This window comes from Mytilus edulis, chromosome 7, assembly GCF_963676685.1.
Source record: "Mytilus edulis chromosome 7, xbMytEdul2.2, whole genome shotgun sequence".
Taxonomy (NCBI): Eukaryota; Metazoa; Mollusca; class Bivalvia; order Mytilida; family Mytilidae; genus Mytilus; species Mytilus edulis.
The window spans coordinates 40,369,346-40,484,098 of record NC_092350.1 but is presented as its reverse complement, the minus strand read 5'-3'; the positions used below and the strand labels follow the sequence as shown (position 1 = coordinate 40,484,098).

General features: G+C 32.0%; 6 protein-coding genes across 26 annotated transcripts in view; 5 read left to right on the top strand and 1 right to left on the bottom strand.

Annotated features, from left to right (window-relative positions):
• Positions 1–365, top strand: part of LOC139483120 (testis-specific expressed protein 55-like) — a 438-nt gene extending 73 nt beyond the window's left edge. Inside the window, exon 1 of the mRNA XM_071267153.1 lies at positions 1–365. This exon is cut by the window's left edge and continues 73 nt beyond it. Within this exon, the coding sequence (XP_071123254.1) occupies positions 1–365 (365 nt within the window).
• A 16,235-nt stretch (positions 366–16,600) lies between these two features.
• On the top strand, positions 16,601–18,994 carry LOC139481450 (uncharacterized). The gene is made up of 2 exons (XM_071264801.1): positions 16,601–16,671; positions 16,970–18,994. The coding sequence occupies exon 2, from the start codon at positions 17,620–17,622 to the stop codon at positions 18,664–18,666; it is 1,047 nt and encodes a 348-aa protein (XP_071120902.1). The 5' UTR covers positions 16,601–16,671; positions 16,970–17,619; the 3' UTR covers positions 18,667–18,994.
• A 10,224-nt stretch (positions 18,995–29,218) lies between these two features.
• Positions 29,219–30,904, top strand: LOC139483119 (E3 ubiquitin-protein ligase TRIM71-like). Its single transcript, XM_071267152.1, has one exon. It carries the CDS (start codon positions 29,219–29,221, stop codon positions 30,902–30,904), a length of 1,686 nt encoding a protein of 561 aa, XP_071123253.1.
• A 3,278-nt stretch (positions 30,905–34,182) lies between these two features.
• On the top strand, positions 34,183–39,567 carry LOC139481448 (uncharacterized). Its single transcript, XM_071264800.1, has 2 exons — positions 34,183–34,227; positions 37,825–39,567. The coding sequence occupies exon 2, from the start codon at positions 37,835–37,837 to the stop codon at positions 39,518–39,520; it is 1,686 nt and encodes a 561-aa protein (XP_071120901.1). The 5' UTR covers positions 34,183–34,227; positions 37,825–37,834; the 3' UTR covers positions 39,521–39,567.
• Positions 39,568–50,350: 10,783 nt separating this feature from the next.
• On the top strand, positions 50,351–54,726 carry LOC139482681 (uncharacterized). Its single transcript, XM_071266730.1, has 6 exons — positions 50,351–50,711; positions 51,487–51,726; positions 52,265–52,494; positions 52,946–53,094; positions 53,376–53,492; positions 54,402–54,726. The coding sequence occupies exons 1-6, from the start codon at positions 50,408–50,410 to the stop codon at positions 54,664–54,666; spliced, it is 1,305 nt and encodes a 434-aa protein (XP_071122831.1). The 5' UTR covers positions 50,351–50,407; the 3' UTR covers positions 54,667–54,726.
• Positions 54,727–58,507: 3,781 nt separating this feature from the next.
• LOC139481446 (trichohyalin-like) lies at positions 58,508–111,818 on the bottom strand. Of its 21 annotated transcripts, none has more exons than XM_071264778.1 (25): positions 111,686–111,818; positions 108,903–109,024; positions 104,421–104,481; positions 96,250–96,366; positions 89,676–89,783; positions 84,468–84,560; positions 79,386–79,463; positions 78,525–78,621; positions 77,517–77,561; positions 76,006–76,236; positions 75,148–75,546; positions 74,771–74,860; positions 74,441–74,521; positions 74,005–74,079; positions 71,300–71,770; positions 70,720–70,782; positions 69,831–69,890; positions 67,967–68,059; positions 67,220–67,364; positions 64,448–64,548; positions 63,319–63,362; positions 62,704–62,745; positions 62,397–62,499; positions 61,552–61,588; positions 58,508–59,603 (listed from the first exon to the last, which is right to left on the bottom strand). In XM_071264778.1, exons 5-24 carry the CDS (start codon positions 89,732–89,734, stop codon positions 61,580–61,582), a joined length of 2,379 nt encoding a protein of 792 aa, XP_071120879.1. In that variant the 5' UTR covers positions 89,735–89,783; positions 96,250–96,366; positions 104,421–104,481; positions 108,903–109,024; positions 111,686–111,818; the 3' UTR covers positions 58,508–59,603; positions 61,552–61,579. The 21 variants fall into 21 exon arrangements, with proteins under 21 accessions (XP_071120879.1, XP_071120884.1, XP_071120883.1 ...); XM_071264783.1 differs by lacking the exon at positions 67,220–67,364 and adding an exon at positions 65,910–66,030; XM_071264782.1 differs by lacking the exon at positions 61,552–61,588.
• Positions 111,819–114,753: the final 2,935 nt, after the last annotated feature.

Here is a 114,753-nt window from a genome sequence, read left to right as displayed (position 1 = left end):
TAAATAGTCAGCAAGTCGACAGGTCAGCAGGTCGACAGGTCAGCAGGGCGACAGGTCAGCAGGTCGACGGGTCAACAGGTCAGCAGGTCTACAGGTCGACAGGTCAGCAGGTCGACAGGTCAGCAGGTCGACATGTCAGCAGGTCGACATGTCAGCAGGACGACAGGTCGACATGTCAGCAGGTTGACAGGTCAGCAGGTCGACAGGTTAACAGGTCGACAGGTCAGCAAGTCGACAGGTCGACAGGTCAGCAAGTCGACAGGTCGACAGGTCAGCAGGACGACAGGTCGACAGGTCAGCAGATGTTTCATGTTATCCATAGATTATTTGTCATTAAGTCAGGATGTTGTGTAGGGGGGAGTTGAGTACTCAATAAAAATAGTCAGCAAGTCGACAAGTCAGCAATTGAACTGTATCGTATTGTGTTACTGCTTGTTGGGTGTTAGTTTCTTTTTTAAACAGTCACCATTGACCTATCGACCTGTCGGCCTGTCGGCCTGTCGACCTGTCAACCTGTCTACATGTCGACCTATCGACATGTCGGCCTGTCGACCTGTCGACCTGTCGATCCCAACTTAATATGGCGATTAAACATAACTACAATCTTCAAATAAAAAACCTGGAAAATAATTTAACTTGTATAAAAACCGATTTACTTCATTTGACTTAAATATAAGTCCGATGGTACTACAATTATGTAATTTGTATCAGAACCGATTTACTTCATTTGACTTAAATATCAGTCCGATGGTACTACAATCACGTATTCTATACTTGATCCAAGAATTAAAAGGTGTTTCACAAAAGCACAATCACAGAATGTTTCCAAAAAAGTATCATTTTAACCAATATAATTTAACAAAAATGAGACTATCCTTCACAAGAGACAAAAGACAAAATGACACAGAAATAAACAATTTTATCTCATCGGACGGCCCTCAACAATGAGCAAACCCATTGCCCGACATGACAAATGTAAAACAATTCAAACTAGAAAACTAGTAGACTGTTTAATGTACAAAAGAATGAACGAAAAACTAATATGCAACACAGCAATAAACGACAACTACTGAATTACAGGCTCCTGACTTTGGACAGAAACATACCTATAGAATGTGGCGGGATTAAACATATTAGCGGGATCACAACCCTCCCTTTCACCTGTAACAGTGGTGTAACAGTAAAACATAACAACAAACTAAAACCATCAGCCATAAAGGGCTTAAAGAAGGGGCGAACGATTCCAGAGGGGCATTCAAACTTATATATAAAAAATAAACTGACAACGCCATGGCTAAAAAAAAAAGACAAACAGCAGGATAATAGTACACAAAACACAACATAGAAAACTAAAGACTAAGCAACACGAACCCCACCAAAACTGGGTTTGTTCTCAGGTGTTCTCATGTGCTCTGGAAGGGTAAGCAGATCCTGTTCCACATGTGGCACTCTTCGTGTTGCTCATGTTATTACAACCCCTGTAATTTGTCTTATTCGCAAGGTTACATTCGTCCAAAGAGAACGGGGATGTAGTTACGATATTCGGAACATATCCAATATAATCTGTGAAACGGATATTCCATTACGGTCAATCAACTCGTGATGGTGTCAGTAAAAATGTAACGAGTGATTTCGAATATCGGTATGAAAATGAGACTGTTCTATGACGGCTTTTATTTATTGAAGGCACTAATTTATAAAATACAAAAATTATTGTATTTATTGGCTCTTAGTAATGTTCGATAGCGTATTTGAATAAAATTTCAAAGACTTAAATTTACTACAATACAAACAATTCTTAGCTCTATTTTAGAACATGTAATTTAAACTTGTTGAAATGAAGTTAGTTTCACTTTGAAATTTGTCAAAGTAAGCTTTAAGAATTCCTTTTTTTAAATTAGATTTATTATGCATGTCTCTATACTTAGTATGCGACGCGTAACAGTTTATAAGTAGGTGTTCTCTTATATGCATTTTATACGGTGCATTTGTTAGGGATATATTTCAGATTTCATTTATGAAAGGAAATCTATAGAGCAGAAATTTGATTTTTTGTGTATCAGTTTAAAATGTAGATTCAAATATTTTTCACTTCAAACGATAAAGTAAAACTCCTTCAAAACTTATATATGATGTATAGTTCGGCGTCAGCAAAAAAGAAGCCAAGGAAAGTGTTTATCTCTTCTTCACAAATACGTATTTCATTGAATCTCAATATTTATCATGTTTATAATTTTTCTAACAATGACGTTCTACCTCCATAAGCCTGCAAATGTCATGGCGGGTCACATATAGTCTCATTTTTAGATAGACTCTTGAATTTCAAGAGTCAATAGGATGAACGGATCATATAAACCGGAGGGAAAATATGATACAAGCCCGAACGAAAAAATATAAACAAGTCTAAATTGAAAACTACGTTCAAACCTATGATTGCGTTGGAAACAAACCGCAATTTTTATACGTGTGCATGTAAAACAAATTTCATTATAAAAGGGTCTAAATACAGCACAAACAACATTTTCCAAAAGACCAAAAAAATGAAAAAGTATATTTAAACTGATATTCTTTGACCCTGCTGACTGCCATTGGCGATTGCCAAATGAAATCGATCACAAGATGTAACAAAATGGATCTTAATATAACTTTGATACTAAACAGAAAACAATCAACTAGTGGCCAAGATGTAATGCCACAAACATAAGATGTCAATATTTTTTTTGTACACCAGATCCGGATTTCGACAATAAATGCCTCTTCAGTGATGGTTGGGATCGAAACGGTATTTGGAAGGCCATATATAGTTTACCCTCATTTTTAGGTAGACTCTTCAATTTCAAGAGTCAATAGGATGAACAGGTCATATAAACCGGAGGGAAGATATGATACAAGCCCGAACGAAAAAATATAAACAAGTCTAAATTGAAAACTACGTTCAAACCTATGATTGCGTTGGATAAAAACTGCAATTTTTATACGTGTGCATGTTGTAGAAGGGTCTAAAAACAGCAAAAACAACATTTCCCAAAAACCAAAAAAAGTGAAAAGGTATATTTAAACAAAACGCATTTGACTAACAGGTCGAAAAACTTATGTTCTTTAACCCTGCTGACTGCCATTGGCGATTGCCAAATAAAATTGATCACAAGATGTAACAAAATGGATCTTAATATAAATTTAATACTAAACAGAATTTTTTTGTAACTTGTGGCCACAATGTTATGCCACAAACATACGGTGTCACTATTTTTTAAGTACACCAGATCCGGATTTCGACAATAAATGTCTCTTCAGTGATGTTAGGGATCGAAACGGTATTTGGAAGGCCATATAAAAAGTACCCTCATTTTTAGAAAAAAGTACCCTCATTTTTAGATAGACTCTTGAATTTTAAGAATATACCAAAAGCTATTTCAATTTAAGACCCTAGGTGGTCGAGTGGTCTAGCGCGTCGGTCACAGTGCAATGCGATTTGTTGCCATGATATCTCAATAGCATTAGTTCGAGTACCGCCAAAGGAAGAACAAAAAATGTCCTAACAAAAAGTTACAGATATAACTTAGTTTTGCTGATGTTTAGACGAGTTATATTTATTACGATATATAAGATAAAATACGGTTTGATTGCCAATGAAACAACTCTTCACTAGAGACCAAAAGGTTTAGTAAGTAAACTCATCATATATGTTTATTTTTTACAAAAAGTTCTAAGTAACCTGTAAATTCCAAAACACCTCGTGCTGAGTCACTAAAGTCGAGCGCACCCTAAAAGAGGGACGAAAGATACCAAAGGGACAGTCAAACTCATAAATCTAAAACAAACTGACAACGCCATGGCTAAAAATGAAAAAGACAAACAGAAAAACAATAGTACACATGACACAACATAGAAAACTAAAGAATAAACAACACGAACCCCAGGTGTACTTGATTTTGGCCATATTTATACTTGTCTTAACCAATAACTACGTTTATAAACTTGTTTTTAGGAAATCAATGCTAGCACTGCATGCAATAATCCTGTATCTATCAGTCATCAAATTGCCAAATATGAGAGTACAAGGATAAAGGCTGTGGATTTTCTATAAAAATCTTGATTTATTTGCCACAAAGTCCTCTTTTTCTATTAAATGCAATGGAACAGTAAAAATAATGCTTTGCATCAAGTTTCCCCTTGGAATATGTACAAAATGGCCTATCTCTATTATTCATAATATCTGTAGTTTTGATACAATTGAAGTTTGAAAAGTTCGTACAAAAATGGCTACAGAAGGGTACATAAACCTCAGTTAACAATTCAAATAAGGTGTGGAGACAACTAATTTTTAAAGCATTTGTAATTTGTGTATTGTGAAAGTTTCCATAATTTAATTTAGCCTTTGAATTGAAAGATAACAGATTCTGAAGGAAGATGACATGTTCCTAATGTTGATAACTATACTTAAACATTGCCAAATTAAAAACCTGTTCTCAACATTGTCTTTGATGGTAAGATGGTCACAAATTCTAAATTCGCATTCAAATTACTCTTTTATTACTCAAAGCAGTAATTTTGTAGATTATGATTTAACCATTTATCGATTTTCGAATACAATTTATGGAAACTTGTATTAGAATTCTTAGATAATTTCAACATTCATGACAAGATTAGTTAATCATATTAATATCTATATAAACATGTAAATCTGGTGATCCGTCTATTTTTGCAATCGCCATGGCCGACCAAAGGACAAAGACCAACCTACGGCCACCAATGGTCATAGATCTACAACTCAGCGAGAATATCCGGCGGCAGGCTTCATCTTGTATATTCTTTTCTTGATGAAAACAAATAATTTTAAATTAAGAATTTCGAATGTTTGCCTTATTATTATTTGTTCTTTATGAATGATTACCTTTTATTTAAGTGTAGAAATGCTGTTATTATCATCATTTTTGTGTTTGATGAAAGTCGAAAGGATCTTTATGTAGTTTGGAGTGCTCTTGATAAGTTTATGTGATTTCATTATATAATCTATCCATTTGTAAAGCTCTGAGAACCTTTTATGATATAATTTAGCGACTGGAGTATGATAATAAAATGGTTTTAGGTTCGTAGTGCCATAGATAAACCGAATTTTTAATAAATCCCACAGTAATGTGCAATGAAATTCCATGCAGCTGCAGAATCATTGACAAATTGAAAAAAGTTAATTTAATTGTTCTGCATAATATTGTGTTATTCCTGTTTATAAAAAAATGACATACATGTAAGTGTACGTCAATGAGAAAGCAACTCAACAACAAAGTAAACCAAACGACATCTAGGAGCAGTAGTCAGTCTTCAACAATAGACGAAAAGTACAGCCTAATGTTTTGAGAGTTTTATAATTTGGACTCTGTATGGTTTTTTTCAACAAATTTCTAAGTTTTACACCTGGAAACGTATACGCAAGAAATATACTCGCCGACTTGTTTCTTTATTATTATGAGGCTGACTTCATGCAGGAACTTCGTCGGAAGAAAGATAAGAAGTTAGCAATATCCTTTAACTCTACTTTCCGCTATATAGATGATGTTCTTTCACTAAACAATTCAAAATTTGGTGACTATGTGGAACGCATCTATCCAATCGAACTAGAGATAAAGGATACTACAGATACAGTTAAGTCGGCTTCATATCTTGACTTACATCTAGAAATTGACAATGAGGGTCGGTTGAAAACAAAAATTTACGACAAAAGAGATGATTTCAGCTTTCCAATTCTGAACTTTCCATTTCTAAGTAGCAACATTCCAGCAGCACCTGCATACGGGGTATATATCTCCCAATTGATACGATATTCCCGTGCTTGCATTTCCTATCATGATTTTCTTGATAGAGGTTTGCTGCTCACAAGGAAGCTATTAAACCAAGAGTTCCAAATGGTGAAGTTGAAACCATCCCTTCGTAAATTTTACGGACGCCATCACGAGTTGGTTGACCGTTATGGAATAACCGTTTCACAAATGATATCGGATATGTTCCTTACGTCGTAACTACAATCCCCTTCCCTTTCATGAATATGACCTACCGAATTAGACTATTTACCGGATTTGTAATCACATAAGCAACACGACGGGTGCCAAATGTGGAGCAGGATCTGCTTACCCTTCCGGAGCACTTGAGATCACCCCTAGTTTTTGGTGGGGTTCGTGTTGTTTATTCTTTAGTTTTCTATGTTGTGTCGTGTGTACTATTGTTTTTCTGTTTGTCTTTTTCATTTTTAGCCATGGCGTTGTCAGTTTGTTTTGGATTTATGAGTTTGACTGTCCGTTTGGTATCTTTCGTCCCTCTTTTATGTTTTTATGTTGTGCTGTTACACCACTGTTCTGGGTTAAGTGCTCACACACATGCTTAACCCGATATTCTTTATGGATCTGTGTTTTTCAATGGTTATGTCTGTCATATTTGTTTTTCGGAATTGTTTTTTTTTTTATAAATAAGGCCGTTAACTTTCTTATTTGAATTGTTGACATTATTCATGTCGTGGACTTTTATAGCCCATGTTTGAGGTATGGCTTTTTATCATTGTTAAAAGCCGTATGGTTTATATAAAACCAGGTTCATTCCACCATTTTCTACATTTGAAAATGCCTGCACCAAGTCAGGAATATGACTGTTGTTCATTCGGTTGATGTGTTTTATCATTTGATTTTGCCATTTGATTCGGGACTTTCCGTTTTGAAATTAAAATTTTCCCCGGAGTCCATTATTTTTGTGATTTTACTTTTCATTATTGGTCGCATCCACTTCATTTGAACTCTGGTGTATATATTTTTGTCTCATTGGAAATTACACCACATCTCCTTTTTTTTATGTATATTCAAAAATTGATATCACAACCTGTTTACATACTTTGTCTAATATGTAATAAATTAAAAAAAAGAATTTTACTTTTTAAATAGATCTTTTTTGCCACACATATGTTTAAAGGTCTAAAGGTTTCAGCTTCTATCGGTTCAGTTCAATTTTGTATTCTGTGTCCAAAACGGACATTAAATAGAGAAGCTAAGAAGACGACGTCGATTAGAGAATGCCAAAAAAATGGACGTCGATTAGATAGGCCTAAAATTGACCGTTGATTTGTAATGCTATTTTATTGTGACGTTACATTTGAACGTCGATTTGAGAAGCGGACGTCGATTTGAGTCTTAGATATATAGACTTCTTGGAGTTGACTATACTTACATGTTTAAGAATTATACATATTGTTGTAAAACTAATGAAAAACGTTGTATACAGACGAAAATCCAATTTAACATCATGAACATGGTTTAAAAAATTCATAAGGAGATTATATAACATAAGGTACTTCCCATCATTTTATTTGGAAAATATCAGCACCAAGCCAATAATATGTTTTCACTTGTTCCTATAGTTGACGACCGTTGTTTTATGGACCTCCCCTTTTTGAAAAGACCTTTGTCTTTGAGTTCGGTAATTTTGAGATACTGATAAACGTGATTAAGGTATTGTAGATATTTTTTTTTGTTCATAAACTATTGAGTAATCGTTGCAGTCGTAAACCAGGTTGAAATAGAACAAAAGAATCGAAGCTCTTTGTTAGAGAAGGCGATAAATGTTTACTGTATTGTTTACTATAGTGACCAAATTTTTAAAACTTAATAGAAACAAACAAAATTGCAGTTTTCTTCTCAATTAAGAGGTGTTTTATTTTAAAAACACCATTTGCATAAGTTTTCAATTTATCTAGTACATAGTTAAACAGAACAATTAGATATCAAGTCGACGACATGGGTATCTTTCAAGTTGGATGAAGAAAATGCATGACCTCCGATTTTTATGAAAAAATTACCACGGACGGAAAACATATCAATCTATAAGTTCAGTAATTTTCGTGTCTGCCCTTCCATTATGTGACTGAAGAAAAAATTCCAAAAAATGGGTAACAAAAAGAGAAAATCGAATGCACCTTTTTATGTTAGGGCGTGTTTGAGTTGAGTATTTTGTCTTGATATCGTACAAAGTAAGAATATTTCATACATCGTCTCGCTTCAGATTCTATCATTTTTATATATTAAAGCTACAGGTTGACTTTATAACACAAAAGAATCACAGTACTAAAAGATGAAATATATGGGTCAAGTGAAATACCTATCTAATGAGTCACAAAAAAGAGAAGGTGTGTTCGAATAGCTATTTTTTACTGAAAGTACTTGACGACAGTCTTTCAAGTTGGATGATGAAAATGCATATCTTCGAAAGATTCTAATTTTTTGTGTGTGATTACTAGGGTTTATAGTCTTCATACACTAAAAAAATCTAGTCTGCCCTTCCACGAAATATTTCCTTATAATTTTTTTTAATGTTTATGAATTTTCGAAAATTCCACCTGACAACCGATCAGACAATAGTTTTAAGTTGAATCAATGCAGACAAGATTATTAACTGATGCTCATTATAGCCAGTTGATACATTTGTCTTTTAAAATACAACTAACATATACGGATCGTAATGGTGCAATGTGGATAAATTTATCGGTTTCCAAGAGCAATATTGGTAGCGCGTCATCCCTACAATGGCTTCCATTTCTACGATTGTGAAAATGAACTGGCGTAATGGGGAGATAATTTTGACGAAGTAGACTCCTGACTGGTTGGTAATGCAATGCTAAGGTATGAACGTTGTGTCCTTGTTTTCAGGAAAAACACATTTTGATGTTATTTTACCAAATTAAGTACATTTAAAATTTGGCACGTTTTATAACTTGACAAGTTAATCCAATTCACTTAAATGTTTAGTGTTCAACTTCCTGGTCGAATACATTGATTTGTGTTGTTTAAACTGCAGGTACATTTTTGTTTTTGTAGATGTTATTTTTCTTTATTAACCCTTTTTACTATTTTATTATTATATATAATACACATTTTTTAACAAAACAACACTGTTATTGCTCTAATAGCGTAGAGATGTTTCCTACATTTTAGTTTACATTCTTGTATTTAATCGATCTATATATAATTAACTTTTTATTTCATGAATTAAATAAATGTGATAGTGAAGTTTCGGTCAATAGAATGCAGACAACATCAGTAATTGTTTACATTTTGTGTTAAACAAACCAAGTTAATTGATTATATCCATACAGGTTTTTTCACATGAATCAAAACCAATATGCTTATACTTTTCTTTGCAGGAAAGCTAAAATGGCATCAATTCAGCAACATTGCGATATATGTGACCATCGGCATATTACAAAACCGTCCACTATCTGGTGTCCTGAATGTAAACAAGCATTTTGTGAAGATTGCAATGATTATCATGGATTTTCAAAGTCGTCCGAAAATCACGTAACTGTATCGATTCAGGACTACTTGTCGATGTCTTCATCAATTTCACAAACCAGTAGTATATGCATGGAACATACGGAACAATATCAAATGGTTTGCCAAGCTCATGATAAACTTATTTGCCCCTCATGTATTGAGAATCACGAAGGATGCAAAGGTATAGTATCCCTTCGTAAAATGATAGAAAACGTTAAAAAGTCGTCATTTTTCCAGGAAACACGACTAAGTTTGAAAGATATTGATAAAAACATAAAAACTTGCTGAGTGAATTAAAGAAACAAGGAGGAAGTATAAAGCAGCAAGAAAATACAATTTTAGCCCAGATCATCGATACAAGGAACAAAGTTAATTCCCACTTCGATCAATTGGAAAAGACGATAAGAAATGAAATCATTGAGATAAGAAGTAAATCAAACGAAAATATTAAGCAAACACTACAGATTTTAGAAAGCCGGATGAATATTAAACACCATGCTGAACAACAGTTACAGGGTATTGACAGGAACGCGACTGACTTTCAAACGTACTTAGGATTGCAGAAGCAGCTAGTAATGATTTGTATCTACAATCGATCATTAAAGACCACAGCTTGGATGAAATCACGTTACTCCTTAAAATGGATGACAAAATAGACACCATTAGCGATGATATTACATCTTTTTGGTCAGTGAAAATACAGTAAAGTCCATATCAACGTCCCCTCATTAGACACAAAAATAAAGAAGCTCAGATAGTAGAGACAAGGATTAAATTCATTGGTCATATTAAATTAAGGCTAGTGAAAACAATACAGCACGAGTTTTCAGACATTAAAGGTATTGTTGCACTACCCAGCGTAAATATTGCAGTAAGTGATCTGAATACAGGAAATGTTGCTCTCTTCGGTGCCGACGGGAAGACACTTAGTAAAGTTTGCGTAAAGCCTGCCAGTGCATTTGATGTAACGTATATAGATGATAAAACCGTAGCTACAACGTCAAGAAAAAATTCTCGTAAAGGTGTCAATATTATAGATATTGATACAGGAAAGGTCACAAAGTACATTCCAACAAACTATAAATGCTTTGGAATAATACACCACAATGGGTCTTTGTTCGTGTGTGCTTCCAGCGATGGAATTTTCAAAATTAACCTCCAAGACGGCAGCAGTAAACTTATCATCAAATCTTATTTACCTTCATGGTCCTATATTGAAATTTTTGATAACATCATTTATTACACTAACGGTTTTACTAGAACTGTCACAATTTGCGATATAAACGGAAAAGAAATTTCGACATTTAAAGATGAGAGTTTATTGAAATATCCACATGGCATAGCAGTTGATAATAGTGGAAACATGTATGCTGCTTGTTCAACATTACATCGAGTGGTGGTGATATCACCTGATGGAAAACAAAGCAGAATACTTTTATCGCAAGAGGATGGATTGAAAATACCTTGCGCGATTCATTTCGATAGAAAAGGCAAGCATTAATTGGTTGTTAATAGCTATGCTGACTATTTTATATATGATGTTATCGATTAGAAATTTCTACATTCGCAACATGTATATTCAAGATGTAACAAGAACTAGCAATTCATTATTAGAATTGTGTAGTTTCTTTTTTGCAGCTTCGTCCGTTATCTTTTTTTCCTGTAAGATTAAATGTTCTCAAAAATACAACTTAAATTTTATGATCATGTATAAGCAGTTAGTTACGTCGAAAAGATCGAAGAACAGTTATTTTAAGCATACAAACAATAATTGAATTAATACATTCAATATTTTACGTTCAACTTTCAACATTGAAGTTGTAGTTGTTGGAAACTAAAGCAATACAGCATAATATCAAAAATTGGCATGTATTTTTTATTCAATTGACATAGAATTAATACTTTACTAGCACGTAAATATTAATAGTGCGAAGGTGTTTCAAAAAAGCACAATCACAGAATGTTTCCAAAAAAGTATCATTTTAACTAATATAATGTAACAAAAAAAGATGTGGTATGATTGCCAATGAGACTATCCTTCACAAGAGACAAAAGACAAAATGACACAGAAATAAACAACTTTATCTCACCGTACAAAACTAGTAGACTATTTAATGTACAAAAGAATGAACGAAAAACAAATATGCAACACAGCAACAAACGACAACTACTGAATTACAGGCTCCTGACTTGGGACAGATACATACCTATAGGATGTGGCAGGGTTAAACATGTTAGCGGGATCACAACCCTCCCCTTCACCTGTAACAGTGGTGTAACAGTAAAACATAAAAACAAACTAAAACCATCAGCCATAAAGGGCTTAAAGGAGGGACGAAAGATACCAGAGGGACATTCAAACTTATAGATCAAAAATAAACTGACAACGCCATGGCTAAACATGAAAAGACAAACAGAAGGACAATAGTACACAAACACAACATAGAAAATGAAAGACTAAGAAACACGAACCCCACTAAAACTGTGTTTGTTCTCATGTGTTCTGGAAGGGTATGCAGATCCTGTTCCGCATCTGACACTCTTCGTGTTGCTCATGTTATTACAACCCCGGTATCTTGTCTTATCCGCAAAGTTACATTCGTGGTAAGAAAACGGGATTGTATTTACGACCTTCGGAACATATTCAATGTAATCTGTGAAACGGATATTCTGTAACGGTCAACCAACTCGTGATGGCGTCAGTAAAATTTACGAAGGGATGGTTTCATCTTCATCTTTTGGAACTATTGGTTTAAAAGCTTCCTTCTGAGTAGCAATCATCTATCAAGGAAATATAAGCCCTGGAATATCGTATCAATTGGAAGATATATACTAGATAGATACAAATAGAAATGCATTTAACAAAATACAGTGAACGTGGCCGTATACTTGTACATCCCACCAACAAAAAGACAAAAAAGTACAGATATGAGACTTCTCTCAGTTATTGATAGCTAGTTCAAAGCCAATAACAAAAAAAAGAAAATGATGCATCTGAGACTTAATATCAATCAGACCACATCCAACATTATACCTGCCAACATTTCAAAATGTCCATGTGGGTTTTACGTGCAAGATGATTGCCATGGTCCTACAAAACCTGTAAGGGGGCCTCTAAATTAATTCTTATACTGTTTATTTGCTTCTTCATACTTTCAAAATGTTATACCAATAGTAAATAAAGCCAACAGTAGTATACCGCTGTTCAAACTCATAAATCCATGGACAAAAAAAAAATCGGGGTAACAAACTAAAACTGACGGAAACGCATAAATATAAGAGGAGAACAACGACACAACACTACAATGTAACTAACACACATATAAACGGACCAAGCATCAGACAAAATCCCACGAGAATAACAAATATAACATCAAAACCAAATACATGAATTTGGGATAGACAAGTACCGTGACACGTCTTATCGCAATGTCAATTTACACTCAAAAATAAGAGAAAACAAACGACGCAACGTTAAATTGTAACACACACAGAAACGAACTATAATATAACAATGGCCATATTCCTGACTTGGTACAGGACATTTTTAAAGGAAAAAATGGTGGGTTGAACCTGGTTTTGTGGCATGCCAAACCTCGCACTTTTATGGCAATGTTAAATATAACATAGAAAAGACAACATAATATTACAGGACTACAATACAAATAAATAGGAAAACGTATTAGACAAAGAAACACATGATTAATGAATAACAAAAAGCATCAGGTTTAAAATTTAATACGCCAAAAACGCGACTCGTCCACACAAGACCCACCAGTGACGCCCAGATATGAAAGATCGAAAGCGAAAAAAAGTACATAGTTGTACAGCACTGAAGATCAAAAGTTGAAAAAGGTTGTTTCAAATACGGCTAAGTTTGTATGCTTGGGATAAGAACATCCTAATTATTTAGAACAATTAATGCTATTGCAAACAGTAAATTTTATCAAATGAATATAACAGATATACATAATGAAACTGAAGTATTAACTCATTACATAAAACAAAATTGATTGTTTTGTTTTAAATTGTGGACAAAGTCGCTATTTAAAAATTTCCAATTGGGAGCCTCCATGGGGGAAATCCCCCGCAAATAGTGAAAGTTGGCAGGTATGCAACATCCAATTGATTTATGATACAAACGCCATAAACAGTCAGAGATAAACATGACCTAGTGATAATGTTGGTCATTAATGAACTGTACGCATAAAAAAAATCTGAAGCAAATGAGGCATATCGATGATGATGTTGTCACTTTATCGGATTTTCAAGAGCTAAATCTAAAACGCGTGATATTGAAGTAATATATTCTGTAAACTAGAGGCTCTAAAGAGCCTGTGTCGCTCACTTTGGTCTATGTGAATATTAAACAAAGGAAGCAGGTGGATTCATGACAAAATTGTGTTTTGGTGATGGTGATGTGTTGTTACATCTTACTTTACTGAACATTCTTGCTGCTTAAAATTATCTCTATCTATTAGTAGTTTCAGTGGAAAATGTTAGTAAAAATTTACAAATTTTATGAAAATTGTTAAAAATTGACTATAAAGGACAATAACTCCTTAGTGGGTCAATTGACCATTTTTGGTCAGTTGACTTAGATTTAGGTCTTACTTTGCTGTACATTATTGCTGTTTACAGTTTATCTCTATCTATAAAAATATTCAAGATAATAACAAAAAACGGCAAAATTTCTGTAAAATTACCAATTCAGGTGCAGCAACCCAACAACCGGTTGTCCAATCCATCTGAAAATTTCAGGGCAGATAGATCTTGACCTGATGAACAATTTAACCCCGTCAGATATGCTCTAAATGATTTGATTTTTAAGTTATAAGCAAAAAACTGCATTTTACCGCTATGTTCTCTTTATAGCCGTGGCAGCCATCTTGGTTGAATGGCCAGGTCACCATACACATTTTTAAAACTAGATACCCAAAGATGATTTTGGCAAAGTTTGGATTAATTTGGCCCAGTTGTTTCAGAGGAGAAGATTTTTGTTAAAGAGAAGTAAGATTTACGAAAAAATGGTTAAAAATTGACTATAAAGGGCAATAACTCCTAAAGGGGTCAACTGATCATTTTGGTCATGTTGCCTTATTTGTAAATCTTACTTTGCTGAACATTATTGCAGTTTACAGTTTATCTCTATCTGTAATAATATTTAAGATAATAACCAAAAACGGCAAAATTTCCTTAAAATTACCAATTCAGGGGCAGCACAACCCAACAACAGGTTGTCCGATTCATCTGAAAATTTCATGGCAGATAGATCTTGACCTGATTAACAATTTTACCTCGTGCCAGTTTTGCTATAAATGCTTTGGTTTTTGAGTTATAAGCCAAAAACTGCATTTTACCCCCTATGTTCTATTTTTAGCCATGGCGGCCATCTTGGTTTGTTTGCCAGATCACCGGACACATTTTTAAAACTAGATACCCCTTCGGGCCAGGTGAGCTAAAATCAAGGTTAACGAGATCCAAAGGGGAATAATCATGCAATGAACACTATTTTAATATTGTGTATGTGACAGATATGAATTTAGCTTAAGTATTAATTTGTACTGGCAACAAAGTTTCCCCATTTAATCATGAGCCACAGCTGCTTTGTATCTGTATTTGGTCGATCCGCTACCAATTCTGCACATAAGCTTTTGTATCTTATCCGCCAAATTTTTATTTTTATATTGATATGAAGAGGGGGATAACTCAACTTTATTTTCGTTTGATTAAGATGACTAAACAGTCGCAGTTAACTCAAACACTGTCTTTTGTTATAAAATGGTATAGTAACGCATTCTTTATTCGCGTTCAAAATGCTTTTCAAGAGCGACAGCGATTTTTATATTGATTTTGAACTATTTGTCGAATTGTTTCCAGTCCATGAGAATGCGTATTCAAAATTTCAAATAATTTTCAACTGTTGTCATAACAAAAATATGCTCACACAGTTCCACAGTTACAGTCAAAAAGTATTTATTGAATGATAAACAAACACAAATAATTCGTTTGATTTTGTGTACTGTTTTTTTTTAAATGTGTAGAGGGATATAAAATAAAATAGTATAACTGATATTTCTAATTATATGCAATTTCTCCTGCTAGCATTTGAGTTTCAAAATAACAGGTAGTTCAGAATATGGTTGATATCACAGTCTGCCTGCAATAAATATATACTTAAAATGAATAATTTCTATTATTCTATCATTTTCATCATCGAACTTTCACTTTTAACTTTTACCGTACATACTTGAGGTGTACTACACGTGTTTCAGATAGTCAAGATATTTATTGCTGATATAAAAGAATTGACATCATTTTAATCAACCGCATGTTTTGTGATGATGTTGGTGGTAGAATTCTTTGATTTTGAAATAATGGGCTTAGGTTGCATTACATCGTTTGGCGGTTTGCCTGTTAAGTCGACTATGTTTTTGTTTTAAGTTTCTCTTGGGTGAGTGTTCTTGCGGGTGTTTGTATTGTTTTTCTGGCACGTAGTGTTATCACTTTCGTTACCTATGAAACCAGATTCAACCCATCATGTTTTCTAAAAATGTCCTACACAAAGTAAGGAATATGGCGGTTGCTATCAAATAGTTCGTTTCTATGTATGTTGGCGTTTATTTTTGTTGCACTTTAATGTTCCGGTTGTTTCATTGTTTCCCCTTATATTTGATGTGTTTCATTCGGTTTTAGGTTGCAACCAGAATTTATTTTCTCTCAATCGATTAATGACTTCTGAACACCGGTATACCACTGTTGCTTTTTTCGGTTTTTAAACAAGTGTCCATAATAACATACTATATCTTCTAAATATGTCGACTATTAATATGGTGTTATCTGCAGTCAACACAGAATTCCAGCATAAAAAACCTACAAAATATAATATACCTGGAAGTTGACTATACTAACATGTGTTACAATTATACAATTATACATGTTTTAAACCTAATGAAAAAGGTTATATAAAGTCGAAACTTTAATTTAACATCATGAACTTTGTTTTAAAAAATTGAAAAGGGGATTGTATAAAACAAGCTATTACCTATCATTTTTATTTGGAAAATGTCTGTACCAAGTCAGTAATATGATAGTTGTTTTCACTTATCTCTTTGGTGGACGACCATTGTTTTGACGGTTTTATGAACTTTCCATTTTTGAATTCACCTTTGAGTTCGGTATTTTTCTATAATGGTACGTGTTTAAGATATTGAAGCACGTTTTGATTTTTTTCATCAAATTAAGGACATTTAAATTTGGCGCGTTTTATAACTTGAACAAGATAATCAAATTCACTCAAATGTTTACCTGTTCCACTTCCTGGTCGAATACATTGATTAATGTTGTTTAAAGTAAACTGCAGGTATTTATTGTTTTTCTTTCCTAACCCTTTTTACAGTTTTATTATTTATTATTTCACATTATATAAAAAAAAATGTTCTTGCTCTCATATGGTGGAGATGTTTCTTTCATCAATGAAGTCACCATAAAATTAATTAAACAGACATCTTCTTTTTTAGAGTTTGTGAGGTTTCGTTCAATAGGGTGCAGACAACCTCTAAAATTGTTACATTTTGTGTTAAACAAACCATGAAAATTGCATGCTTTCAAACAATTTTTTGGCATAGTGCAAAACCTATACAGACACCTTTTCTTTGCAGGAAATATTAAATGGCATCGACTCAGCAACATTGTGATATTTGTGACCATCGGCATATAACAAAACCGTCCACCGTCTGGTGTCCCGAATGTGAACAAGGATTTTGTGAAGATTGCAATGATTATCATGACTTTTCAAAGTCGTCCCAAAATCACGTGACTGTATCGATTCAGGACTTCTTGTCGATGTCGTCATCAATTCCACAAACCAGTAATATGTGCATGGAACATAACGAACAATATCAAATGGTTTGCCAAGTTCACGATAAACTTATTTGCCCCTCATGTATTGAGAATCACGAAGGATGCAAAGGTATAGTATCCCTTCGTAAAATGATAGAAAACGTTAAAAAGTCGTCATTTTTTTCAAGAAACACGACTAAGTTTGAAAGATATTGATCAAAACATAAAAACTCTACAGACTGAACTAAATGAACAACAGGGAAGAATAAAACAGCAAGAAGAGAAAATATTGTCCCAGGTTACTGACATAAGGAAGAAGATTGATGACCACTTTGATAAATTGGAAAAGAAGATCAAAAACGAAATTTTCGAGATAACAGGTGAATCGAAAGACAGCATTAAAAATAAACTACAGATCCTAGAAAATAAGACTGATAGCACAAACAAAGCTGAACAACAATTACAAGATATGGACAGGTACGCGACCGACCTTCAAACGTACTTTGGATTACAGAAAATCTCATTAGAAGCAGCTACTACTGAGTCGTACCTGCAGTCGATCATTGGAGATCACATATTGGATGCACCTACTATACTATTCAATATTGATGACAAAATCGACAACCTTTCATCAAGTATTCAATCATTCGGTTCACTTGAGGTACAGAAGACTCATTGTAAACTGTCTCTTGTAACACACAAAACAAAACAAGCACAATTAGTAGAGACAAAGATTAGATCAATTGCTGATATCAAATCAAGTCTAGTGGAAACCGTAAAACCAGAGGTTAAAGACATTAGAGGTATTGTCGTTCTTCCAAATGGAAACATTGCCTTAAGTGACTATAGTACCAAAAATGTACTTGTCTTCAGTACCGACTGGCAAATACTGAGTAAAATCTCAGTTAAACCCGCCAATGCATTTGATATAACGTATATAGATTATAAAACTGTAGCTACAACGTCAAACAACGAAGAGTCTATCGGAGTCAGTATAATAGACATTGATACAGAAAAGGTTACACTTATACCAACGAAGTATGAGTGCTATGGGATTAAACATCATAATGGGTCATTGTTCATTTGCGCAGAAGGAGATGGTATCTGTAAACTTAACCCTCAGGACGGAAGAAGTACTGCTATATGGAAGTATGATTTGCCCCCTTTTTCATATATTGAGGTTTTTAATGACAAAATTTATTGTACCTACGATGGACCTAAAAGTATTGTATGTTGTGATATGACCGGCGTGGCAATGTGGACATTTAAAGATGAGAAAATATTAAAATTACCACGTGGAATAGCGGTAGATAACTACGGAAACGTTTATGTAGCTTGTTTCACTTTACAAAAAATAGTGGTTTTATCCCCTGATGGACAACAGAACAGACAACTTCTTTCAAGTGTGAATGGATTGTGTCGACCTTATGGAATACATTTCGACAGAAAAAACAATCGAGTTTTGATTGGAAATGAAAGCAAAAAACATGTTTGTGTATTTGAAGTTATAAATTAGAACCATTTGCTAGTAGCATAGATATAAAACAAAAATATCATACAAAAGTACATATGTACAGTGTTTTCTCCTTCGGTTTCCGTCAAACCAGTAAACACCAAGTTATTCTTCATTGATCTACATTGAAGGTCAATAACGGTGCTCTGTAGATTTTCATTTTCTTGTTTTGCGTTATTGACTACTGTTTTAATTTCATTTCAAGTGTGGATGGATTGTTTCAACCTTATGGAATACATTTCGACAGAAAAAACAATCGTGTTTTGATTTGAAATCAAAGCAAAAAACATGTTTGTGTATTTGAAGTTAATAAATTAGAACCATTTGCTAATATCATAGATATAAAACAAAAATATCATACAAAAGTACATATGTACAGTGTTTTCTCCTTCGGTTTCCGTCAAACCAGTAAACACCAAGTTATTCTTCTTTGATCTGCATTGAAGGTCAATAACGGTGCTCTGTAGATTTGCATTTTCTTGTTTTGCGGTATTGACTACTGTTTTAATTTCATTTCTCAGCTCCAAAGTTTTATCTGCAAGATCATTTGCTACTTTATTAATGGATGACTTAACCGATCTTACATCTTTTACGTTGTTTTCGTGATTTACCTTGAAATCGTCCATGAAGTCTTTATTCCCTGTAGATTATTCTTAGCATCAGTTTGATTTTTTTCATATTTTTAACTTCTTTATTTAGTTCAGTGTGATCATGTTTTATAATTGTCTCATTGGTATTCATACCGCATCTTCTTATTTGTATAATGTTGACCTTTTGGTACTTTTATTCTCAATTTTTGTTTTAGTCTACAGTATGACCTCTTAATCATGTTGATGTCTACTTTTAGTAATGTATGTCATTGGGTTCACTGGTTGCTGTCTCATTGACACCTCCTTTCATTGATGCTGCATCTATAGTATTACTGTCTATTGGTTTGAATAAAATCGAATTTTCAGTGTTTTCCCCATGCCATAGTTTTATTTCAAGGTTAAGATAGCCAATTGGTATATATTCACTGACAACATTTGTTTTCTTTTATTAACTTTTATGAGTGTGAAAAAAAAATGTCTTTCAAAAGTGCAAAAAAGTATTTTTCTATTTTAAGTTGACCAGTCCAGACTTTGTTTACTAACAGTATATTTAAATTATCTTTCATAACAATTTGTCCCACTTCTTATATGTTTGTATAAGATAAATGCATTTGTTTAAAAAAGAATCGAGCATTAATCATTTTGACCGTTTGGTGTATGTACAAAATGACATTTCCTAGATATACTTTGTTTTTCTTCTGCTTATAGTTTTGGATTGCGTTCCCTCCTTTAAATGTGTACAATATTGCGCATCTCTCCTCTCCCCCCTTTTTTAAAAAAAAATATCAAGATGCAAACTCCCTTATACACTACAGATAGATAAAACAAACTTATCTTGGGTGAAGTTCATATTTCGGCGTCATGGTGTAAAGCAAAATAATATCCGTGTGAAATCCGGTGGAAAAAATGTCACAGTATGTGTTGTTATTTCTTTATCTGGAGGAAAATATTTCCCTAGGATATTTTTCCTTTGCCGTGAAATTCTATCTGGGTTGTTAAACTATTGAAAAGTTATTAAATAAAACTTAATCTTTACAAATGCTCAGCAATAATAATAGTGTATTTGAATTAAAGCTAAATTGTTAAAATAAAAATGTATTATAATGGGAAATAATTTCACAGATTATCCTTGAAAATAATATCATTCTTTTAAAAAGAATGCAATTATCATGAAACATATAAAAGAAAACCAGAAGTACCACTTTTCCATCAAGTATTTATAAAGATAAAGATACTACAAATCAACCTCAAAATGAAATTATAGCGTACACACGTCTGTTCGAGTGGTCCCAGTCAATACAAAAATTGCCATTTTTTGAATAATTATTAACTTGCTTGCGTAAGACGGACATGGATGAAAGAATATAACTACTCGATGTTTCAGGTTGCATTAAAGTTTATTAAACAGTTTGTGTTGTTATATCATCTTACCAAGGTATGATGTGCTGTTATTTTCCTTCGCTGTCATGGAAGACATGCTGTCTGGTGTTTTCCACGACTTGTATGTCGTCACAAAAAAATATATAAATAGATTTAAACAACAATCGGTACACTCGGGCTTTTCAATAGTATTATCGTAATATAATTTCTTCCGAAGTTAATAACCAACTTCTTGGTTATTCGTCTTGGACATTATCTTTAAAAACAAGCTAAAAAATCCGATACTATTCCGAATGTCATTAATTACCATTTTTATATCACTTGTCATCCAGACGCTATACTTTAAAAAATAAAGCGGCTGGATGATCGAGACTAACAATAACCAATCAAAAATGATTTCATCAATTTTTATGAAATTTGGTGATTTGTTTTTATCCATTGATGTACAATTGTTTTTTATTTTTATTCATTTAAAATTTTAGATATTTTGGATGCGTTAAAAGTGTAAAATTATTCATGTTTTGTGCCAATAGATAACATGAGTGTTCATAAATGTTTTTGGGAGGTGAGGGATCTATTTGAGCAGTGCTTAAAATATCTTGTGTATCACATAAATTCATTTAAAGCCTTCAAAACGAGTTTAAAGGGAGATTGATCACGTGTCATGCGCTTTTGGTGCAGCTCTTGATATTGAATAGGTAAATGGGCTATCGTTCAGACTCCGTTCAGACAACCTAGGGAAATTCCTTTTTTACTAGCTGCTTGATTTGTTGTGGATTTATCAAAACAAGGAAATTTTTTGATTCTTATCGATTTATAGATTGCTTGGAAAATGTGCTGTGTCTTTTTTATTTTTCAGAAAACATTAAATGGCGGCAACTCAACAACTTTGCGATATTTGTGATCATCCACATATTACAAAACCATCCAGTCTGGTGTTCCGAATGTGAGCAAGCATGTTGTAACGATTGTACTGATTATCACGTTTTTTCAAGGTCGTCTCGACATCACGTTACTGTATCGATTCAGGATTACGCGGCAATGTCTTCGCCTATTTCACAAACCAGTAATATGTGAATGGAACATAATGAACAATACCAAATTGTTTGCCAAGCTCATGGTGAACTACTCTGTCCGTCATGTATTGAGGTTCATGACGAATGCAAAGGTAAAGTTCCAATTAGTAAGGTGTTAGAAAACGTGAAAAGGTCGTCACTTTTTAGAAAATCTACAAGGGTGTCTTTAACGTGCAAAAAGATATGGTTCTCTCTTAACACGGGTCAGCCATTTATCGTCCCCTTCCGACGGACTATCATCGTTTCCTCAATTCTCGTAAAGGTGTCAATATTATAGATATGGATACAGAAAAGGTCACAAAGTACATTCCAACAAACTATAAATGATTTGGAATAATACACCACAATGGGTCTTTGTTCGTGTGTGCTTCCAGCGAGGGAATTTTCAAAATTAACCTCCAAGACGGCAGCAGTAAATTTATCATCAAATCTTATTTACCTTCATGGTCCTATATTGAAATTTTTGATAACATCATTTATTATATTAACGATGGTACGAGAAATGTAACGTCTTGTGACATGGACGGGAAGGAAATCTGGACATTTAAAGATGAGAGTATAATGCAACATCCACATGGCATAGCAGTTGATAACAGTGGAAACGTGCATGTTGCTTGTTCAACATTACATGGAGTGGTGGTGATATCACCTGATGGAGAACAAAGCAGAACACTTTTGTCGCAAGGAGATGGATTGCAAACACCTTGTTCGATTTATTTCGATATAAAAAGCAAGCATCTATTCGTTGTGAATAAATGTTTACAGATGTTATCGATTAAAAACTTCTATATTCGCAACATGTTTATTCAAGATAACTCTAACTATCAAGAACTTTTTGGAAGAATGTAGTACCTTTTTTATGCTTCATCCGTAATCCTTTTTCTGCACGATTACATGTTCTCGAAAATACTACTCAAAATGTTATGATTATGTGTAATAAGTAAGTTACGTCGAACAGATTTTTGAAAAGTCTGAGAGTATTCGCAGTTATTGATAGCTGGTCAATGCTTACAACAAATAATTAAAAAAAATTATGCATCTAAGGCATAATATCAATCAGAACACATCCAACATCCAATGAATTTAGGTTACAGACATCAAAAACAGTCAGTGATAAACATAACCTTGTGATAATGTATGTCATAATTGAACCGTACATACAAAAGCAATTAACAAAAATACAGAGCTCAAAGGTAAATTCTTAAAGAGATAAGTCCATAAGAACTGACAAAATTAAATATCAACCAAACGAACGCATTGAATTAAAAACTGTCATACCCTAATTTGGTACAGTCATTTATGAGGAAAAGTGTGTTTAAACCTATTTATTGCTAAATAAAAAATACCACGTGTATGATAATGTGGTTTAGAGTTTCGTTACATTGAGAATTTGTCGATTAATCTGCAACATAAGCTATGTTCAATAACTATTTTTAAGCAATCGCAAATAAACTACAATATCGGAAATTAATTCACATCACTAACCATGTATATATTGCCTTGATGAAAAATGTACAGCTCTAAAAACATTGATTACAAATTAAATCTATAAATTTGACGATTAATCTGAAGCATATGAGGTATATCGATTATGATGTCACTTTATCGGATTTTCATGAGGTAAGCTATAAAACCCGTTATATTGAAGTAAACCTATTCAGTCAAAAATGAGCGCAGCGAACGAGATTAAAAAGTCTTCATATTGTGACGAGCAGCTGATTATTTTAAAATATTAATGTGCAGATAACATGATAATCGATTTACCGGGCTGTATTTGCGTCTTGTGGGAGTGTTTTCTACGGACATTTTGGAAGATGACTTGATAAGTTCGGGTCAAACTTATCAACGTCGGTACAAACATTATGACATCGCTGATAAGTCCGGATCAAAGTAATTAAGGCCGGGTCAACGTATTTGACGCCACAAAGCCATGATATGCAATTTTATTTAGAGCTGAGCAGATTGATACTTGTAGGCAGTGGGACGACCGATAAAATAATGTATGTATAGTAAGTCATAAACAGTTTCATTTATCTTTAGTTGGTTAACTATTCGATCAAGGTATAAACACAAACACATGAATAAATATATATGGGTATACATCAGTGAGCATGCATTATAATTATAGGCGAATAGTAAATACTCTTTTTACATAAAGCAGAATCCGTATAAATTTGGCAACTGGTTTATAAAATACAACAGAAACATACATTATAAGATTGGAAGAGCTTATTTCAAGGCTTCTACTATTTATACAGGAGATGGAATACTTTGATTGGTTAAGAGATTTAGTTCGGTAAAGTTTCAATGTTTTGTTTTCAATAGATGTAGATATAGGAAGATGTGGTATGAGTGCCAATGAGACAACTCTCCATCCAAGTCACAATTATAAAAGTAAACCATTATAGGTCAAGGTACGATCTTCAACACGGAGTCTTGGTTCACACTGAGCAGCAAGCTATATAAAGAGCCCCAAAAAATGACTAGTGTAAAACCAATCAAACGGGAAAATCAACGGTCTAATCTATATATATAATGAGAAACGAGAGACACTTATGAACGACATCAACAAACGATAACTACTGAACATCAGATTCCTTACTTAGGGTATTTGTACACAATTGCAGCGAGATTACACGTTTTAATGGTACAAAACTTTCTCCCTTATCTGAAACAATAGTGTAACATCACAACATAGAAAGACACACTATAAAATATCAATTGGAATGGCTTACCTCAAATAAAACGAAAATAGAAACAAAAATGAACATACACTGCTTCAATAAATTTGATCTATGATACAATGTAAATTCAAAGTTTATAAAAAAAAATAAGGGATGAATAATTAGAGTAAAAGTGTATACCACTGTGAAATGCTACGCAATTTCAGAAAAAGTATCAACTTTGAAAAAAATTATGTCATATTATACACAGGTAAATGAAAATGATTTTGTTGTTAACTATACTCCTTTTTCTTAAGCATTTGATTCTGATGACTAAACAGTCGCAGTTAACTCAAACATTGTCAATTGTGATAGACTTATAACGAATTCTTAATTCGCTTTCAAAACACTATTCCACGGCAGCAGCGATTTTTATATTTCTTTTTGAACTATTTGTCGAATTGTTTCCAGTTCATGAGAATGAGTATTCAAATTCTCAGATTATTTTCATTTGTTGTCATAACAAAGGTAAGCTTACAACGCATTTACTAAATGATAAACAAACACAAATAAATCGTTTGATTTTCTGTACCATTTTTTTAAACGTGTGAAGGGATGTAAAGGAAAAGTATAATTGTTATTTCTAATCGCGTGCAATTTCTTCAGCTAGCATTTGGATTCTACAATAACAGGTAGGTCAGAAAATGGTTGATATCTGCCTGCTATAAATACATACTAAAATGTATAAAACTCAATTTATGTTGTCGTTTGCATTCATCTATCCTTCACTTATAACCTTTATCGGATATACTAAAGGTGTACTACGCGTGTTTCAGATAATAAAGATAATCATTGCTTATATAAAACAATTGACATCAAAAACTCGATTTGTTCTTTTCAATCAACCGCATGTTTTGTGATTATATTGGTAGTAGAATTATTTGATTTGGAATAAGGGCTTAGGTGGCATTAGATCGTTTGGCGGTTTGCATGTTTTGTCGTCTATTATATTATTAGTCATTATGTTTCTCTGTGATGCGTGTTCTTGTGTGTGTGCTGTATTTCTGTCACGTAGTGTTGTCACTTTAGCGATATTTTTTAACATTGTCATATAAGTAGGAGGTTCTTCTAGCCATAAAACTAGGTACAATCCAACATATTTTCTAAAAATGTCTTGTACGATGTCAGGAATAAGGCAGTTGTTATCAAATAGCTCGTTTCTATGTTTGTTGGCATTTATTTTTGTTGCACTTCAGTGTTGCAGTTGTTCCTTTGTTTTCCTCCTATAGTTGATGTGTTTCCCTCGGTTTTAGGTTGTAACCCGAACTTGTGACTTCTGAACACCGGTATACTACTGTGGCCTTTATTTGGTTGGTAAACAAGGGTACATAATGACATACAATATGTTCTAAATACGCCGACTATTAATAAGTTGTGATCTGCATTCAACACAGAATTCCTGCATAAAGTAAACCTACAAAATATGTATAGACTTCTTGGAGTTGACTATTCTTACATGTTTAAGAATTATACATATTGTTCTATACCTTACAGTTATATACAGACGAAACTTTTATTTAACATCGTGAATTTTGTTTCAAAGAATTTAAAAGGGGGTTATATTAAAGAAGGTATTACTCATCATTTTTATTTGGTAAATGTCTGTACCAAGTCAGTAATATTGAAGTTGTTTTCATTTATTCTTTTGATTGACGACCTTTATTTTGTCAGTTTTTATGAAATTCCCATTTTTGAAATGACCTTTAATTTGAGTCCGGTAATTTTGTGATACTGATATTCGTGCTTTAGATATTTTTGTCATAAACTTTTAAGTAATCATTGGTAATGCAATTGTTATGATTGATAATTATATACTTTGTAGCCTTGTTTTCTAGAAAAAACACTCTTTTTTTATCAAATTACGGAGATTTAAAATTGGGCGCGTTTTATAACTTGAACAAGTTAATCAAATTCACGTAACTGTTTACCTGTTCAACTTCCTGGTGGAAAACATTGTATTGATTGATGTTGTTTGAACTGCAGGTACATTTTTGCTTTTGTAAATGTTGTTAATCTTTCTTAACCCTTTTCACTGTTTTATTATATATTATTTCACATTATTTAAAACAAAATGTTTTTGCTCTCATAGGGTAGAGATGTTTCGTATATTTTAGTCACCATTCTTGTGTTAAATCGATCCATATATTCGCTTTTTAAATAGGTCGGTCATAATAGAGATTTCCAATAAAATGACTTTACTCGACATAACCGACCTAACTCAACGTATTTCGTCCTATTGCATTGAAGCATGACGTAGGGGAGAATACACTGTACGCATGTTTTGCTCTTGAACACGCATGTTTTGCTTGAATAAACTTAATGTCAAAAAATCAACCCCAACACATTTTTTTAATCTTAAAATATTTCATTAAGTTTTGAGTAATTTTATTGACACAAATATTATAATGACTGTAAAATAAAGGATATTAACTGCAGAAGAAGAGAACGTTTGAAATGATGCGTAATATAGTATGATGCAATCCCATTTATCAACTTTAACAGACAAATTCTGATTAACACTTTGACTTCATTTTTTTTCTGAGATTGCTTACAAAATCTATCTAATAAAATTGGCCTTTTTAACTTCTTTGGATTCGAGCGTCACTGATGAGTCTTTTGTAGACGAAACGCGCGTCTGGCGTATATACTAAAATTAGTATCTATGATGAGTTTATACAATAAATACCTTCGGAAATTGGATATTATAAAACATTATAAAAAGAAGGCACACCAATCTGATAACGACAAACAAAATCAACAAAATGTCAACAAATAAGAGGTTTATTAAATTTTGCAAAGTATATCGGAAAACAAAGTCGTTGTCAAAACAATAAAAGACAACTCAAATGAATCGTAAGATAGGTAAAGATACGTATACATACATGGTCTTATGGCAGTGAAGTTGAGGCGGGAATCTCAATAATCACGTGATATACAGAAATCATGATATCTTTCGTTTTTCATCATCTTTGAAATACTAGATATTGATAAAACTTATTATGAATGGGTTTAATAGTTCAGGAATTTTTAGTTAAATCTTGAGTGACGCATTTGAGAAAATTAATAGGTAAGCAATAACCGGTCCCGTTACGTGCGTACGTCGAGTTAGGTACGTATGTCATTTTATTGGAAATCTTTTACCGTATCGTTTACGTTGACGTATACGCATCTGCAGATTTATCAAAAATAAGTATGTGATCTCGAGCTTTAATTTTATGTACTTTCAATAATGCAAATTAGCAACTGATAAATTTATAATGCGAGTTTTTGTGGAACATGTAATACGACTTTTGAAGATATTCCGGGTAGTTGGACCGTTTACAGGCATGATAGGAGTGAATACGGTAAAATCGTTTATTTGTCTGCTAACTTGTGCTCACGTAGAACCAAATTGTTTTTGACAAATAGAGTGATACTCAGTATTGTTTTATTTAAATGTACATGCATTTATATGACATCTGATAGCATATTTACCTGAAGATATTGTAATATAGGTATTTAGTCGGATCTTAACATGTATGTGTGATTTGTTTAAAACCGGTATTGATAAAACTAAACACACAAATGTCGAAATGTTCAGGACTTAATTCAATCTGTATTTGGGTAAGATGATGCAAGCATACGATTTACATTGCGTCTCACACTTTGAGAAGCAAATAATCCTTAACTACTTTATCCAAATATTGTGTAAAAACGTTAATTATGAGCGATGAAGTCAAGTGGCTCCAGTATTTTTCTGAGTAAGTTTTGAAAATTTTCAAAGAAATATGTTTACAGTGGGTTTAACTTCCATTTTATAATAAAGTTAGGTTTCAAATTTAATTTTGAATAATCAAAACATGTATCAATTCAATATATTTCAGTTTTTGTTATTGGTGTATCAAAGACATTGATGTACGAATATAATTTCAATAATTTGAAACGTTTGAAATAATTACATACCAATATAAAGAACCGTTCATCATGTTTGAAAAAAACTATAAATAAAAGCAGATATATTTATCTCCCCTTCATGATAGGTTGATTGGGAAACTAACCAGACTTATCTAATATTAGTCACAGAGAGTGACTAGCAAGCAATTTTTAATTGTAGCTTATTTTACGTTAAAATAAATTTCCAATATAAACGAATGTTACTTTATACAAATATAAGGACTTTGTTAGCTAAATCTACAAATTTCATTAGATATTATGATTTCTTATTACAATAGATTAACATGCTACATCTGAAGACAACTCGTGTTTATATTACCTCTTATGATAACATCGCAAAAGAACAATATTCAAAGTTCCTTACATGTATACAAGTAGTACATTTTATCTTTTTGTGTGTGTTTATTCATGTAAGATCTTGAAATACTTTTTAACTAGATTAAATATTTTTTTAAAGGATTGTGTACGATATTCGTGTACCTGCCCTACATTGGCTCTTTTTTAAAGGTATTTAAAAGTAGTTGATAGACCCCCTTATTATTATTTTCACAAAACAACACTATTGCAAATTTTGAAAGTGAATGTTTGATTGTTTCGAACGTAAAGTGTTCTTAAGCTCGGGATCACATAATATTTTTTGATAAATCTGCAGATGCGGATATGTCAACGTATACGATACGGTTGATAAGTTTTAAAATGAAATCAGTGAGGTTTCGTTCAATAGGGTGCAGTAAACCTCAGAAATTGTTTACATTTTGTGTTGAACAAATCAAGAAAATTAAATGATTCCATACGGTTTTATTTATATTGTGCAAAACCATTATGCAGACACATTTTTTGCAGGAAACATTAAATGGCATCAACTCAGCAATATTGCGATATCTGTGACCATCGGCATATAACAAAACCGTCCACTGTCTGGTGTCCCGAATGTGAACAAGCATTTTGTGAAGATTGTAATGATTATCACGGTTTTTCAAGGTCGTCCAAACATCACGTTACTGTATCGATGCAGGATTACTCGGCGATGTCTTCATCTATTTCACAAACCAGCAATATGTGCATCAAACATAATGATCAATACCAAATGGTTTGCCAAGCTCACGATGAACTTCTCTGCCTGAAATGTATTGAAAATCATGACGAATGCAAAGGTATAGTTCCTCTTAGTAAGGTGTTAGAAAACGTGAAAAAGTCGTCACTTTTCCAAGAAACAAAACAAAGTTTGAAAGACATTGATAAAAACATAAAAAGTATGTTTAGTGAATTAAAGAAACAACAAGAAAGTATAAAGCAGCAAGAAAAGACAATATTATCCCAAATCAGCGACATAAGGAACAAAGTTAATTCCCACTTCGATAAATTGGAAAAGAAGATAAGAAATGAAATCGTTGAGATAACAAGTAAATCAAACGATAGTATTAAACACACACTTCAGATCCTAGAAAGCAGGAATACTAATACACATCATGCTGAACAACAGTTACAAGATATCGACAGGTACGCGACTGACCTTCAAACGTACCTTGGATTACGGAAGATCTCATCAGAGGCAGCTAGCACTGATTCGTACCTACAATCGATCGTTGGAGACCACTGCATGGATGAAATAACTTTACTGCTTACGATTGATGACAAAATAGACACGATTAGCGATGACATTACAGCTTTCGGGTCAGTGGAATTGCAGAAAACTCCATATCAACTTCCCCTAATTAGACACAAAAATAAAGAAGCTCAGATAGTAGAGTCAAGGATTAAATCCATCGGTGATCTAAAGTTAAGGCTAATGAAAACAATAAAGCACGAGTTTTCAGACATTAAAGGCGTTGTTGCACTACCAAGTGGAAATATTGCAATAAGTGATCAGAATAAAGGAAATGTTGCTATCTTCCGTACCGACGGAAAAATACTTCGGAAATACTCAGTAAAGCCTGCCAATGCATTTGATGTAACATATATAGATGATAAAACCGTAGCTATAACTTCAACTATAGATTCACGTAAAGGTGTCAACATTATAGATATTGATACACACAAAGTAATAAGGTATATTCCAACAAATTATAAATGCTTTGGAATAATACACCACAATGGGTCATTGTTTGTTTGTGCCCCCAGCGAGGGTATTTTCAAACTTAACCTCCAAGACGACAGCAGTATCCTTATCATCAAATCTGATTTACCTTCATGGTCCTATATTGACATCTTTGATAACATAATTTATTATACTAATGATTTTACTAGAACTGTCACATCTTGCGATATAAACGGGAAGGAAATTTGGGCATTTAAAGATGAGAGTTTATTGAAATATCCACATGGCATAGCAGTTGATAATAGAGGAAAAGTGTACGTTGCTTGTTCAACATTACATCGAGTTGTGGTGTTATCACCTGATGGAAAACAAAACAGAACACTTTTATCGCAGGAGGATGGATTTGAAAGGCTTTGTGCGATTCATTTCGATAGAAATAGCAAGCATCTATTGGTTGTAAATAAATACGCTGAATGTTTTATATATGATGTTATCGATTAGAAACTTAATTCGCAACATGTTTATTCTAGATAAAATATGTAGTACCTTTTTGCTGCTTCGTCCGTTAGCCTTTTTTTGCACTATTAAATCATCTCGAAAATTCTACTCAAAATTTTATGATTATGTGTAATCAGTAAGTTGCGTAGAAAATACCTTAGAACAGTTATTTTAAGCATACAAATAATAATTGAATTGCTACTTTCAATAATTTACGTTAAACTTTCAACATTGAAATTGAGGTTGTTGAAAAATAAAGCAATAAAGCATATCAAAAATTGACATGTTTATTTTATTCAATTAACATATAATTTATACAAATAACTCAGTTTCGCGTACATATTGATAGTTTGGAGGTGTCTTTAAAAAAGTACAATTACAGATTGTTTTCGAAAGAGTATCATGTTAACCAATATAATATAACGAAAAAGATGTGGTATGATTGCCATTGAGACTATCCTTCACAAGAGACAAAATGACACAGAAATGATCAACTATATTTCACCGTATGGCCATCAGCAAAGTGCAATTCTCATACCGTATAGTCAGGGCCCAACATCACAAATATAAAACAATGCAAACTAGAAAACATGTAGACTTTTTAATGTTTAAAAGAATGAACGGAAAACAACTATCTAACAAAGTAACCAACCAGAACCACTGAATAACAGGCTCCTGATTTGGGACAGGCACATACCTACCAAATGTGGTGGGGTTATTCTGGTTAACGGGATCACAACCCTCCCCTTAACCTGGGAGAGTGGTGTAACAGGAAAACATAAAAAAACTAAAAATATCATTCAATAAGGGCTTAAAAGAGTGGCGAAAGATACTAGAGGGACATTTAAACTTATAAATAAAAAATAAACTGACAACGCTATGGCCAAGAAAGAACAAGACAATTATGTTTGAAACATAATTGTACACAAGACACAACATAGAAAACTTAAGAATACGCGACACAAACCCCACAAAATACTTGGGGTGTTCTCATGTTCTCCGGAAGGGTAAGCATATCCTGCTCCATATGTTGCATTCTTCGTGTTATTAGAAACCCAGTACATAGTCTTATTCGCACGATCACATTCGTGGATAGAGAAAATGATTGTAGTTTCAACATTTGGAACATATCCGATAGCATCTTTTAAACGGATATTCTGTAACGGTCAACCAACTTGTCATGGCGTCCGTAAAATTTTCGAAGGGATGGTTTCAACTTCACCTTTTGGAACTATTGGTTTAATAACTTCCTTGTGAGTGGCAATCCTCTATCAAGGAACTCGTGATAGAAAATACAAGCCCTGGACTATGGTTTCAATTGGGAGACTCATTAGATGGATACATATAGAGATGCATCTAACAAAAACACAGAGTGGACGTGGCCGTGTACTTGTACATCTCAACAAAAAGACACTAAGTAGCGATCTGAGAGTACTCACAATTACTGGTAGCTAGTTCATAGGTATAAGACTTTATATCAATCAGAACACATCAAACATCTAATTAATTTAGGGTACAGACATCATAAACAGTCAGAGATAAACATGACCTAGTCATTATGTAGGTCACTAATGAACCGGAAATAGTAAAGAAAGTTGAACAAAAATACAGTACTCAAAGGCAAATTCTAAAAGAGATAAGTCCATACAAACTGACAAAATTGAATATTAGAGTTTTAAGGTGGTACCCATCACTTTCACTAAAATTCATTTGGCTCGTTTAATTTTCATGAAATTTTGTAAAAGTATTTACTTTGAGACTTTAATAAAAAGATAAAAATTTAAAAAATTTTGAACCAACCGTTTTGTCAGATAAAATGCACTGGTTAAATAGCAATTTGACAAACACCAATAGTTTCGTTATATTGAGAATTTTCGATTAATCTGCAACATAAGCAATTATTTTTAAGGATTCGAAAATAAACTACAATATCAGAAATTAATTTACAGCACTGACGATTAATATATTGCCTTGATGATGAACATACAGCTCTAATAACATTGATAACAAATCTATGGACTTGACAATTAATCTGAAACATATGAGATATATCGATATTGATGTCACTTTATCGGATTTTCATGAGCTTAATCTAAAACGCGTGATATTGAAGTAACCCTTAGTAAAAATGAGGTTAACGAGGTCCAAAAACGAATAATCATGCAATGGGCAGTCTTTCGAATCGCTGCTACTACTAGCTTCTGTCGATGATTCCCGTCTCGCAGATAATTCAATTCAAACACTCGGTAGATGGTCTTTATATTGCTCAAAAGACATATTTATAATTACCCTTATTTTCAGAAGGTTGCTCAAAAACAATAATCAGAGACAGACTTGGGGACTACAGCTGCTTTGCACCTGTATTTGGTCGATTCGATACAAATTATACACAAAAGCCTTTATACCTGTTTCCCCAAGTTCTTTTTATATTGATATGGTCAAACTGGTGTAAATCCTTAGTTTTCTAAGTTGCAGTTAGTTTGTTTACATTTAATTTGTTAGATTATTCATATTTAGTTAGTAATAAATAGTTTATCGTAATGTTGGTTTACTATATATATTCGATCAAGGTATGAATCCATACATATGAATAAATAGATGTAGGTATACTAAAACGTTTTAATAAACTCTTCATAGATAGCAGGATTAAATTTTGTATTTACGCCAGACGGACATTTCGTCTCTAAAAGACTCAGTGTTTGTAAATAAACTCATTATAGAAACCAGGATTAAATTTTGTATTTTCGCCAAACGCGCGTTTCGTCTCCAAAAGACCCATCAGTGACGATCGAGTCCAAAAACGTCAAACTCATGTATTTTTTCGCTTGCATTCAACCATCCTTCACTTTTAACCTTTACCGGATATACTAGAGGTGCACTTCACGTGTTTCATATAATCAAGATAAAAATTGCTGATATAAAACAATTGACATAAAAAAACACGATCTGTTCTTTTTAACCAACCGCATATTTTGTGATTATATTGGTAGTAGAATTCTTAGATTTTCAAATAAGGGCTTAGGTTGCATCACATCGTGTGGCGGTTTGACTTTTGAGATACTGATATACGTTATTAAGGTATTGAAGATTTTTTTTGGGGTCATTAACTATTGAGTAATCATTGATAATGCGATTAGTATGAATGGTATGGTATATACGTTGTGTCCTAGTTTTCTAGAAAAGCACATTTTGATTTCATTTTACAAAATTAAGTACATTTAAAATTTGGCGCGTTTTATAACTTGAACAAGTCGATCCAATTCACCTAAATGTTTAGTGCTCAACTTCCTGGTCGAATACATTGATTTGTGTTGTTTAAACTGCAGGTACGTTTTTGTTTTTGTAAATGTTATTTTTCTTTATTAACCCTTTTTACTATTTTATTATTATTTATTATTTCACATTTTGTAACAAAACAACACTGTTCTTGCTCTAATAGCGTAGAGATGTTTCCTACATTTTAGTTAACATTCTTGTGTTAAATCGATCTATATATTAACCTTTTTATTACATGAAAACTCCAGTTGTAATGTACCGGATCTTAACTCTGTATATGCACATTTACTGTCTGATATTGAAAAATATTGTAAACTAGGAGATATAATGGTGCAAGGGGATTTTAATGCCCACACAAATACCTCACCAGACTATGTGTTATTTGATGAATCTAAACAACCATATGTAGTTGATAACTATTATGTAGAAGACAGTATAATGCCAAGAAATATTCTTGACCCCATACGTATTAATAATAGTGGTAGATGTTTGCTTGATATTTGTAAAGAAACAAGCCTTACAATATTGAATGGAAGAACGATTGGTGATTTACATGGTAAACAATCATGCATAAAATATAATGGATGCAGTCTTGTTGATTATAGACCTCACATTATACACTTGTGTCTTTTGATTTTATATTTTACTTAGCTTAGTTGGTTATTTTGAAATACATGACTTAACGTCACTATCAAACCATTATCCAATCAGTTGTACATTGTTAACTTTTTTCCATTCCACAAATTTTGTTAACCTAACACAACTGGATCCCCTTCCAGGAAAATTTATTTGGTCACCTGGAGCCATAGAGTCATATGTGAAGGATATCACCAGTAAAGAAAATAAAACTAAATTAGCATTATTTACAAATAACTCTTTTAAAAGCAGTGATTCAGCTGTACAATCTTTAACATCAATTTTATATGAAAGCGCAAAAAAATCAGCAAATTAGTAAACAAAATGCCCCATAGAAAAAAAAATCTAAAAGAAAGCCATGGTTTTCAGACTCTTGTAATTATTTGCGCAAAACAGTTAAAAGTTATGAAAAACTGGTTAACAAATTTCCATATAATAACACTCACAGAAAATCTTTTTACTCCTGCCGCTCTAAGTATAGAAGAGCTTGTAAAAAGGCAGAAAGATCATACAAAAATAAAATATGTTTTCAAATAAGTGCAAATGTTAATAAAGACCCTAAAACATTTTGGAATCGTTTACAAAAACTAAGTAAATCTTATAATAATGAAGATTCTGTACAGTTTGCACAAGATGAATTTATCAGCTATTTTAAAAAACTAAACAAAACGGGCGAGAGTTTTAACCCATTTCAAGAAAAAATTCTCAAAAATTTTGAAACATTATTTGATGATTTTCAAAAAAACAACAGGACAAATGACTTTCAGAAACACATTAAAACAAGTGAGATCGTAAAGGCAATTAAGTCCCTTAAAAATGTGAAAAGCACAGCTACTGATCTTATTTCAAATGAAATGTTGTAAATGGAATATCAGTCTTAACAAAACCATTACAAAAGCTATTTAACTTTATTTTAAGTAATGGAAGTTTTCAAAAAGTTTGGAATGAATCATTTTTAGTACTTCTACATAAAAAGGGAAGTAAAAGTGACCCTGGTAATTACAGAGGGATATCCATTATTTCGAACCTGGGAAAATTGTTTAATAAAATAATCCTCTCTCGATTACTTGCTCATATAAATGTAAACAAATTAATAAGTAATAACCAGATTGGCTTCAAAGAAGATAGTCGAACTGCAGACCACATCTTTTCCTTGAAATCCATTGTCAGCAATTATAAATCCAAAAAAAAAAAATATTTGCTGCTTTCATTGATCTTAGAAAAGCGTTTGAAACAATTTGGAGAATAGGATTATTTCATAAACTACTTCAAAGTAATGTACAAAAACATATTTTTAATATAATATTTTCAATGTACTCTAATACAAAATGTAGAATTAAATTTTCTAATGGTCTTAGCCCATCATTTGAATCAAACTGTGGTGTTAAACAAGGAGATGTATTGAGTCCTCTTCTCTTTAATTTTTTTATAAACGACATACTTAAAAAAGACTTGGAAAATATCAATGCAGATCCAGTTGTAGTTGGTGATGTTTCATTTAATGCACTTTTGTATGCCGATGATATTGTATTATTATCGGATAGCAAAGAGGGTTTGCAAAATTGTCTCAATACATTAAGTAATTATTGTTCTTCTTGGAAATTACAAGTCAATATAGAGAAATCAAAAGTAATGGTTTTTAATTCAAACGGACAGTCTTTTCTAAACGAATTTTATTATAATGGCAAATCCTTAGAGACAGTTAGTACTTATTGTTACTTGGGTATTAATATTAGATATAATGGCAGTTTTAATGTCGCCATCACTTCGCTTATGGAAAAAGCTAGGAAAGCATATTTTAAAATAAAGAAAACAATAGGATTAGATAACCCTTGTAAACTTCTGGAAAAACTTTTTGATTCCTTAGTAGCCCCTATTCTCCTTTATTGTAGCGAAATCTGGGGAATTATTTCGACATTTAAAGACAGTGATGCCTATGAAAAGTTGCATATAAAATTTATTAAAGAAATCTTGGGAGTACACTGTAAGGCCTCGAATGATGCATGTCGTTCCGAAATTGCAAGACTACCATTGAAAAATAGGATAATGTTATCTTGCATTAAATTCTGGGACCATTTAATCACTTCAGAAGGAAGTTTAGTTCACCAAATATATAATGCTACAAAAAAAAGCAACCCATGGGTTAAAAGGTTAAATATTATTATTCAAAACTTAGGTTTATCTTATTTGTCAAATGATAACCTTACTATTAAACCCCTGTTTGGTTTTATAAAACAAAGACTAATTGAACAGGGTTTTCAGGAACAACATGCAAATATTTCAGCATCTCCAAAATTAACATTTTTCCAAAGTGTTTACAAAATGAGTGAACGGGCAGGTTATGTTGATGCTTTAAAAAATAGATCAGATCGATCATCATTATGTAAATTAAGAGTTAGTGCTCATAACCTTGCCATTGAAAGAGGAAGATATTTAAAAGTGCCCAGAGATCAAAGAATTTGTGAAATCTGTAAAAGTGGCGAAATTGAAAATGAACAGCACATGCTGCTACACTGCAGAGGTTACTCCAGTATTAGAGAGACTTTTGTATTAAAAATGTTCAAAATTACAGGAAAAAGTATATCCACTTTGTGCGATAAAAATAAAATAAATCTTATACTTAATAATACACCTTATACGGCACTAAAATTATCTTCCTCTTTCGTAACAAATTGTTTAAATGCAAGAAGTAATCTATTGTAATAGATTTTCATTATACCTTTAATCGTTTATTCACACATATATATATAATTGTTTGTATTTTACTACCATGTATAGCAAATTGTTTATCCATTCGGTCATTACCATTTATTGTAAATGCGTTTGTGCCAATAAAATATTGTCTATTGTCATGAATTAAATAAATGTGATAGTGAAGTTTCGGTCAATAGAATGCAGACAGAATCAGTAATTGTTTACATTTTGTGTTAAACAAACCAAGTTAATTGATTATATCCATACAGGTTTTTTTACATGGTGCAAAACCAATATGCTTATACTTTTCTTTGCAGGAAAGATAAAATGGCATCAATTCAGCAACATTGCGATATATGTGACCATCGACATATTACAAAACCATCCACTGTCTGGTGTCCTGAATGTAAACAAGCATTTTGTAAAGATTGCAATGATTATCATGGATTTTCAAAGTCGTCCGAAAATCACGTAACTGTATCGATTCGGGACTACTTGTCGATGTCTTCATCTATTTCAGAAACCAGTAATATATGCATGGAACATACTGAACAATATCAAATGGTTTGCCAAGCTCACGATAAACTTATTTGCCCCTCATGTATTGAGAATCACGAAGGATGCAAAGGTATAGTATCCCTTCGTAAAATGATAGAAAACGTTAAAAAGTCGTCATTTTTCCAGGAAACACGACTAAGTTTGAAAGATATTGATCAAAACATAAAAACTCTACAGATTGAACTGAATGAACAACAGGGAAGAATAAAGCAGCAAGAAGAGAAAATATTGTCCCAGGTTACAGACACAAGGAAGAAGATTGATGACCACTTTGATAAATTGGAAAAGAAGATCAAAAACGAAATTTTCGAGATAACAAGTGAATCGAAAGATAGCATTAAAAATAAACTACAGATCCTAGAAAATAAGACTGATAGCACAAACAAAGCTGAACAACAGTTACAAGATATGGACAGGTACGCGACCGAACTTCAAACGTACTTTGGATTACAGAAAATCTCATTAGAAGCAGCTACTACTGAGTCGTACCTGCAGTCGATCACTGGAGATCACATATTGGATGCACCTACTATACTATTCAATATTGATGACAAAATCGACAACCTTTCATCAAGTATTCAATCATTCGGTTCACTTGAGGTACAGAAGACTCATTGTAAATTGTCTCTCGTAACACACAAAACAAAACAAGCACAATTAGTAGAGTCAAAGATTAGATCAATTACTGATATCAAACCAAGTCTAGTGAAAACCGTAAAACCAGACGTTCAAGACATTAGAGGTATTGTCGTTCTTCCAAATGGAAACATTGCCTTAAGTGACTATAGTACCAAAAATGTACTTGTCTTCAGTACCGACTGGCAAATACTGAGTCAAATCTCAGTTAAACCCGCCAATGCATTTGATATAACGTATATAGATTATAAAACTGTAGCTACAACGTCAAACAACGAACAGTCTACCGGAGTCAGTATAATAGACATCGATACAGAAAAGGTTACACTTATACCAACGAAGTATCAGTGCTATGGGATTAAACATCATAATGGGTCATTGTTCATTTGCGCAAAAGGAGATGGTGTCTGTAAACTTAACCCTCAGGACGGAAGAAGTACTGCTATATGGAAGTATGATTTGCCCCCTTTTTCATATATTGAAGTTTTTAATGACAAAATTTATTTTACTTACGATGGACCTAAAAGTATTGTATGTTGTGATATGAACGGCGGGGCAATATGGACATTTAAAGATGAGAACATATTAAAATATCCACGTGGAATAGCGCTAGATAACTACGGAAACGTTTATGTAGCTTGTTCTGCTTTACATAGAATAGTGGTTTTATCCCCTGATGGACAACAGAACAGGCAACTTCTTTCAAGTGTGGATGGATTGTTTAAACCTTATGGAATACATTTCGACAGAAAAAACAATCGTGTTTTGATTCGAAATCAAAGCAAAAAACATGTTTGTGTATTTGAAGTTATAAATTAGAACCATTTGCTAGTAGCATAGATATAAAACAAAAATATCATACAAAAGTACATATGTACAGTGTTTTCTCCTTCGGTTTCCGTCAAACCAGTAAACACAAAGTTATTGTTCATTGATCTGCATTGAAGGTCAATAACGGTGCTCTGTAGATTTCATTTTCTAGTTTTGCGTTATTGACTACTGTTTTAATTTCATTTCAAGTGTGGATGGATTGTTTCAACCTTATGGAATACATTTCGACAGAAAAAACAATCGTGTTTTGATTGGAAATCAAAGTAAAAAAAATATTTGTGTATTTGAAGTTACATGTAGTAGCATAGATATAAAACAAAAATATCATACAAAAGTACATATGTACAGTGTTTTCTCCTTCGGTTTCCGTCAAACCAGTAAACACCAAGTTATTCTTCTTTGATCTGCATTGAAGGTCAATAACGGTGCTCTGTAGATTTTCATTTTCTTGTTTTGCGGTATTGACTACTGTTTTAATTTCATTTCTCAGCTCCAAAGTTTTATCTGCAAGATCATTTGCTACTTTATTAATGGATGACTTAACCGATCTTACTTCTTTTACGTTGTTTTCGTGATTTACCTTGAAATCGTCCATGAAGTCTTTATTCCCTGTAGATTATTATTAGCATCAGTTTGATTTTTTTCATATTTTTAACTTCTTTATTTAGTTCAGTGTGATCATGTTTTATAATTGTCTCATTGGTATTCATACCGCATCTTCTTATTTGTATAATGTTGACCTTTTGGTACTTTTATTCTCAATTTTTGTTTTAGTCTACAGTATGACCTCTTAATTATGTTGATGTCTACTTTTGGTAATGTATGTCATTGGGTTCACCGGTTGCTGTCTCATTGACACCTCCTTTCATTGATGCTGGATCTATTGTTTTACTGTCTATTGTTTTGAATAAAATCGAATTTTAAATGTTTTCCTCATGCCATAGTTTTATTTCAAGGTTAAGATAGCCAATTGGTATATATTCACTGACAACATTTGTATTCTGTTATGAACTTTTTTTAGTGTGAAAAAAAAGGTCTTTTAAAAGTGCAAAAAAAGTATTTTTCTATTTTAAGTTGACCAGTCCAGACTTTGTTAACTAACAGTATATTTAAATTACTCTTCATAACAATGTGTCCCACTTCTTATATGTTTGTATAAGATAAATGCATTTGTTTTTAAAAAAAAATCGAGCATAAATCATTTTGACCGTTTGGTGTATGTACAAAATGGCATCTTCTAGATATACTTTGTTTGTTTTTCTTCTGCTTATAGTTTTGGATTGCGTTCCCTCCTGTAAATGTGTACAACATTGCGCATCTCTCATCTCCCCCTTTTTGTACACATATCAAGATTCAAACTCCCTTATACACTACAGATAGATACAACAAACTTATTATGGGTGAAGTTCATATTTCGGCGTCATGGTTTAAAGCAAAATTTAAAAAAAAAATGTTACTGTATGTGTTGTTATCTTTTTATCTAGAGGAAAATATTTTCCTAGGATATTTTTTCCTTTGCCGTGAAATTCAATCTGGGTAGTATAACTATTGAAAAATTTTTAAAAAAACTTAATCTTTACAAATACTATGCAATAATAATAGTGTATTGGAATTAAAGTAAATTGTTAAAAAAAATGTATTATAATGGGAAATAATTTCACAGATTATCATTGAAAATAATATCCTGAAATATTCAAGTAAATATCATTCTTTTAAAAAGACAATGCAATTATCATGAAACATATGAAAGAAAACCAGAAGTACCACTTTTCCATCAAGTATTTATAAAGATAAAGATACTACAAATCAACTCCAAAATGTATTTATAGTGTACACACGACTGTTCGAGTGGTCCCAGTCAATACAAAAATTGCCATTTATTGTATAATTATTAACTTGCTTGCGTAGCAGAGATATGCATGAAAGAATATAACTACTCGATGTTTCAGGTTTGCTTTAAAAATTATGTAACAGTTTGTGTTGTTGTATCATCTTACAAAGGTATGATTGGCTGTTATTTTCCTTCGCTGTCATGGAAGCTACGCTGTCTGGTGTTATACACGACTTTTAAGTCGTCACCAAAAAAATATAAATAGATTTAAACAATAATCGATACACTCGGGCTTTTCAATACTATTATCGTAATATAAATCTTCCAAAGTTAATAACCAACTTCTCGGTTATTCGTCTTGGACAATATCTTTAAAAACAAGCTAAAAAATCCGAAACTATTCTGAATGTCATAAATTACCATTTTATATCACTTTTCATCAAGACGCTATACTTTAAAAAAAATAAAGCGGCTGGATGATCGACACTAACAATAACCACTCAAAAATGATTTCATCAATTTTTATGAAATTTGGTGATTTGTTTTTATCCATTGATGTACGATTGTTTTTTGGGGGAAAGACGGCTTCAAGCCGTCAATCCCCTATGGGGTTGACCAGAGTGACATTCCCTCACATCATTCATTTTGTTTTTTATAGTGTGGAAAACCCCCCAACAAATCTTACTTAGATTGAAGAGAAGGAGACCCAGAAATGAATAGTTTGACTTTAAACACTTTTTTACACATTTCCCTTCTGTTTCTGACGAAATTATCGTATCTTGAGCTCTCATTTACACTATTTACGTTTCTTTTACAATCCGGACAAATCAGTATGACGAGATATTCTAAATATATCCAACCTACATTGTATTTTATAGTGACGTCATTCTTGGAATGCCACACTATGCAGAAGCAAGGATATCCTTCATTGGTTATTTAAATCATTCCCAGAGATCGTGCACTAATTACAAATTGGTATTTGCTAAATCTAAACATAATATTGTTTGCTGTAGATGATTCAAACATCAACATGCAATACTTTAATTTGTAGGTCAGCAACTTTCAAAGTAAACAAAGATCGTGGGGTTACATTAGATAGGGGAGAGAAACGATTTTATTGATTTTTTTTCTGTAAAAATTCTGTTTTGAGAATCTTCCTACAGCTAGAACATGCAGAAAGGAGCACCTCAACTGATGAGTAATTATCCACTAAAATAAAAGTTAATGTATTTAAACACTTAAAATGTGACATTTCATTGGATTAGTAGTCTTCCATTAAAACTAAATTTTTGTGTACCAACATAATCATTGTAATGGTAAAAAAAAATAAAAAATTAATATGTTGCATTTTGTAGTTTCAACCTATACTATTTATTCATGAAATTTACAAATATTTCAAATTTAGTATTTGGGGAAACAAGCTTCACACAATTTACATCAATCATATTGTTTTTTATTAGTACCTGTTTCCCTGTGATGAGAGTTGTAACTGGGAACTTTATCAATGGAAATGTAAAACTGAATAGATTTTTCAGTCCACACTTTCTTATGAAAAAAATGAAAAATCCAAGAGTACTGTCACAAAAAATGGAAAATGGTCCTAGCCTGCAGTTCAGTGGTAAACAATCAAGATTTCAAAAAATATTGTAGTTGTTGTGAAATGACAGAATTCAGTTGAATTTTAGATAATTAACTATCAACTTTAATCAAATGTTTAAATTTAGAAAGTGCAGATCTCTTCCATTGGTCCAAATTGAATCCTAAACTAAGGAAATGAAATTACATAAACAACAATTGATTTCAATATTGTCAAACTTTTCTGCATGTTCTAGCTGTTCTCTTTTATAATTCTTTATATGAAGACTATCAAAAGATACCCCCCCCCCCTTTCCAAAAAAAATTAATTAAATAGAAACAAGGGTCGTCTTTCCCCTCAGAGCTATTCAGCTCTTTGATTATTTTTATTCATTTAAAATCCTCAAAAGGAGTTTGAGAGGCGATTGACGTGTCATGCGCTTTTGGTGCAGCTCTTGATACTGAATAAGTAAGTGGGCTTCTATGTTAATTGGACATGCTTTGATACTATATATGCCCTTGAATTTTTACTGGATAACATTTTTGTTCGCTTTGGGGATTCCGTATATCGTCAGATTATCGGAATTCCAATGGGGACTAACTGTGCACCACTTATTGCGGACCTGTTTTTGTATTGCTATGAGTTACAATTTATGACAAAAATAAGCAAAGACCCATCGAAACAACATCTTATAAACAAATTTAATAATACTTTTAGATATTTGGATGATATTTTGGCTCTCAATAATGACGACTTCAGTATGTATATTAAAGAAATTTATCCTGTTGAACTTACTTTAAATAAAGCTAATACTAACAATGACCACTGCCATTTCCTCGATCTTGATATCTATATCACTAACGGAAAGCTGAATACTAAAATTTATGATAAAAGAGATGATTTTTCATTTCCTATCGTTAATTATCCATTTTTAGATGGTGACGTTCCCTTGTCACCATCTTACGGTTTTTATATATCTCAACTTGTACGATTCGCTCGTGTATGTAACAATGTTTTAGATTTTAACGAGAGAAATTTATGTATTACTGAAAAATTATTACACCAGGGTTTTCGATATCACAAACTAGTCAAAACATTTACTAAATTTTATCATCGGTGTAAGGACATCATTCGTAAATATAGCTCAACATGCAGACTTCTTATACGTTCAGGTATTTCACATCCAATTTTTTATGGAAATATTCTTTATAAAGCACAAAGGTGTCAGCATTCACCTCAAAAACTAAAAAAACCTTTGAATAGACTTATTAAGAAAGGTTATAGTTACGAGACTGTTGTCAGGTCATTAAAGATTGCATATTTTGGCGTTAATATTGATTCACTTATAGGGTCTTTGCATCGGAACTAAACACATTTATTCAAAAACCAGTTGTTGGCATGACACGGGTTATGTTCTTCTCATATATGTTATGATGGTATGATACTAAACCCCTAACGGGAAGGATTGTGCCTGATGTTCATATGATGAAATCATAATCTTTCAGTCAGTTTAATTGAAGTCTGGAGCTGGCATGTCAGTTAACTGCTAGTAGTCTGTTGTTATTTATGTATTATTGTCATTTTGTTTATTTTCTCTGGTTACATCTTCTGACATCAGACTCGGACTTCTCTTGAACTGAATTTTAATGTGCGTATTGTTATGCGTTTACTTTTCTACATTGGCTAGAGGTATAGGGGGAGGGTTGAGATCTCACAATAAATTTGAGAATGAAAATGGGGAATGTGTCAAAGAGACAACAACCCGACCAAATAAAAAACAACAGCAGAGGGTCACCAACAGGTCTTCAATGTAGCGAGAAATTCCCGCACCCGGAGGCGTCCTTCAGCTGGCCCCTAAACAAATATATACTAGTCCAGTGATAATGAACGCCATACTAATTTCCAAATTGTACACAAGAAACTAAAATTAAAATAATACAAGACTAACAAAGGCCAGAGGCTCCTGACTTGGGACAGGCGCAAAAATGCGGCGGGGTTAAACATGTTTGTGAGATCTCAACCCTCCCCCTATACCTCTAACCAATGTAGTAAAGTAAACGCATAACAATACGCACATTAAAATTCAGTTCAAGAGAAATCCGAGTCTGATGTCAGAAGATGTAACCAAAGAAAATAAACAAAATGACAATAATGCATAAATAACAACAGACTACTAGCAGTTAACTGACATGCCAGCTCCAGACTTAAATTAAACTGACTGAAAGGTTATGATTTCATCATATGAACATCAGGCACAATCCTTCCCGTTAGGGGTTTAGTATCATACCATCATAACATATATGAGAAGAACATAACCCGTGTCATGCCAACAACTGTTTTTAGAATAAATGTGTTTAGTTCCGATGCAAAGACCTTATCAGTGACTCAATATTAACGCCAAAATATGCAATCTTTAATGACTTGACAACAGTATCGTAATTATATCCCTTCTTAATAAGTCTATTCAAAGGTTTTGTAAGTTTTTGAGGTGAATACTGACACTTTTGTGCTTTATAAAGAATATTACCATAAAAAATTGGATGTGAAATACCTGAACGTATTAGAAGTCTGCATGTTGAGCTATATTTACGAATGATGTCTTTATACCGATGATAAAATTTAGTAAATGTTTTGACTAGTTTGTGATATCGAAAACCCTGGTGTAATAATTTTTCAGTAATACATAAATTTCTCTCGTTAAAATCGAAAACATTGTTACATACACGAGCGAATCGTACAAGTTGAGATATATAAACACCGTAAGATGGTGACAACGGAACGTCACCATCTAAAAACGGATAATTAACGATAGGAAATGAAAAATCATCCCTTTTATCATAAATTTTAGTATTCAGCTTTCCGTTAGTGATATAGATATCAAGATCGAGAAAAGGGCAGTGGTCATTGTTAGTATTAGCTTTATTTAAAGTAAGTTCAACAGGATAAATTTCATTAATACATACTGAAGTCGTCATTATTGAGAGCAAAAATATCATCCAAATATCTAAAAGTATTATTAAATTTGTTTATCAGATGTTGTTTCGATGGGTCTTTGCTTATTTTTGTCATAAATTGTAACTCATAACAATACAAAAACAGGTCCGCAATAAGTGGTGCACAGTTAGTCCCCATTGGAATTCCGATAATCTGACGATATACGGAATCTCCAAAGCGAACAAAAATGTTATCTAGTAAAAATTCAAGGGCATATATAGTATCAAAGCATGTCCAATTAACATAGTTTTTTTGTTTATTGCTACTAAAAAATGACCTAAAAGAGTTTGAACATATATATTCACATTCTGATTTTTTGAATGCCCATTTAATTAGGTGTGTGAATTTTTTCTTAATGAGAATGTGAGGCAATGTGGTATACAGGGTAGAAAAATCAAAACTTTGAACAGATTCAAATCACCAATATAAGCATGCAATTTATCAAGTACTTCCAACGAGTTCTTGACACTCCAAAAGTAATTTATTCCACTATTTTCGAAGGCCTTATTTGAACAATTTATTATCAGGTTTTTAATTGTACCAAGTGTGCTGGTAAGAAGAATAGACAATTTAGTAGTTGAACAATGGCTTGAAGACGAAATAAATCTATATTTGTAAGGGGTTTTGTGTAGCTTCGGAAGCCAATACATAGTTGGGACTTTCATTGTATTTGGCTCTGCTTGTAAAGCGGTGGCTAAAAGTTTATGTTTGTTACAGATTCCGTTTTCTGAAAATGGAGTCAGTTGGAATGTTGGTGAATTGGTGATTTCCTTTTTCAGAACCTCAATGTAAAATTTACGTCAAACATGTTTAACCCCGCCGCATTTTTGCGCCTGTCCCAAGTCAGGAGCCTCTGGCCTTTGTTAGTCTTGTATTATTTTAATTTTAGTTTTTTGTGTACAATTTGGAAATTAGTATGGCGTTCATTATCACTGAACTAGTATATATTTGTTTAGGGGTCAGTTGAAGGACGCCTCCGGGTGCGGGAATTTCTCGCTACATTGAAGACCTGTTGGTGACCTTCTGCTGTTGTTTTTTTCTATGGTCGGGTTGTTGTCTCTTTGGCACATTCCCCATTTCCATTCTCAATTTTATTTCGTTCAGACTCCGTTCACACAACCTAGGGAAATTCTGTTTTTACTAGCTGCTGGATTAAAATTTGTTGTGGATTTATCAAAACAAGTTAATTTGATTCTTATCGATTTATCGATTGCTTGGGAAAATATGTTGTGTCTTTCTTATTTTCAGAATACATTAAATGGCGGTAACTCAACAACTTTGCGATATTTCCGTACTTGTTTACATTTTGGGTTAAACAAACCAAGAAAATTGCTTCAATACAGATTGTTTGCATGGTGCAAAACAATTATGCAGACACCTTTTCTTTGCAGGAAACATTAAATGGCATCAATTCAGTAACATTGTGATATCTGTGACCATCGACATATAACACTGTTTGGACTTCTTGTCGATGTCGTCATGTATTTCACAAACCAGTAATATGTGCATGGAACATATTAATGAACAATATCAAATGGTTTGCCAAGGTCATGATACAATTATCTGTCCTAAATGCATTGAAAAGCATGAAGGATGCAAGGGGATAATTCCCCTAAGTAAGATGATACTGAGAAAACGTTAAAAAGTCAATACTTTGCCATGAAACAAAACAAAGTTTGAAAGATAATAATGAAAACATCAAAACTCTACAGAACGTGTTAAAGAAACAACAGGGAAGTATAAAACCGCAAGAAGAAACTATGTTGTCCCAGATCAGCGACGCAAGGAAAAAAGATTAATGACCATTTTGACAAATTAGAAAGGAAGATCAGAAATTATATATCTGAGATTACAGAAAAAATAAATATTGATATGAACCACACTTTACAGATCCTCGAAAGGAAGACTGATACCACAAACAAAGCTGAACAACAATTACAAGATATGGACAGGTACGCGATGGATTTTCAAACATACTATGAATTGCGAATAATCTCATCAGAGTTAGATAGTGTTGAGTCTTAAACACAGTCGCTCATTGAAGACCACAGTGTGGATGAAAATACTTTACTCTTCAACATCGATGACAAAATAGACAACATTACCAATAGTATGAAACGTTTGGTTCAGTAAAGGTAAAGAGAGGTCCGTGTAAACTTTCTTTGATCATACACAAAAAAAACAAGCTCAGTTAAAACTTGAAGGAACGAGAATTAGAATAATCACTGATGTTAAATTCAGACTTGCTAAAGAAATCCAAACTGATCTTAAAGTAATTAGAGGAATTATTGCTCTGCCGAGCGGAAATTATGCTTTAAGTGACTTTCACTTTAGTGCCGAAAGTGTATGTGTCTTCAGTACCGACTGGAAAAGACTTAGTAACATTTCCGTAAAGCCTGCCTACGCATATGATATAGCGTTTCTAGATGATAAAAAAGTAGTTGTAACGTCAAACAGCGATGCAAATAAAGGAGTCAATTTGATAGATATAGATATGAAGACAACTAAGTATATTCTACACAATAACTCTCTGTTGGTTTGTGTTCGCTCAAAAGGTATTATCAAATTAAACCCTCTGGACGAAAGAAGTACTGCTATAATACAGTTTAATTTATCTTCAGGGGCATACATTCAGATGCTCGATAACAATCTTTATTATACTAACGCTAAAACTGTAAGTTGTTGTGACATGAAAGGCAAAGCAGTCTGGACATTCAAAGATGAGAATATTTTGATGAGCCCTCGTGGCATAGCAGTAGATAACAGCGAAAACGTGTACATGTATTAAAGTAGCTTGTTCAAAATTACATCGAATAGTAGTACTGTCTCCTGATGGACTTCAAAACAGACAAGTTTTATCTCAGAATGATGGATTGGAAAGTCCTGTTGCGATACATTTCGACAGAAAAAGAAATCAGCTTTTGATTGCAAATGCAAAGCAAACTGTGTTTGTCTATGAAGTTATAAATTAGAACATTTTATTCATAGCATGTAAGTTCAAACAAGATCAGGCACATGTAAAATGGTTTAAGTAGTTTAGTTATATATATTTGTGTTTGCTATATGCATCTGTTTTGTATTTCCATTAGGATTAAAGACACAAAAAATACAATACTTTGTATGCTCAGGTTCTTTACTTAATTTCTTATTAAAACTGTTTGCAAGAAAAGTAACAAATATTTTGCATCATGATTAAAATTCGACGTTGCAGACGCCCGTCAAACATATTTCTGTATACATGTATACATGTACCTTTGTTTCTTTTTTGTTAACAATACAAGTCAACCAAAAACAAAAACAGTTCAAAACACAGGCTGAAACAAACAACAAGCGGACACACCAAGCTATACAATTCTTGGAATCAAGACAAAGCTATTGACGAATTAAAAAATTGTGGTAAATTTTCTCATACAAACATGAGAAGATAGCGACAACCACATATATGAAGGTTACAAAATTTTGATAGGCATCTAAGGGAGGGTTACCTCACAAAAAACGTATAACCCCGCCGCTTTTTGCGTCTAGCCGAAGTCATGAGCATCTGTACTTTTTGGGTCTTTTGTGTTTTTTTTTAATTTTAAAATGTTGGTGTGACATTCATTTTCATTGAACTAGTATCCCTGTTAAGGGGCCAGCTGAAGCTCCGCCTCCGGGTGTGCGATTTTCTCGATCGCTGTGTTGAAGACCTATTGTTGGCCTTCTGTTGTTTTCTGCTCTTTGGTCGAATTGTTGTCGTTATGACACATTTCTCATTTCCGTTATTAATCTTTATCTCAACATAAAAGGCGGATTAGCCTTGACGACCTCAATCCCATGATAATTATTAATCCACTCAAAACTATATGAATATCCAACAATCTATGTCTACTCCCACTATGAAATGGATTACTCATTCAACCCTTCAAGCGAGTATCCTCGTCTTGACGTACATGTTTGTACTTCTGGATGCAACCAGTAAAATGTTTGCGAAAAAAGGCATATACATCACATATATATGCATTCATGTTTGTCCTATGTGAAAACTGGTTTTAAACAGGTTAGTTGTGAACCTGTAATACTAGTACATTATGTACTGTAACAATGAAATTCCAACTGTATTTTTTACAGCAACTGTGAATTCATGAGAGATGAGCTTCAATAACGAAACAAGACGGGACAAACAAAATGTCTACACGTAATTCGTCGATGATCATTACAAAATTATACGAGAGTTACCAATATGTATAACATAGAATTTGTTGATACTTTCATTGTTAACATGACAACTGGGGCTGTTAAAATTTGACCGTGTCAAAATTTAAAGACTTCACTTTGACCAGTATATATAATTCAATGAGATAAGAAACACCTGATCTTTACAAAAGAAACGCATGGAAAGCCATGTGCTTTTATGAACTCGTTATCTATAAATAATCGTCATATTCCAAGTCCTCAACATTTGAATACGTTTAGTTAATAGGTTCTGTTTCTAGAGATGAATTATAAATTCGTCACTTTATTGTTTGCATTAAATATTGCAAACTTGAAATGTTTTGATTTACCACGGAAAATTGGACAAATCAGTGTAAAGAATGCAGCTTTCCTAAACTTTAGAACAAACACAGCAAACTCGAACAAATATGATTTGTTAATTTCGACATTTACTGGTTCGCCATTCTCTGGTGGTAATGTAGAAATGATATCAAATGTGGGAGACCATTATGATAACTTTGAACAGACACGGACAGTTAAATTGGCCGGAGGATTGGCTTGGCCTAACGAAGTTGCAGGTGTACCCGGTAAGTGGTCAGTATGGAATCTTTCGGGTAACTTTGTTTTGACCGAATAGAATTATTTTCATATAAGTGTTGCACTTTCTTGTCATTCAATTGATTCAGCATTGAACGGGAAGCGAAAAAGATTATCAAAAGACTATTGACATCCTATTTCTATTGAAATATTTAAAATTGGGGAAAACGGATTTAACTGAGGTGGACAAATGAGACCGGTACAAATGAGATTTTATAAAAAAAAAAATTATACCTTAAAATATATACTTATAAAAGTAATAAACAATACATTTTTTTATTGCTGTTTCCTCATATTCATTATATCTTCAATTCTATACAGATGCCACCTGTTAAATATTGATAAGAATTTTCACAATTTTGATAAAAGTTTGTTTTGAAAACGGTACGAGATTAGATATTTAAAACAGAGACAAAAGACATGACAACAATATGTTTTGAAATGAAACTACATCAACGGAAAACACTTGCAATTATAGTTGTTCCACATTTTGACTTGTACTACTAGTATTAGCCATAAAACAGTGCATGTGCATGGTAGAGAAACATATCAGGGCTTCAGTGCTGAGTGCTTGGTTTTTTTACTAAGAGTTATCGCATAGATTTATCTCTTTGTTTTTTTATGTCTTCCATTTTCATGATTTTATATCTTGATTGGCTAACTGCTTTAAATCTAGAGAAATTACGATGCTCCGATAAGGCATTCATTCGATTCCATATTTTCCAAGATACTTATCTTACTAACTATTTAATTACATCCTTTCAGATTCTGTGTTTGGAAAATCAATGGTGGTCATACCTGATGGATTTTTGGTACCATTTCATACAAAAGGTGCCATCTATTTGGTAGACATTTCTACTGGTAGTCCACAAGGTCCATACAAAATAACCGGGACCAAGGAAGGAAACTGGTTTTATCATAGAGTTTTGTTCAAGGACATGGATGGGGATGGTGACCTTGACATAGTCACATGCAGAGCCAGAGAACCTATTTTTACAATATTCTGTAAGTATTGTTCGTTAAAACACATCATTAATGAAAACATTTTAATACGAGATATTGGTAAATCAGTGTTTAGATCCATTTCAACGTTTTATTCGCAGCGTATTTTAATGTTCTGTTTTCTTAATAAAAGACTAAGGATAGTTGAAATTAACTTCAACATAGGTGTAACTGATATCATGGGGTTGTTGTAAGAATTAAACTGAACGTTTTTTTTTAAGGCAACGATTTATAAAATCACTATGATTGAATTTATATTGCCCGAGTATGGTTTCTTCAGTAGGAGACCGTACGTTCGCAACACGTTGTTTGTACTTGAATTATAAACCTGTTAATTTTGTATCATTTTCTTGCTTTGTTTATCATTTGTATAATTTCTAATGCTCTTATCCTACTATATATATAGCTAGTTCTTCAGCGTATTTCTATGACTACCTTTATAATGTACAATAAGTTTAAATTGGAAATTGTCCACTCAATTTTGACAGAAGAGATTAAGCTTGAAGCCTCTCACTTACGTCTTTTCTACTATATATTGTAGCCTCAAAGGACAGCGAGTTGTTGTGGTTGGAGAATCCTGACAACCACCAATACACATCCGTATGGCAAGAACACGTGATCACACATGGTCCTGATGTGTACTTTAGAAATTTGAAAATAGCAACGCCAGATGGAACACTTGATGTTATAGCAACAACAGAGTTTTTCACACGTAAACTATCCATTCATTGGACGACCGACAGCCAGAACAGATGGACAGATAAGTCCAAAGTAAACACATTTGATATAAAACTTACTTGTTTTTGACATGATTTTTATAAGAAGGTTTTTAAATCCTTTTTTTAGGTCTTTTTTTATGCGACTGTGCTTTTTTTTTGTGTTTTTTTGTGTTTTTTTTTAATAATCACGTTAGTAATGTTAGTTATGATTTTATTACCCATTTGAAAGTTTTAGTCGCAACATATTTTAACGCTTTGTGCTATAAAAGAAGACCACAAGAAGAGTTGAAATTACCATCAACATATGAGTAACTGATATCATGGGATTGTTCTAAGATTTAACAGAACGTATTTAAGCAATCAATTAAAAAATCGACATGAAGTTATATTTCCAAAGTATGGTTTCTACTGTAGGTGGCGTTCTCTACACTTAGTTTCTTTTTCAAGAATCAACGCTTATACATTGTTTCTTTTAAAAATACTTATAAAACCGTATTTTTCAGATCCATTCTCGTGTTGTTGATAGTAATGCAGGAGCCCTATTTGATATAGAAGTGAGAGATCTTAATCTGGACGGTAAACAAGATTTACTTGTAGTATCCAATGGCAACAATGGTTCCGTATTGGCATATGAAATACCAGACGATTTTAGGTAAAACGTAATTTTAGTTTTATAGCTGTTGGCATGCCACTCTGTATGTATGTGTTTGGTGCACGGTTGTCTTGTGTTTTAATTCTGATAATTTATCTGATCCATCCAATTAAGTATAATGCGTTGCTATATACATGTATATATGAATTGTAGGAAAAAAGACGAGTATAGTTCCTTTTCGGATCAAAAACCCAATACAGCCTTCTATGTAAATCTGTATAATTATAGAACATATATTGGCTGAAAATAATTTAATCATAACTGGTATCTTTTCTTTAAAGGGTTGGTAAATTCGAACGTCACACTTTAGCTACAGGATTTACACCAGCTACTTCAGGGACAGGAAAAGGTGCTCCTGGTTCAGCTTTTGGGTTTTACCCAATGAAACAAAACACAACGTACGTATAATATGTTGACTCCCAACGGGGGGGGGGGGGGGGGGGGGGGCTAGGATGAAATTTGAAAAAAAATAGGCAGGACAGGAGTTTTGATTAAAAAAAAAAGGCAGGATGAGACACTTTGCAAAAAAAAAAGGCAGGATGACAATTTAGGTAAAAAAAGTCAGGATAAACTAATAAAAAAAAAGGCAGGACCGAATAGAGTGAAAAGTAAAAAGGCAGGACAGAGATTACAACTAAAGATGCAGGACAAAATTTTTCATCCTAGCCCCCCCCCCCCATAAAAATCAAATGGTAGCTCCCTTACTGAAAAACTAAGGCTTTTCTACCTCAGTCATATATTACCTTAGCTGTATTTGGCAAAACTTTTAGCAATTTTGGTCCGTAATGCTCTTCAACTTCGTACTTTATTTGGCCTTTTTTAACTTTTGGGGATTCGAGCGTCACTGATGAGTCTTATGTAGACGTAACGCGCGTCAGACGTTTATACAAAATTTAGTCCTGGTATCTATGATGAGTTTATTTCCTTTCATGATGAGAAGCTGTTATTTTACTATGATCAATGTTTAAGGAATACATGATTTCCCGGTTGTTAATAAGAAGGATGAAAAAAGAGTTGTTTCAAATATTCTGACCAAGTCAAACTTACTAGTAAACTGAAATCGCAAAGCCAAAAATAAAAACAAACAATTAAGTCTTTGTGCTAAAAGCAATATACTCAAAACGTACTATGCATTCCTTTTGAATAATGCCCTTTTCTCACTATATTTTTGGAAAACGTGTTAAAACGTATGCAACGTAAGCATTGAAACAGCAGTCTTCTAAAATGGTTTAATTATAGTGAAATGCTATAGAAAACGCACTTTGAGTGAACACTACCGTGAATGCAATATTTTTTTCTTTCTGCAGAGATAAGAAACCTTACATACTGGTATCCGGGGATGATGATGGCAAGGGGTATATATTGGAACCATCCAGTTCTCGCACAGACGACTGGTCCTACCTATCACATAAGTTTGTAGACGTTGGCAAGGGAACAGTTGGACAATTTGCTTTTGCTGATGTCAACGCTGACGGCTATACAGACATAGTTGTACCCGCATATAACGATGGAACAGTTTCTTTATATACATTTGCACCTTCAATGTCAGATTCTGCTACCACCTTTGGTTGATTAAAATGTATTCAGTAATGATGATACAGTACTGTCATAAACAGCTTCAGTTGCAACAAGAATTTGTTATTTTTTTTAATAAATATATTAAAGCCTGTATTATGTGACCTTTAATGCCAAAAGACGTTCATAATCTACCAGTGGAAACCTCTCTAATCAGTAAAGTTGAAGGGAAGAACGTGTCATCTTTTTGAAATGTTTTAAAAGCCTAAGTCTACCAGTATCCAAATGATAGTGGTATAATCACAAATACTTATAACTTTCTAATGTTGATTTAATTTATTTTTGTGTAAGGCTGGGGTAATCAAACTTGACAAATACCCTTAATTGAACTGACGAATCAATTCAAAGAAATTTACATTATATTTTTATATCCTGTTTTCGTGCAGTGGGTCTTATGTATTTTGGTTTTATACAAACTCAAGGATGATATGACGATGCTGTTCCGTCAACAAACACTATAAACATTATACCCTCCGCATGCTTGGTGCATGGGCTACAATAACAAAACGTTAACTAGCGGTCAAAATATAATATTATATATCTCTGTTTATGTTAATACAATTAAAATATTGTTTATTATGCGTTATTTTATTACAGATGTGAATTTTCTCAAGTCAGTAATTAATGGTAAAGGGGGCATATGACAGCTGAAACTTCATGTACTATGTTATTATAGTACATTATGCCTGCCAACCTCTGAAAACTTCAAAGAGGATGCCCCACTCGACTATGACAGCTGACAGCTGAGGGGGAGGGGATTTTGCGCGAACGACATTTTCAAGTGAAATGTATGACCTCTCTATTTATTTATCTACAAAACACATATATGTGTTACTAAATATACTTAATTTCTTTAATATGGTGATGTTGGTTCCTTTCTTTAAAATGTTCTTTCATATTTTTGTCACAAATATACAGATTTACAGGAGCAGTATTTCTGTTTCAAGTATTTATCCATGACGGTAAATAAAATATGGTGCATTTGAAGTATGCAACTCAATCTTTTCTGTTCAATACCTTTCTTATAATTCAATTCAAACATTCAACTATACTGCCGCACGGGAGGGTACCGGCAAGCGGCAGATTTCCCGATATTCATCTTTTGAACAGGAGGGTTGGCAGGTATATAGTACATTGTAGTATCAGATGAAAGATGGTGGCTATTTTGCCAGAATATTAACAATAGACTGGGAATGGTACAAAAAGGAGCAACAATATTCGTTACTACTCATAACACACTTGAATAGAAAAACCCAAAATATCGACTGAGACTGATACTGACGATGATGTACACACTCGCCAACTCAATTGTCATTGTTGGCAGTTTAAACATTCTGAAACCGCCATAAAGACACAAAACAAAACACAAACGTCAACAGATTCCAAGCAGTATCGTGTAGAACAGAAAAAGATAAAGAAATCTTCAACCAAAGAACAATTATAGACTGCCCCCCTAGGAAAATCCGGGTTCTACTACATGCCACCATCAGAGCTGGTCGTTTTAAATTTCATACGTATCTACATAAGACAAACTAGACCAACTTCGCTAGATAGAATGTACAGCATTAACTAACCTTTTTTCTTTTTGGAATTATTTGCGGATCTTAGAGTGACAAGATAATAAAAAAATTATCATAACCTCGTAATGGTAAAATGATAAAAAAAAAAAACATAAGTGATATAAAAGACAAGACAAGATATATTCGGGGAAGCCGTATTCTATACTCATTGTCGTTATCTCTATGAAATTATGACCTCAGACAACCGATATCTCTGTGTGTGACCAAATATGGTTTCTGGTGTTAATATCTCCATTTTTTGCACTTTCGTCTTATTTCTAGCAACTATTATGACCGGAGACATCTTGTATTATATGTCTCTGGTCTGAACATTAAATTAGAAGCAATGATCTCAAAATCAAAAGAGACCTGCCTCTTATTATTTACAACCACGTTTGAATGTTTTGTTGAAATTTCATGTAAGGTTCTGGAGATTTTTTCTGGAAACTCCTTTTCTGTCTCATATTATATTTTAGTAACTATGACTTTGACCTTGACCGGTGATCTCAAAATGAATAAGTGCCTCTAACTCGAATAATTCAAGCCCTTTCCGTGTCCGATTTTCTCCCACACGAAGAGCCTTCGTAGATCAGCGGAATATAACGACTGAAATATTCGGGTTAAAGTGCCTCACACTCATTGCAACTTCTCTTTTTGTTCAGACGTTTTGTCTAGTAAATGATTGGTTCATAACCATATTACGTCATGAAATATATGCCACTGGACATTCAACACTGGCAATTAGTCAATCTACCTATCAATTAGTCACAATAACTCGAGATTTTTGTTTGTTTAAAGGGACTTCACAGGAGACCTTTTGGTTTAAAAGTTCAATTGAAAGATTTACAACAAAATCCTATAAACTACAATGTCAAAGCATATGTAAATATCCGTTTTAAAATCAAACAAATTGCACCAACTTTTCTTTAGAAACATTAAAAAATGCCAAAGAGATTGTGTTGGAAATTTACATGGTAAAAAGTTCAAAGGGGCACAATTCTGAATGACCTAGGAAATACAATGAAAGCATTTGTTTCATGGTGAACTGCGTTTTGAAGAGCAATAAATATTAGACTATGGACAAAGATATTGATTGAGACAAATGAATGGATGGTATTACTCCTTTATTTTTATCCAAATTAATTTTGTGATTTTTACTTAATTGCTTTTTTGTTTCTTCTCCATCAGACAAATTGAAGTAATAATCTAAATAAAATAAAAATCATGTCTTGCTTAAAGCTATTTTAAAACTTTGCAATAATAAGGAAATTCTAATTTTTTTTTTTATCATAATAAAACTTTAGTCGTGCACTAACCTTTTACAGCAATTGGTCTTTGGTGGAGATGTCTCATTGGCAATTATATCACATCTTCTTATTTTATAAAGTTTGGAAAGGGCAACAGACAACTTGCAATAGTTTTCTTTGCAACTGATAAATAAGTTATATCAGAAGGGGGACATATATTATATGAAAAGAACTAATAAAACGAATGTTGATTGATTGTTTGGTGTTTAATGTCACTTTCAGCATTTTTAGCTATTTTGTGGCATTCAGTTTTATTGGTGGAGGAAACTGTTATGCCCTAAGAGATCCACCAACATTGGGTAGGGATATTGACAAACCTACTGAATTGCAATTGGAGTTGAACACACCTGCACCATGCAGGTATCAAACTCACAACCTCAGTGTTGACATGCTAGTGATACAGTACTTAGACTACTTAGACCACTCAGCCACTGAGGCCCAACTGAGTTTTGAACACTACTGTAACATCTGCACTCATTGCAGTTAGGTTTTAGTATGATGACCTCAGCATCTAGAGATCTCTTTGTATGTCACCATAGATGGTTGCTGGTGTTAATACCTAGAACCTCATTTTTTGCAATATCATCCTATTAGGTAACTAAGACCTGAAATTAGAAGCAATGATCTCAAGATAAAGAGAAGTCCATCTTATTATATTAATCCATCTTATCATATTAATCAAGTATCTTGTTGAAAGTAAGATTCTAGATATGTTTTTCCCCTGGAAACTCCTTTTCTGCAATGATTGATTGATTGTTATTTAATGCCATTTTCAGCATATTTGGCTGTTTTGCAGTTGGATGAAACTGGTGTACATGAAGAGAACCACCAACAGTCAGTAGGAAAATTGACAGTCCTGTTCAATTAAGATTAGAGTCGAGCACAACTGCCACATTAATGATTTGAACTCATAAACCCATTGTTGGCAGGCTACCACTCAGCCCTAACTTAAAAAGGCATGAATTGAAACTCTTTGTTTGGCAAGGAATGAGATTTATTGCAAATGATAACAGATTTAATCAGGCTTACAACTAAATAAATATCTCTGACACAACAACATTCTATATCTAAATACAAACAACTATGTTCTGACTGACCTCAATGTTTTCATCTGATTGGTTAATTATTAATGCTGAAATGTTCTCCCAACTGTCAACAGAGACAAAAGATGGAAAAAAAGGGAGATAAGGAGAAATTTATTCCTAGTCTCAATGAATTTTTGGTAACATGAGGTAAATATAACAGAAAAAATAAAATAAGAAAATTTACAAAAACAAGACAAAAACAAAACTGAACAATCAGAAAAATTGAATTAAAATTTTTAAAATTTCTTAATGATTGACTCAGATTTGAGATGCCACTAAGATTTCAGATCTATTATACCCTGAAAGAGATTTGTGAATAACTGACTTATAAATACAAATACATTTTTTTTTGTATATAACTGTAAATACTATAATCCTAATTTGTAAAAATAAAGTTTTGAATATCACAACATTACATGGCTATAATATTATTTGGATAAAATCTCAATATATTGTCAAGCACCTTATAATAATATAGATACATTGTCTTTCCCGAAACGTTATACTGACATGAACACAATATACTTATCTTTTTAATTGCCAGTAAATTTATAATGTAAAGGCTATCGTCACACTACAATAAATAATATCACTATATTGTTCACAACATTACATTCTGTCAAAAAAATATTCACATTCAGTAAAAAATAAAAACATGGAGATATAATTACAGCTTCATCAGCATTTAACCTGCACAAATATAAGTAAAAGAAGATACAGACACGAAAGTTACATGTAAAATTGTCATCTTTTACGATACAAAAAATGCACACTTTTATTCAATGATAGTTCTGTATGGCAAATGGTTGTCTGATGGTGGAGGTTATTTTTTCAAGGTCATTACAACACAACCTTGGATCTGTTGATATCAGATGTTGCCTTTCCTGTATTAAGGATGATGGGATTGAGGTCAAAGTTCAAATTCCATTTGCTGCTGTATCATCTGTTGTCTGTATATCTTCTTTATAAAAGGGTGATTATTTCTACAAAGAAAAATACAATGTTATTAGTTATTACTTTGTATGATTTGATTTAACTTTAACGAGAAACACTTATGAACCACATCAACAAACGACAACTACTGAACATCAGATTCCTGACTTAGGACTGGTGCAAAAAAATGCAGTGAGTTTAAACATTTTGATGAGTACCAACCTTTATACACTTATCTAAAACAATATTCACCCTAATCTGAAACTTAGGCTTGTAATTGCATAAAATATTTGATTTTGAAACAGCTGATTGCATATAAACTACCCTAATGCTATTCAAATACAATATAATAAAACACTTCAATTATTTATTCACTACTGAGGGTATATTAAAAGTAAGGAGAAAAAATTTCTTCATGCAACTAAAAATACCTTTAAACTGATAGATTTTATGGTAGGAAGAAAATTTGGACAAAGCTGAGAAAGGTTTAAGAAACAAAATGCGTTCTGTGAATTCAGAAACTTTTGCGTGCATCTATAACTGTGATTCAGTGAATTGAATAAAACAAAATGGTCATTTTATAATTTTTTCAAATAACATTCCAGGTACATTTTTGAAATAATTAACACATTAAAAACTCCTAAATTTAGAGTATTAGGTTTACAAATCAAATGACACAGCCGCCAATTATGTTGTATAACATTTTTTATGAATTATATTACTTTGCTAGGTAAGCTTTTAGGAGTAAGTAACCATGAGTTAAAACTGAAATAGCTAAAACAAATTAAAATTAAAATCCAGCTTAGGTGCTTAGAAACAAAAAGAAGCATCATAATCCTGTAGGAAAGAAATAATAAAGCACTGTTATGATCTATGGTAATGAAGACTGTATTCCAGGATAGTAAATAGCTGTAAGGTCTGGTGGGGTGCTAGAATTCTAACTACTATGTGCTAAGTAGGATAGCACTAGGTAAATGCTATGATCTATTAATGAAATGATGCACTGTGTTCTAGGATAGTAAAGAACTGTAAGGTCTGGTAAGGTGCTAGAATGCTAAATGATCTTGCTATGTGCTAATTGGGATAGTGCTAGAGTGTGCTAGGTGTAAAGAGCTGTAAGGCAAGGTGCTAGAATGTAAAATTATCTTGCTTTGTGCTAATTGGGATAGCGCTAGAGTGTGCTAGGTGTAAAGAACTGTAAGGTAAGGTGCTAGAATGCAAAATTATCTTGCTATGTGCTAATTGGGATAGCGCTAGAGTGCCCTAGGTGAATGCTATAATCTATTCATGAAATGATGCACTGTGTTCTAGAGAAGCAAAAGAGCTGTAGGTCTGGTAAAGTGCTAGAATGCTAAGAAATATCTTATTTTGTGCTAATAAGGATAGCACTAGAGTGTGCTAGGTAAATGCTATGATCTAACAATGAAATGATGCACTGTGTTCTAGGAAAATAAAGAGCTGTAAGGTCTGGTAAGGTGCTAGAATGTTGGATGATCTTGCTATGTGCTAGTTAAGATAGTGCTAGAGTGTGCTAGATAAATACTATGATCTATTAATTAAATGATGCACTGTGTTCTTCGAATATAAAGGGCTGTAATATCTGGTGAGGTGCTAGAATGCTAAATTATATTACTATGTGCTAGTTAGGATAGCGCTAGAGTGTGCTAAGTATGCTAGGTAAATGCTATGATCTATTAATGAAATGATGCACTGTTTTCTTGGAATGTAAAGGGCTGTAATATCTGGTGAGGTGCTAGAATGCTAAATTATATTGCTATGTGCTAGTTAGGATAGAGCTAGAGTGTGCTTAGTATGCTAGGTAAATGCTATGATCTATTAATGAAATGATGCAGTGTTCTAGGAAAGTAAAGGGCTGTAATATCTGGTGAGGTGCTAGAATGCTAAATTATATTGCTATGTGCTAGTTAGGATAACGCTAGAGTGTGCTAACTATGCTAGGTAAATGCTGTAATTTATTAATGAAATGATGCGACATACCTTTGGTGAAAATGATGACAGGTCAAAGTTATTCAGCCTGAAAAATCATATCAATTTCACTCGTAGAATAATAGTAAATAATTCTTAATTAAGGTTTAATATTTATCTTTTGTCGGCATTTTAAAACATATCTTTGCAACTGGTACAGTTTATATTGTTATAAAAACAATTTGTTTATAGATGTTAATTTTTCGACTTAACAAAAGTTATTTATGAATATTTATTTATGAATTATATTGTATCAAAGATTTACAACAGAATTAAAACATTTTTAGTTTTTAATGAGTTCAACATTATGCAAGCATAAAGTTTTCTTTTAAGAAGGTCATCAAATTAAGAACTCTTCCAAACAAAAGTAAGAGGATGAGGTTATTTCAATTCTTTCAAGAAAACAAATCGATGCATTAGTTAGTGAGGAAGTGAAAAAGACTAAATTCTGTCAATTTCTTTTTATATAAAACTTGAAATTTACACTCTAAAGAGACAAAAAACTGTGATTAAAATTAATATTTTACAATTCAACGACATTAAGGCCTAGTAAAATATATAATATGATATATTGTTTTGATGGCTATCAAATTTTAACATTTTAGCTAGAAATAGCTGCCATGTAGTTTTTTGAACCTATTCCTTTTATGGAATATATATTTTAATGCTATAAAGCCATTATCAAAAATAACATTCTAGATGTTTATTCGAAAAACATCTCATTGTGGACAAATGTATGATTATTTATTAAATTCAAATCTATGGTAGTGATATAGTTTTAATTTTATATTATAATAACAGTATGACCCTATATAAAAGAATAGAACTTTCCTATAAAACATCTACTCATTTCTTACCTTCTCTTCTTCATCTATTGCAAATTTGCTTTGTCCTGTGGATTTCAGGTTATCTCGGAAATCTGCTTTATCTTTTGATGTTTTACTAGTTAGTTTTTTAAATCTGAAATTGCAAATGGTTAATTATAATACAACTTATGTGATGACCGAGACAATATACCAGAGACTAAATGACTTAAATGTAATAAGGAATATAGCTTATCACTTTTATCAATATAGAATGGTTTTCCTAGCTTGTGACACTATGAAATGGTTAAAGTTACAAAGATTTTGAAGGAAATGATATTACAAAAATACTTTTACTTACTTGCTTTCTGTTTTGTTGACTTTCTTTAAGACTGGTTTGGCGCTGGAAAGAAAATATTATGTTTTTTATTAGTAGGAAACATACTATGGAAGGCCGTATGGTGACCTATAGTTGTTAATGTCTGTGTCATTTTGGTCTTTTGTGGATAGTTGTCTCATTGGCAATCATACCACATCTTCTTTTTTATATCTTAAATAAAAGACACTAATGTCATTGTGAAACATGGTTGTGATTCCAGAAAATGAAGGTAATTTTTGGAAGTTGCTCACAAGTTCCCCAGTCATGACTGTTGTAAGAAGCAAGTTCTTAAGATAATTATTGCAGACTATTAAAATGAACAACAACAATAAAAAGACTGTGTATCAGATATACAGTGAAACCTGTTGCAAAGGTTGACTCTATTAAGTGAAAACTTTAAATGTCAGGTTACTGGTATGACATTAGTTGTTTGAATATTGCCATTTTCTCCCAACAGAAGCAGGATGTGAGGAGATGATATTTGTATATTGTGGGAATATCCCTAAAGTTTATTTGAACACCTGTTTTTGTACATGTATTGTAAAATGGCAGTGTGTAGGATAAAAGTTTGTTTATCATTACTAATAAGATACTTACAATTTTCCCTTAGAATCATTTACTTTTAATGTTAATGTGATAATCTGCAATAAAAAAAAGATTTATAAAAGTACATTCAAATATAAACATTTTGTTATAAAAAGGCTAAAAGAAGACAGTAAATTTAATAGCAGTTAAAGATATGACTGGATTGTCTTGGACAGAATAAAATAAATTGTCTTTTTTCATCTGTGTAATTGCCTTACTGCCCAACTGAGGTCAACTCCAAATCTACTTTTATTATCAACAAAAATGATAGTCTACCTTGCCGAGAGAAACATATATCATTAGCGTATTATCATATTTTTTTTCTGACCTTTGTGGAAAATTTCAAAACTGTCAAAGTTTGCTTTTCTAAATGGATGTAACTTTAACTTTCTCCATTTGCTTTTGACCGAAAAATTTAATTAGCTTTATGTCACTTCATTAATGTAACCATAAGATGAATTAAAATAATCATGAATAAGTCAGAAAAAGTGTGGCATTATGCAAATGTCACTCTTTGGAAGTCCTGATTGGTCCAGATTTATTTCTTTTACCTCAAAAACTGCACACTGATTCAGTTGAATTTCCTTTTTGGTCATTCATTAAAAAGAAAAAGTCGGTGGAATTCCTGACTGGTCCACTCCATTAAAACAACTAGTCAGTTGAATATTAGAAACTGGTCATTTCCATTAAATTGACCAACCTCCAAATTAAACTTTCCGAAAGGTTTTAATTGTAACTAACCTCTTGATCTTATTTTCTGATTTTAACCTCCCAGTCATACACTTCCCCTTCCCCTTACAAAGGTTTTATTTGTAACTAACCTCTTGATCTTGTTTTCCGATTTTCACCTCCCAGTCATACACTTCCCTTTCCCCTTACAAAGGTTTTATTTGTTACTAACCTCTTGATCTTGTTTTCTGATTTTCACCTCCCAGTCATACACTTCCCCTTCCCCTTACAAAGGTTTTATTTGTAACTAACCTCTTGATCTTGTTTTCCGATTTTCACCTCCCAGTCGTACACTTCCCCTTCCCCTTACAAAGGTTTTATTTGTAACTAACCTCTTGATCTTGTTTTCCGATTTTCACCTCCCAGTCATACACTTCCCTTTCCCCTTACAAAGGTTTTATTTGTTACTAACCTCTTGATCTTGTTTTCTGATTTTCACCTCCCAGTCGTACACTTCCTCCTCTAGTTTAGATAATTGTTGATGTAATTGTTTACACAGTTTTACCAAATCACCTAAAATAGAAAACATAAACATGTGAATTATCTAAATCTAAAAATATATTATTACATGATATATGATTTGAATAAACTGTTTAATAGAAAAAGAAGATGTGGTATGATTTCTAATGAGAAGGAGACAACTCTCCACAAGAGAACAAATGACACAGTAATTATAAGATTAAGTATATGATAACATGTGATACTGATTACCACTTGGTGCAATTTTCAATAAGCTTTCAAAAACAAACACTGCCCAATTAAAACCCATTTTGAATCTTAATTTACAAACACTGCCCGATTAAAACCCATTTTGAATCTTAATTTTAATGAAGTTTCTTGTTGTGATTGAAATTTAGAAGAATTTTCTGTGCTCATAAATCCAAGTAGTTTCAGTTGAAAAAGTTAACAGATGAGGACAGACACTGACTGACAACCTAAAAATGATATTACTAATAATTATCTTGTAATTATCAGATGAAGCTAAAAAGTCACAGTAGAACAAAGTAGAAAATTGTTTATTATATTTAGTTATCAAAACAATTAAGAAAACGAAAGCACACAGAATAATTAGAAAAGAAAAGATGTTAGAAAAAAATAGACATTAAAACAAAATATTTGAATGATTAATGAAAACTTTCCTGATTTACAGGGGGGTTTCCCACTATCGAGATGTTGACCTATATAAGCGATAAAAGACAATCAAAGGAGTTCATTTAACACAAACTCACTCATCTAAAACCAGAGAATAAATAAACGGGGAATGATGATGCTCCTGCTTGCATATAATATTATAAAGGGACATAACTCATTAATGGTATAAGTGACTCTACCCAAATCATGCTTGACCTGAGTTTTGTGGTAATAAGCATTATGTGTAAGTTTCTTAACAATTGGGTGAGACAAACTTAAGAAACAGAAATGAAAATCTCAGCAAAAAAAGAGGCATAACTCTCAGATGGTAATAGTGACACCGTAAAATTCAAACCTGATCAATAGTTTGTGGTAATAAGCATTGTGCATAAAATTCGTAATATTTGGTTGAGGCAAACTTACGAAATGGAATGGTAAAGAAAAATTCAGTATTTTTTTCCTTTTGTAAAGGGGCATAACTCTAGAAAGGCAAAAATAACCCCATCAAAATTCAAACTTGATCTGTGGTAGCATAAACATGATAAAGGACTATAATCTCCAAGATGATGATTAAATGCTGAACAAAATTCCTACAGAGCCTAGAATATTAAACAAGGATAATTCTAATTTATTGCAAAATATAAGAATTCAAACAGCTTCTGTAAACAAAGCAAAAGTAGGAATGAAGTATAACAGCTTGAAAAACAAAAGGGAAATCTAGGTCATGCAGCACAACAATGTACCTTCAGCTTTTCCTTCAAGACTTAAAGGACCGACACGCTCATTAATATAACGTTCCTTTTCTTCTGCTTTAGCTTTAGCCTCATTACGAAGATCTTCTGCAGCTTTTTGCATAATAAGTTTCTAAAAATAAATGGCAAATTTTCCAAAATTTATTTTAAAGACTTCTCTGGTTCATGCTAATCTGTCATGGTTGTTAACAGTCTTTTTCACTCAAAACTACATGCTCCATCAAACACAAGACATTGTACAAGGAAAATGATTATGAATAATCTAGGTCAAACTGGTGTTGATTTTAAATTTTGTTCTTTTTCAAGGAAAAACATGCAATGCTTGTTAAAAATTGTAAAATGTAAAACAGGGCATAGACACTGTTGGAAGACCCTCAAATAAACAATAACTCATGTATCAAACTAACCCCTTAAAACAACTGAATTCAAAGGCATTACTATATTTTCCCTCAATCTTTCACTTGATATGCAACAAACTTCTTCATGATTTGTATGTTTATCATTGAAGAAAAATTAACAAGCAATTCATATTTAACCTGAACTTTTGAACATGAACCTCATCCTTTCCACACTGGAATATGTTTGTGAAGTATGATGAAGATTGACCTAACATTTAAATCTATGTGGTAGTGACAAGGTATTGACCGGAAGGGTTTGCTTAGAGCATTAAAAAAATCATTAACCTATTATCCTAGCTTTGTTTTTTACCCCTCACCTCAAAGACATTAGGAATCATCTGTCAATAATTTTTCAAGTTTTAAGTTTCAAGTATACAGAATCTAACCTATACCCATTATAATTTCAACCTGAACATTTGATCTCAGTTTAACCTTCAAACTTTGACACTGCAAATCAAAATAACCTTGGTTTCCTCAAAGGGATTATGTATTGTGAAGTAAAATGAAGACTGATTGAAATCAATCATAAGGGGCAGATAAAATGAACTATTATTGAGGAAAGCTGCTTGTTTGGTGGATGTTTGGAACATTCAACAATGGCACCTCATTAGTATCATTAACTGTCCTCCTCCATCTTTAAATATAATCAAAAGGTTTAATTTTTAAAGTTATTCAGGTTTCAAACCAACTCTTAGATATTTGACTTTTTAAAATAATTCATTACAGGTCAACCTAAATATCTCAATTTATGAGGTCAGAATTTTCTATCCCAGGAACATTTTTAGAATGAAAATTGATTAACAGTTACATTAAAATCAACACATTCTCTGCCATTTTGGAAAATTTAAAAACACAAGGATAATAACTTGTTGCTCTTGGAATGTACAAATACAATATGGCTACCTTTATCCATGCTCTCAAGGTCATGCAAATGGGTAATTCTTTGTTCTAAAACTCTTTTCTTTTCAGCATTCCAAAACTTTGATCCTTCTTCAATAAAAGTATGGTATGGATCATCGTCATCATCACTTGATGAATATTCATTGTCCTAAATAACATGCAAAATTATGCAAATGATTATGCATTCTCAAGGACACATGCAAATACAAAATACTTATTTTATTAATGTTGAATATCTTCATGAAAATAGTTACAAACATGCAAAACAATAAGAATAGCCTAAATGTGCGAGGTTAAATTTGTGGAATTCATACATGTTAAATTCATTTTTGTGGTTTAACTATATGAATCATAACAAACATGCATTTTATCATGCAATAAATGTTTGTGGTATGTCCAAATACAATTGATATTACTAAATCAATTAAATAAAAGTATTCAGATAATTTAAGATTACTACAAAGTATTGTCAAAATCTTTATGGATAATTATTACACATTAAAACAAGTTTTATTGCAAGAAATATTTGAAAACCTTCATGTAAGAAAACATCATTCATAATTAAGCATATTTTGAGAGCCCTTAACTTAGACTATGTATAGACCCTGAAATAACATAAAGGAGCAATATATTCTTTATATCTTTACATTTATGAATCACAAGTGCCTGTAACATTTTTAACATAAATTAGCATTACTTTTCTTAATGTCTATACATTTATGAATGACAAGTGCCTGTAAGTGAACCTACTTTTAACATCTTTTTCTTCTCTGGAGAGAGACCTCCCAGTCCCTTCCTCTTTCCCTTCTTCTTCTTTTGTTGTTCCTCCATTTGTCTGGCTGCCTGGGAACGAAAGGGGCCATAATTTTTCATATCAATTTTTTTTGAATGGTATGCAGATATTTTATATCAAGTTTGATCCCCTTGTTCTTGAAAATGTTACAAAATATAGATTCAAACATGGAAATTCAAAATTGATTCTTTTGACAAATATGATATTCTTTTCTAAAGAGTTGTCTATCCTTTACACTGCTGATAAAGGGCCTTTCTCTAGCTCTAAGGAGCAAAAGCAGAAATATAATTCAAAAGATCTTGCCTTCGTATTTGTGACTCTTTATGTTTCTTAATTACCAATATAAATCAGTTAAATCTTTTCTCACTCAAAACTAGACTTTTATATAATATTTGAATCAAACTTGACAAAAAGTCATCATCTCAGAAAAGTTGTGTATGAATCAAAATGTTTGTTTAATATTTTAGTAAATAAAGCTATGCCAATTACTATGAAATTTTACTGAAATAAATTTTTCAACTTAACCGAACATTCAGCAAGTTACAGCAAGTCTGAGATGACAACAAGACAATGGCTTTTCATATACTATCACATAATCAAAATTTACAAATATGATTAGCCATTGTTCCAAAAATATATCTGCATGTTATTTCATATAAAGAGGCAATGTTTATATCTTTGTACAGTATATCTAATATCTAGAAACCACACAGGATTCAAAACAAGCATGAAGTTACGCATTGTACTACATGTATTGAAAACACACATTCAGCGAGATTTCTTGGTAAAGTTCATGATTACTTTGAATAAATAGTGGTGTGCTGCCATGAGTAGTTAACTACAATCGTTAACTTTTAACATATTGTGACTTGGACTCTTTAACACTCATACCACATCTTCTTATTTTATATATATATTAAGAAAAAGTGTTCTTTTATAAAGTAATCTGCACAAAAGAGCTCATCTTTGTAAGCTTTATACAAGGTCTTGAAAGTCATTCTTATTATAGTAAGTATCTTTTTTTGTAATCTTCATTAAAATGTCTATATAATATAAAGTGTCTTATATATACACTTAATAGTAAAACTCAGGTGTAACAGACATTTGACAACAAATTTAAATTCCGATGAGCTTTGTCCAAACTCAAAATACTTTCACTAGTAGAAAACAATCAAGATATTTTACAACAAACAAATATCCAGACACAATACACACACATTTGGTCACATGGATACACAACATGTACGAAAGGTAATAAGCTGTCTACTAAACATTTATCTAAACTGGTCCTACAACAAATGCTGGACCTTGGGGTAACAGATTTGAGATAAGAAAACACTGTTCATTCGGATTCTATTTCACAACTCTATTCTACACATCAAACAGAATCAGAATAAACATTGCCGCTTTGGTATTTTTTTTGCTTTTCAGTGGCGGATCCAGAGGGGGGGTTCCGGGGTTGGAACCCCCCTTTTATTGGGACGATCAATGCATTTGAATGGGGACATACAGTTGGAACCCCCCCCCTTTTTTAAAATGGCTGGATCCGCCCCACTCTTTGCAGTATTGTTGCTGTCTTTTGGGTATCAGGGAATTTTCAAATGCTTACACAGAGAACTATCAAACCAGAAATACAATACCAGTGCTCTCTGTTTATTTCAAAGTTTAAAAGACAAAAGGAATGAAAGGGTTTTTCCTGTCCCACATACAAAATAGGTTATAAAGTCCCATATCTACTGGTCATAGGCATGACTTAAAATGCACACTTTTTGTGTTTGACATTTCACTAAGTTAAGATAGATCATAGGATTTCTGACATACCTCCTCACGTTCTCTTTCCTCTGCCTCTTGTCTTTCTCTCTCTAATCTCTCCTCCTCTTCCTGAAATAGTCAATTAAAGAAATATGCATCCCACTCTTTAAACTTTGAGTAATTGAGGAAGAAATAATTTTCTCTAGCATGATTATCATATTTCAAAATGTTTTACATTATTCATTTATGGACATCCAAAACATCAAAATCCAGTTTACTTTCAAGAATAAACACTCCATAATGTTTATTAGTGATGAAGTATACATTCATATCACCAGTGCCACTATTTGAGCAGGAGCTGCTTACTCTCCCAGGCAACTAAGTTCACTGTTTTGATCATGTTTGTATTGCTCAATTTTTAGTACTTCGTTAACTGTTTTTTAGTCTTTTAATCTTTTTTTATTGTCATTTGGCAAATGGTTTTGTTTGTTTTTCCTTCAAGTATGGTTTTTGCATTGCCCTTTGGTATCTCTCCCCTTTTTTTGACAAACATAGCTTGTAAATTTTGTTTTGTCTGTAAGTAAATTAGCTAGAAGATTAATTACAAATATTTTTGACCAACTGTGTTAAAGGTCATTTTCTTTGAATATTCTTTTTTCAATTTCAAAGAAGTTCTCAGTATTATCACAAACTTTAATCAAATATTGTCATTAGCACATAAGCAAATAGCAAACAAGTTACTCAAAACCTACTGTAATTGTGATTGACTCATGATATATATTGAAGTTAATAATTACCAATTACCTAGACAACTCAGGCCCAGATAAATGACTTCATAATGCTGTATCAACTTACCTTGCAAGTCACATATAATCTCTAAATAACTAATACACATAACCTCTAAACAAATATAAATTTAATCATGTTTTCACTTTCTCAGATTGTCATTTAACCTTACCGCTTTTGCAGAACTTCTCCGTCGCCAACTGTCTGGCCGAGGTTGAGGATCTGACTGATTCTCCTAAGAACAATTACATGCACATGCTTTTATTATATAATGATAACATTCATTCAAATTACAGAAACAAATTATTTTTTCAGAATTAGAATGTTATTACCAAAGTGGAGATTATCAATCTCTGTGTTTTAAACGAGAAATTCACACTGGGTGTAAATAGGATTTACATGCAATTACAGAAGTCAGGATGCAAACACAATTGTTTAAACAGAAAATAATATTCATGCCATTTTATTACCCATACAAATGCACCTGAAATGAATAACATGACTGCTAATTTTCTATGGAGTATGATTTCTATTAACAGATAATTATTTTAGCCTACAATAAAATGAAAGTGTCAAAATTTTAAGTCTTTTATCCTAATGGCACATATCTTTTTTAATATAATTCAAATTTGCCACATCAGCCTTCAATTAAATACAGCACTTAAATCAAATCAGTTCTCTTATATTTAAGACTTTTTATGTCAAATATTAAAATCCAATTTAAAATTCTATCTAAAAAGAATCGTTCTTACTTTGTTGCTCTCAACAGATGATGTAGACAATGGTCTTGTCCTAGATTCTGGCACCGCAGGAAGAGCAGATACTGTTTCCACGGAAGATTGTGATTTACGTAGCCATCGGTCCGTAACTTTAGGAACAGAATGTCTATTTGTAGTTCTTTGTTCTGGAATATCACTTGTATTGACCGATTCTTCTGTATTTGCTGACCACTGACGTTTCAATAAGGACATATCTTTATTTGTTTGGATGGGTAATGTAGCACTTTTAACAACTTTATCTGTTTTTTCGTTTCTATTATGGTCGAACTTAGAGGTCAATCGTTCAATCTTATCTCCCTTTTTATTTAGATCGTACTCTACACTTACACTCATAGACTTAGATAACCATGACTGAGTTTTTGATGGAGTTTTCTTAGTTTCTACTGCTGAATTCCAGCGATCTAAGATATGTTTCTTGCTGTCTTTCTCCGAGATAGGCTTTTCCTAAACAGTGTATAAATAAATAACCAAGAATCAAAACTGACAATCTAGATTTTATTTTTATTTTTTAAATCAATAGAATTTAAGATATTATATTTTTCAATGTGTCATTTGTTTTTGGGATATAATAATTTGAAAGGTAAAAATTGTTACAAAAACAATATTGCAACTCCTTAAGAAAATTGGATCTTTTAAGATTTTGTGGATTCAAATTAACTCCCTTATCTGTTATACAGCTCCCAAAAAATAGGACTGTCTTTTATTATGCCTTTTACTTTAATATTCAATATAGTTTAGCTCTGAGCATTCCTGATGAAGGACAATATTGACATGCACATAGCTAGTACTTTTTTTTTTGATTTAGAACACAGAATTTGCATTTGGGATTTTTTCCGCAACAAAATTATTTTTCCATTAAGTTTTCCTATAAGTTTTTAGGTATTTACTGTTTTTTAGCTCACCTGGCCTAAAAGGCCAAGTGAGCTTTTCTCATCACTTGGTGTCCGTCGTCCGTCGTCGTCGTTAACTTTTACAAAAATCTTCTCCTCTGAAACTACTGGGCCAAATTAAACCAAACTTGGCCACAATCATCATTGGGGTATCTAGTTTAAAAAATGTGTCCGGTGACCCGGCCAACCATCCAAGATGGCCGCCATGGCTAAAAATAGAACATAGGGGTAAAATGCAGTGTTTGGCTTATAACTCAAAAACCAAAGCATTTAGAGCAAATCTGACATGGGGTAGAATTGTTAAATAGGTGAAGATCTATCTGCCCTGAAATTTTCAGATGAATCCGATAACCTGTTGTTGGGTTGCTGCCCCTGAATTAGTAATTTTAAGAAAATTTTGCTGTTTTTGGTTATTATCTTGAATATTATTATAGATAGAGATAAACAGTAAACAGCAATAATGTTCAGCAAAGTAAGATTTACAAATAAGTCAACATGACTGAAATGGTCAGTTGACCCCTTTAGGAGTTATTGCCCTTTATAGTCAATTTTTAACCATTTTTCGTAAATCTTAGTAATATTTTACAAAAATCTTCTCCCCTGAAACTACTGGGCCAAATTAATCCAAACTTGGCCACAATCATCTTTTAGATTAGTAGTTTGAAAAATGTGTCCGGTGACCCGGCCATCAAACCAAGATGGCCGCCATGGCTAAAAATAGAACATGGGGTAAAATGCAGTTTTTGGCTTATAACTCAAAACCCAAAGCATTTAGAGCAAATCTGACAGGAGTAAAATTGTTTATCAGTTCAAGATCTATCTGCCCTGAAATTTCCAGATGAATCGGACAACCCGTCGTTGGGTTGCTGGCCCTGAATTAGTAATTTTAAGGAAATTTTGCTCTTTTTGGTTATTATCTTGAATATTATTATAGATAGAGATAAACTATAAACAGCAATAATGTTCACCAAAGTAAGATTTACAAATAAGTCAACATGACTGAAATGGTCAGTTGACCCCTTTAGGATTTATTGCCCTTTATAGTCAATTTTTAACCATTTTTCGTAAATCTTAGTAATCTTTTACAAAAATCTTCTCCTCTGAAACTACTTGGCCAAATTAATCCAAACTTGGCTACAATCATCTTTTGGGTTAGTAGTTTGAAAAAATGTGTCCGGTGACCCGGCCATCCAACCAAGATGGCCGACATGGCTAAAAATAGAACATGGGGTAAAATGCAGTTTTTGGCTTATAACTCAAAACCCAAAGCATTTAGAGCAAATCTGACATGGGGTAAAATTGTTTAACAGGTCAATATTTATCTGCTCTGAAATTTTTAGATGAATCGGACAACCCGTTGTTGGGTTGCTGACCCTGAATTGTTAGTTTGAAGGAAATTTTGCTGTTTTTGGTCATTATCTTGAATATTATTATAGATAGAGATAAACTGTAAACAACAATAATGTTCAGCAAAGTGCTTTATAGTCAATTTTTAATAATTTTCATAAAATTTGTAAATGTTTACTAACATTTCCACTGAAACTAATGGGCCAAGTTCATTATAGATAGAGACAATTTTAAGCAGCAAGAATGTTCAGTAAAGTAAGATGTACAAACACATCACCGTCACCAAAACACAATTTTGTCATGAATCCATCTGATTCCTTTAATATTCACATAGACCAAGGTGAGCGACACAGGCTCTTTAGAGCCTCTAGTTTTCTTTCATTACATAGAGGACTTTCATTAGAACTATAATTCATAATTAATTAAAGTTTCATGTCTTACATTTAAATGACTTTCACTGGCACTGAGTCTTCCTAAGGAACTCCTAGAATTTTCTGTGTTTGTTTTATCTTCAAACTGAAAACACAACAGTCTTTATTTGGTCTGACCAACAAAAATATAAAGGAAAATATGGCAAAGAAATATATATATACTTGCAACTGATCTATATATAATATGTTAAGCAAGTTTTTGAATAATATTTTTTAAACTATAGAATCATTGAAATCATTGAGAAATGTCTATTTACAAAGATGCTAATTCTTCACAATGAAATTCCTTTGATTTACATTTGTTCTTATTAAACTTTAGGTTACTGACTTTGCATCTTGTTTAAATTTACTTAAATCTTGTAAAAATCTTTTTTCTTAACAATTATACCTTTGCCATCACCCTTCCTCCCCAAAAAAAAATGATAAATGATGGTGAGGTTGCTTACTTTCTTTTGAATGTCTTTGAGTCTAGAAGCACCAGGGGAGATAACTTTGGCTTGGTAAGCAGCCAAATCTTTTTTAGTTTCCTAGAATATTACCATTGTATGTTTAATGACATAAAAAGTGTAGTGTTAGAATAAAGTGACAGAAAAGTCTATGCATATTTTGAAATTTAATAAATTTACCATTTCATAAAAATAAAAATAAAATCATCTAATTTTCAAACTTTTAAAAACTTAATTTTTTTTTAATTTTCAAACTTTTTTTTAATGAAAATGTCTTTTATTTAAAAGATCCTGACAATCCTTTTAAATTTTCTTTTGTAATTCAAATACCTGTTGTAAGTCTTTTGTTTGTTGTTTTATTTCAAATTTCTTCCATTTTTCATGCACTGGGGATTTGTCTTCTACAGGTGTATGTACTGTCTATATCAAATAATAAAAAAATCCCCTTATAATGAATATCTTTTTTTTCCTGCACTCTCTAGATCATAATTCAGTGTAAAAATAAAAAGAAAAGACTATAGAATAAAAGGTATTTTTATTTAAATTTTATTTTATCTTTAGGCAATTTTTTTTTTTTTATTAGTTTCATTTTGAACCTTTTCATTAACTTATAAAATATATGGATCTCTGAAGAAACTGCTGCCTTGACAAAAATAATATTTATTGATATTAATTCTATTATAGCTTCTTTAACATAAATAACTTACTGATTTTTTACTAAAGTTCAAACTCTTTGACAATTCATTATGATCCCCATTCACATGACCTTCAACTTTTTCTTCAAAAAATGTTTTTAATTTCCCACATTTTCCATCTTCTGCTGTTCGTAAGGAATATTCAGTAAGTGAACGCCTAACTGGTTCCTTAGGTGATAAAATTTTTCCTCGTTCATCAGACTTCTTACGAACAGAAGTGACACCATTAGAAGTCCCATTCCATCCTTCTTCCTCTAACAAATCATTTTCATTTTCTAAACTTTTAAGTCTCTTTAATTGTTCGTCAATCTTTCTCTCATGATCGTCATGGTCCTTTTGTTGAGCACGAGCTCTCTTGTCATCTTCATCCATGTCTGATTCAGAATCTGTCTCTTCACTGCTCTCCTCTTCCTTTTTTCAACACATGCAAAAATCAACAAACCATGCACAATCAACACACAACACTATATGTATAAATATTAAAAAATGTTCATGCAAGTAATTTCAAAAAGGGATATTTTCTTCTTTTTTTTCTATTCTGAATGTTATTTTTTTCATTTAATGTCATACAATATTATTGAAAGTGTTCAAATAATGCATTATTCACAATAAAAACAACATGCTATGGATCAAAGATTGCCTTATATGCTACCTACCTCATCCAGCACAACATGGTTCATTCTAGATTTCTATTGTTACCTCCCTTGACAAAGGCATTTATCTCATCTGCACTTTGAACCTTCCTTAACTCTTTGCATAATCTGTTATCATCTTATACCCTCATTGTCTACATGACTGTCTCAATTTTCAAAATAAACTAGACCCAGTGTTCACCATTTATCTCTTTTCCTATTCCACCCATGAACCTACCCTTTTCCTTTGTTCCTCTTCTTCCCTCTGTCTTCTTTCTTCGTCCTCTCGTCGTCTTCTATCTTCCTCCTCTTGTTGCCTACGTCTTGTTTCCTCTGCTGCCTGTCTTTGTCTCTCAGCTTCTTCCTCTTCTTCCCGTCTTCGACTTTCTTCCTCTTCTGCGTTGTTGTTTACCTGTGGTTGTGATTCTGGTTCTGGTTCTGGAACTGAGACTGGTGCACTGTCAGTTTCCTGTAAAAAATAGATAACATTTATCATATTTATAATGCCATTTGAACATTATGAACATGACCTCTTGATAGTGAAATCTTTAATGAGTTCAAATGTTAGGTTGTCAGACCTTAAGAGAAATAAATGGCAGGTGAGACTGTCTACGACCATGTAAGACAGAAACTCATCATTTTACTGTAAGTATAGTGCAATGTCCATCCTTACTTTATAATATGGGAACACTTTAATAATCAAATTTTACAAAAGAAAATTAAAATGGCCCCTCTGAAATATACCCAGTTAAGTGTGTCTGTTTTGTACTGTCTATTTCTGTTGATTGATAAAATTTCAAGATACATGCATCCTTAATAAAATAGTGGTCCATTTTGACCAATCCTCTATTCAGTTTTCACAATTGGTCTAGCATACTATTTTAATAAAATGTGTTTATTGTTGAGTGGACAGCAATATAACCCTAATCCAGTTAATATTTCTGATGAGAACATAGTTTTAACTACCTTTGAAAAAAGTATGACGTAAAATATTTTTTACATTCAAGCATTTGTAGAAGCAGACTGAAGCATTTCCCTATTAAACATGGCATATCTAAAACTACATTGCCATGAAAGTAAACTATGCAGAACGCAGTATCTACATTTTCATGCAATTTTTCTGAATGATAATTATAATAATTATGCTAAAGCTTTTGCTATACAAAACAGTCTATTTGTGAATGAATAACTTTACATTATAAGGCCTAAGAACTAAGAAACATTGACATCCAACTTAAGATAATAAGAACTGGAAATGTGCTTCCCATTTAATATATATTTCACTATTTTCTACCTTAACAAGCATTGTACATATTTCAATTAAGTAAGTGCATCACATGCAGTTGACAAAATATGGGTTTATTGAGAAAAAGTTCGGTAATATTTAGAATTACACCTAATGAAACAAGACTGTAGTACCTAAATTACAATTTTATTTTATTTTTTTATTTGGGGATCAAACAGTGAATAAAAAAGGAACAGGAACACAAGTGAACTAGAAAGAGAGAAAGAAATGACTGACAGAACGTGAATTAGGAACTGTGAGATGAAAAGTCTAGGACAGTCATGACATTTTCAATTTGAACATTTGAAATCTTAATTTGGAAGGAATGGATTTGGTCAATATTGAATAAAACACATGGAAGAAGTGATCATTGCTGCTGATCATCTGGCTGTAAGGTCAAGGTTAGTAGTACATATATGTTAAAGACATGTATCCATGGCAACAGGCTCTATCTAAATGTTTACCTCCTCTTCACCCCGTCGTCTACGTGAGCGTGTACTTGTTACTTCCTGTTAATGAACACACATGAAGACACACAATGAACATGAATATGAATCAAACAATAAATGAACCAGTTTTTACATTTTAGCATATATTGGGCTGTTCCATTTAAACATTTTTATTTAGCTGGGACTGGATAGCAAAAGCCTCCTTTGCCCAAACCACTTTTGAATCACAAAACAATTTTTCTGATGGAGCAGTATCCAAACAAAACACTGCACAAAAACAAAAAAACATAAGATTTTTTTCTCTTTTGAAAAAATTTGCTTTAGAAGGGGAGATAACTTAGATAATTTTGTAATGAGTAGTTAACTTATCTAGATTAACTGTTTTGTTATGGTGTATAGCAGGAAAAATGAGAAATGAATTAAAAAATCTCTTAATCACTTTACTTTCTGAAATCATTCCATACAACACTACCTGCTCAAACTTTTCAAAACTTTATAATTTTTTTGCAATTTTAAAACTGTTTCATCCTCATAAATATGGGTATTTGCACAACCTGTAGCTTGACAAAAATCAAAGTTCCCTATACTTTTTATAAATGTTTTCAAGAGAGTACAACATAACAACAACTTCACAGTAGTATGGAAAAAATGAACAATCATTTTATTTCATACAGTCCTATACTACCTAAATATTTGATTAAAATCGGCTTATAATATCAATTTAAAACTTTATCAAAAGTAAAATGAAATGTCAATTATGATGATGATGTGGAATAATATATTTTGACACCTTTATTTAATCTGATTTGCTATAGTTTAAACATATTTTATTGTTCAAAAACAACAAATGGATTAGACACAGGTTTTTCAACTTAGTAGCGTCTTCTCGAACGCTTTGTAATGTTTGTGTTTTATATTGACTGCAACCGGTTTCTGACAATATACTACTTGAACTTGTATTATTTTATATTCGATAAATAAAGGGACCATAAAAAGGTCTGCAAGTTTACAATGATATCTTACTTCTGTGGCTGATGTGTCGATGTCGTCCTCTGTGCCACGCCTTCTTCGGCTTCGGCGTGAGGAAGTGTCTTCTGCTGGTGTTTCTGTCTCACCAGATCTAAAAAAAACATGAAGGTTATAAAATTAAACTTTTGTTCAGAATTTCATTCCAATCATTAAGTGATATTATTTATTTGTTTCAATTCACAGCAAACAATTTGTTATTTCTTTATGTACTGGGTAAACATGCAAAAGATGGTCCAATAAGTCACTGCATTTTTTTTTAAATTTCACTATCAAAAATTAAATTAAAATTCAATTTTGTATGCTTTAGTCAGCTATTAATCTAGTAGTAAATTTTCTTAATTTTAAAAATAGACAGATCTATATGTCTCAACTGACACAACCAAAATGGTAAAATAGATTTCGCCAACTATAACAAATAGTATATGACAGCACTGCAAGTCACTTAGTCTATTTGTATAAAGTTGTTATTTTATAATATTATCACCAGCAGGCAAATGTTTTACTGATTGAAATGACTAAAACATACATAATTGTCCAAGAGGATGCTTAACAAGGGGAAAATAAAACTGTAGTAAGATTGATGGTTGGAAGTTTGATGCATGAAAAACTAGGATGTCAAAAAACATGCAATGATTACGTAACAATTCACACATTGTGTAGGTGTAATCTTTTTCATTCTGAATCGATCGATTCTCCTCTCTGTAATACACTAAATGCCACATGTTTTCATTTGTAAAATCGGTGAAGTTTTCTACTTTTGTTTTATGCGATATACCTTACCCTTTACAAGTGTACACATAGTCTCAGAAAACATATAATAACAATGTATTTATACACTACAACATCAAGTCTTGCCTTAATCTTTGTTCTCGACGTTCCTTGCGACGACGTTCTAATTCATCTTCTCCATTTATTGTACTAAAACCGGCAGCTCTGAATTAGTGGTGAAAAAAGACACTCTGTTAAATCAAAACTCAAACAAAACATTCTAAAGGAATGGTAATTATAATCAAATCAAACCATGGAAGCTACAAGTTTGTTACAAAACTTAATATTATAAGGGAGATAACTCTAACTTGTTTACAGGAATAAGAGTAAACTTGGAGCTTCCATATAAATCATATTTTATAAATTTCAGTTGTGAATTCAAAAAGTCATGAGAATTTTCAATATTGAAAAATTGATCTAATTTCATTAATGTATAATCATTAATTTGCATAATTTTTGAACACAATATAATCCCATATGACTTTTCATTCGCAACTGAAATACTGAAAAACAGAAATTTTGTAATTAATTCACTCTAAAGGAAATTCCATGCAAAATGAAAAAGGCTATAATTTAAAACTTATCATATTCTATCATTTAGTTTCTTTTCAATCAGTTTAGTATGAGATCAAATAACTGTACATTTCTATTTCACACATAAACATAAAAGATATGAAATGAATACAACACATGATCAACAGTCACATGTAAAATATTTGCAAATAACAATTATTTTCACAATCAGTTGATTTTTGTTGGTTTTTTTGGGGGGGGATGGAGAGGGGGAAGAGGGGGTCATATATATTCCTTTTATTTATAAGTAAATACAGTTCGACAGTTTTTTGGGTTGTAACATTTCAATGAGCTTGTAGGATATCTATATATATATTATGCTGAAATTGTATTTTCCACCATTTATCTAATATTATCTAAATTATTGTTTTGTAATTCTTCAATCATATGATCTTGATAGGATATTGATAGGGAATACAATGATTCTTTCATTCTTTCATTCCTATGTTTTATGTAAACTTTGACTGCAGAATAAATTTTGTGGTTTAGTATTAAAATGGTAAATGAATACAAACAAGGATTCATGTTGGCATGTTAGAAACATGTACCACCTGTTTTAATTATAGGGCAGAATATTCTACAAAACACAAAAACTCAATCTTATATCAAAAATTTGTATGTGGGAGGACACTCACGATTTTAACAATGTTATGTGTAAATATTTGCTATCTTAATTCAAAACTTGTGATATACTATATACTATGCTATCATTAGTTTGTTTATTCTCTAGTTTTTGCCACAATCACTACACACACATTAACTGATGGTATTTTATCAAACAGAATGCATGATCAGCAGAATAATCTTGTCTAGAATATTGGCATAAGTCCAAGCCTGTTTGTCTGCTCACGATTTCTCCATGATGATTCTATTTGCATCATTGCTATATTACATCCCAATAACACTATTCTCAGGTCCTCAGTACTAATAACAATATATCAGATCATATTTCTGGGCAAATTAGCTATCACTGCATATGTTTCTCGTTTCCATGGTAACAAAAATTCCACACTTATAAATAGACACAGGTTATATCCTTTTTTGTCACAAATCAATGGTATACACATAATATCTTCCGAGTAAACAACATGGTTATGATGAATTAATGTTGTCATAACATGCCAATTATACATGGCAAATTTCTTATAAATCCTGCAGCACAGTAAATATCCACAAGTTTTTAAAATTATCATTTATATCTTATATTTTCTGATTAAGAAAGAGATAATTCTGTTAATGATAGCATAGTATATAACAAGTTTATTATGTTTCGAAGAATTGCTGATACTTAAAACATGACATAAACATATGAAACTTGACTGAAAAAAAACCTTACTATCGACCTTATTACAATGTACTTGGAATATTTGCATAAAACCAATTTCAAATGTCTACTGTTTCCTCTAAATTTATTTTATTGAAAATTTTACCATTCCTACTGAGCTTATAATCAATTTAATCATTAAAAAATGCATGCAGATTTTAAATATGTTATACTAGTAGTAACTACATAAGAAAACAAACAAACCACTGATAACAAAAAATAATAATACATAAATAAAAACCTACCATAACTTGCAAAAAGTATTATAAAATAGAATATTTAAAAAAAAAACATAAAACATTTAATATGAACAAGACCCTTGACAAATGTGTTGTGAAAGTAGGGCTGGTCTTAAGTCACCCAAAGAGACAACAATAAAGAAGTCAAAACAAAGCACCATTGAAGCATTATCATGCTAATAAGATTCTATAGCTTTATTAAATCAGACCAAAGTAAGAAATGAAACTAGACCTGACCAAAGGAATGTTTCTGTTGTATTTAAATTTGAAAGTCATACCCTTGGTCAACAGCATGACTGAATATAAACATAAAATACTGTCTACACAGGGTCCAATGCCTTCTCATTCATTTTCACAGAAAATAATAGAAATATAAGACTGTGATGTATTGACTTAATATACTGTCAAATATTAAATTTATATCAAATAAAAGGATGGGGTGTGAGGAGTAATATACATAACAATAGTGTGTCTATCAAATACACCATTTGTGTCAGTTTCTTTCCACTTAAAATGTTTTAAACCATTAAAAGTGTTAACTAAGAGCCTGTGAAGCTCACCTTGGTCTTTGTGAATATTAAACAAAGGAAGCAGATGGATTCATGACAAAATTGTGTTTTGGTGATGGTGATGTGTTTGTACATCTTACTTTACTAAACAGTCTTGCTGCTTACAATTATCTCTATCTATAATGAACTTGGCCCAGTAGTTTCAGGGAAAATGTTAATAAAAATTTACAAATTTTATGAAAATTGTTAAAAATTGACTATAAAGGACAATAACTCCTTAGGGGGTCAATTGACCATTTTGGTCATGTTTGACTTATTTGTAAATCTTTCTTTGCTTAACATTATTGCTGTTTACAGTTTATCTCTATCTATAATAATATTCAAGATAATAACCAAAAACGGCAAAATTTCCTTTAAATTACAGATTCAGGGGCAGCAACCCAACAACGGGTTGTCCGATTCATTTGAAAATTTCAGGGCAGAATGATCTTGACCTGATGAACAATTTTACCGCAATGTCAGATTTGCTCTAAATGCTTTGGTTTTTGAGTTATAAGCCAAAAACTGCATTTTACCCCTATGTTCTACTTTTAGCCATGGCGGCCATCTTGGTTGGTTAGCCGGGTCACTGGACACATTTTTTAAACTAGATACACCAATGATGATTGTGGCCAAGTTTGGTTTGGTTTGGCCCAGTAGTTTCAGAGGAGAAGATTTTTGTAAAAGTTAACGACGCCGGACGCCAAGTGATGAGAAAAGCTCACTTGGCCTTTTAGGCCAGGTGAGCTAAAAATGTTATTTGAAAGAAATTAACATCAAAATAAGTAAGACTGCAATTCTGATGACAGCTAAAGTTATGTGGACAGGTAGTATTTATAGTGCCACTATTATAAGTTAATTTTCACTCACTGAGTGAGTCCAACTGCCAATATTTTACAAATAGAAACATGGAAAGAAAAATCTATGAAAAAAAAAGAAATGTAGAGCTAATGACAAAGTCATCTACTAAGTATCATTTAGAATTACTATAACTAAGTCTCTATCAGTTATCAGTAGGAATAATGAAAACTCTTATATACCTCAAACTTAAATGAAGTCCATAATATTCTTCAGCCTGGACTATTCTAATATATAAAATATGGAACTAAAACTGAATTATAACAAAAGTGAACATCAACATAGAGACATGCAATAGTTAGGTCATAGTTCAAGTTATACCATGATCAATTGGGTTGTCATGATTGTCCAGAAACTACAATTTATCATTGTGAGCTGGTTAAGATAAGGCTGCTTCTTTTAACAGCTGTAGGACATTTTTCATATCTTCAGTATATTCAGACAGCAAAATCACTTTTATCATACTGAAAGATGCTTAAAGTCTTGCAAAAATGAGGTACCCTTGGGATAATCTTGTAAGAATTTTTCTTTTTTTAAAGAAAAAAGACATGTCTAGTGTTCATTTTTCAAATCATCAGGCAATTCTGTCTAATTTGTTTATCATATGCCATTATGAAAACCCGTAAAATGATTTATGAAAGTGCATTAAGAGTGTTTTTAGTGGCAGCTTAGAATTGAAAGAAAACATGAAAGACAAGTAAAGAAGTTTGTTGTAAACCTAATTTCAGTTAATCAAAAAGATTTATTTCTTTGCACTTCAAATTACGTAACCCAGAAGCCAGAGAAGGAGAGATTTCTACGTTTGAAGTGGACTGGAAGAGATCAACTTCCTGTACATCTAGGAAAATTAATTTATAAACAACTGTCATGATCAAGTTTCTGTGTATGCATCTCCTTAATGTAGGGTGCACCAAGGCCAAATTACTAGATTAACACAGGTGTAAACTTTACCATAGAACTACAGACTATCTTATAACAAACATGCATTATGAACATGATGAATATAACCAACTGCATATGTTTTAAGATTCAAAAGAGAGTAATGCATGGGAACACCCTTCTGCCTTATCATTAATTGTACTTTTGTTATAGAGGGAAATCCTATTTTACTATCCTCCTACATGTTACGATCTTGAAAATTCATCTTGCTTAAAAATAACTTTCTAATATTCGTTAAACCAATAATAGGTATATAATATTCAGTTCAATATTGATATAATAAAATTTGTACTTTTGTTAAATGTAAGATGCAAATCTTTATTAAATTGAGATCGATTAGTAATCTTTTGATGTTTCGACTTAATCATCAAAACTTTGAGGTTCTAGCTATCATAGAATAATGATGGAATAAAAATTGAAGAAACAGTGATTATATACACTCTGAATTAAAATTGGAAGATGATTTTTTTTTAAAGAGAAGCTCATTCATTATTTGTAAAAATGAAATTGATGATGGATGTCATTTCTTTCTGACCTGTTATTTAACTTAGGATATTCGAGAACTGTTATCTAAATATTCTATTACTGTTTTTAATAATTTAAACAACTTTACAAATATAAACTTTTATTAGTTTAAATATTTCTAAATGTTTTAAATACATTATAGCTGTAAATTATCATGACCTACATTCTCTGAAGGCGGTCCTCTCGCTCCTTCTGTTTCTTTTCGTTCAAAGGATCATCTAAACCAGGGGAGGTAAGTGAACTTTTTACATCTAGCCTGCACATGCAAAAAACATAACCATGCAAAAACAACAGGATAATCAAAGGAAATCATGCAAAATCATAAAACTACATCGAGTTATTATATCTATAACATATTACAGATCAATATACAGATTCACTTTAACGTACATTTAGGGTTCAGCATTATATCTAGGGTTATGTTTGTATGTTTTTTTTATCATATTTCACATTGTTCTATAAACATGATAAACATACCAAGTATTTTTTTCTGAATATGTCAACTGAAGCCTGTTTCTGTCTTCTAAAAGTACATTAGTTTTCAATATTTATGTATTGACTTACAGGGGTATATGAATATATATATATATATATATATGTAGCCAATGGAAAAAAATATTTCAAGGTAAGGGATAAGCTGAGCCCAATGCATTGTTTTCCATGACACCTTAATTTAGTCCTGTTTAACCCTGTTATTCACTTTAGAATATTTTTTGTCTCATGGATTGATCTTAGGTTCTATAATAACATAGATGTTAAACATAAACATTCAAATCTATTGGTCCTAGCATAGATGTTGTAAACTTTTGCTGAAGTTGTTAACACAATTTCATTTACTTGGATTATTTACAGTAACACTATATATGCAACTCTTCACTTTTCGACAATTTAAACCCTCTTAATAAATTGCCATTTGACATGTTTGCTATTTATATTTTTCAGATAGTAACATGTACATGTCTGTCCGGCAGGGTTCATCTGACCTTGACAACATTTTGATTGCTAATTGGTCAATGTTTAGTTTTTATGGGTAGTCTGTTTCTCATTTTTATTTTCAGTTGTTTAAGTTTTTAAAACAAAATGGTTTATGTCTCAGATACCCAATATGTTAACCTTCAATACCATTGAAAAGATGTGCACCAGAATTGTGCATAAAACCTGCTAATGATTCAGATCATTAATATTCACTAGTCTTAAAACAAAGCAAAAGATAACAAGCAACAGGGATCAATGGTTTTATGCAAGTAAACTTGATGTTTGTGCAATTCAGGCATTATAGTTCTTCAATTATTATGTTTCTAACATTATCTAATGATCATTATAGGCAGGCGCGGATCCAGAGGGGGGGGTTCTGGGGGTTGGAATCCCCCCCTTTTTTTTGGACGATCAATGCATTTGAATGGGGACATGTAGTTGGAACCCCCCCCTTTGTCCTGGGTTAGGAACCCCCCTTTTTAAAATGGCTGGATCCGCCCCTGATAGGGTTCTCAAACATTCAATTACTGCAGGTATTTAACAGTGGTGAATTGAGGGGAGAAGGAGGTGGGGTTAAAAGGAAGTAGCCCACTTTGATTGGAAAATACATAATTTTTAGCATCAAATTGATCCATTTGGAATTTAGAACTTTCTTTGCCATTGCATGTGCATGATTTAGTATTGTACTTTTAAGCGCAATATCAAATTGAAGCTTAAGACTTTTTTCTTATACTAAATTATGGGCAAATTTCAATGAAGTTACTTGTTAATGGTGGTGCTTTAAACAAAGATGAACAGAAGATGATGAGGAGTATACACCAGAAAGTTATAAATATAACATATCAAACTGACACATACAAAATCAGCAGGAAGATGCCTTATAAATGTGTATTGCTCTATCGACATGATCAATCAAAGGAATACACTAATACAACAAGAATGTTATGCAATTCAAAAGTCAAGGTTATTTGAAAATAGAAACAAATTCTAAATTTGAAATTTACCAGATTAAAAAAGTGATGATAAAAGAGTTCTTAATTTTAGAATGGGAATCAAAAAATAGAAACTTTTGTAGTAAAGCAAGCTTTCTTTTAAGACGTCTGCAAGACACAAAGTACTTAATTTGCTTTCAATAATAATAAAAGAAGTTTTCAATAGTAATTAAGGATGGCTTAAAATAAGTAAAAGAGTCTCTGAGTGTAAAACAATTAATTTTTATATAGTTTTAATGCATGTATCTGAAATCCAAACAAACTTTTGATTAAGCCGATATCTTTAATGCAAAATTGCTCATAAAGCATATTTAATAATTTTTATATCTTACTGAATTATACTTTAGTTTACCACTTAACAAATAAACATTTTTTTTTTCAGTACCAGTAATTATAATGCAAAATAAAGCCTACCTTAATCCAGATCGGATGCGAAACTGAGAAACAACAATATCTTACTTACTGTTCATTTCTTCCCCCCTTTAACTAATTAATAATGACAACAAACACAACAAATAAATCTCAGAAAGGGGGAGAGACAAGGGGAAAAACTTATATCCGAAGGCGTATAACTTCAATTATCATTTAAATTTATCGAAGACATGGATTTATCATATTTTTGGTTGCAGTAAATTTACTACAAGTTTTAATGATATTTTTTCTGTTTTATTATTCATTTTTTGGTGAAAATTTCCCTTTGGAACCCCTGAGATACAAAATGGAAATTGTGCATTTCCTATTACAGGTATCAAACTTGTCAAAAGGTATTGTTTCTAGAGTTTTGATTGGCTAATCTTTCTGTTGACAAGGATACAAGATCTGTCAAGGCAGCAATGTTTGAGACTACTGATTGGCTGTTTCATGAAAAGACAAGGCTATAGCTAACACAAAACATATCGTGTATATTTTTTACGTCAAAAACGTGCCAAAGCATTTGCATTTAGCATTATAGTGTTTTGTCTGACAACAGAAATTTCTACACGCTGCATTCATTTTTGTGTTTGACACAAGTTCAAGTTCATTTATATCTACGCACAAACCCCAAAATCTATAAGTGCAAGTCATTTAAGTCTACATGCATATACCCTATCATACTGAACCTTAACATTTAAGCCTGAACAAAATGATCATTTTTGCAATTACTATAAAACACATATTCATGTTATTGGCAAGTGGACAAAAAAATGTCTTATCGATAAAATGATTTGACTTTTACACATTCTTATCATCTAATGATCTTTTTGAAGGGTGAAGGTAGGGCAATGGGACACTGGGGAAAGGGGAAGATATAACAGAGAAAGGTGGTGGCAGAAAGGAACAAATAAAGAAAGAACAGAAAGAGAAGACTAAAGACAAAAAGGTTTTTTTTGCATTGTCAAATTCCCTATTTTAAAATTCATGTTTGCATGGTTTTTATGTAATGCTTTCAAGCTTTGAAACTGATAAAGACTTGATTATTAACTATTCACAATACTCTTTTATTAAATAATTGTGTTATAAATTCTGGGGTTAAAAATACCATGGTGAGAGAAATTTGTAACTTTATAGCTCTGAGTGGCTTAAAACGTTTCTAGGGGTAAGAAGGTTTATTGCATTTATTTTACATTCACAATTATATCAAACTAAAATTTTGCAACTTTGTCTTGGACAATAAATATGAACCATAGGCGGATCCAGGGGGGGGGGGGGAGGGGGCCTGGGGGCCCAGCCCCCCTTTTGTGGGAAAAATTTGGTTGATTATATAGGGAATCATTGAAGCAGGACTGGAGTGGGCCCCCCCCCCCCCCCCCCCCCCCCCCTTTAGGTCAGTCAGCGGACCCCCTCTTAGGAAAAGTTCTGGATCCGCCACTGTATTTATCGCCTGATTATTTTAAACATGTAATGCAATCAATCAAAACCCAATCACCTCCTAAGGATATATGCATCTGGAAGTAAACATGCTAGATGGTGTATGAATGGACCAAAAGTGTTTGTAATAACCTTATGATATCTTTTGCACATTAGAAATATTTACCTACTTTAAAAAAAAAAAATTGGTTTTTATTCTTATGGATATTATATTTTTGAAGAAATTCTAAATTTTGCTTCTTTCTAATTATAGCGATCAATGCTTGTTATAAAATGATACTGCTATTGGTTTAAGAACTTACCAAGATGTCTTTTATTTCCAAACTATTCACCTCAAGGTAAGTAAACTTACTATTGTCTACAGTTGTTAAAAGTCAGGTGGAAACATGGAAATTAACATAATTCTGACAAATGACAATGTTTTCCATGGACAGGTATAACAAATTTACAAGTCTTGTTAAATTACTGAATTAGTTTAACATGGAGACATACATCAGATTTAATATTTTAACAAATCTCCTACATTTAATCATATGTGGAAGAACTTTTAAAAGTAGTTAAAATAAATGGGAATGTGTCCATGGGACACAGATGACACAGATTATGCCCTGCTTGCATATAAAGTTATAAAGAGACATAGTTTAATAAGAATGGTAAAAGTGACACTACCCAAATTCGAATTTGACTTTTTTTGTAGTTAAGTTTCAGAACATTTGGTCTAAAGTTAGAGAATTGAAACCAATTTTGGGACATACAGATGGACAAGGGTAAAACTTAATGACCACTCTGTTATGGCATAAAAATTAAGGTCTTAAAAGTCAACAAATACGAACATGGCTGTAATTTCTAGAGACAGGCAAAATGAAATAGAATGACTGTTGGTATCTTTTCTTCTATCTTATGTGTGTTGAAAGAATAGGTATAAACAGTCATAATTTCCCCTTTGAGTAAATATTGTCACATTTAAATTTTTTTTTTAAATATCAGTGTTCTACTTGCAAAGAAGTTTATCAAACTGTATCATACAAAACAGGCTTCTGCTGACAATGACATTAACACATTCAAAACAAACTATTCAAATATTTTTCTCATTATTTTCTGAAAGCAAGATTTCAAATGAGTTAAACCCTTTTCATTGTCCATGTGATATATTTTTTAATGTTTGTTTGAAATCTGTGAAACCAAATCAACAAGAGACAAAGTCGTACTGAGCATTTTAGTCAAGTGATCTCAAGTTTAAGAATGTAAGGGTAGATATGGTAGACAGCTGCTATATCTGGTGACATTTGGTTTTAAAACCTACATGTAAACTATTATGAGCTAAGAATATTTCAGCTTTTATCTGAACACAGTTAAATATATAGAGACACTTTATAAAAAAACTTCACTATTTTTGAAATTTGTATCTATGACAGAAGAGTCCATTTCTTTAGTGTCTGCCTTTTCAAGATACATAACACAACAATTGTTAGTGGGTCATAAATTATATTGAAACAAACTACAGGAGTAGGAAAAGGGGGGACTACAGCATACAACAACAAGTTCATGTGACTTACTCTTCTTCTTGTTGACGCCTACGACGACGGGCCTCACGTCTTTCTTCTAAAGAGCTCATGATGATATGTATGCGATAAAACTATAATCCACTAAAAACGAAAAAGTTCCTGCAAGAAAAAAATGATGGAATTAATCACAAATATTGAAACAACAAGCCATAAATGTTTATTTTCAGGACCTACTGTGTATTCATTATCTTTCATAAGATACCAATTATCCCAAATTTTCTGTTACAGCTGAACCAAGAATTCAAAATTTTAAGGTACAAAGTAAAAACTTTTGTAAAACCATGAAATCAAATATCCACAAAATGCATTTTTCTGTAATCCACAACAAAATAGGTACCAAAAAAAAACGGTTCATTCAACCTATGCCAACATTTTGAAATTTAGGTATAAAATTGTATGAAAAAATGTTGGCATAGGTTGAATAATTTGTTACAGATTAAGTGTTATAAAAACATAAATTAATTAGGGGCTAATCAATTTACAATCAGTTTAAACCTAGCGTTAAAGTATACTCAATATACAATTCCTTTTACAAGTACTAGAGAAAATGTTGGTTATTGTGTGTGTTGAGGATCTCTATTTCATATAGGAATAAGCTTTAAAATTAATATAATGAAATAATGGGGGGAAAAGGGATTTTATAATTCTTATTAACGATCATTAAAGAAAAAATCATCTAGTCATATTAAATAACTATCAGTGAATAATATAAAAGTCTCAGAAGTCATACTATAAGATATAATGCTGCATCAGCACAATCAACTGGTGTCATGTTGTTATCCTTCAGTCTCTGTTGCAAGTTTCACAAAACTACCCCATGAGTAAGATATGTCTTAAGATGGTTTTACGGTATATATTCTAGTCCTTAGTTGGTTTCAAAAAATGGTCCTAAATTTGGACATCTTTAAAAGTTGGTCACAAAGTAAGGACTACACGATTCGGACATCTTTAAAAGTTGGTCACAAAGTAAGGACTACACGAGAGTTTTCTTATGATGGTCTTAGGATAGTCACAAGTTTGTTTAGTATAAATTACACTCATTTTTAATATTAATTTTGAAAATTATCTTTTTTATTACACAATTATCAATTCGGATGATGGAGTTACAAATAAGAGACACCAAATGTAACCATAAATCTTACAACTCAATATAATGAATAAAAACAAACACATAGATCTGTACTTTAATTTTCTAAACTAAAACAAAGTAAATAAAGGGTGCATTGTCCCACTGGAAAGTCGCTGCTTATAAATGAACCAAAAAATAATTTTACTTGATATCTATTTTAAATTTTATTTTGCAAAATTCGTTTGATTTAAAAAAAAAAAAAAGTTTCTGTTGAAGTATGGTATATTTTGTTGCTTGTTGAATGGATATAGGAAGATGTGGTATAAGTGTCAATGAAATATCTCTCCATCCAAGTAACGATTTATAAAAGTTAACCATTATAGGTCCAATAACAGCCTTCAAAACGGAGTCTTGGCTCAACTCGAACAGTGAGCTATTATATAGGGCCCCACAATTACTAGTGTTAAACCATTCAAACGGGTTAACCAACGGACTAAGCATAGATGTAATACATGGGTATATGGTCTAAGTATGTTTCATATAAAAGACAAAAAAATAATGATCAAAATTTATTATACAAATCTACACAAATGACATAGCTTTTTAGCTCGTTTTCTCAAGTATAGTTATACCTAAGTGTTTAATTTTAGATGTTGTTTTTTTTTATTATTATTAATTTAATATTTATTTCAGCACAATTTTGCTAGTATTTGACAATTGTTGTCTTTTTAGAAAAAGTCTATTTTTACTACAACACAATTTTGCAAATACTATGTTTGTTTCTGAGTTTTAAAAGAGTAATATTTAATGCTTAAATATACTGACTGTATTTTACCTTTTATTAATTAATAATTGTTATAACAACACCTATTGTATTTTGTTTGTAGGTATAGGTTGAATATATTTTTATCAAATGTTGGCATAGGTTGAAGACACCAAAAAAACATAAATAAATCTACAGTAATCTTTAACTTGATAAGCATCCACACATGATAAAATATAAACTAAACAAGAATGTGTCCAAAGTACACGGATGCCCCACCCGCACTATCATTTTCTATGTTCAGTGGACCAAGAAATTTGGGTCAGAATTCTAATTTGACATTAAAATTAGAAAGATCATATCATAAGGAACATATATACATGTTTCAGGTTGATTGGACTTAAACTTCATCAAAAACTACCTCGACCAAAAACTTTAACCTGAAACTGGACAGACGAATGAACGAACGAACGGACAAACGGAGCCACAGACCAGAAAACATAATGCCCCTCTACTATCGTAGGTGGGGCATAACAATAATAAATCCTGCTGAATTGACCAAATTGACCAATAGCTTTAATCATGTTAAGATGAAAGTCTAATATGACCATTTTATCAATCTTGCTACAAGTTTACAAATGACAAAATGGCCCTCTTTTTTAGGACTTAAAGTCTTTCATATCTTTGGTTTAGTAGTTAGCAGTTGTGTTTATGTCATTCTGAACATTTCTGTTATTAAGAGAATTAGGTTTGATAGATCTTTTATTGTTTCTATTATTATCTATGCAAAACATTTATAGACTGGAATTAAGCTGCATTTTTAAGCACCTGTACTAAGTCAGGAGCCTGTCCATTAGCTGTCCTTTTATATATTGATTAGGTTTTTCAGTTAGAATTGTTTTACACTGGTAACATTGGGGCCCAATTTATAGCTTGCTGTTTTGCGTGTGCCAAGTCTCTGTGTTGAAGGTTGTTCTTTGACCTATTTTAACATGTTAAATTGTTCACTTTTTATATATTGAGACTTGGATGAAACTCATACCACATGTTTTTTTATTTATATGGGAAAGTTTAAGATCTTTCTGTCTGATTGAGGAATACATATTTTATTCCTAATTACCTCAATGTGACAGGAACACTAATGTTTATGTCATGTGTGTCATGCATTTTGCATAATCAAATTTATTAATATATCTATTTTTGGCAAGCACTGGTTGTAGATATGTGACCTGTCTAAAAGTGTCACATAGTAGTTGCGTCAACATGCTAAACATGTCTCAGAGCATAAACAGCTCTGTTCTATTTATATTGCTGTGTGTTGTTGTGATAAAAAAAAAATGCATGACAACAAAATGTGATGATCAAATTGAAAGAGGAATTGTTGTAAATCCTCAGGGGTGAGCGCTATACCTCCCCCCCCCCCCCCCCCCCCCCAACTTTAGAAAAAAAACTTGCAACAAAAGCATATTTTTCAATTGGTAGAAATACTTTATCCCCATACACCATACAAAGTTGTGCAAAATACTTGTAGTAGTACAAATGTAATAATAATCCCCTAATAGTCAAACAAGTACTTTTCACAAATGATTGGCAGGGTATATGGATTGTTTTTGGAATATATGTTGAGATTAGGTCTTTTTTGTTACCTTTCTTTGGCATTTATTCCATTGATTGTAATCATGGGTAATATAATGTAACTCTCTTTTTTATATCAAGGAGTTTTTGAATACTAAATCACTAGTTGCCAGTCATCAAACAAATTAGTAAGAATAGTTGTTGACTGACATCTAGCTGTTACATTCATTGTTCAGGCAAATAAAAATGATAAGACTTAACAGATGAGATATCAGTCAAAGTATTTATCAAAGTAGTGCAGATTTTATGTCTTGTCAGTTCTAAAAGAGAATATTCCTACTTATTTACATTATTACTATGGAGTACTTAATTATTCCTGGAGAGTAGTGATCTCTAATAAACAAGGGAGATAATTGAACAAGCACACTCTTTAACATTATATTATCTAAATGCCTGGTTGATCATAAGTTGAAGAAGCACACTCTTTAACATTATACTATCTTAATGCCTGGCTGATTATAAGTTGTATATTCTTTATCACTCATCAAAAAAATCTATGAAGATACAGTTTAATCTTAGTCTGATGGTGGGGAATCTTAATGTTTCCCCCTTAAGAATTTCATCAAGTAGCTTTTTATAAGTTTGCTCCTTGAGTTGAAAATAAACATCTTTGAAACCATTCATACTCAATAAATGTTGTTTTTTTTAAAAAGATGTAGATTTAGGCTAACATAGATACCATGCATTGCCATATAAAATGGTTGTCCTACCTATACAAAATTTGGACAACCTTGTATCTGGACCTTTTTTTCTCTGAGATCACCTCTTAATATACTTACAGAATTCAAGTATCTTTCACTCTCAAGAGGAACAACCCCAGTAATAATTTTCTGATTTCCTATTTTCTTTTCTTTTTATTTTTAAGCTTGGTATTTTAAAAGAGGCAGATTTAGGGAGGGGGCTTCATACATGATTAATGCAGACTTTTTTACAAGTAAAACTCCAAACACTGGCTTGCCAAGGGTCCCCCTTTTTAAAAAATAATCCTAAATCAGCACCTGGATACAATTATAACAAAAATGTGTCCTCAGTACACGAATGCCCCACTCACACTATCATTTTCCATGTTCAGTGGACCGTGAAATTGGGGTAAAAACTCTAATTTGGCATTAAAATTAGAAAGATCATATCATAGGGAACATGTGTACTAAGTTTGAAGTCGATTGGACTTCAACTTCATCAAAAACTACCTTGACCAAAAACTTTAACCTGGAGCGGGACAGACGGACGAACGGACAGACAGACAGACGGACGAACGGACGCACAGACCAGAAAACATAATGCCCCTCTACTATCGTAGGTGGGGCATAAAAATGATAAAAAAAGTCACATTATGTAATTAACCAGTGGTGAAAAAAACTAGACAGACTTATTCAACCAAAACAAGAATTGTATTCAATAACATAAAGATACATTATCTAACCACATAAGTAAATAAAGATCAGAAACTAACAATGTGTCACAATTATTACTCAGAACTTCATTAATTGGGAATGTCTGTTAATTAGATACAGATGGTAATAATATCTAATAAACCACTACTCCTGGTGTGATATTACTGGTGCCCTGCTGGTTTTGATTATCTACTGATTATCAATACAAATCACATATGTAAATAAACCTGAAGATGAGGTTACCCTGGTTTTTACTATTTCCCATTGAGACACATAAACACACATGTCTGGGTATGATAATGCCTTAAAAATCCATTCACACTTTCAGTTTTATTTTTCTATTAATTTTTTCCTTATTGAAAGGGAGATAACTCAAGTTTTGTTGCATTAATTTGTCTTTTGTGAATATTCTGATAATTTAATACGAAGAGCACTAAATTGCTCCGGTTTGATTTTGATCCCAATTTTTTTGCAAATTCTTGTTCATAGGGTAGTGCTGTCAAAATCCAAAGCTATAACCCATAGAAAAACAAGATTCTTAAAGAATATAAAGCTCAGTGGCGGATCCAGGGGGAGGGTTCCGGGGGTTGGAACCCCCCTTTTTTTTGGACAATCATTGCATTTGAATGGGGACATATAGTTGGAACCCCCCCCCCCCTTTTGTCCTGAGTTGGGACCCCCCCCCCCCCTTTTGTCCTGAGTTGGGAACCCCCCCCTTTTTAAAATGGCTGGATCCGCCCTTGAAGCTAAGAATGAACTTATCATAACAATTGTTTTTTTTTTTATCATATAGTAATTTCTGTATTGCATATTTGCTGTAATGCTAACAAAGTTTACAGCTTGACTTACAATGTAGTATCCCATTGGTTTAGGTACGAAAATATTAAGGGTTTTAGAACTATCGAGAAACATATAACCTGATTCATCGTAAAAGTATTTATAAATAATTTTTATGACTCAATTACACCAATGTTCTGAACTTACGACTGTGAATCGACATAGATTGCTTTTAACAATAAATTTTATTGGAATAAACTCACAAAATCCATGTGAATTGTGTTCTTTTTAAATTTTACCATAAATTTTGAGTGTTTCATTCATCTCAATAATATATTGTCCCTCTGGTTTGTCTAGTTTAAAGTGACCACAATGGATACAAATGTCTCACCCTTTAGTAGAAAATTAGACAGCAATTTGTTTAGTTGTTTTGTTTTTACATGTATGAAATAAATGTAAAATCTAATAGCATGAAATATGTATATATCAGTTCAAAGACTCCTTTACTTTTCATGTAAAAAAAAAGGTAATCTTCCCTAAAAGAAAAATAAAGGTTACCTTAATTCATCATTTTTCCCAAGTGATGACAACAACAGCTAAATACCAAATGATACATTTCAAAACATTATGTAACTTACAATTAAATCTTGTTTTATCTAATGCCAAGAAAAAAACCTCTCTAAAGACAAATGTTAATCATACAATAAACAAAAAATACTATACATAACTTCCGCTGAGATGAGTAGTGCATCAAATATGTCGGAATGTAAATTTTACCGGCCGGCATCTTAAAATCACACCGGCATCTTAAAATCACACGATCAGAGAGTGTTAACTATTTTTTATTCCAATCAGTAGAAAGTTATTAAACAATTTCATAAATCATTTTACTTAAATTTTAATAGTTCTAATAACTATCCCACTTACCTGCAAGACAGGATTGACTATATATCCTAAACTTTTTTTACAAAAATTTCAAGAGGAGAAACGTTGACCTTCAAAGAGAGGCTACAGTCTGTTCCAGATGTGTAAATGCACTCCACACTAGTGATAGAGAAAAGATTGTATTTAATGCTTTACTGTTTGATTAACCAATAGATTCCATATGTGGGGGTCACCATGGGGTACAATTTATGGCATTTTAAACATGAATGATGATTTTATGTGAATTTTGCTGAATTGTAAGCTAATGAAGATAATCAAATAAATCTTTTTATATTTTAAAAATTAAAATCTTTTTAGTTTTCCAAAAAATCATGAATTGATAAAATAACAAATGAAATGATTAATTTCTTGTTTACTTTTGAATTTTATGTGATTCTGACCCCTTTACATGAGACCCCTTCTTGATAATGAAACTGGATATAGTCTAAGAGATCCTTATCTTGTAGTAATATTATGTAAACTCCCCCTCAATGTCCATAATTGGATCCAAATCAAAAACCTATCAGTAAAAAATACTTATTCCTGTATATCAATATTACATAAAACCTATCTAGTTAAAATCATTATGTTCTTCTTAAGGGCCATTAAATAAATGTAAAGTTTTATATATAATAGAAATTATGGGAAAATAGATAATAAATATCTTTAATGTTTAAAATAAATAATGTGTAATGGTTATAAATAAAACTTTTAATTCTTAGAACAAATATTCAAGATTTATTGTGATTTTCAAAGTCATTGTACAAATCTGTGCTATAATTAAACGTAATACATCTTCAGAACTTTTCAAATGTTCTAGCTTTATAAGTTTAGTCTGGTAGTTTAAATCAAATCCTGCATATTCAAAATTGTCATTAAACTCCCTTTTAGGCTTTGCCAGTATTTGAAAGACTTGGACTCCTTTTTTAGATGTACTTATTGGAACGTTTTTTTCCTTTCACAATAATATTTCGCCAAATTGTTTGAATTAACATCTTCAAACTTAAATCAACTGGTAATTATTCTAGTCCATTCTTAGTGAAGGGTTATTAGTATGATCAAACCAAGTAAAGGGCATGGCGAAGTAAAGATATATTCTTATCATCTGATTCAAGTGAAAGACAAAAACTTTCAAATATTTTAAAGCTCAAAAATATATATGGTAATGTTTGGCAGGTTACTGTACTATTGTCATTTACTCAACTTTTATATAGGAAAAATTGGTAGAAATAAGGAAAATTTAGAAGAAAATTGATTGGTTTTCACAAGGTACATTAATTAGATGTATATTAATTTAAGCTACAGCCCTTAATATGCACAAACCAGAAAAAGAAAAAAAATAACTGAAAAGGCTTGTAATGCACCAATACCAACAAAAGTGTAAAGATCTTAGTAGTTTGAATCAAGCATACTTATAGTGATTGTGTGACATGCAAACAAGTTCCTTCATCTAAAGGTTTAAGTCCCATAACATGATAAAATTGAAATGTGTTCAAATTCCAAGGATATCTAGCAATTATGTAAAGTTTTAGTAAAATCAACCCAAGCATACTCAAGTTATTGTACAACATGTGAACAATTTACTGAAATATAACCATTTTTAAAAGTCCTCTAACTCTGAAATGACAAACCAGAAGATTTTAAAAATTTAACAAGAGCTTCCTTTTTCAATCCCCATACTAGTGAAGAAATAGCCTTAAATCTAATGGTTAAGGTCCTCTTACAATGGATGACACAACCAGGGAGCTCTCAAAACTTTGACATTTCCAAAGGCATCTATACAAAATGTTTTTCATGATTTCAAAACGCCTACAACATATTAGTCACACAAAAAGAGCAACTGAAATTGGTTTCATAAAATAAATTAAGACCATTAAAGCTGTCAAAACCTTTTTGTAAGTATGTATTAGAAGAAAAACAAAATTGGGGTCCTCATATACAGCCTCTATTCCTGGGATATTACTCTGATAATACTGCATATCAACATATTTTTCTTATTTGCAGCAGAATTAAAAATTATCTTCAGACACAGAATTTAAGACAGACAAACGGCTCACAATTCGGTCAAACAACATAATCCAGAACAAAATAATGCAGCCCCCAAACATTTTGCTTCAAATTTCTTCATCTTCATCATTAATTAGGGATGACAAAGTCAAATTAAGATTACATAACTTTTAAACTAAAGTCTAACATAATATCGTAAAAAGTGTTTTAAGATATCAAAAAACTTTTACTTCAGAATTAATCGGCAGATAAATTTGCAGCCTAATGAATTATTTACAGGTGCTGGATAATTAACTCATTTATTCAATATCTTTCTAGTTGAATGCAACAATATTTGATGTTTCCATCATAAAACTCATTAAATATAGTCTAAGTTTTATAAAATTTCTGTTGCATATCTGGTACATAAAACTTTAATCCCTGAAAAGCATTAAAAAATAAAAACAACACTTCATAAATTATATGAAATCAATTTAGCGCTTTTCTGGAATTACCTTCATCAGGAACGCGCAGAGCAGAATATTTAAAAGCAAAGGGTATATCAGAACAGAAACAATACAACAAAAAATGACTTAGTCATCGAACAACTAAATGCCTTACATGTAATATTTTGATTGATGTTTCATCGGGATGGTTACATACTGCACAAAAAAGCTTGTATCATGCATTCACACATTTAAGCTCTTGGGTGACAGGTTTTGTCTGGTCTTAGCATGATACTATATTTCACTTGAATTGTACTACAAGACATACTAATTTTTCTTGCTTAATGTCCAGTGGCAAATATATATCATACATATCGAGAGGAAAACTTTAAAAATCAACAACCAATTGAAGTGGTTTGTCACTTGTATAAAACAAAAAATAAATTATATACAAAATCAACAAAGAATTTTACCCAAAAATATCACTTAGCCATTTGAAAAGTCTCAGGATGGGCTTACAAATCCATCCATCTCAAATCTAACAATATAACCCAATTCTTAGATCAATTCTTAAATACCAGCCTTCTTTTCACAAAAAAGTCTAAAGACAAAGTTTACCTTTAAGTCCTGAACAGCTCATATAAAAAAGAAGATGTGGTATGAGACAATTCTCCACAAGAGACCAAATGACACAGAAAGTAACCATAATAGATCACTTCAACAATGAGCAAAGCCCATATACTTGTGATAAATTTGAGAGGATTTTTTTTGTGAAATGCAGGCCAGAAGGTAAAGATGTGACACACATTGATACAAGATATAATAGCTTCAAATAAATTGAAAACCTCAACAAAAAACATAATATATTATTACAAGCATCTGTTTTGCCTAGATAACATTGATGCAAGGTTTCTGAGGAAATACAGATTAGAGGTACTATGCACAAACAGACAGATGTTTTGATAATTGAACTTTTATCATGCATTCTATAAACCTTAGTCCCCTTACCTCAATTAGCTATAAATTATATGTAACAAATAACTAATTGGTAAAATCAAAGTTTTTGCAATTCTGTTAAATCAGGTGCCATAAAAGACAAACCGGTTTTGTCAACCATTGTAATTAAGTTACCACAAGTATGCATATGCCAGTCATATATTTTAAATATCTTACATAAATTTCTGCAGTGTTTGAAAACTGATATACTGATAGTATCTACATTACTTGAAAATGAAACCAACCATAAATGGTCCTGGTTCACTAACCCATTCATTTAAATTTCTATTGTCACCATAAACTATTAAAAGCTTATCCTTATTTTCTATCACATTAGATATATACTGTGAATCCATTATGTCTTATATCTTACTACTTTTCTTACATGTTTAGAGATCGTCTATAAAATACAATAACAGTACGAATAACCTTTTTGAAAAACGATACAAATTTTTAACTAAGATATGAACTTCTGTTATCCAATACTGAGAAAAATCTACCATTAAATTCAATGAAGATTGAAATACAGAGCACCAGGGATTTGTGGCATAGCAAATTATGCACCTGTCAAATGACTACATAACTACAAAATCAAATATCCAGGAAAATACAATTTTTTTCCTCAATGAACAAAACACTCCAAACATTTCAATTTTGAGTCTGACTGTGGCAACTCTTTAAACATTTCCCCAACAATTTGTGTCTGAAAGTGGTAGCTCTTTAAACATAACACTATCAGTTTTGTCTGATGGTGGCAAACTCTTCAAACAAACTAACATTAATTTGTGTCTGACAGTGGCAACATTATCAATTTTTGTCAGAAGATGCCAACTCTTTAAACATGCCAACATCAATAGTGTCTGAAGGTCAGGCAAATCTTCAAACATGCTACCAAGTATTTGAGTCTGACAGTTGCAACTCATCAAACACAATACTGTTTTTCCTTCAATGATCAAATAAGTCTTGTGTGAGTATTAAGTAGTGGTAGGTTGCTATCTCATTGCAATATTTACCTAAATTAAATATTTGTTTTTTTCAATGCAACTAGCCAACATTCTGAATAAAATGAGATCTAAATAAAACCAAAACACAGCTAAAACAACATGAGTAAACAATGCCATAGACATATTCTAATATCTGCCATTTCACATCAGCACAATACTGTTTATGTTAAATACCATTCCAAGCAAAATTTCAAAAGGTCATTGTATCCATAAATAGCGAACAATAACTACATTGTAATGTTATTTCAGGAGACTTTTTAAACTGAAAAAGATCTGTAAATAACTTGTTACTCTTGAGTAGGACTCTTTTTGGCACTTCATGAACTAGAGAAGCTACTAAAATGAAGATGAACTGCAGATAAAGAAACAATTGACAAACAATATTATTCTTGATGGAGTTATGTCTGTATGATATATGACAATTATCACCTATAAACCTTCCATAATACCTGAAGATGTCAATGACATTGTAAAATAGATGAAAACCAGTAATAATGGCTATAGTTTCTACTATTTTGATCCTGAAATTTCTTGTTATGTATTAGGATTTAGAGAGACACTAGAGTACTAGTACCTGTTCCTTTAAAAAAAAAAATACAAAACACAAACTTTCTCATTAAATATCAAATCAAAATATAATTTATATTCATTCATTTGTATGAAAACATGTGCGACTTTTGCTTCTTCCACCAAAATATAAAATATACACCGTATTAAAAATGGATTTTCAGCAAAGACAAAACTTTCTACTTAAGAAATAGAAAAAGAACCAAAACCTTTTATTATAGAATACTTTATGAGTCAAACTCTACATACATCATTTGTAGGAAACATCCGTTAATTAGCCTTCAGGGTGTTCCTGGTGAACACCTGTAACATCAAAGACATTTTTACCTGTCAAAGGTAAACAATTATAGATGTTTTATCATCTAAACTTCAAGGTTAGCAATACTGTGGAGTATTACAAACACCAAAAACTGACATTTATGTAGATTTCAAATTACAAAAAAAGTGGAGGTTAAAGACCTTAATTTTCTTATATATATTATTGAAATGTTGAAATGTAGGTCACAGATACCCATTTTCTATCCAAGCTTTCTCATGTTCCTTAAAAAAGATTTCATATCATATTCTATACTAAAAAGGGTCAAATTCCTAAAAGAAACACCTTCTTAAAAAACCTAAATAGTGACCTATGAACCATGAAAATGAGGTCAGAGTCAGATGAATCATGCCAGCCAGACATTTACAGCTTACCATCCTTCCATACAACAAATATAGATGATCTATTATTTATAGTTAAAGAAAAACAGACACATAAACTTATAATAATTGTAACAAAAAATTTTATGACTGCATGGACTGATGGCTAATTAGTCAAGACCAATGACCGCCTGATTTTCAGAAATTCATCCAATCCACCTTTCAGAATTATAGCATGAATGAAGTATGACGGCCTTAAAACGACAACAATCCCAGGACATCAACACAGCAATGTACTATTATAAAAGCCTTTAATTATACTATTTTACACAATATCATGTATATGATCTGAAAATAATGTGGTTATTTCCAAAAACTTGTGACAGAATCTTCCCAACATCTGATTATAGTTAACACAGAATGCAGTCGAATATGCCATGTACTTGATGCTTCTCCTTAGAATGTTATATAATTATTATTCTTAGATAACTACTACGCTATAGACATATCTTTTGTACCAGAGATGATTTTTGTCACGTTTCATGATTATGTAAGGGAGATAACTTAATATTTTCTGAGTAGTATCTGTCATGTCTGTAGGCATTTGGTACTTATGACAATCACTAGTTAGAGTTTATTACATTCTGTGTAGACCCTAATTTTTACATGTATTTCTGTTTTATACTGTGTTAATAGCATTCACTATAAAAAGGCTTTTTAGGTTTGCATAAAGAGACTGAAGTTGTTTATAAACTATTTCCCATTTATAACTCAAGTTAAGAATAAGAAATAAATTTGAAAATTACAACCACTTTTTAAAACTAGCCTTTGATACAAACAAGAGTGCACACACTGAAATGTCTCGCCTTCTTTGCTAATCATTGATATTATGTTGATAGTCCTGAGTATAAAGCTTGATTACAACTGTCACATAAACTTACAATAACCAAGATAGCTAAACAAAGACCAATAAACCATGAAAATGAGGTCAAGGTCATATGAACCATGCCAGGCAGACATGTTCAGCTAACACAGCTTCCATACAACAAATATAGTTGACCTATTACCTATAGTTAAGAAAAATAGACCAAAACACAAAAACTTAACACTGTGCAATGAACCGTGCAATTGAGGTCATGGTCAAATAAAACCTGCGGGACTGACATATAGATCATAATATATTTCCATACACCAAATATAGTTGACCTTTGGCATATAATATTAGATAAAAAGACCAAAACTTAAAAACTTAACTTTGACCACTGAACCATGAAAATGAGGTCAAGGTCAGATGGCATCTGCCCGCTAGACACGTACACCTTACAACCATTCCATACAACAAATATAGCAGACCTATTGCATAAAGTATGAGAAAAACAGACCAAAACACAAAAACTTAACTATAACCACTGAACCATGAAAATGAGGTCAAGGTCAGATGACACCTGCCAGTTGGACATGTACAACTCCCAGTCCTTCCATACACCAAATATACTAGCCCTATTACTATTTGTATCTGAGATATGGACTTGACCACCAAAACTAAACCTTGTTCACTGATCCATGAAATGAGGTCGAGGTCAAGTGAAAACTGTCTGACGGGCATGAAGACCTTGCAAGGTACACACATACCAAATATAGTTATCCTATTACTTATAATAAGAGAGAATTCAACATTACAAAAATTTTGAACTTTTTTTTCAAGTGGTCACTGAACCATGAAAATGAGGTCAAGGACATAGGACATGTGACTGACGGAAACTTCGTAACATGAGGCATCTATATACAAAGTATGAAGCATCCAGGTCTTTCACCTTCTAAAATATAAAGCTTTTAAGAAGTTAGCTAACGCCGCCGCCGCCGGATCACTATCCCTGTCGAGCTTTCTGCAACAAAAGTTGCAGGCTCGACAAAAATAAGATGAAGAATGATTGCCATGAGACAAACGTCCATCAAAAACCAAAAGGTACAGAAGAGCAACTATATTTTTTTAACTCCATGGAAGAAAATACCAGAACTGTTTATTATTTTTACCCACTGTCAATTTTGCATTTTCTGTTATAGATTTTTGTATATAATCAGTCAAAAAACTGTAAAATATGCAAAAAAAATATGTTACAACTTAACAAGGGCAATAATTCAAAAACAAATTGTCCCATTTTCTGAGATTTCCATAGGAAGAATACTTTCAGCTGTTGATAATTTATATCCTTTTAGAGATATTAGTTAAAAAATGCATTTTTCTCCTATGTTCTATTTTTAGCAACAACAGCAAAAGACACATGTTTGATGATGGATCAAATCCTAAGAACTTTGATCTAAGTTTTAAACTAGACTCCCTAAATAACATTCCCTTGATAGGTAAATTTTGTGAATATTTGACCCATTAATTGTTTCATAGGAGAGGATTTTAGAAACAATTTTGACCAAGGATAGATGGATGGACAATGGAAAAGTATGCCAAGTGATGGCAAAATCTCAACCACCTTTAATTTCATATATTTTTACTTAAATATACAGATTAAGTACATGAACATACCTCCTTAAGATGCACAAGCTAACCACTCCCTTCAAATTGTGTTGCCCTTGTTCTCAGGTGTCTGTAATTATAAAAAATGTCATAAAAAATTACACATTTCAACAAAAATGAGGTTGAGATTCAACACAATCAGACAGAAGTGTAATGTTATATAATTTTGGAATAAAACAACATCAACTTACAAAATTGAAGTAAAAGATTCTGTTAAATATGATAGTTTCTATAAAACTACTGTATAATTACCTCATAAAAGCCTGAATGTGGAGGTGTTAATATTACATACTAATTATTTGTTATCACAGTTCATCAAAAATACTAATGAACTCAGACATACAGATGAAATTCAGGATTTCTCACATATTTGTACTGATAGTACTTATAATGGCCTGGATTTGGTCCAGATTTTAAAAAGTCTACAAAAAATAATTATAGAGATTTATTAAATATATGTTTTATCTACATGCCAGTTTTCTTACTGCATTCTTTGATGATCTATTTAACATATTACAGAGAATTATTTCAAATATAAATACTATAAGTCTTTCCTAGGTTTTGCTCATGGATTTTGAAATCGTTTTTATACTTTGATTGAGCATACTTCAAGAGTAATGCATTATTTATAAAGTTCAATTATGACTTTTTTGAGGCAATCACTTCAAAATATTCTACTAATATTTTTTTCAAAATTATTTATAAGTAGATCTTGTCTTGCTGTTTATTTAATAGATTTTAAGATAATACAGGCAAAGGCACTAAAAATTTGAAAATTCTTCATTTTTTACAAGAGCAATAACTCCAATGAAGAATCACCTAAAGATTTTGGCACCAGATCTTGTTTGGCTGATCATTTTGACTTTTTAGAGTTTCATTTTATCTGTTTTAGTTAAATGTAAAATAAAAGATAATATTGAAAAAACATGAGAAAAATGTTAATAAAGGGCAATAACTCCTATAACAAGATGTTGGACAGTTTGAAATAAAAGGACAGTATCTAGATCTCAACGCTCTGAACATTATTGCCCCGTATAAACAACAGACAGAAGATGGTCGAGGAGGGGAAATGATCATTTAGGCCAGATGAACTAAAAGGGCATGCATAGCAGAAATATATCTACTTTAACCTGATATTCTGTGTTTATGTGTTGATGTGGTTCATACATGTTGCTCGTTTCTTGGGTTTTTTTTTATATACTAGATGAGACTGTTGGCTTTCCTGTTTGAATTGTTTTACACTAGTCATTTTTGGAGTCCTTTATAGCTTGATGTTCTGTGTGAGCAAAGGTTCCATGTTGAAGACCTTACTTTGACCTTTAATAGTTTACTTTTACAAATTGTGACTCAGATGGAGAGTTGTCTCATTGGCACTCGTACCACATCTTCTTATATCTATATTTTGGTTGGTTGGGTTGAAGGCTTTGCATTCATACATGTAAATCAAGGATGTGATAAGTCCAGTAAGTTTTCAAACAAGCAAAAATACAAGTCATCTACTTGAAGTGTTTCAAAAAGAAATCACCAATTTATAAATGGCTACTTTTAACTTGAGAACCATGTTCAGTCAAAAACAGTACCCCTACTTTTTGACATTTTGATTGGACTGTCACCTCCCATAGATTACTCTGGCAAGGAAATATGTTCCAACGATATTACTTTGTAGATAAAGTTGCAGTACTAGTACAAGGACCATTCTCTGGGCAGGACACAAAAAACAACCCCTTCAAGCGACTTTTTGGGCTGAGGGTCAAATAAGAGGTTTAAAATTGGCAAAAAACAGCATTTTTCTAAGGGGTGTTCACCCTTTTTGGATGTGAGTTGTTTGAATTTTTTCTTTAAAAATTTATAATTTTTATGATACATAGCAGTATATAGATGAAAAATATATCATTGACAATGTATTTTTTTTTTATTATTCTGATAGCAATTAATTCCCCGTGAATTGGATGGAACACTCTTTTCAGGTATCTCTTTATCTTTCCAAATTGGTGCAAAATCCTACATGATGATTTAAAGAAAGGATCACAATCAACCCCTGAAACCTAAAGAAAGCATGAATAAGAAAATTAATCACTCATTAACCGGTCTTTCAATCAAGGTCTGCGACTAAGTCAACAGTGGCGATATCATCACAACTATTGTTTGTTATAATGATTAAATGCTATATTTAAAATGAGTGTAATTCTCTATCCTCCCCTGAAGCATCAGTAAAACATGACAGTAAAATATCAGATAATAGGTTATCACTGTGTTACATCACTACAAAAGGTTGTAAACAATCATAGAACATATTAGTATCATTAAATCTACTGTATTAATGAATTATTCATCAATGTTAAATACAAATACAAGATTTGGTTCTTAAATATTTGTCTCATCATCTTGTAGCTAAGTTTTTATACCAAACAGGCCATATTTTTGAGATACTTAACCGGTAATTATGGAAAACTTGACCATTACTGATCAGACAACAAGTCACTTAGGGTGCATTTTGGATATTTCCATCATGACTTAAGAAGTTTGACGGGATAATCTGTAATGACCAGTAATAGTAGACATGTTTATGTAAAGATTTTTTTTATTTTTTTAAATTCTATTTTAATGCAGGCATAACCCAGTGTGGTTTATTGTTGGTTTTTAAAGCTACCTTCAGCTTTTAGTTGCTGCTGGTTAATTCAGTATCAAGGCCATGACATTTTGAGATTTTTGGCCTTCAACCATATAAATATTAAATACCAATCCATTTTTTGGGAAAGTGGGGGAAGCTAAAGCCCCAATGACCTAATGTCAAATCACCTTCATACAATGCAACTCAAGTTTTAGGTACAAAATTATGACAATTTATTACAAACACATTTCAGACAAGATTTTCAGACAGTATTTTACTATCTTATGGGTAAAAGGTCAAAGTCAAGGTCAGCTAGAGTGATCTGACTTAGGTAGATGACACACCCCACAAAATTCATGGATTGTGAGAAACATAAGAAGGTCATAAAGTATCAAGTTGAGAGTAAGAAATGATATAGGTTGCTGTCTCATTGGTCCACACATATCAAAAATAAGAGATGTGTTGAAATTTAATTTATTAATTCAAAAGACAAAATAGCATTTTAAAATATATGTGAATTTTATGCAAAAAGTTACTGTGTACTTTGTGTACTTATTCATCCAATTACACAAAAGGGCATGTTAAAATATGTGAATTATATGCAAAAAGTTGCTGTGTACTTTGTGTACTTATTCATCCAATTACACAAAAGGGCATGTTAAAAAATGTGAATTATATGCAAAAAGTTGCTGTGTACTTTGTGTACTTATTCATCCAATTACACAAAAGGGCATGTTAAAATATGTGAATTATATGCAAAAAGTTACTGTGTACTTTGTGTACTTATTCATCCAATTACACAAAAGGGCATGTTAAAATATGTGAATTATATGCAAAAAGTTGCTGTGTACTTTGTGTACTTATTCATCCAATTACACAAAAGGGCATGTTAAAATATGTGAATTATATGCAAAAAGTTACTGTGTACTTTGTGTACTTATTCATCCAATTACACAAAAGGGCATGTTAAAATATGTGAATTATATGCAAAAGGTTACTGTGCACTTTGTGTACTTATTCATCCAATTACACAAAAGGGCATGTTAAAATATGTGAATTATATGCAAAAGGTTACTGTGCACTTTGTGTACTTATTCATCCAATTACACAAAAGGGCATGTTAAAATATGTGAATTATATGCAAAAGGTTACTGTGCACTTTGTGTACTTGTTACCTATTGAAACATTGACAGAATATTACAACTGTTTAATGGGAATATAGTATGCAAATTAATTAGTTATTATAGACCAACCAATCAAAACATGACAATTACTAGTCTTTTATAACACCTAATTGTCAATTCTGTCTGACTTGTCAATACTTTTAAGAATGATCGATACAAAAAGTGTGCTACATTAGGCCACAAAAACATTAAAAGCAATAATACCACATCTCCTTATTTTTATATTGAGCCAACCCCTCCTGCTTTAAATAATTTACTGTATGGTGAGCTGCAGTTGTAAATTTCTGTGTCTTTTTTTTTTTTTTTTGGGGGGGGGGGGGGGCAACTATATTTTTCCATTCAAATGTCTTGATTGTTAAAATAGAAGGGGGTTCCAAAACCCCCTCCCCCTCTGGATCCACCAATGATATGAGAATATAATATAGCCAACTTTTAAAGTTTTTTTTGGAATCAACTACCTTATTAAACACTTTTTTTTTAGGTGAATCTTTTTTTGTATAAGACTATATCAGCCAAGTAGAGTTATTTAAGTGTTTACGGTCTTTTTTTTTTTATGGAATTGGGCGTTTCTGATACAATCCTGAAGTTTTAAAAGAGTTTTTTTTAGTGAAAATATAAAATTGCAATATCTTATGATCATTTCAGTCCATTGTCAATGTTCTGAAAGTCCCTGTAAAATTGAAATAGCATTCTAACCTATAAATTCTGCTGGTTATGTCTCCAGCTCCGAGTGGACTGTAAGTAGTTGCTGTGACTTGAATTTAGTGTTTGGCTAAGAGCCCAAGGTTTCAGGAGTCTAAAGGACCATTAACATATATCTGGAATACAAAGAGAATTTTTAGAATTATCACAAGAGTATGTACAAGTTGAAGTTAAAGTCAAGGGTCAAATTCATTCAATAGATATAAGAAGATGTGGTATGATTTTAAACATAAAAGTTCGATTGTACACATTTTTTTTCAATTGAAGCATAATTGTTATTCTCATTTTTTCAATCACAATGTTAAAACACAGATTTATAAAAATACATAACAAAACATATTGAAAACTAAATTACTTCACAATGCTTTACTGTATCTTTTTTATTACTTTTCCGACTACAAAATTCCACTAAATACCAGAGATTTTTGGTAAAGTTATTTTGGTAGACAGAAGTAAATTATAGAAACATATAACTATAACTGATGAATAATTCAGATTAACACACTGACAATGATTGTAACTACATTCTTACCAAACTGCCAGGTTACATCAATAATTGGTTTTCAATCAAGTCTAGAGCAATCTAAAATCTCAGTTCAATGAACAGAAGCAACTGACGTTAAACTAGTGCAAAAAAGTTCCATCATCAACTTTATTGTAGAAATTAGGGAAATGATATGTGGGATCTATGTACTGGGGATTTATCATTATTCCTTGGGAACTATAAAATTACATGGATTTTGAAAAAAAAACTTGTCAAAACCAGAAAATATATAGTATCGAACAAAATGCATTTTTGTCTAAATAAACAAATTCTGGAAACCACAAAACACAATAAAGACAGCATTCCTTATATAATAAGAAATATAAATAGTACACCACAAAACATGTACTTGTGGTTTTCTGTCATACATGAGCATTTCATATCAAACAGGACTTTCAAATTGTCTTCAAGGTTTTTTTTCAAAAATAGAATAAATAACTATTGAGGCCTTCTATAACATACTGTCATAAATAATTTTTCCAATATGTATTTATTGTTTCAATAAGCTAACATGTTATTCCTTAGAATACTTCATAACTTACCAACAAGTATGATACCAACAAAGTCAGCGTGTTGACTTATATTGTAAAGGATTCACTCTGACATCAATTGCTTACCCTCTAAAACAAGTATATTGAAAAGAGTCTATGAATGTTAAATAATTAATAGGGCCAGATGATTGATAGAATGATTGATTGATGTTTAATGCCACATCCAGAACTATTGTGATTTTTTTGGTAGCAATCAGTTTTTATTGGAGAAAGAACTTAGAAGCAGGAAGTTAATGTGAAAACCACAGACCTTTTGTAAGAAAACTATTAATCCTAGTAGTCAATTTAGATCGGAATCAAGCACACCTGCCATTCGCTGGATTGGAACTCCTAACCTCAGTGTTGACATTGGCTTATGATACAGTACGTTCAACTGCTTCGATCACTTGGCCAGAAAGGCCTCTAGGGCGTGATGACTTACCTTTATTGAGTGAAAGTACATTAATATAAAATAGTAAAATGGTTATTTGATTTTTGTTTGGTATCAATGTCTGAATTCTTAGTCATTTCTTTTGAAGGATTTAACATTTTATACTGAGGGCCTGTATTAAGCTTGGTTAAGTTGATGGTTGTTTATTCAATGCTGTGTAGTAGAACTACAAATTCTTATTGTTTTATATCTGATAGTTGTCTCATTTGAAAACATATCACATCCAATTCAGAGTAAGTATCATTTATCCCTTTATACCAGTGTGTTGAAAGTGGCACTTACCACCAATAATAAATCAATTAATCTCAACTTATTTAAAAAAAGTCTGAAAGCCTTTAGGATGAAACAAATAAATGTCTAACAGCCTTAGACAGGAGTAGAACATTTTCATACTCTCATTCATCTTATATAAAAACAATTATATATGATATCATTTTTCGTCTAAGCTTCACGGAGACTGAACAGTTTCCAAATAAAAATCAACCTGAACCCTCAGCGGCGGATCCAGCCATTTTAAAAGACGGGTTCCAACCACATGTCCCCATTCAAATGCATTGATCATCCAAAAAAAAGGGGGTTCCCACTCTTGACCCCCCCCCCCCCTTTTGGATCTGCCACTGACCCTATACAAGGCACTGAACACAGAAGTACCTCTTCTGGGACGTAAGAATTGTGTCTTTACTTTTACGGGAATTGAATTGATAATTTTTTTCTAGATCTGTTAAAGAATGTTTTATTTTGGGAATTCAGGATTCAGCACTTATTTATCCGGGAATTTAAAATGACACTCTCTCCTACCCCTTCCTTTACAATTGATTTGTCTTCATGGTTAACCAATCTAATACATTTGTAACTACTTACAAATTTAAAGCATCAAACTTAGGACTATATGTGTCTCAAGAAATGTGTCTTTCAATGAAATGAAATAAATAACAATGAATATATAAACATATTAAAATAAGATGTGATTTGATTACCAATGAGATCTCTATCCACTAGAAACCAAAATGACGTGGATGTAAGCAATTATACAACATATGCATGTACAGGGTTAAGATGCACTAAATTTTCCCCATGTTGTTGTAGATAGTGCCATTACACAGTGGTGTAAACATTTGAAAAGGTTTAATGCAAAAATAAGTTTCAATAAACAAAAAATATATTAGTGAAAATATTAAAATTTATGCATATGGTACAAAAAATATAATCTTTTGTGATTTTTGAAAATCTTAAGCAAAAAATTTGTACATACCTTTGAAATATTACACAATATAAAGTTCCCGAAGGTGTGTGTGAATGACAGGCACTACAATAAGGTTAAAAAGTGATTTTTACTAAAAAGACAATTACACCTGTAACACTCCAGTGTACAGGTATTTAACATTAGGCCAAGGTAAAGGTAAAATATGTTATGTAATTGGTACATGTACTTGTTTAACATAACTGTAAAGTTTGGTAACAAACTTATGTAAATAAATATAAAAGGTTATGTCATTAATACATTAAGAATGTAAGAAACAGTATACATCCTGTATTTTTTCTATATGCTTTAAATTAAAAGACAAGGGCTTCCTGTCGGGTAGTGACTTTCTTTTAGATGAAAGGTTAAAAGTATCTAAATGATTCATAAAGTAAAAAGTAAAAAGTAAAAAGAGAAAAGAGTCAAACTAGAGGTTATTTGTGCTTGAAGCTCTCCATCGATCTAGAAAGCCCCTTCATAATTAAAATTTAACATTATCAATTGTTTAAATCTCCAATTTAAAATTTAAAACGTAAAATTAAATCTTGAAAACATTATACCTAAATAAAAGCTGGGACTAATACATCAATCTTTTAGTCTCAGATTAGATTATTTTTGCAGTAAATCTTTCCTAAAATCAGACCCATCATCATGTAATGACACTAACCCCAACAACATGGGTATTTATAATAGATCTTGACCTTTTTATCCACATACTGAGACCTAATAATCATCAAAATTATTTATCTGCTGTCAAGCAACTGTTTTAAATGCTTGTTGACTCAATCTCTTTGAAAGGTCATTACTGTCAATTTCAAAAATATATATTGATGTTGTTATTAATACAAAACTTGAGATGTTGCTATACACTCCACAAATGTAACCTAACATTAAGGTTTGTGATTTCAGGTCACATAGGTTAAGAGTTTTGACCTCAGACAAAAACTTACCGGGTAATACTAATCATAGAAATGAAAAATGTACCGGGTATGTCAAAAGTTTTTGTTGTTGAATGCTACTACATTGTACAACCCTTTATAAATCCTTCCAATATGTGATTGTAGCAAGTTACTTTAATATTATCTAAAATCAGAACATGACACAAAGGACCTTCACCTTATAGCATATGGTCAGTCTCTAGAAGAACCAGCTACACCGAAATAAATGGTTATAGGTCAACCAGCTGGCTGTAGATGCATACACTATTCATGATCAGCAAATCGACTCTCTATGAATGGGGGGACCAGGGGCAGATCAAAGTCTTTAGGTAAGGGGGTGCAAACTTAAATTTTCGCCAAGCAGAGTGAGGCAAAATTATCAAAATATTTTTTAATAAGCTGGGGACAACCCATGCTTTGCAAATTTTAGGAGGCGCACGCCTGCCATGCCCCCACCTGAATCTGCCCCTGGGGACAATTATCCTACAATTTTGCATTGATGATATAGATAGTTACAAATCTTAATTTTATTGCAAGCTAATATCTCCTAGCTATACTGATCGGCAAATTTTTTGTCATGTTATCATGTTTTAACTGAAATTTACAAAAAAAAGAAATCAGTTTTATATGTTAAACCAGGCACAGCAGCTGGTTATGTTTACAAACTGATAACAGCAGCAGCAACAGATCTGTAGATACAACTTTTTCAAATTTACTACAGAATATTATGATCATAACTCAGATCGCTTTTTAAAATACAATAAATTTTGACAATGCCTGAATAATTCTATTTTGTCAAGTGACACTGAACAAATTGTAATGAATATATTTCACCCTTAAAATATGACACCTTACATCTATGATCCTAATCCAAAATTTTAAACAAAATTCTGAAATTCCTTTCAAATTTTTCTGTCATTTTTTTAATAAATGACCTGAAAGCCCAAAGAATGTAAAAGACTTTTATGTATTCTTTAGAAAAGATTTTTGAGCTTCAACATTCCACCAAATCTGCAAACATCAGTTCAACAATTTCAAAAACTACATGTACTTGGCAGATTTGCAAAAATGTGCTGAAATTCCTATTTTTAATACCTCAGGTGTATTTAGGAAAATTTGTAGTACATACTTCTTTGTATATTTTCCAGAATATACATGAAATATTTGCCACTAGTTGTTTAGTAAAACAACAATCAGTCATGTACATAATGACCATACACCACCAGTCTATAGTAAAAATTGTAGAACAAATACCTCTTATAACTTTAGACAATATAAACTTACAAAAATGACATAAGTATTTCCCCTACCTCTAGCAATACATACACGAAAGCACAACTGACATACCTACCATTATACAGGTATCATCCTCAACATCATATATCGTTTAATTCATTCAATTACCAAACAAGTGGTAAATTGCTATTTTCTTGCCTCAATTCACCTCTTTAAACTGGAAAATTGTAAATTATATCAAAACTGTAATTTGCACAACCTACCTTTTTTGTCCTAATTGGTTTACAGGTGAAATTCGTTGAGGCGAAGAGCCGTAAAATCTGTGATGTATCTAGATAATCTGATGATTACAAGTATCTGTACATTTCATCGGGTCAATCAAGGTCAAGTCTTCCTGTCAAAATCAAAAGTAGTTTATACTCAACAAAAGATTACTTTGTAAAATGAACTTCCAAATCTCTGACAGTTTATGTAAAGTAAATTATAAAATAAACTTAGTTTTAGCAAGAATTCATCAGCCTGCATTCATTCAGTTATTTATGTCTCCTTGTCAAGATGCATAAGCATTTCAACAATTTAATAACTTTTCCTTGATCTGAAATCATATCAGGCATTCAGGGGCATTGCATCCTCATAAACTTACACAATGTAAGTTTAAAATAAAGTTTATCAAAGAAAGAAAAAAACATAATAGACAACATTTGTTCAAAACTATAAACTGAGTAGGAGCTCCTAGCAAAGGTTACGGACAGTAACACTACAATACATGACCCTTAGATAATAAAGTGTCTGAGTGTTTTTCGTTTTACACAAGCAAGTTCAACTTTGATGGCTTTTATAAGGTACTAGCTGCTTTTGAAACGATAAGTTCCATACTCAAAAATAGACCATTGGTATCATAGCTGT

Coding starts and splice junctions, on each gene's coding strand:
- LOC139481450 (XM_071264801.1), top strand. CDS start 17,620: ATGGACAGGTACGCGACCGACCTTCAAACGTACTTTGGATTACAGAAA.
- LOC139483119 (XM_071267152.1), top strand. CDS start 29,219: ATGGCATCAACTCAGCAATATTGCGATATCTGTGACCATCGGCATATA.
- LOC139481448 (XM_071264800.1), top strand. CDS start 37,835: ATGGCATCAATTCAGCAACATTGCGATATATGTGACCATCGACATATT.
- LOC139482681 (XM_071266730.1), top strand. CDS start 50,408: ATGAATTATAAATTCGTCACTTTATTGTTTGCATTAAATATTGCAAAC. Junction 51,727..52,264: donor ACCTATTTTTACAATATTCT/GTAAGTATTGTT, acceptor TATATATTGTAG/CCTCAAAGGACAGCGAGTTG. Junction 53,493..54,401: donor CCAATGAAACAAAACACAAC/GTACGTATAATA, acceptor TTCTTTCTGCAG/AGATAAGAAACCTTACATAC.
- LOC139481446 (XM_071264778.1), bottom strand. CDS start 89,734: ATGAGCTCTTTAGAAGAAAGACGTGAGGCCCGTCGTCGTAGGCGTCAA. Junction 74,080..74,440: donor TCAAAGACATTCAAAAGAAA/GTAAGCAACCTC, acceptor TTGTGTTTTCAG/TTTGAAGATAAAACAAACAC. Junction 64,549..67,219: donor CCTTGAGAGCATGGATAAAG/GTAGCCATATTG, acceptor TTTCTATTTTAG/GTGATTTGGTAAAACTGTGT.